Raw genomic sequence first — 144,179 nt, forward strand, 5'->3', positions numbered from 1 at the left:
GTGGAAGGGGAAGCCCTGGGTCCTGCTAAGACTGAACTCCTAGTGAACTAGACTGTTGGGGGGAGGGCGGCAATGGGGGGAGGGTTGGGAGGGGAACACCCATAAGGAAGGGGAGGGGGGAGGGGGATGCTTGCCCGGAAACCAAAGAATTATTATTAAGTATTAAATAAATTAAAAAAAAAAAGAACCTAAGCAACAGAAACCAAGGCCACTTAGCATCTTCAGAACCCAGGTCTCCCACCACAGCAAGTACTGGATACCCCAACACACAAGACAAGAAAGATTCTAATTTAAAATCACATCTCATGATGATACTAGAGGACTTTAAGAAGGACATAAATAACTCCCTTAAAGAAATACAGGACAAAACCCCATGGGAGAGAGAGCTGATTGCCCATACGTGTGGGCAAATGCCGAGACTGGAGGGCAGGAGAGACCACTGCTTCTGACCACATTTACCCAATCCCTGGCCCAAGAGGAAACTGTATAGGACCTCTGGGAACAGGAAGATAGGGGCAGTCAAGCTGCAGGAGCTGAATGGACACAGTCAAACAGCTCCCTGCACCCAAATCTTGTGGGAGGGAGAGCTAGACCTTTAGAGGGGCAGACACACCTGGGAAACCAGAAGAGACTACTCTATGCCCACATTTATGACTCTAGAGGAAATCACCTAGCACCACCTGGGCCCCCTATGCACAGGGACCCAGGAGAAGGAGACGCAGACTCTTCTGGTTCCCGCTGACAGGAACAGCTGAAAGCCAGTGGACAGGAATGACTACATGACTGAAAGCAGAACACTCTGTTCCCATAACTGGATGAAAGAAAACAGGAAAACAGGTCTATAGCACTCCTGACACACAGGCTTATAGGACGGTCTACCACTGTCAGAAGTAGCAGAGCAAGGTAACACCAGAGACAACCTGATGGCGAGAGACAAGTGCAGGAACCAAAGCAACTGAAACCAAGACTACATGGCATCATAGGAGCCCAATTCTCCCACCAAAGCAAACACTGAATATCCAAACACACCAGAAAAGCAAGATCTAGATTTAAAATCACATTTGATCATGATGATGGAGGACTTTAAGAAAGACATAAAGAACTCCCTTACAGAAATGCAGGAAAACACAAGTAAACAAGTAGAAGCCCTTAAAGAGGAAACACAAAAATCCCTGAAAGAATTATAGGAAAACACAATCAAACAGGTTATGGAATTAAAAATGGAAATAGAAGCAATAAAGAAAGCACAAAGGGAAACAACCCTGGATGTAGAAAACCAAATTAAGAGACAAGGAGCCATAGATACAAGCATCACCAACAGAATACAAGAGATAGAAGAGAGAATCTCAGAAGAACATTCCATAGAAATCATCGACACAACTGTCAAAGATAATATAAAACGGAAAAAGCTACTCGCCCAAAACATACAGGAAATCCAGGACTCAATGAGAAGATCAAACCTAAGGATAATAGGTATAGAAGAGAGTGAAGACTCCCAATTCAAACGACCAGTAAATATCTTCAACAAAATCATAGAAGAAAACTTCCCTAACCTAAAGAAAGAAATGCCCATAAACATACAAGAAGCCTACAGAACTCCAAATAGATTGGACCAGAAAAGAAACTCCTCCTGTCACATAATAGTCAAAACACCAAATGCACAAAACAAAGAAAGAATATTAAAAGCAGTAAGGGAAAAAGGTCAAGTAACATATAAAGGCAGACCTATCAGAATTACACCAGACTTCTCACCAGAGACGATGAAAGCCAGAAGATCCTGGGCAGATGTCATACAGACAATAAGAGAACACAAATATCAGCCCAGGTAACTGTATCCAGCAAAACTCTCAATTAACATAGATGGAGAAACCAAGATATTCCATAACCAAACCAAATTTACACAATATCTTTCTACAAATTCAGCCCTACAAAGGATAATAAATGGTAAAGCCGAGCATAAAGAGGCAAACTACACGCTAGAAAAAGCAAGAAACTAATCATCTTGGCAACAAAACAAAGAGAAGACAAGCACACAAACATAATCTCACATCCAAATATGAAGATAACAGGAAGCAACAATCACTATTCCTTAATATCTCTCAACATCAATGGACTCAATTCCCCAATAAAAAGACACAGATTAACAAACTGGATATGCAATGAGGACCCAGCACTTTGCTGCCTACAGGAAACACACCTCAGAGACAAAGACAGACACTACCTCAGAGCAAAAGGCTGGAAAACAAATTTCCAAGCAAATGGTCTGAAGAAGGAATTTGGACTAGCCATTCTGATATCGAATAAAATCTATTTTCAACCAAAAGTCATCAGAAAAGGTAAAGAAGGACACGTCATATTCATCAAAGGAAAAATCCACCAAGATGAACTCTCAGTCCTAAATATCTATGCTCCAAACACAAGGGTACCTACTTACATAAAAGAAACCTTACTAAAGCTCAAAGCACACATTGCACCTCACACAATAATAGTAGGAGGTTTCAACACCCCACTGTCATCAATAGATAGATCATGGAAACAGAAATTAAACAGAGACATAGACAGACTAAGAGAAGTCATGAACCAAATGGACTTAACAGATATTTTTTATCACATTCTATTCTAAAACAAAAGGATATACCTTCTTCTCAACACCTCATGGTACTTTCTCCAAAATTGACCATATAATCAGGCACAAAACAGGCCTCAACAGATACAGATAGAAATAATCCTATGTGTCCTATCAGATCACCACGGGCTAAAGCTGGTCTTCAATAACAATAAGAAAAAAAACGCCTACATATACATGGAAGTTGAACAATGCTCTACTCAATGATAACCTGGTCAAGGAAGAAATAAAGAAAGGAATCAATGACTTCTTAGAATTTAATGAAAATGAAGGTACAACATACCCAAACTTATGGCACACAATGAAAGCTGTGCTAAGAGGAAAACTCATACCTCTGAGTGCTTACAGAAAGAAACAGGAAAGAGCATATGTCAGCAGCTTGACAGCACACCTAAAAGCTCTAGAACAAAAAGAAGCAAATACACCCAGGAGGAGTAGAAGGCAGGAAATAATCAAACTCAGAGCTGAAATCAACCAAGTAGAAACAAAAAGGACCATAGAAAGAATCAACAGAACCAAAGCTGGTTCTTTGAGGAAATCAACAAGATAGATAAAACCTTAACCAGACTAACCAGAGGACACAGAGAGTGTGTCCAAATTAACAAAATCAGAAATGAAAAGGGAGACATAACAACAGAATCAGAGGAAATTAAAAAAATCATCAGATCCTACTACAAAAGCCTATATTCAACAAAACTTGAAAATCTGCAGGAAATGGAAAATTTCCTAGATAGTTACCAGGTACCGAAGTTAAATCAGGAACAGATAAACCAGTTAAACAACCCCATAACTCCTAAGGAAATAGAAGCAGTCATTAAAGGTCTCCCAACCAAAAAGAGCCCAGGTCCAGACGGGTTTAGTGCAGAATTCTACCAAACCTTCATAGAAGACCTCATACCAATATTATCCAAACTATTCCACAAAATTGAAACAGATGGATCACTCCCGAATTCCTTCTATGAAGCCACAATTACCCTTATACCTAAACCACACAAAGACCCAACAAAGAAAGAGAACTTCAGACCAATTTCCCTATGAATATCAACGCAAAAATACTCAATAAAATTCTGGCAAACCGAATCCAAGAGCACATCAAAACAATCATCCACCATGATCAAGTAGGCTTCATGCCAGGCTTGCAGGGATGGTTTAATATACGGAAAACCATCAACGTGATCCATTATATAAACAAACTGAAAGAACAAAACCACATGATCATTTCATTAGATGCTGAGAAAGCATTTGACAAAATTCAACACCCCTTCATGATAAAAGTCCTGGAAAGAATAGGAATTCAAGGCCCATACCTGAACATAGTAAAAGCCATATACAGCAAACCAGTTGCTAACATTAAACTAAATGGAGAGAAACTTGAAGCAATCCCACTAAAATCAGGGACTAGACAAGGCTGCCCACTCTCTCCCTGCTTATTCAATATAGTTCTTGAAGTTCTAGCCAGAGCAATCAGACAACAAAAGGAGATCAAAGGGATACAGTTCGGAAAGGAAGAAGTCAAAATATCACTATTTGCAGATGTTATGATGGTATACTTAAGTGACCCCAAAGTTCCACCAGAGAACTACTAAACCGGACAATCACCTTCAGCAAAGTGGCTGGGCATAAAATGAACTCAAGCAAATCAGTACCCTTCCTCTACGAAAAAGAGAAACAAGCTGAGAAAGAAATTAGGGAAACGACACCCTTCACAATAGTCAAAAATTACAAAATATGAAACGTAAGCAAGCAGCCAAACTGAACTGTGAACCCAGGTAGTGTGGTGTGAGAAGTAACAGTCCAGTTTATCACAAAAACAGCAAAGAAGAAGACTCTTCAGCAAAGTCAAAGTGTGAAACGATAAGGGACCAAATGCTCAGTATCTGCTTCCTTTTTTATTTATTACATTACGTTTAAATTATATATATATATGTGTGTGTGTGTATGTATGTATGTATGTATGTATATGGATGTCATTGCTCCAACTCCTTCAACACCCTCCACTCCCTGTCAACTCCATGTCTAACTCTTCTGTAATTGTCATTGTTTTACACACACAAACACACACACACACACACACACACGCACACACGCACACATACACATGCACACCAACGTGCACAGGCACACGCACACATACATACATAAACACACATACATATACACACGCATATGTATACACACACAAACACATACACGCACACACACACATGCACACTCACTCACACCAATGTAATTTCAACCTGATAAGACAGTTTAGTGTTTGCTTGTATGCATTTGGAGGAGGCTGGCTTCCTAGGATTGAATAATCAGTTAAGAGTCTCATCCTGAGGCAAACTGATTCTCCCTCTCTTGGCAGGTGTCAATCACTTATCGTAAGGCAAATTCCCCTAAGAGATTTCCCCAATCCCTGTTGACCTGTCAGCTGATGGAGTAGTGCGTGCTTCCTTAAATGAAGTGGAGATCAGTGGTGGACCTGGGTTTCAAGAGGGAATATCAAAGACAAACTCAGAGGTCCGCAGAGAGACAGTAAGAAAGCTAAGGAAGACTGAGAAGGGGATCTAGACAAGGCATTTCCATCTCCTAGGAACAGAAAGAGAGAGACATGGTCATAATTCTCATAAAATGTCCAAGTGTTAGAGGAAAAGAGGGAGATAATTAGGGTGCAGCTGAATGTGCTCTGATTTTTACGAAAGCTCAAAGGAACCTTCCACGTTTAAGAGCATGGAAGTGATGCGGGTGCCTTAGAGACTTGATTTTCATATTTGTACCCCATCTGTGACACAAAAGAAAGACAATGTCTCAGAGATTTGTTCACAGCCAACATCAAGTTTAGGGTTTTCAGGAGAGGAACTTTTACACAGTCAATTAAGGAATGGCAGGAGGGAGGGAAAGTATTTTAAGGGGAACAGAGAAAATGGGATAGAGTTAACGGTGTAGCATGTCTCTGTGGAAATGTGTTCACGGGGATGAAATCCCATGTACCTATTCGCATGGAGCCGGAACCACCGAGAAATACTTCCCCCATGGTGAAAGAAGCCAGATGTCATCCTGACAGCAACAACAGACGTGCGGTAATGCTAAAAGCTAATGATCAAATTAGAAGAGCAGCCCTCTGAGTGCTCTAATATGTGAATCCTCCTAAGGGCAGCGGCCATAGACACAGGACTGGGAATCCCAAACATTCTCTCAACAACATTTTTTAGAAGTTTGCCCAGAGTTCACCAATATACCACAGCCATATTTGAAAATCTGACTTGACGCCTTGGGAACGGGGACTTGCTGCTTCACCGCAGCCACCGCCAACAGTTACAGCTTGTATATGTAATGAAAACATCGAGCTGCCTCAGTCCTGCATCCTGGTGCTCCCATCACACGCTCCAGAACTGATCTCAAGTCAGGTACCCAAACCAAGTCTAGAACCAAGACTCTTCTGCCATCCTTACCTTATTACTACCTGCCTGTGAACGAACCTAAGAGATGTGTTCAAACCTATCGAGAAAATGCTTGACACCAGGCACTTTTCAACCACACTGCAGCTCAACCCGCACTACTTTCCAATCCAGTCTGGATATATTGGGGTGGACCCTCTTCCACACAGGCTCTCACTGTGTAGCCCTGGCTGTCCGGAAACTCTCTCCTATAGACCAGGTTAGCCTTAAAGTCAGAGAGATTCCCTTGCCTCTGCCCACTGGAGACTGGGATTAAAAGCCTGCCCCACAATCTCCTGGATGCTATCCTTACCCTTGATCCTTAACAATGATGTATGAAGAGATATGTAAAAACATCTGGGTGCATAGGTACAGTGGTTTCTAATGTGGGTCTGCATTAGGGCCAACAGCCTCTGGCTGGCTGCTCGGAACTGCAGGAAAAACCCCCAGTAGCCTGGGACTCTGGGTGGAAAAAGAGGAACAACATGAGTGGAAATCCACAGGAGTGTGGACCAAAGCTTTTGAGAGGGGATCTGTTTACTTTGTAACACTACAAGCAAATGTAAGTTGTTGGGGATAGGTAATTTCTTCTTACAACTGCCAGGTTCTAGTCTGTCACAAAGAGAAATCAGGCAGCGGTCATGGAGGGATGTTGCTTACTGGCTTGACCTGCCCCATATTTGTTCAGCCAGATTTTTTTCATATACAAACTTACTCATCTGCCTGTGGGTGGCACTGTTGGCTGGGTCACACCCAGCATTAAACAGGAAAATGCACCACAAACTTTCTTACAGGCCGAGCTGAGGAAACTGTTTCCTCAACTGAGGTCATTCCATATTCCTGGATGAACCTAGTTTGTGTCAAGTTCACAGAAAATGACCCAGAACAGGAACATTAAACTTTTTTATTTCTTCCTGTTGCTTCTGCTGCTGCTTCTGCTGCTGCTGCTGCTGCTGCTGCTGCTGCTGCTGCTGCTGCTGCTGCTGCGTCTGCAGCCTGTGGACATTTATCTTCAGGTGTCTCAGCTTTTAAATTCCAATTCATAACAGGAGAAATGTCAAATCTTTCACATTGGGTCATGGTTGCTTCTTTAGATTATCTGGTCCTTTAACTCCCAGATTCTGGGGCTGAGCAGCTCCTATTTTCCTTAGATCTTTAGCCTGAAAATGGCCATCGCAGCAGTCCCCAGCTGCTAACCATATAGGTGAAGCCACGAACTTCCCTCATAAATCGAGTCTCTCAATTCTGTCCTAAGGGACTTGTGACTGCTTACCTATATTCAACATTCCCCCATGTTTCTATATGACTGTGTTATTCAAAGCTGCCTGGGTCACTCAGGGACGATATGTTACCACAAGTATGGATATATATGGAGACCCCAGGTAATTTCACTCTTAGATGGAGGACACAGATTTACTGGTATCAGGTCACATAAAGGAAAGAAATATTCCAATTGGAAAATGACAGAAATAGAAGCATCATGAAGGGAATATGTGTGTGCCCACTGATGACATTGTTATGAAAATGCAGGGTAAATCTCACTCAATTCATTCTCTCTGTGCCTGGGGTGTTCTGATTCTTTCTTTCTTTCTTTCTGTATGCATGTATGTATGTATGTATGTATGTATGTATGTTTGAATGTATGTAAGTACGTTCGTATGTACGTATGTACGTATGTATGTATGTATGTATCTATCTATTTATCTATCTATCTATCCTCAAGAAGCAATGAAACTTGTATCTTCTACTGGGTTAAAAGCTTCAGTTGATGTGGAGGACTCCTGTGTTCAGTTCTGAGTAGTGGTAGAGAAAAAGTGAGAAATATTTATGCCAGGTTAAGGCTGTCACTGATTAATACCTGAAGTCGAATATCCTTCCCCCTCTTTTATTTACTCTTTAATTATACAATCCATCTGGACCCGCGCCTCCCCTCCTTCAACTGCTCCCAGTTTTCCCACGTGCACACCTCCCTTTCCGCCACCTCCACTACTTATTTAACCCCTGCCCCATCTCATTTTGTCTACTTTGAACACACATGCACCGTGTGCTTACACAGTTACTGTGCACATATATCAGGGCTTCAGCACACAGCTCACCACACCCCATACCTCACCATCACACCCCATCCCATATCCTCCCACCACACCCCACACGACCCACCCCATCCCACACCATCACAACCCATCTCACCAGATCCCACCCATTACAACCCTATACAACTCCATCCGACATCATCACATCCCACTATACCCCCATCCAACCTAATCCCACCCTATCACACCCAATACCATCCTATAATACCCCGTTCTACCTCATTGTTCAACTAAAATGAAATAAATACTTTATTATTTGAAGTAATCATAAGTAAACAAAAATAACATCAACACTTTTCTTTGGTGCCAAACTAACTTTATTTGAAATAATGGTCAAAGGTCAAATGGTCAAATGGTTAAATGGTCAAAGGGGAAGGTCATAGAGCTGGAAGGACAAGATGAGGGTCCAGCCTGGTACCCTAAAGAAGACTTCAGGTCAGGAGCAAAGCTCCAGCTCACTTCTCTTTGGGGTTGTCACCCAGGCTAAGTTTTCCAAAGAGATACTCAGCCATGCCGACTTCTGGAGATCCCATCTGGCGCATGCTGATCAGGAAGCTGCTCATCTCCTTGAGGACTGCAACTTGCTTGCGCAGAAAGTGTGTCTGCAGGAAGCTACACAGATGGCCGTCTCTTTTTCTGGCCGCGAGCTGGTACATGGCCACAAGGCTTTGGTTGAGGTGCAGCTCCAGCTGGAAGGCACGCTCCATGGCTGGGAGGCCGCCTATCCAGTTGTCACAGTCTGGCTTGTAGATGGTGCGGAGAGAGACGCGACCTCCGCGCTGGTTTTTCAGGGCCAGAAATATCTCAGCATTGCGAGTACACTCGTGGGACTTGTTTAGGAAGTAGCGTGAGAAGTTCTCCAGGGCCACATCTTCACGATCAAAGTAGAAGCACATGGATAGGTAGACGTAGGAGGTGGAGAGCTGCAGCCGGACATGTCTGTTGATAGCGGCCTCGCAGTCAGTGTGGAAGTTCTGTCGTACATCAGATGGTGGAGAGAAAATAGGTGGTGGCATAAACACCAAGGCATTGGCTGCTCTGTATCTCTGGAAGTGGGGTGGGCAGCGTTGGCGTTGGTGACGCCGAGGCCCTCGCACAAAACCCATGGTGGGCAACGGACCAACGCACTAGGCTCGAGCTCCTGGCTGAACTTGGAACAGAACCACAGAGTTTAGAACGGAAAGCCAGGTCCGTTACGAGTCAGGCCTTAAAATGGGAATTCGGAGTTCTATAGCCACCTCCAGGACTCTACATTGATAACGTAACTTACATAGTATTTTCAAAAGTTACCAAGGAATGACAAACACCCAATTTCCTTAAATCAGAATATTACTTAAATGTGATTTTTATTACTATGCTGCTTTTCATGATTCCGGAAGTTGTATTTAATAGCTAATATTTTCTTGAGTGACAGCGCTCCTCTGTGACTTCAGTGGGCATACAATGACAGCCTTCAGTGAGGAGGCACACGTTGGGTCCAGGGGTCAGGGGCTGCTTGTTGTGCCATCTGTGATTCCTTGCACTGCCTGGCTGACGTTGCTCTACCTGACTTCTTTGGACATTTGAACTTTGCAAAAGTGTTGTCAGGATTCAGGAACCTTCTGGATTTCTTGCATTACATGGTTGTCCCCCAGAGGGAGGTGCATTTGTGAATCAAAACTATCTTTGGCTACCTCATGAATGTAATTATTCTGTAGGTTAGGCCCAGAGTATTCTCCGGGTGGGAGAAGGCTACTCTGTGTCCCTTTGGTGGAGCAGTTCTCCAGCTGCATAAAACTGTGCTATACTCTGGTTTTTCTTCCGATTCCCAATCATTACACTGTGGCTTCGGGTAGGTAACGGGCCTCAGACCACAGCAATTTATTACCCACCCCACATAGGGATGAGAAACCATTACATGGCGATGGGAAGCTAGGTTGGGATGTGAATGCATATGGGAATGGAAAAAGTTACTGCAAACTTGAGGAGGGCAAATGATTGAGTTTGGGGAATTACAGACACAAATCAATCTCATGGCCAATTCACAAATCTTGGAATTTCTTTTATTTCATTGACACTGTCCTGATAATTTCTTTAAGTATGCTCAGCTTTCTACTGAGGTATTTTCATTCTCTCATTTTATCAATCTAACAGCATACTCTACTTGTATTTTTTAAAACTCTCTCAACATTCTCTGCTTCTCTAAATATTCAACTTTCTGTGTGTGTGTGTGTGTGTGTGTGTGTGTCTGTGTGTGTGTGTGTCTGTGTGTATGTGTGTGTGTGTGTGTGTGTGTTTGTAGTGGGTGTGTTTTATGGGAATAACCATGTCTCCAGTGTCCTTTTAAAATTCTCTTGTAAATACAAATAATTTTTTTCTGGCACAATTTACATGGCACTTATCACTTGTCTCCTTTGTTCAAGCAACCATTAGACTGTTATGTGTTTATCAGGGAGAAAAGAATACTAAATAGAAAGTGACAGAATTGGTCACCCTCAACAGAGATATATGTAGGGAATGTTTAGAAACATGTGTTACTTTTGAGAATTTTATGTGTGAGTTGGGTATTACACCATATCTCCTCTAACCCTCACACTTTCAACTTCTCCCATGACCCCCCAACTTTACCTTCTCAAATTCATGACTTCTTATCGTTCCATTGTTATTATTGCCCAAAGTCTCTCTCTCTCTCTCTCTCTCTCTCTCTCTCTCTCTCTCTCTCTCTCACACACACACACACACACACACACACATACACAGAGAGAGAGAATAGACAGAGACAGAGAGTTAAACAGAGAGACACAGAGACAGAGACAGAGACTCACATTTATAAATACAACTTGCAAAGTCCCATTCGTGCTGCTCATATGTTTATGTGTTTAGGGTTGACCACTTGAGATTGAATAACTAATTATTCTAAAGGTCATACCTCATAAAAACTCATCTCTCACCTCCCCATCTCTCACTTCCAGTCATTTATTGTTATTGTCATTATTATTCCAGTCATTCATCAAGGTGTGTAGCCTTCTGAGACTTTGCCATGTCAAACTGACATATCAACTAATGTCATAGTTTATGTCTTGTTTAGGCAGTCATATTGTTAAAATTTCACGGATGTAGTTTATCTGTCATGTATAGAATACACTATATTGTAGTAGTGATTCTGATATAACACATGGTTTTAGAATCAGATATTTTTCAAATGTGGACAACCCTATTGTGGAACTTGATTTTTGAGTGATTTTTAAGCATAAATTTAAGCAGGTGCTAATTTTGCAATACATGTCCTTTGACCTCAATGGAATTAAGTCAGAAATCATAAAACGTTGTCTTCGCTGGGCATGGAGGCTCAAGGGAAGACTAAGACACTTGCATTGCTGTAAGTTTAAGGCCTGCCTTGGCTGCTTGTTGAGTTCAGCCCAGCTTACACTATAGAGTAAAACCCTGTCTTAAAACAAAACAGACCATCAAAGAAGATATCTGAAAACAAAGTATTTGGTGACTAATAACACACATTTAAATCATTCTAGTGTCATTAAGGTCTCAAACTCTACTCCCATTGCTTCTCTGGTTTGATCCCCAGTGAGAGTGCTTAGGTGAGATACACAGAGTATAGCTGGTGGGTCAGATAGATCATAACCATTTACAGAATGGTACATGGTTTAATGCCAAGAATCATAGATCATAACCATTTACAGAATGGTACATGCTTTAGTGCCAAGAATGAGCAGTGACCAAAGAGATCACTGTGCTGATCCAAACTTTAGGCTGGCCTTATCCTCAAGACCACCTATATAAGAGTGACACTGCCCTCAATGATTTGGTTCTTCCACATCAATCATCAATCAAGAACATGTCCCACAAACTTGTCCATAGGCCACTCTAATAGGGGCATTTTCTCAATTGTGGTTTCCCTTTCTGAAACAACTCTAGCTTATGTCAAGTTGACAGAAAACTAGCCAGCACTTATGGATTTTTCTTTGTTTATATGGTGGATTACATTGATGGGGGACTAGCCAGAGAACTGGGATGGGGGAAGCTACAGGAGTCTATGGGGCTGATCCTAACTGAGACTCCTAGTAGTAGGGGATATGGAGTCTGAAGGGGTCACCTCCTGTATCCAGGCTAGACTTCCAGTGGAGGGAGGGGGATCTCAACCAACCCGCAAAACATTCAACCCAATTTTGTCATGCTTAAGAGATGCACAGGGATAAAAATGGAACAGAAATTGAGGGACCAGCCCACCAGTGACTGATCCAACTTGAGACTTGTCCCATGAGAGAGAGTCAACCCCTGACACTAATGATGATAGTCTGCTATCCTTGCAGACAGAAACCTAGCACAACTGTCTCCTGAGAGGTTTCAACTAGCAATAGATGGAAACAGAAACAGAGATCCACTGTCAAACTCAGGTGGAACTCAGGGAGTCTTGTGGAAGAGTGAGGGATAGGGTTGAGTGAACCAATGGGGGCAAGGACATTAAAACAAGACCCACAGAGTCAACTAACTGGGCCAACAGAGGCTCACAGAGGCTGAACCACCAATCAAATAACATGCAGGGGCTGAACCTAGGGCCCTTACACATTTGTAGCAGACATGTACCTTGGTCTTCATGTGGGTCCCCTAACAATTGGAGCAGAGGCTGTCTCTGACTCTGTTGCCTGCCATTGGATCCCCTTCTACTAGTTATATTGCCTTGTTGAGCTTCAGTAGGAGACGATGCACTTAGTCCTGCTATGACTTGATGTCCTAGGGTGGGCTAGTACTCAAGGGGTCTCCCCTTCTCTGAGGACAAGGGGAGGGAGTAATAGGGGAAGGATTTGTAAGGGTGGAACTAGGAGGAGAAGAATGAGGTTATGATCAGAATGTAAAGTGAATTAATTAATTAAATATTAAAAACTAGCCAGCATAAAGATAAAATTGAATTAAATATTATTTAGGGGTGGGGGTATGTACCAAGCCTTGTATGAGACCAAGCACTGCATACACTGGTTATAGCAGCACATGCCTATAATTCCAGCACTTCAGAACAAGTGACAAGATTATAAGAAGTTCAGTGTCATGCTCAAATCCACAGTGAGTTTGGGATCAAAAGCCATCCTTGACTACATGAGACCCTGCCTCAAAAAGTGTTTAAGAAACTGTAGTAAACATAAAATAACTTCAAATAAAGTAGGTGGAAGAATTTTGTGATTCAAGAAATGTAAGCTAAGACCGAGGACAGCATAAAACAATGATGCAAGACATCTATTTTGAGAGCTGATTACAGTAACTGGAGTTTTAGGGCTATAGCCTTAGTTCTAACAGCCCCAGCAGGCTAGAGTAAGCCAACTGTCACAATATGCCAGTTAAAGAGACACACAACACTAAAAACAGAGAAAGGAGATTTAAACAATGTGTATTGGACAGAGGAACAGATAAACTGGTCAAGTGATCCCAAGTTCATCTGAATAGCACTAAAGGGGCTTTAGGATTTACCAGAGGTAGAAATGTATTTGTTAAGAGGTCACACTCAAGATGTGTTCCAAGCCATTGTTGCCTCAGCTCTTTCTCAACTCTGTCCTACCTGGTAAGCCAATAAAAAGTTGTAATCAATGCCTGATGGCATCAACCTGCTTTCTACAAGATAATCTGTTCCAGTCATGTGTTGCCTCTCCTTCACAGTCATTCTCATTTAGAGAAATAATCTATCCTGCTTATAAGCAAGGGATAATGTGAAAGTCTCTAATAGGCTAATATATATATATATATATATATATATTAATATACAGGTCAAAGTAAGTTGATATTACACAAGATTATTATACAATATATCTTTCTTTGATTGATATGACTTGCATGGATACTAAAAAGCATCTTCAAATAAGATGCTCTTGGAGGCACAAGCAGCATCAGGCCAATCTCCTACCCAAAATCATATGTCACCTGACAAAGAAACACACAGTTGATGGTGGTCCATAAGATTACATCACCTAGGGATATCATAGCCATCTTTGTTTGTGTAAATGGACTCTGATGTCCACTATACTTCTAAGTTGCCTCATAATAATTTCTTAGAAGTCTATCATTACATTACAACTGATAAAAAATAGATTTGTTTTTTAAAATTGATTTTTATGATTCTAGAACCTGGCAAGTCCAAAGGATGTGGATAGAGCAGAAGAATGGGGCCCCAAGTAGAGGTGATGCTGCTATTGAAGCCCTAAGGCAATCTAGAAACAGAATTCAATCTTCTTGAGAGGGAATCTTCTTTTTCCAGGTACTGATTTAAATTTGAAAGTCATATAAACTAGATATGTTGAAAGCAGCATCCAGATGTGTCTGAACAGATATCCAAGTCTGATGACCTAGCCAAGTTGAAAACTCATGACTACAGATACCTAGGCAGAAAAAAAGAGGAAAATAAGGAAGGAGAAGACAGGTGATCCCAAGAGCCCACAATGGAAAGATGTTTTTAAGGGAAGAATTAAGAAAATAGTTAAATGATATCTTTTTTAAAAGATCTGACATGTAAGAAGAAATGAAAATTACTCAGTCAATCTTTCGCTCACTTGAGTGAGTTACTATTGTAGAGTTTACCAAACCCTAAGATTCAAAAATAGAATGGTAACGTGTTTCATTTATTCTTTTCTCTACATTGGTCTTTATTCATATTGCCAATTAAAATCCTTTGATTTGAATACTTTTGTTTTTAGCTTCTTATTCTTCATTATCCCAATTCAAGGTAAGTATTTTTCTAACAACACCAAAACAAAGATGTTTTGGAGGTTGGAGTTGTGGCTTAGTGGGTTCTTAATGGGGCCCTTGTTGCTTTCTCAGAGGATCAGAGTTCAGTTCACAAGATCTACTACATCAGTTGGCTTACAACCATTTACAGCTTCATTTGCAGTGCAGAGAATCAACCCTCCCATTTCCCACTGTCTCAGGAACATGCACACATGTGGTATACATATAGCAATCAGGCACAAACACATACATGTAGATAAAATTCAAACATAAAATATATCCTTTTGTAAATTATTATTATTTATCTGTGGCTATTGAACAAGACATCCAAATCCTACATTTCAATTAGGATTATGCTTAACTAATAAGTTTTTTCTTTGTAAGTTTTTGCAGTTTCTTTTTAATTGTGATTGTTTCAAAGATGCCTAAATGAGAGCTTTAAGCACAAGGTTTGTACTTACCTTTCCTGTAGGGATAGTAGTCATGCTATGAAAGGAAAAGAAATAGACATTTTCAATTGTTCTTTATAAATGAAAATTTTTCTTTCTCCTTAGTGCAAATTCTGCAAACAATATATTATGGCTTTTATCTACCAGTAAGATCACAAATAAATAAAAGAACAAAACAACAGGCTCTGAGGAAAACAGTCAATGAATTGAGAATGTAAGCCAATTTTATTACCCTGATAAATGTCATACACAAGTTATTCATAAATAGCATCTTGTAAAAACATCATAGCTTTCCTCTGAAGATCAGGAAAACTACAAGGATATTTGTTCTTACTCTTTCTTTGACATTGTACTAGAAGTTCTACCCCAGTAAAGTAAGCAAGAAAAGTAAATTTAAAAAAATATTATAAACATATGCTAAGCAAATATATTTAGAACAAAAGATAAAAAGGCATACATATAGAAAAGAAGTGCATATGAGTATTGCTTATTTGCAGATGACATAATCTTGTATGTAGAACATCCTAAAGGATTTTTTCAAGAAAAGTAATATAATGAGATTCAGCAATGCTTCAGAATACAAAATACTGCCCTCAAATTCTTGTACTTTGAACAGTGATAACTAACAATGTGAAAATGAAATTAGAAACACAATTCCAAGCTTCATTCCCTAACCTGCAACAAGATACCTGCTGTGGTCTTCCTTTTCTCTCTGACCACATCCTCAATGGGTCACAATGACCTTCTCTCCCAACCTTCCTTCTCCAAATTCATCCTATTTTTCCCAGCCTCGAACACCAAAGTTCTCTGGGAACACAATAGCTTAGCAGGCTAGGGAAACAAATTAGCTCTCTAAAGACCCTTGCCCCTACCTCCTCGCCTCCAAGTCCAATCCCCCAGTCTCTTTCCCATCACTGAAACAAAACACCAGCTACAGTATTCTTTCCCCTCCAGTCCAACATCCTTAGTCATCAGGGAAATACAAATCAAAACCACTTTGAGATTTTAACTTATACCTGTCAGAATGGTTAGGATATGGAGCAAAGAGGAACACTCCTCCATTGCTGATGGGAATGCAAATTTGTACAACCACTATGAAAATCATGGTGATGGCGCCTCAGAAAGTTGAGAATCGATCTACCTTAAGATCTAACTATACTACTTAGTCATATATCCAAAAGAATCTTCATCTTATGAGAGAAACATTTGCTCAACCATGTTCATTTTTGCTCTGTTGATAAGAGCCATAAACTAGAAACAACCTTAGATGTCCTCATAAAGAAAATGTGGTCTCTGCTCCCAGACCCGGTGAGAGAGAGACCCAACCGCCTGGTCAGGTGGGCACTCCTGAGGCTGCAGAGCAGAAGAGACCACCAACACTGCTCACCCCTGCCCACATCCCTGGCCCAAGAGGAAACTGTATAAGGCCTCTGGGCTCCCGTGGGGGAGGGCCCAGGAGCGGCAGGACCCCTGCCAGAGAAACCGCCGGACCCTGAAGGAAACAGACCGGATAAACAGTTCTCTGCACCCAAATCCCGTGGGCGGGAGAGCTAAACCTTCAGAGAGGCAGACAAGCCTGGGACACCAGAAGAGACTGCTCCCTGCACACACATCTCGGACGCCAGAGGAAAAAGCCAAAGACCATCTGGAACCCTGGTGCACTGAAGCTCCCGGAAGGGGGGGCACAGGTCTTCCTGGTTGCTGCCGCTGCAGAGAGCCCCTGGGCAGCACCCCACGAGCAAACCTGAGCCTCGGGACCACAGGTGAGACCAAATTTTCTGCTGCGAGAAAGCTGCCTGGTGAACTCAAGACACAGGCCCACAGGAACAGCTGAAGACCTGTAGAGAGGAAAAACTACACGCCCGAAAGCAGAACACTCTGTCCCCATAACTGGCTGAAAGAGAGGAAAACAGGTCTACAGCACTCCTGACACACAGGCTTATAGGACAGTCTAGCCACTGTCAGAAATAGCAGAACAAAGTAACACTAGAGATAATCTGATGGCGAGAGGCAAGCGCAGGAACCCAAGCAACAGAAACCAAGACTACATGCCATCATCGGAGCCCAATTCTCCCACCAAAACAAACATGGAATATCCAAACACACCAGAAAAGCAAGATCTAGTTTCAAAATCATATTTGATCATGATGCTGGAGGACTTCAAGAAAGACATGAACACACTTAGGGAAGCACAGGAAAACATTAATAAACAAGTAAAAGCCTACAGAGAGGAATCGCAAAAATCCCTGAAAGAATTCCAGGAAAACACAATCAAACAATTGAAGGAATTAAAAATGGAAATAGAAGCAATCAAGAAAGAACACATGGAAACAACCCTGGATATAGAAAACCAAAAGAAGAGACAAGGAGCTGTAGATACAAACTTCACCAACAGAATACAAGAGATGGAAGAGAGAATCTCAGGAGCAGAAGATTCCATAGAAATCATTGACTCAACTGTCAAAGATAATGTAAAGCGGAAAAAGCTACTGGTCCAAAACATACAGGAAATCCAGGACTCAATGAGAAGATCAAACCTAAGGATAATAGGTATAGAAGAGAGTGAAGACTCCCAGCTCAAAGGACCAGTAAATATCTTCAACAAAATTATAGAAGAAAACTTCCCTAACCTAAAAAAAGAGATACCCATAGACATACAAGAAGCCTACAGAACTCCAAATAGATTGGACCAGAAAAGAAACACCTCCCGTCACATAATTGTCAAAACACTAAACGCACAAAATAAAGAAAGAATATTAAAAGCAGTAAGGGAAAAAGGTCAAGTAACATATAAAGGGAGACCTATCAGAATCACACCAGACTTCTCGCCAGAAACTATGAAGGCCAGAAGATCCTGGACTGATGTTATACAGACCCTAAGAGAACACAAATGCCAGCCCAGGTTACTGTATCCAGCAAAACTCTCAATTAACATTGATGGAGAAACCAAGATATTCCATGACAAAACCAAATTTACACAATATCTTTCTACAAATCCAGCACTACAAAGGATAATAAATGGTAAAGCCCAACATAAGGAGGCAAGCTATACCCTAGAAGAAGCAAGAAACTAATCGTCTTGGCAACAAAACAAAGAGAATGAAAGCACACAAACATAACCTCACATCCAAATATGAATATAACGGGAAGCAATAATCACTATTCCTTAATATCTCTCAATATCAATGGCCTCAACTCCCCAATAAAAAGACATAGATTAACAAACTGGATACGCAACGAGGACCCTGCATTCTGCTGCCTACAGGAAACACACCTCAGAGACAAAGACAGACACTACCTCAGAGTGAAAGGCTGGAAAACAACTTTCCAAGCAAATGGTCAGAAGAAGCAAGCTGGAGTAGCCATTCTAATATCAAATAAAATCAATTTCCAACTAAAAGTCATCAAAAAAGATAAGGAAGGACACTTCATATTCATCAAAGGAAAAATCAACCAAGATGAACTCTCAATCCTAAATATCTATGCCCCAAATACAAGGGCACCTACATACGTAAAAGAAACCTTACTAAAGCTCAAAACACACATTGCACCTCACACAATAATAGTGGGAGATTTCAACACTCCACTCTCATCAATGGACAGATCATGGAAACAGAAATTAAACAGTGATGTAGACAGACTAAGAGAAGTCATGAGCCAAATGGACTTAACGGATATTTATAGAACATTCTATCCTAAAGCAAAAGGATATACCTTCTTCTCAGCTCCTCATGGTACTTTCTCCAAAATTGACCATATAAGTGGTCAAAAAATGGGCCTCAACAGGTACAGAAAGATAGAAATAATCCCATGCGTGCTATCGGACCACCACGGCCTAAAACTGGTCTTCAATAACAATAAGGGAAGAATGCCCACATATACGTGGAAATTGAACAATGCTCTACTCAATGATAACCTGGTCAAGGAAGAAATAAAGAAAGAAATTAAAAACTTTTTAGAATTTAATGAAAATGAAGATACAACATACTCAAACTTATGGGACACAATGAAAGCTGTGCTAAGAGGAAAACTCATAGCGCTGAGTGCCTGCAGAAAGAAACAGGAAAGAGCATATGTCAGCAGCTTGACAGCATACCTAAAAGCTCTAGAACAAAAAGAAGCAAATACACCCAGGAGGAGTAGAAGGCAGGAAATAATCAAACTCAGAGCTGAAATCAACCAAGTAGAAACAAAAAGGACCATAGAAAGAATCAATAGAACCAAAAGTTGGTTCTTTGAGAAAATCAACAAGATAGATAAACCCTTAGCCAGACTAACGAGAGGACACAGAGAGTGTGTCCAAATTAACAAAATCAGAAATGAAAAGGGAGACATAACTACAGATTCGGAGGAAATTCAAAAAATCATCAGATCTTACTATAAAAACCTATATTCAACAAAATTTGAAAATCTGCAGGAAATGGACAATTTCCTAGACAGATACCAGGTATCGAAGTTAAATCAGGAACAGATAAACCAGTTAAACAACCCCATAACTCCTAAGGAAATAAAAGCAGTCATTAAAGGTCTCCCAACCAAAAAGAGCCCAGGTCCAGACGGGTTTAGTGCAGAATTCTATCAAACCTTCATAGAAGACCTCATACCAATATTATCCAAACTATTCCACAAAATTGAAACAGATGGAGCCCTACCGAATTCCTTCTACGAAGCCACAATTACTCTTATACCTAAACCACACAAAGACACAACAAAGAAAGAGAACTTCAGACCAATTTCCCTTATGAATATCGACGCAAAAATACTCAATAAAATTCTGGCAAACTGAATTCAAGAGCACATCAAAACAATCATCCACCATGATCAAGTAGGCTTCATCCCAGGCATGCAGGGATGGTTTAATATACGGAAAACCATCAACGTGATCCATTATATAAACAAACTGAAAGAACAGAACCACATGATCATTTCATTAGATGCTGAGAAAGCATTTGACAAAATTCAACACTCCTTCATGATAAAAAGTCCTGGAAAGAATAGGAATTCAAGGCCCATACCTAAACATAGTAAAAGCCATATACAGCAAACCAGTTGCTAACATTAAACTAAATGGAGAGAAACTTGAAGCAATCCCACTAAAATCAGGGACTAGACAAGGCTGCCCACTCTCTCCCTACTTATTCAATATAGTTCTTGAAGTTCTAGCCAGAGCAATCAGACAACAAAAGGAGATCAAGGGGATTCAGATTGGTAAAGAAGAAGTCAAAATATCACTATTTGCAGATGATATGATAGTATATTTAAGTGATCCCAAAAGTTCCACCAGAGAACTACTAAAGCTGATAAACAACTTCAGCAAAGTGGCTGGGTATAAAATTAACTCAAATAAATCAGTTGCCTTCCTCTATACAAAAGAGAAACAAGCCGAGAAAGAAATTAGGGAAACGACACCCTTCATAATAGACCCAAATAATATAAAGTACCTCGGTGTGACTTTAACCAAGCAAGTAAAAGATCTGTACAATAAGAACTTCAAGACACTGAGGAAAGAAATTGAAGAAGACCTCAGAAGATGGAAAGATCTCCCATGCTCATGGATTGGCAGGATTAATTTAGTAAAAATGGCCATTTTACCAAAAGCGATCTACAGATTCAATGCAATCCCCATCAAAATACCAATCCAATTCTTCAAAGAGTTAGACAGAACAATTTGCAAATTCATCTGGAATAACAAAAAACCCAGGATAGCTAAAGCTATCTTCAACAATAAAAGGACTTCAGGGGGAATCACTATCCCTGAACTCAAGCAGTATTACAGAGCAATAGTGATAAAAACTGCATGGTATTGGTACAGAGACAGACAGATAGACCAATGGAATAGAATTGAAGACCCAGAAATGAACCCACACACCTATGGTCACTTGATTTTTGACAAAGGAGCCAAAACCATCCAATGGAAAAAAGATAGCATTTTCAGCAAATGGTGCTGGTTCAACTGGAGGTCAACATGTAGAAGAATGCAGATCGATCCATGCTTATCACCCTGTACAAAGCTTAAGTCCAAGTGGATCAAGGACCTCCACATCAAACCAGACACACTCAAACTAATAGAAGAAAAACTAGGGAAGCATCTGGAACACATGGGCACTGGAAAAAATTTCCTGAACAAAACACCAATGGCTTATGCTCTAAGATCAAGAATCGACAAATGGGATCTCATAAAACTGCAAAGCTTCTGTAAGGCAAAGGACACTGTGGTTAGGACAAAACGGCAACCAACAGATTGGGAAAAGATCTTTACCAATCCTACAACAGATAGAGGCCTTATATCCAAAATATACAAAGAACTCAAGAAGTTAGACCGCAGGGAAACAAATAACCCTATTAAAAAATGGGGTTCAGAGCTAAACAAAGAATTCACAGCTGAGGAATGCTGAATGGCTGAGAAACACCTAAAGAAATGTTCAACATCTTTAGTCATAAGGGAAATGCAAATCAAAACAACCCTGAGATTTCACCTCACACCAGTGCGATTGGCTAAGATCAAAAACTCAGGTGACAGCAGATGCTGGCGAGGATGTGGAGAAAGAGGAACACTCCTCCATTGTTGGTGGGATTGCAGACTGGTAAAACCATTCTGGAAATCAGTCTGGAGGTTCCTCAGAAAATTGGACATTGAACTGCCTGAGGATCCAGCTATACCTCTCTTGGGCATATACCCAAAAGATGCCCCAACATATAAAAGAGACACGTGCTCCACTATGTTCATCGCAGCCTTATTTATAATAGCCAGAAAATGGAAATAACCCAGATGCCCTTCAACAGAGGAATGGATACAGAAAATGTGGTACATCTACACAATGGAATATTACTCAGCTATCAAAAACAACGAGTTTATGAAATTCGTAGGCAAATGGTTGGAACTGGAAAATATCATCCTGAGTGAGCTAACCCAATCACAGAAAGACATACATGGTATGCACTCATTGATAAGTGGCTATTAGCCCAAATGCTTGAATTACCCTAGATCCCTAGAACAAACGAAACTCAAGACGGATGATCAAAATGTGAATGCTTCACTCCTTCTTTAAATGAGGAAAAAGAATACCCTTGGCAGGGAAGGGAGAGGCAAAGATTAAAACAGAGACTGAAGGAACACCCATTCAGAGCCTGCCCCACATGTGGCCCATACATATACAGCCACCCAATTAGACAAGATGGATGAAGCAAAGAAGTGCAGACCGACAGGAGCCGGATGTAGATCGCTCCTGAGAGACACAGCCAGAATACAGCAAATATAGAGGCGAATACCAGCAGCAAACCACTGAACTGAGAATAGGTCCCCTATTGAAGGAATCAGAGAAAGAACTGGAAGAGCTTGAAGGGGCTCGAGACCCCATATGTACAACAATGCCAAGCAACCAGAGCTTCCAGGGACTAAGCCACTACCTAAAGACTATACATGGACTGACCCTGGACTCTGACCCCATAGGTAGCAATGAATATCCTAGTAAGATCACCAGTGGAAGGGGAAGCCCTGGGTCCTGCTAAGACTGAACCCCCAGTGAACTAGGGGAGGGCGGCAATGGGGGGAGGGTTGGGAGGGGAACACCCATAAGGAAGGGGAGGGGGGAGGGGGATGTTTGCCCGGAAACCGGGAAAGGGAATAACACTCGAAATGTATATAAGAAATACTCAAGTTAATAAAAAAAAAAAAAAAGAAAATGTGGTACATCTACACAATGGAGTATTGTATAGCTCTTAAACAAAATGACATCATGATTTCTCAGGCAAATGGATGGGACTTTAAAAAATCATCCTGAGTAAGGCAACCCAGACACAGAATTATGAATATGGTATGTATTTGCCTTTTATTGCATCTTAGGTATTGAGTAAATGATAACCAAGCTACAATCTATAGCACAAGAGAGGTTAAAGATGAGGGGTCTATGAGCCATGTGTGGATCTCTGGGGGGGGTAAAAGTAGAATAGATTTTATCTGGAAGTGGAAGGAATGTGAGCAGGGGGAGCAACTGGGGGGTTGAGATAGGGTAAAGGAAGAGCGTGCTGGAATTGGGGGGATTTAGGAAGTTCTGTGGAAACTTAGCACAGTGGAAACCTCCTGGCACCAATAAAGTTGATTCTAATGATGGGTCCTAGTAATGGGGAATATTTAGTCTCAACCAACTATTTCTTGGTGCCAAGCAAGGCTTCCAGTGGCAGAACAGGTATGCATTCAATTAAGTTGATGGCCAAGGAGGTCCCACTGAAATCACCAACCTACCCAGTATGTTGCTAACACGAAGGGTTGCTCTCCACAAACAAGATAGTGCAGTCCTGTTGTCAAGGACAACACACACACACACACACACACACACACACACACACACACACACAATTTTATCTGGGGTTGGATAGAGGGTTCAGCTGTTAAAAGGTTAGAATCACAACTACAACAATTTTATTTATTCAAAATATTAAGTAAACACCTCCCATATGACTCAGCTCTTCCTGTGTTGAGTTCATATCCTAGTATCAGTGGAGTATTAGCAGCCCAAACATCCATCAAATGATGAATGTATACAGCAAATGTGGTATATTCCTGCAAGGGGATATTTACTCAGTCATAAAGTGGGATAAAATACAGATACGCACTGCAACAAAAAAGATGAAGCTCTTCTAAAGCAAAGAAAGATGTAACAGAAAGCTTGACATGGTTTCAGTTTTGTGAAATGTCTGAAACAGATTCATTTATGAAGAAAGAGAGTAGTGATTGACAGGGACTGGAGAGAAGACAAACGTGGAGTGACTGGTCACGAACGTGCAAAAGTCCTGGCCTCTTCTGGGGGCTGATGAAATGACATAGTAATGATGTTCCAAAGGTTCTGCAAAACATTAAGAACAATTAAATTGTGCTCCTTTTTGCTACGTGAAATATTTTAAAATGATGCACATCTGTGATCTATAAACACACCAAACCCCAATTAAACGTCATCTAATGCGTACACATATCCAAATGTCACCCAAAACTCCACTAATGTGTGAACTTTCTGTCCTCATATAGCAGCTAAAAATAAATTTAACATTAAACTGTGTTAGTCAAAGGGCAATGTTGATGAAACTAAGCCTAGTAACCATGTGAATTGTTAATTGCGAAGGTTTCCTGTCTTCTCTACTGAGCAGTAATGAGGGGAGATAATTTGCCTGTCAATGATGCCTTGTTATCTATCACTCATAATGTAGGTACAGAGAAAGAAAACATTCAGAAGAAAAAAAAAACCTTTAGTTCCTTAGAGAAAAGGGTGCCTGCTTAAGTAAATTCTATAGTCATCAATGTCCTATAAATCTGTTTTATTAACTTATAATTATTTCTCCTTCATTCTAGCTCCTGATCTTAAGGTTCTTATTTCCTTCCCTTTGATCAGTGGTGTATGAGGAGATAAAAATGTCAGTTTTATCATAAACTGCTACTAGGTGTATGATAGTGGAAAGAATCCACTAAAACACAGTGCATATCCTAGCTTACAGAACAATCTCTATTGTCCCCCTCCCCTTCTCTATCCCTGTCTCTCTTCCTCTCCTCCTATCTCCACTCTGAGCCACAGTTATCCAGGTGTTCATGGTTTTTGTTGTTGTTGTTGTTATTGTTACTGATTTCTAGTTTTGCCTAAAATAGGCATTTTACCCTCCATATTGATCAGTCATTCTTAGTGCCACTAGGCTTCATAAGTTAAAAATAAATTCCTGATTTTATTCAAAGTATATATGCGCTATAGACAAAAATTATCGTTAGACTTTAAAACCTCAATTACCATCAGGGCATGCCTCATAATTGCCTAGCATGAGTCATTTGCTGGCATGCTGTCAGTCACTGCAGTCATTCTGAAGGAGAGTCAGGGGACTTAGACTGGTTGAGACGCCTTTAAGAGGAGCTGCCTCTTGCTCCTGGGCTCACCCTCCCTCAGGTTTCAGGTCATTTCAACTGATACCAACTGCTAGTCACCATTGCAACTGTCACCAACTGCTAACCACCAACTACAACTGTTAACCAACTGCTAATCACCACTGTAACCGGTACCAACTAGCCACTGCTAACCACCTGCGGGTGGAAGGGAACCCACCCGAGTCTGGATTCCCTAGGTGGAAAAGGAGACCTGAAGATAGACAGGCCCCAGAGACTATAAAAAGTGCAACCCAGAGTCCTCAGGCAGATTCCCACATCCGGGGCTTTATGTCCTAATAAAGTTTGCTAAAGAAAGGTACTTCTTTACTCTGACCCTGACCCTGGGGACTTTCAACTGTCAATCACAATGAGACAGTAGCAGCTGTCACATTTTGCACTGGCATCCTGTATCCTTTCTTGTTCCTTCCACTTTCCTCAGTGTTGGGGGCTGTTGCCTCCACTTAGCCTGCTGCTTTCTCTGCACCGGTCTTCTTTCCAGGATGTATGGGATTTTTTCTGTCTGTTCCACAGAACAAACTTGGCAGAATCCATAGATGATTACCCCATCAGAGCAAGACCCTGTAACATTTGAACTTTCTCAGTCCCAAGATAGAACAATAATGGGGTCTTCCTCAGCCCCTTTCTCCAGCACCTCAAGGAACTTTGCTGTACTCATTGTCCTTTTGTAAAAGAGCATATTTTTCGTATATTGTTCTTCTTTCCAAGTTCTAGCCATGACATCAGTGGTAGGAGCAAACACTGCCCTTTCCCATGAGTTTAGATGTTCCATGTATTTTCTTTTGGTCAATGGTATGTTTTAACAGAAGCTAAAATGTGTTTCTGGGCTTGGTCCTTGCCTCTCATAGTTTTTTAAATATTCTATTTAAAAGGCATGTGTGCAGTGCATGTGCACAATAACAGAAAGAGAAAACCTCTACTCAACCCTAACCTAACCCAACTCAACCTATAACCAGCCCTGGCAGATAACAACTTTGTTGTCTAAGTGCCATTTTGGAGACTTAAAAATGTGGAGAATGCATTATATGGCCAAAGGTAACTTTGCAAATGACAAAGTTAATAATTATTATTTTATTATTTAAGTGATTACTGAACATTTTACCAAAACTTTGCCAAAGAAGAAAACTCTATATGTAGTTTTGAAGGATCAATTGCTATAAAACTTCATTTCTATATACTCCATTATAATAATGTTTCTTAAAGTAATGTAAAGGAAAATACTCTTCATATGTTTAGGTTAGTTATCTTTTATTCTTTGCATAATATGTGAAGTTAGTGGTTTTGTTTAATTGGTTTTGGTCTTTTAATAAAATAGGATTTATAGGGCTATGAAGATGGTTCATTCGTTAAGAATACATGCTTCTCCCAATGGAAGGGGAAGCCCTTGGTCCTGCCAAGACTGAACCCCCAGTGAATGTGATTGTTGAGGGGAGGGTGGGGAGGGGAAGCCCATATACAAGGAGAGGGGGAGGGGTTAGGGGGATGTTGGCCCAGAAACTGGGAAGGGGAATAACAATCAAAATGTAAATAAGAAATACTCAAGTTAATAAAGAAAAAAAAAGAATACATGCTTCTCTTACATAGGAACTGAGTTCAAATACTAGCATACACATTGTGTGTCACACAAACATCTGTATCTCCAGCTCTAGGATGTCTAATGTCTGCTCCTGCCTTCTGAAGGCTCATGTACATATCCATACACACATATACACACTCATATGTGTGTGTGCATACATGCATACATACATACATACATATATACATACATACAAGTAAAAGAAAAAAGTAACATTTTAAGACATAATTATTCTTCCCACCTGAAAGACGCCTGTATCCTAAACCTTGGGACTTAAGACTACTTTATCTTATTTGGTAACAGTTTCAGATTGATTAGATTAAAGACCCGGAAATAGGAACATTAGCATGACTTACATCAATAGGCCATATCTAGGTGCTTAAGGAGGAGAAATTTCCTGCAGAAATAACATCCTGAAAGACTGAATAGGAAGACCACAAGCCAAATAGTGTAAACAACATTTAAGGCTAGAACAAACAAGCAATTATATACTGGAGTCTCCAGAGAAGTTACTGTTGGGCCCTGAGTGCTAAGCAGGGAATCTATAATACCCTTGTTGACATTTCTAGGAAACATATGGCCATGTGTTTCTTATATATAAAAACAAAACTGCGTATTTTCCTACTTATTTTAATTCTCTGTGGTAGCTTTTGTTTGTGTGTAATAAAAGTTTTCTATATTCTTGCTTTCATCAAGAATGAAAACACAATGTTTCCAGGCTAAGATATCCAGCAATGGCAGTATTTGAATGTTGGAGGATACTGCAGAGATTTATAGAATACACTGTAATAAATACTATAAAAACTAGAAAGTAACTTGTTGTGTGACCTATAACTGTTGTCAAATACCATGATCGTGGTATGGCATGGTTGTTGCTGTCTTAAAATCATATTCCTCATAGATGCCATCAAAAGATTGTGCCTACACTCTTTCTTGGATGAGAGGGAGAATGTAGAAGATGATGCTCAAGTTTCAGCTCTTTCAAAAAGATATATTATATTGTAAAAGTGACTCTTATTTGCCAGATATAATTATTGTCTCAGAGACTCACTCCTGAGTAAGATCACCTTTTCTAGCTCTTTCAGAACTCTGGCTAGCTGGTTCAAATCAGCTCATTCTCCTCTCCAAACTGACTCAAAGTGGCTTCTGACTGAATTGCTCTACTTGGCCTCAAACAAACTAGTAATCTGTTCTAATCTTCTGGCCCCCTCTCATTCTCTGATTCACTCTGTCTTCACCTGCAACCTGTCTCTGTTTTTTAAAAAAACTCTCCCAGTAAAACTGCATCCTCTCCCTCATCTCTCTGAACTGCTCCTTTGAATCCTCCTTTTCTTTTCCTTTTCCATTTCCTTTTCCTCTCTTTTGGTGAGAGTTGAGTATATCTTATCTCTGACTCATGCTGTCAGATCTTTCTTTGATTTATCCCTCTGTCTGCCCCTTAATTAGCCATCGCTTTCAAATATGACATGACTACTTCCTTCTATAAACTAACTTTACTTTCATTGTTTGGTATCAAAGGTTTGTGCTAAGGGCATGTACTCCAGCCAGATCTTAGTGTAATCTAGGGTATTTCTGCATTCTGGTCAGACTATGTAGACCTAGAAGGTCTTTGAACGTGATCCCTTGTTAGAGCAGCCATGTTGCTGGATTAAAATTTCTCTACATTATGTGTTATTAATTGTTGGTGGATGTGATAATCCTTTCATGGTATAGCTACTACTCAAATTGCCCATATTCATGTCAGAAAGCCCTCACTCATCTTCCTGTAAGTAATTGCAGTTAAATTCTCTGGTTCACCAACCTAGACCACACATTATACTTGGACAGAATTATGGCACTGGAGAACTTTGATTGCTTCTTCTACTTTAAATCCACTCTTCCTCTTTTCCTAGATTAATAGAATCTTCCTAATCTTGCAATATTTCACATGTGTGTACTGTAATAACAGTACTATATTGCTACATTTTAGGTCTTAATTCATCAATATACACAGGAGTCTACCTAATGAAGCACAAGACTCAGATAATCTAGACCCCATTCCTTCTTCTGGGACAGGCCCCTGTTTGGAATAGTTGATACTAGTCACCCAAAGCAACTTCTCTTCCTACTGGCTCTGAAAACACAGATATGTCCAAAGCTTCTTGAATTTCTCTTAGTATTGTTCCACATTTGTTTATACTAGAACTTCATGACAGAATTGAGATCCTACTGTCACGGCTGCTTTATGAAAAGTTAAAGGGCCCTGGCTTATTCCACCCCATGACAAATAAGGGTGGGATGCAGGGGTACCTGGGTAAGCAATGTGGTGTGTGGGGATTAGTCAGTAAGGCAAGTCAGTTTCTGGGTTGAAGACTATTCCCACAAGATAAAGGACATTAGCAAAAGGCAGGAAAACCATGGTGTCAGTGGCAGCATCACCTCTGACAAGGAGAGCATTCAAACATCCTACCTGCCATCCCCAATACCCTTATGAAAAAGTTTTCATAGCTGCCAGAATGAGTAAGATTCAGATTTGAGCCCCTTGAAAAAGAAAAGCACTGAGGAGCCCAAATTTTGACGAAGCAATATAATTACAATTTTTAATGATTTATTTTTAAAGTGTGTTGGTGTTTTGCCTGTGTGAGGGTGTTGAATCCCCTGCAACTGGAGTTATAGACAGTTGTGAGCTGCCATGTTGGTGCTGAGAATTGAACTCAGGTCCTCTGGAAGAGCAGCCAATGCTTTTAACCATTAAGCCAACCCTCCAATCCGCACATAATTTTTTTCTTGATTTTTAGTAATAGTTAACATTGAGTATGATAGAATACGGGACTCACACAAAGAGTCTCATATCATGAAAACCTTCCTTTTATCTTTGGATCATTGCAGCACCCATCTGCCTTTTATGAATACACTCTTTTACAAATAAATGCTTAGTATCAATTGTGTGCTACCTGTGGCCATAAGCAATTCTAGAAAATAGTTCCATTATTCCCATCAAATTGTCTTTAAGTTTAATGGCATGGTTTCCTTTGCATATATGAGGAAACTGACCCCATGAAGTACATGGCCACAAAGCTAAAATGGAAAATTGGTGCCTTTTGCTGACACCTGGATAACACTGAATGAAGTTTTGCAACCAGAGACAAATTGTCATTTTGATTATGTGTTGGGGAGGTCAGAGACTTAAATCACCTTTGCCACCTGTTGAATATCCAGTAAACTTTGGCATGTTGACATATTTCTAATTTCTGTTAGACTTTCTGAAATTTTACATCCAAGATAAATTCACTCAAGTTTGCATTCAAATATTTCATTTCTTATGTTAAAGATGGAGGGGTATGTATCAAGAATGCCATGGGAAAAAGAGGAAGATTGACACACTGTATGATCTACATCATATAGACTTTCCAAGACATATGTGGTTAAGAAAAATGATGACAAAAGCATGCAATAGAACTGTCGATAATATTTAACCAGAAAAAGGACTTCGTGGGGTGGGGGGAAGTCACCAGTGGCAGGGACAACTTCACAATGTTTATGAAAGGTGGAGAGGACCATAGAAATGTGTGAATTTTTAACATGTGGGGGGAATGTTCTAGAATAAAAATAAATCATATTTTAAAATGTATTCCATTTCTCAATTCTTTTACCAACTATTTGAGTGTCCATCATGTTCTCTGCATATTCTAGTTGCTGAGAACCTAACAGACTTTAGATATTTGCATGAGAATTAACTTTTGGGATGTGATATTAAAAAAACAGCCTGAATGCAAAAGAAGGATGGGGAGATATTCCAACATGACATTTTCTGCAGGGAAAAGAAACAAAATAATAAAAGGCACTATGAGATCACAATATTTGCAAGTCTCATGTGTGATAAGGTTCTAACTGTGAAAATATTAAATCTTAACTGTTCTCACTGAACATGCACAAAAGGAATAAATTAAAATAGCCATTGTCTTGTGACTGTTCTATACAAACAAGTGAAAATTAATGTTGTAAGCACCAAAATGAAATTGAAATTGAAATCACAGTGACTGTTACAGAAGATGAATTCACATTTATTTAGCTATTGATTTCAAGTTTCAGTTGACAAAACAATCGCTAGTTATTTAATTAAGTTTTCATCCACAGAGAGCTGCACAAGTCTCCTTTTATTCTTCCAATTGTGGTGTTTTGATAGCCTTCTCACACTGTTAATGTCATCCGGGATCTTCCTAATATTAGCTTTTTGTTCATGGTCTTATGCAGTCTTATATTGTTTAATGTAATGATGTAGTACTTCAATGCAACAATAATGTCAAAAAAGTATGTGTGAATATTCATCTCATAGCTGATAAAGTAATGTATTATGTGAAGGCAAGGCAGAAGTTCAGTGAGAATTAGTTCATGATGTATACCTTGATTGATGAGTAAAAAGAGAACTGGATATAGCCAAATGAGTTATGATTAGAAAGTCTACTTCTTTTCTGTCTGCTCTTCCTTCAATTTCTCCTTCTCCTCTTCATCATCATCATCATCATCATCATCATCATCATCATCATCATCTGAATCCATGATCCAATAATAATCCCTAAACATTTTTGATGTTGGAGTAGAACATTCATAACCCCATCCCTTCTTCATAAACATCTGTTCAAGGGTGCTTGGTGTGGTGTCTTCCTTGCTTATAAAGTACTTCCAGTCAGTTGGTTCATAGGCTTGCTCAGCGATCTCTGTGTTGCCAGCATTTTCACCTTGAAGTTCAAGTTCATTGGAATCAGTTAGAGAGTCTTCTGTTTCTAGTGTTTTCAACTGGTTGCTTTTCAGGAATGGTGATTCATATCTTTTGTGTTTGTTGACTCTGCAAAGATCTGGTGGGGTTTGGAGTTTTATAACAAAGCTGGACTCCTGTTTAGATAATGATGTGTCCTTCCCATTGCTCATTTTCCTACCATACTTGATGTCAAAATTACACAGATCAGTTCTCCTGACACACGGTGAGTCTTCATAGCTTGATTGGCCTTCATATCCTGTGTCAATATGCTGCATGGAATCTCTGTAAGTTTGGGCCCATTCGTCATTTCCTCCTTTGTATATATATTTATAATAAATAGAGCTAAGCATATCCTGTCCTCTGTATTTACCATCGTGGAGCCAAGTGCCTTCACATGTCCAGGGAAGCTTGTGATGTTCCAGATCGAATTTTCCTTGAGACTGGTTGCCAGAGGTGGTGGGCTGCTTGGTTGCTTCCCTGTGATCTTCCCAATACGGCCACTTGTTTTCCAGCATCCGGTTAGGTTTCGGTGTTTCCAGCATTTTAATTAATATGTCTGCAGAATTTTCTTCTCCTCTAGGCCATGGAGCAAGCAGCTGTTGATTGTGGCGGGCATTTATGTCATCCCAGAAAGTTCTACGTGTTGGCTGGACTGTCAAAAGCGGGTATAAAAGTCCTGAATCATCAGCTGACTTTTGCTGATTCTTGTTGGCGATGGGACTACATACTCTACGAGAAATTGTTGGGAAAAAGATACCCTCTGTGCTGCGTGGGGTCAGCCCTTCACTCGATGTCCCGCCTTTCCTGAAGTCATCTGACCGTTCCTTACCATAGAATCGGTGCTGGTTCTCCAAGGAGGTAGGCAACCTCAGTTGCTCTTTCTTGTGCTTTGAAAAACACTTGGAAGAGTCTTTCCACATAGACTTGACAGTAGTGTCCTGGGATGTTGGCTTTAGTGTCCGACGGGCCTGGCTCCCTGGCAGCCTGTGGTCTCCCATAGTATTTCTGGCTGTGGAGCCACGGCCTCTGCCTCCGCTGCTGCTTCAGCCTCCACCGCAGCCTCAGGGATTTGTTTCATTGGGGTCAGTCAGTTGCTAGGAGATCTTGCCTGAATACCTTGGATTCTACTATGACAAGGAAGGGAGTGCCCCACCAGTGGTCTCTCCATTCTGTTCTACATAGTATGAATAAAAAAGTGCTTTATTTATGACAGGATTTTTGGTGGACTTCCAGATTGTCTATGTCTTGACCTATATTTTAAAGAATGTTTCTATGAAAATGTGTATTAAATATTATCTTGTATTTAATAAAAATAATACAAAATATATGTGCGTGTGCGCGCACGTGCGCGTGCACGTGAGCATGTGTGCCTGAGTGCGTGCGTGCGTGCATGTGAGTGCATGAGTGCGTGTGTGTGTGTGTGTGTGTGTGTGTGTGTGTGTGTGTGTGTGTTAAGTCAACTGTGCTGGCAATGCACCGCACAAGAATGATAGATTAGCAAAAGCCCCAGAAGTAGACAATAGAAACCTCCTTTACAATAGTTGTTTAGTTAAGTCCAAGAGATTTCCCCAAACAATATAGATTATAGACAGCCCTTATTGTTATTGTAGTGGCACACTTAGGATACACAACTCTTGATTTGACCTGGATCTAGCCAGAAAGCCTCTTTTCTGCAGTCCGGCTTCCATGGTTCTAGAAAATACAATGCAAGGTGCTAAGGGAGGGAAGCAAGCCAGCTGCAATAACCCATTAACCACAGCAATTACCAGCATGACAAGAGAAACCTAAAGTTACAATGGGTGGCACTCACACTTCTGTGTCAGCCAACAGCTCTCTCACTAACTTAAAGCCCACTCAACAGGAGCAAAATCATACATGGTACTGGAAATCTAACCAACTTCCCAGGGATAGTAGAGTTGTGAGCCTTAGAACAGAGTCTACTACCTCCACTTTACGAGTCCTACATACTTCCTCACGATAGTCTAAATTTTGTCCTTAAACACACACCTAAATGTAGCTACCACCCTTTACCAAAGAAGCCCCTCTTTCTAGCAAATGGAGACCATCATAGAAAAACAGAACTGGACACAATATAGATATCAACAGATGAGGAGGGACTCAGCCCCTGTGCCTGTATCTGCATCGCAACTCCTGCATCTATGGCTCAGGGAACATCGAGGAAGAGAGGGCAGAAAGAGGCAGAACACCAGGGAGTCTGTGAAAAAGTCTCTCCGACAAATGACTGCATTAGCAAGTCCAGGACAATGGTAATATCATGGACATGTTCCCATGGAAGGGAAAATATTCACAGGGACCTATTCCTAGACAGAATTACAGGCAATGAATATCTGCTGGGAAAAGGAAAATTCGAATATCCTAGGGATGAGCCCCACTATTGATCGCCCAGTACAAAAATGTTAGGTCTTGGATCTTCATTGCAACTTAGGCATTTGTTCTTACAGTTTCATGAAGTTGTATTCCAGGTCTCCTCACAGAGAAACACCATGTTTTGGGGAGGGAGGTGTGCTGCAAAAATCTTGAATGCATGGTCTGCTGTCTATAACTAGGCCACAACCTAAGGAACTGGTTTGTTTCATGTTTTTTTTTGTTGGGATGAGGAACTCTTCCAAAGATATTAGTGTACAGTGTGAAGATTTTTATTATAAGATACTGTGAATTTTGGGAGCATTTGGTTGTCAAACTCTACAGTGAGTTTGTTGACCTTTTCTCCATTGAGAAAGGCTATGGAAAACAAAACATTTACAGAATTATTATGAAGAATGTCCTAATTCGTTTTTTCTCTTAGCCTTGCCAGAGGGCTCAACTATTTTTCACAATTAGATGACATTTTCAATAATAATATAGATGATTTTGTGACAATAATCTAGCTAAAAACATTATTTTTACCCTTCCCTGGTGTAAGCTGAGCGAATGGTCTATAGTTTCTGCCTGAGAATTTTCTCTATCCCAGAGAGCGATAAAGCCTGTTGCTTGCATGTCATTGATGATGGAGATTTGTTGCTCACTAGATCAACTCTGAAACCATGAGACCCTTGCCACCTAGGTTTTACAGGAATTTTGAAAGCACAGATGTAACATTGAGGATGGATGCTTCATTTGCTCCCTGGAACAGCCTGGAAACTCTGAATGCCAGCTGTATTGTGCAGCTACATGGGCATTAACCTTTACCTTGGTGGATTGGATTTATTCTTCACTTCACTTGACACTACTCTGTTTCTGCATTTTACGATCACCTAATTTATCAAATGCCATCCTGAACTTAAGTTCCTGGTTCTGGGCATCCTAAGACAATTTTTTTCTTTCCCTTACTGTAAATATTCTAAATTTTATATTGGAAATATCACTCACTACTATGCTGCATGTGTGTATGTTTCGTAGGGGAATGGATACAAATCTTGCATGGTTTTATAGAAGTTGTTCTTAAACACTGTGAAGTTAGGGACATGAAAACTGACACTAGTAACTCAGTCCATTAACACACAGTAATGACATAAATTACAAACCCTCTACAACTTCCTTATGAAGTGGGATTTTAAGGGTACAGAACTGGGTCTTTCTAAGTTTTATAGAAGCATCTCGACAGTCCCTACACATGCAATTTCAGACACGATGATTTGGAGATGAAAAGCCTATATGTGGAGAGAGTTAGTTCTCTGTATTGAACCCAGCACAGCAGTGGGAAAGGAGGGAAAGATAATGATATTGGTTTAACTTAGGGACTCATTTTGAAAAGGTACCCAACTTTTCAAATTTTTACCCTAGGAAATGTGACATCAATAAAGAAAAATATTCCAGTGAATGATACAGTGCTGAAATGGATACTTATTGTCCCCTGTCTATGGTTTTATAGGAAGCTCAAAATAATGTGATGTCCTTGGTTCCAGAAGATACATAGGCAGCTCAGACATCAAAGGAATAGAATCAACAGTCAAGGTCAGAAGGTGGGGGTCTGACCTAGAAGGATAAAGAACATGTAAAGGTTACATTGATACTCTCTTTTGATGTAATGATTTATTATAAAATTCAGGGACTATTTTATCTATAAAATGGTTTTATGCTATATGCAGTACTTGGAAATATTCCAGGCCCTCCTTATGTTTCTGAAGAGCTGATTTTGTTCATTTAAATTTAAAATATAAGCTATTTGGCCTTATTTATAATAGCCAGAAGCTGGAAAGAACCCAGATGCCCTTCAACAGACGAATGGATACAGAAAATCTGGTACATCTACACAATGGAGTACTACTCAGCTATCAAAAACAATGACTTCATGAAATACATAGGCAAATGGATGGAACTAGAAAATATCATCCTGAGTGAGGTAACCCAATCACAGAAAAAACACACATGGTATACACTCACTAATAAGTGGATATTAGCCCAAAAGCTCAAAAAAGCCTATATGTGGAGGTAAATGCTAGCAGCAAACCCCTGAACTGAGAACAGGACCCCGTTGGAGGAATTAGAGGTAATAGTGAAAGAGCTGAAGGGGCTTGCAAACCCCATAAGAACAACAGTGCCAACCAATCAGAGCTTACAGGGACTAAACCACTACCCAAAGACTATACATAGACAGACCCTGGGCTCCAGCTGCATATGTAACAGAGGATGGCCTTGTTGGGTACCAATGGAAGGGGAAGCCTTTGGTCCTGTCAAGGTTGAACCCCCAGTATAGGGGATTGTCAGGGGAGCGGTAAGAGGGCGGGGTGGATGGAGAGGGGACCACCCTTATAGAAGGGGAGGAGGAGGGGTTAGGAGTCTTATGAACAGGATACCAGAAAAGGGAATATCATTTGAAATGTAAATAAGAATTACCCAATTTTAAAAAAGAGATAGAGGAAAATAATATAAGCTATTGTGCTGGTTAGCCTTTGTCTATTTGACACAAGGTAAAGTTTCCTGTGAAGAGGGAGCCTCAATTGAAGGCCTCCATCAGCTTGGCCTGTCTTCAAGTCTGAGAAGCATTTTCTTTTTTAATTAATGATTGCTATGGAATGGCCTAGTTCTCTGTGAGTGGCGCCACCCCAAGGCAGGTAGTCTCTGGGAATATAAGCAAAGAGGGTAGGCAGGCCACCAAGAGCAAGGCAGCAAGCAGTGCTTCTCCAGGTTCTCTGCTTAGGTTCCCACATCCAGGTTCCTGCTTTGAGTTCCTGTCCACACTTCCTTCAGTGGTGGGCTGTGACCTGAAAGTTTAAGCTGAAATAAATCTTTTCCTTTTTAGTCATGGTGTTATCCCAAAAATAGCAAGTAAAGTAAGATAGATGCGTGCCCTTGGGTGGGGCTCTGACTCTAGCTTTTCCTCTTCCTATTTCACAACAGAGCAGCAAACTGAAACAACAGTTAAACTCTAAAGATAAAACACTCAAAATTGTGAAAATCACTTGCATAGGACAATGCCCCAAATTTTTAAATTAATTTAATGAAAAAAAATCACCTGCCAGTTTTGCCTTTAGAAGATAGATATGCCAAATTAGATGATTTCAAGTATTCCATAAAAATATATTTTATTCCATCTCTTGTTCCTAAAAATATAGTAGTTTTTTTACAAATAAACTATATTCCTGTTCAAAGTTTTAAATAGATATAAAAAAGAACATGTAGCCCAAGCAACAGAAACCAAGACTACATGGCATCATCGGAGCCCAATTCTTCCACCAAAGCAAACACGGAATATCCAAACACACCAGAAAAGCAAGATCTAGTTTCAAAATCATATTTGATCATGATGCTGGAGGACTTCAAGAAAGACGTGAAGAACTCCCTTAGAGAAACACAGGAAAACATTAATAAACAAGTAGAAGCCTACAGAGAGGAATCGCAAAAATCCCTGAAAGAATTCCAGGAAAACACAATCAAACAGTTGAAGGAATTAAAAATGGAAACATAAGTAATCAAGAAAGAACACATGGAAACAACCCTGGATATAGAAAACCAAAAGAAGAGACAAGGAGCCGTAGATACAAGCTTCACCAACAGAATACAAGAGATAGAAGAGAGAATCTCAGGATCAGAAGATTCCATAGAAATCATCGACTCAACTGTCAAAGATAATGTAAAGCGGAAAAAGCTACTGGTCCAAAACATACAGGAAATCCAGGACTCAATGAGAAGATCAAACCTAAGGATAATAGGTATAGAAGAGAGTGAAGACTCCCAGCTCAAAGGACCAGTAAATATCTTCAACAAAATCATAGAAGAAAACTTCCCTAACCTAAAAAAAGAGATACCCATAGGCATACAAGAAGCCTACAGAACTCCAAATAGATTGGACCAGAAAAGAAACACCTCCCGACACATAATAGTCAAAACACTAAATGCAAAAAACAAAGAAAGAATATTAAAAGCAATAAGGGAAAAAGGTCAAGTAACAAATAAAGGCAGACCTACCAGAATCACACCAGACTTTTCGTCAGAGACTATGAAAGCCAGAAGGTCCTGCTTCGATGTCATATAGACCCTAAGAGAACACAAATGCCAGCCCAGGTTACTGTATCCAGCAAAACTCTCAATTAACATAGATGGAGAAACCAAGATATTCCATGACAAAACCAAATTTACACAATATCTTTCGACAAATCCAGCGACACAAAGGATAATAAATGGTAAAGCCCAACATAAGGAGGCAAGCTACAGCCTAGAAGAAGCAAGAAATTAATCATCTTCGCAACATAACAAAGAGAAGAAAAGCACACAAACATAACCTCATATCCAAATATGAATATAACAGGAAGCAATAATCACTATTCCTTAATATCTCTCAACATCAATGTCCTCAACTGCCCAATAAAAAGACATAGATTAACAAACTGGATACGCAATGAGGACCCTGCATTCTGCTGCCTACAGGAAACACACCTCAGAGACAAAGACAGACACTACCTCAGAGTGAAAGGCTGGAAAACAATTTTCCAAGCAAATGGTCGGAAGAAGCAAACTGGAGTAGCCATTTTAATATCAGATAAAATCAGTTTTCAACTAAAAGTCATAAAAAAGATAAGGAAGGACACTTCATATTCATCAAAGGAAAAATCCACCAAGATGAACGTTCAATCCTAAATATCTATGCCCCGAATACAAGGGCACCTACATATGTAAAAGAAACCTTACTAAAGCTCAAAACACACATTGCACCTCATGCAATAATAGTAGGAGATTTCAACACCCCACTCTCAACAATGGACAGATCATGAAAACAGAAATTAAACAGAGACGTAGACAAAGAGAAGTCATGAACCAAATGGACTTAACAGATATTTATAGAACATTCTATCCTAAAGCAAAAGGATATACATTCTTCTCAACACCTCATGGTACTTTCTCCAAAACTGACCATATAATTAGTCAAAAAACGGGCCTCAACAGGTACAGAAAGATAGAAATAATCCCATGCGTGCTATCAGACCACCACAGCCTAAAGGTGGTCTTCAATAAAAATAAGGGAAGAACGCCTACATATACGTGGAAGTTGAACAATGCTCTACTCAACGATAACCTGGTCAAGGAAGAAATAAAGAAAGAAATTAAAGACTTTTTACAATTTAATGAAAATGAAGGTACAACATACCCAAACTTATGGCACACAATGAAAGCTGTGCTAAGAGGAAAACTCATACGTCTGACTGCCTACAGAAAGAAACAGGAAAGAGCATATGTCACCAGCTTGACAGCACACCTAAAAGCTCTAGAACAAAAAGAAGTAAATACACCCAGGAGGAGTAGAAGGCAGGAAATAATCTAACTCAGAGCCGAAATCAACCAAGCAGAAACAAAAAGGACCATAGAAAGAATCAACAGAACCAAAAGTTGGTTCTTTGAGAAAATCAACAAGATAGATAAACCCTTAGCCAGACTAACGAGAGGACACAGAGAGTGTATCCAAATTAACAAAATCAGAAATAAAAAGGGAGACATAACTACAGAATCAGATGAAATTCAAAAAATCATCAGATCTTACTATAAAAGCCTATATTCAACAAAACTTGAAAATCTGCAGGAAACAATTTCCTAGACAGATACCAGGTACCGAAGTTAAATCAGGAACAGATAAACCAGTTAAACAACCCCATAACTCCTAAGGAAATAGAAGCAGTCATTAAAGGTCTCCCAACCAAAAAGAGCCCAGGTCCAGACGGGTTTAGTGCAGAATTCTATCAGACCTTCATAGAAGACCTCATACCAATATTATCCAAACTATTCCACAAAATTGAAACAGATGGATCACTCCCGAATTCCTTCTATGAAGCCACAATTACTCTTATACCTAAACCACACAAAGAGTCAACAAAGAAAGAGAACTTCAGACCAATTTCCCTTATGAATATCGACACAAAAATACTCAATAAAATTCTGGCAAACCGAATCCAAGAGCACATCAAAACAATCATCCACCATGATCAAGTAGGCTTCATCCCAGGCATGCAGGGATGGTTTAATATACGGAAAACCATCAACGTGATCCATTATATAAAAAAAATGAAAGAACAAAACCATATGATCATTTCATTAGATGCTGAGAAAGCATTTGACAAAATTCAACACCCCTTCATGATAAAAGTCCTGGAAAGAATAGGAATTCAAGGCCCATACCTGAACATAGTAAAAGCCATATACAGCAAACCAGTTGCTAACATTAAACTAAATGGAGAGAAACTTGAAGCAATCCCACTAAAATGAGGGACTAGCCAAGGCTGTCCACTCTCTCCTTACTTATTCAATATAGTTCTTGAAGTTCTAGCCAGAGCAATCAGACAACAAAAGGAGATCAAGGGGATACAGATCGGAAAAGACGAAGTCAAAATATCACTATTTGCAGATGATATGATAGTATATTTAAGTGATCCCAAAAGTTCCACCAGAGAACTACTAAAGCTGATAAACAACTTCAGCAAAGTGGCTGGGTATAAAATTAACTCAAATAAATTAGTAGCCTTCCTCTACACAAAAGAGAAACAAGCCGAGAAAGAAATTAGGGAAACGACACCCTTCATAATAGACCCAAATAATATAAAGTACCTCGGTGTGACTTTAACCAAAGCAAGTAAAAGATTTGTACAATAAGAACTTCAAGACTCTGAAGAAAGAAATTGAAGAAGACCTCAGAAGATGGAAAGATCTCCCATGCTCATGGATTGGCAGGATTAATATAGTAAAAATGGCCATTTTACCAAAAGCGATCTACAGATTCAATGCAATCCCCATCAAAATACCAATCCAATTCTTCAAAGAGTTAGACAAAACAATTTGCAAATTCATCTGGTATAACAAAAAACCCAGGATAGCTAAAACTATCCTCAACAATAAAAGGACTTCAGGGGGAATCACTATCCCTGAACTCAAGCATTATTACAGAGCAATAGTGATAAAAACTACATGATATTGGTACAGAGACAGACAGATAGAACAGTGGAATAGAATTGAAGACCCAGAAATGAACCCACACACCTATGGGCACTTGATTTTTGACAAAGGAGCCAAAACCATCCAATGGAAAAAAGATAGCATTTTCAGCAAATGGTGCTGGTTCAACTGGAGGGCAACATGTAGAAGAATGCAGATCGATCCATGCTTATCACCCTGTACAAAGCTTAAATCCAAGTGGACCAAGGACCTCCACATCAAACCAGATACACTCAAACTAATAGAAGAAAAACTAGGGAAGCATCTGGAACACATGGGCACTGGAGACAATTTCCTGAACAAAACACCAATGGCTTATGCTCTAAGATCAAGAATCGACAAATGGGATCTCATAAAACTGCAAAGCTTCTGTAAGGCAAAGGACACTGTGGTTAGGACAAAACGGCAACCAACAGATTTGGAAAAGATCTTTACCAATCCTACAACAGATAGAGGCCTTATATCCAAAATATACAAAGAACTCAAGAAGTTAGACTGCAGGGAAACAAATAACGCTATTAAAAAATGGGGCTCCACTATGTTCATAGCAGCCTTATTTATAATAGCCAGAAGCTGGAAAGAACCCAGATGCCCTTCAACAAAGGATTGGATACAGAAAATGTGGTACATCTACACAATGGAATATTACTCAGCTATCAAAAACAATGACTTTATGAAATTCGTAGGCAAATGGTTGGAACTGGAAAATATCATCCTGAGTGAGGTAACCCAATCACAGAGAAACACACATGGTATGCATTCATTGATAAGTGGCTATTAGCGCAAATGCTTGAATTACCCTAGATGCCTAGAACACATGAAACTCAAGACGGATGATCAAAATGTGAATGTTTCACTCCTTCTTTAAAAAGGGAACAAGAATACCCTTGGCAGGAAATAGAGAGGCAAAGATTAAAACAGACACAGAAGGGACACCCATTCAGAGCCTGCCCCACATGTGGCCCATACATATACAGCCACCCAATTAGACAAGATGGATGAAGCAAAGAAGTGCAGGCAGACAGGAACCGCATGTAGATCTCTCCTGAGAGACACAGCAAGAATACAACAAATACAGAGGCGAATGCCAGCAGCAAACCACTGAACTGAGAATAGGTCCCCTATTGAAGGAATCAGAGAAAGAACTGGAAGAGCTTGAAGGGGCTTGAGACCCCATGTGAACAACAATGCCAACCAACCAGAGCTTCGAGGACTAAGCCACTACCTAAAGACTATACATGGACTGACCCTGGACTCTGACCTCATAGGTAGCAATGAGTATCCTAGTAAGAGCACCAGTGTAAGGGGAAGCCCTGGGTCCTGCTAAGACTGAACGTGATTGTTGGGGGTGGGCGGCAATGAGGGGAGGATGGGGGGGAACACCCATAAAGAAGGGGAGGGGGAAAGATTAGGGGGATGTTGGCCCGTAAACCGGGAAAGGGAATAACACTTGAAATGTAAATAAGAAATACTCAAGTTAAAATAAATAAATAAATAAATAAATAAATAAATAAATAAATAAATAAATAAATAAATAAAATTTAAAAAAATAAATTCAAAATATCATTAGGTCTTATTTCAAAAAAATCCCATACTCCACAAAATTGGACAATCTAAATGAAATGGATGATTATTCTGGACAGAGACCACTAATGAAAGGTAAATCAAGATCAGGTAAGCTATCTGAATAGTTGTATAAGGACCCCTAAGGAAATAAAGCAGTCATTAAAAGTCTCCCAACTCCCACCCCCCAAAAAAAGAGCCCTGGGTCAGATGGTTTTAGCACAGGTTTCTAACAGACTTTCGAAGAAGAGGTAATGACAGACTCCTCAAACTATTCCAGAAAAGAGAAACAGAAGGAACACTGCCAAACAGATTCAAGGAGGCCACAGTCACCCTGACACCTACAAAACATGAAGCCGCAACGAAGAAAGAGGACCGCGGGCCAATTTCTCTTATACACGTTGATGCAATATTACTCAATAAAACACTTGCAAACTGAATCCAAGACCACATAAAAAACACCATCCAGCTGAGGAAGTAGGCTTCATCCCAGGGATGCAGGGATGGTTCAATATACAGGAATCCATCCACATAATCCACCATAAACAAACTGAGGGTCTCCTTTTAAAAGACGTAAAGAATTGCTTATTTCAGGTGTATACATGTTTCCCTGCATGCATATGTGTATGCCACACGAATGCCTGATGTCTACCTTGTTCAGAAAAGGGACTTGCATCCCATGGGACTGCAGTTGTAGATGTGTTTGAGCCACTGTGTGGCTGCTGAGAGTTGAAATGGGGTCTTTGCAGATGCAATGGTTGCTCTTAACTGCTGAGCCTCTGCTCCAGCCCCGAAATTAACCCTTTGAATGGGTTCAACATTGAATATTTATTTCCAATTGGGAGTCGGGGAGCATTTCCAGGACCTGTTCGTTATCCCGAGGCCAAGGACTGTAAATAAAACCCCTCACCAACAGCAACAAGAAACTGCTTGAACAAAGGCTAGCAGGCAACACAAAGTGGGAATTACTGTTCTGATTCTCTAAGGCAGAATCTTTGTTACCTGAGAAACAGCATTTTCTCTGGTCTTAATAACATAAACATGTTTCCAAGAAGAAGAAGTTCACTGCATATTAAAATACCTCAGCATTTAATGCTAGTAAGTAAAATCATGATGTCTACCCCCAGTGTAACAGCCAGGAGTGGTGTTATCATGAAACACACGGAATTAAAATACACATGGAATTAAAACGCTTCTAAGCAAAAGGTTCACACCAGATTATGAACATATGTCACACAAGTGAATACAAATGAGTCTATTTTTTCACACTGACGGCACATTGAAATGATGGTACTTGGGATATTTTGAATTAAATGAAATGTATTAAAATATATTTTTCTCTTTTTATTTATTCTTTGTAGCATTAGGGCATTTAGAGAAGCCCACGGTAGCTTTCACTTATAATCTCTGTCCAAGCGGCCAGGGCTGCTCTAAATAATTCTCCTGGTGGCATCCGCACTACCTATTTTCCTGCGAAGTACATGAATCCAGAAATATTAGCTCAGCCGAGATGTCCCTTTGGGATGGCATTTTGCTTCTCTTCAGTCAGGAAAAATCTTTTCCTAAAGCAGCAACCCCTTCCCTTGTCACTCGCATTTCCAAAAGCCATCTGAGACCTGGGAAAGCTGTGGTTTTGCACAGTGGTTCACAGACTCTATATCCCATGAACCTTACCTGAGAGAGAATTTGAAATTTAAAAAGTGTTGTTGGTGACAACATCTACGACCAAGTCATCTAGTGTCCCTGATAGTGGAGTGTGAGCACGGAACTTTGCACAAGGCCTTCCAAGCATGTGCTTATGTTTTATAAGGAGTGATCCCTCCAGCAGATAAACCTGTCCAAAGGTCATGCAAAAAAGACCTTCCTGACACTGTGACCAGAGGTCCTTTCAAAGTGTGTTTCTTCATATTCTCCAACCGCCTTGAACTCGCTCAGTCTTCTCTCACACACTGGCCTGTCTCATGCATGCCAGGTTGAAGGAGTGACCCACAGCCTCAGAAGTGAGGGGAACACAACCTTGAAGGGATACATTTTTGTGGATGAAGATCGAGCCCTGGGAAGCTAAGTAATTGTTCTTTCTCACAGCAAAGCAAAAATTTCAACATCATGGCTTTAAATTGAACAACGCGTTCCTTCCATCCCTTTCTTGGTTTTATTTTAATTGACACACCGAGTAATGTGCTCCATGGAAACATCTTTATATGAGCAGAGTCCGAACTCAGGATCTGACAAGATGGCCGGCCTGCCTCGAAGGATCATCAAGGAAATCCAGCATTTGCTGGCAGAACCTGTTCTGAGAGCAATGCCCGTTTTTTCATGTGGTCGTTGCTGGCCCCCAGGATGTCCCCTTTGAGGGAGGGACTTTTTTTTTAATTAACTTGAGTATTTCTTATATACATTTCGAGTGTTATTCCCTTTCCCGGTTTCCGGGCAAACATCCCCCTAATCCCTCCCCCTCCCCTTCTTTATGGGTGTTCCCCTCCCCATCCAGGACTTTTATTCCTTCCAGAAAAATACCCAATGGCAGAACATAAAGTATGTTTGATGACTCAAATTTATTATCTTGATTTAGACAAGTCGGGAAGCATATGTTTCCATATTTTGAAACGTACGTGGTCCCCAGCACCGCCGATCTGAACAGTTCTGCTATCAATCCAGGCTTGGTTAAGTGCTCGGAATCCAGATGATCCATTAGCAAATGAGGTTGCCGAGCAGTGGAAGAGCAACGAAGCTGGAGCCGTAGAAAAAGAGAGGGCACGGACTAGGAGGCTCCATGGCACAGATAATGTTTAAGTCGATCAGATCGTCAAGTGTGCATCACTTCTGTCCTGCCAAAACTTCTTTTTTCTTTGCTTTCAATGGACACAGTCTTCGAAATATTGCAGAATAAAAGCCGAGGTACCTTCACCTTTGGTGATCACATGCACAGCAGCAAATCTGTCTTGTCCTGATTCACTGTTGGAAAGCGAGAGCTGGAAGCATCACCCGGGTTGCCGAGAGATGCTGAGAAGCAGGACTCTCTGTTTCGACTCCATTCCCCATCACGGTCTAAGTACGAGGCATTGTGAATGAAGGTAGTTGTCAGGGTTGGCTGCGAGGGGCACGGGTGCTTTTATTTTATTTTTTAGTGGGAAAGTAGGTTTATTTCAATTTTATAGTCTCGTCCCCCTCCCCTCTCTTAGGGATCTAACGGCAGTGCTTTAGTGCAGCTAGCCAGGTTTTAGAATAAGCTCTCTAGAAAAGTCTAACATTAGACACTGTAGATGGACAAGCTTCATTGTCTGAACCAAAATGGGAACATTAGATAAACAGCACAGCCCTCACTAATAACACTGTGACGTTGCTGTCAAGTGGAGAGTCTCCGTCCCACCATGCCCAAAAGGTAAAAAAAATTATTGTGACCATTTTGCATGGTTTCTTTGGAAACTTCTGTAAAACTTGTGCTTTAGTAAAATATTTCTGTTATTCTGAAAAAAAAGAAACATCTTTATAATGCTGTGATTTTGATGATCTTCACCTCCTATTCCCCTTACCAATTATGCTTTACTCCTGCTCTTGACTCAGTTGATAAATGAGACTATAAAATATTAAACTACATTCACTCCCAGGATTCCAGCAGGAGGACAGGTAAACGTCCTCCACAGGATGCCTGCATTTTGAATCTCCTGGTTTCTCTAGTGTTTTTTTTCTGTACACAGGGACATCTTGACCAGTACAAGGAAGAGAATGATTATGGACTAGAATATGTGCAACTCCTTGCCCGTCCGTCCTGTGTGTATCTATCCTCATGAAGCTGCTGCCTGGGCCTCCTCACCAGTTCCTCTTGTCTGACACCACACACCAAGACTGGCAGTAACTAACGGGAAGAAGCACATATTTTAGCTGGTGAGAAGTAGAACTTAAAGATGCAGAAACCGCAGTGTCATTTATGAATATGTCCCATTTATCTGCTGCCAGTTGTCTTGTAGCAGTTTCTTCTGAGATTGGGACATTCTATCTCCCAAAGAAACTCCTTATGACAAGAGGTAAACAACTCAAAATAGCTTTAGGAAGTCCCTGAAACTGACAGGACTCACTAAGCCCCTCCTTCCCAGAGTAAACTGTGCCACAGGCCCTACAATTATATTTAAAATTAGTAATGTTCACCGAGCAAGATGGAGGAGGAGCCAGGATTTCATACAGGGGCTCTGATGTCACATACTCCCCTGTATATTCCTCTTTAGTTCCACATATATTCTAACATTAGCAGCTAAAATACAGCATTTTCCTCACCTCAAGACCCTACAAACTTTAACTGAAATTTCACTCGCTACTGTCACATGCATGAGCTTTCAGCTTGTGATGGTTGACATTGCATTAAAGTTTACATTTACTGTGTTTGAGAGACCAAAAAGCAAAACAAGCCTCAAAGCTGTAAGCCCGATGTGTTGTACAGGGTAAGGTTTAAGTCCCATTGGGCGTACAGGTTGTATTCTCGTAACCCAGCTCCTTTTCACCCAGACATTGTTGACTATTCCTAAAATTGATCTTGTAAATTTGCTGTTCTTGAAAGATAATAGTTCATGAGACTAACTGCTATTTCTGCCTTTGTAACCAAACTTGCTTACTCAGCTGAATGACTAGGATAACCTCAAGACATATATGCTGAAATGAGAATCTGCCTACCCATACACAAAACTCAATCATATTGTAGTTTTTCACTGTAAAAGCCTTGGGCTGCTGTGGCTAGGGGCTGCATCTTGGGAATGCTCTCCACTGCAGTCCCAGTGCCATGAGTATCTGGTATCAGCATTTAATAAAACCTATTCTTAATAAAATCTATTCATAGTCATGCTGAATCTCTGAGCGACCTCTGATCCCATAACCAGGTCTGAAGAAGAATCAGACCTGCCAACATGGTCTACCAATTGGGAAAACTTGGGTCCTCGCTTCAGGGTTCAAGTCTACCCATTTAGGAAATATGCCTCACTATAACCACTAAGTTTCATCAGTGAGGAGGAAATTGGTGAGGAGGGGAACATTGCCTCTATACCTGCATCATCCTGAGTGGACTTAGGGCACGTTAGAATTACAAAGAATGTGGGGGTGGCCTGTTTCCTAATTTGGAACTCTGCTCTGATCCCCTTACTTTATTTCTATCCTACTCAGCTTCCAGAGGAGACAGCTCTGGACCCATAAAAATATCCAGAAATGGAGGGTTGAAGATGTAAGATAACAAGACAGAGTTCATTCAATCCAGAGAGCAATGTAGACAAGCTGTGTCTGTGACATGAGGTTGTCCACAAAGGCAAGCCTCGCTTACTGGTTAGAGTACCACCAGCACTTCTTGAGTTCTTGTGTGTTTTGCAAACTGCGTACTCAGTTGTGGTAGTTGAACAGGTACGGCCCCCATGCACCCATCTATTTGAATGGTTGGTCCATGGGAAGAGGCACTATTAGGAGCTGTGTTCTCTTTGGAGTGGGTGTGGCTTTGTTAGATAAAAAATGAGTTACCGTTGGGGTGCGTCAGATTCTGCCCAGTGTGGACCCAGACCCTCCTCCTGGATGCCTGCAGATGAGAGTCTCCTCCAGCCTGTCTTCTGATCAAGATGCAAAACTCTCAGCTCCTCCAGCCACAGCTGCCAGCAGGCTGCCATGTTGTTCACCATAATGATAACGGACTGAACCTCTGAAACTATACACCAGACCCAACCAAATGTCCTTTCTAAAACATGCCTTGGTCATGATGTCTTTTCAGAGCAATAAAGCCCTACGTAAGACTCCTGTGTTGAGGCAAAGACAGGAGCATCATATAGGGAGAGTTTTGCTTCATTGAACAATTTGAATACTGAAAAATAGCTAGAATTTTTGTTTTGGATGGTTTGGTATTTTGTTGTCTTTTTTTAAGACACTGAAACACTTTGGACTGTAAAAGCAGTTGAACTCTGTGAGCAGAGTTCAAGTAGGACCTTGGAACTCAGTACTTCTGAGAGTCGTGGCTACTGTGGAAGCTTTGCACAAATGCAGCTGCTTCCTGCCAATGTCCTAAGAACTTACCTGGGGCTAAATTTAAAAGGAATGGACTGTGAAAGTCATTTCACGATAGGCTAATATTGAGTCTGCCACGCAATTATTAATAATCATTCTTATGCAGGTTTTCAATTAAAACTAGAAAAAAGGGCAGAACTGTCCCGCGCGACCTCGCCAGCAAGAAAACATGCAGGGATATACGAATCCTTGCTGTAGCTAAAACGTTTATTGAATCTTACAGAGAGGCCCCGCGACTTACATACACCCTAGCGCCGAACATCCACACCAGATTGGTTGCTTACCCATGATCTCATTAGGCACGCCCCGGAGTGGGCAAAGACCTGGCACGAAGGCACTCTTGCACATGCGCACACAGTTAACTTCCTGAAAGGAAGTCGGCTGGCGGGGCGGAGGCCAGCGCCATCTTGTAATGGCGAAAGCTATCCTGGCCTTCCACGTGGGGCGCAGTGGAAGCCAGCGCCATCTTGTGGTGGCTAATGTTATTGTGACCCTCTACACAGAACTACATACAAAGTGTGTAAGACAGGGAGAGTGTCAGGCTTAGTATTGTTACTGTCAATGCATGTGCTTGTGGCTGTCATTTTTGGAGACATTGATGTACTTACCCAAACACCTGACATGCACAGATCTAAGAATATGGTGCTCGTGAAGCCAGGCCCCATTCAGGCAAGCTTTCGTCTTCTGAAAAAAAGTGTCTGAGGGCATTTCTGACACTATAAATTGACAACAGATAAAGCTGTTAAGGTGGCACAAGGGAGCCAAGGTTCTCCCAGGCTGAGAGCTGAACGTGGCACTATTGTCCTGATGGCTTTAAAGTCAAATAAACCTGGGAGAGTAAAGGGGTCAGGGATTTTTCCTTCACAGTTTCAGAGAGCTACTGGGGTTAAGCAGTGTGTGATAGAGAAGTTCAGGTATGAGGGACCTGAGAGACATGGGCCCTAAGCAGCCCTTCCATGAAGCTGAGTAGACACGGAGACCCCAAGAAGTTGGAGGTGCCAGTACAGTTACTATCTATTCAGTCCTGCTGAATACAGTGGATGAAACCAGCCCAGAAGCAGAAACTATGCTATAGGCAGCCAAGCCGGAAGGGCAGAGCAGTGTGAGCCCTTAGCAAGCAGCCATGGGGACACAGGGTTGGCATTTGTCCTGCTGGGTCTCTACTATGTCCACATCCTTCTGTTGTGAAGGAGTAGTGCATATTCTGGGTCATTATGTGTCAGAAATATGTCATTTACTTTTTTTCTTTTACAAGGAGTCACAATTAAGTGATTGCCTGGCCTCTCTGAAGAGATTGTGACATTTTCTATAATTAATAATTTTTACTTATTCATTTATATCATGCTCACTAACCCCCACCCTTCACCCCTACCACAATCATTTTGCCACCCCTCCCCTTCCTTTCTAAGTGCGTGGGGCTCCCTGAGTATTCCCGCTCCCTGGCACTTCCTAAACAATGTTATGGGGAAACTACAGGACTTTTAAAGTTAGACTAAATCCTGAAGAATACCTCTCTGTGCCCCCAGATAAGGCTGCCATCAAGACGCAGCCTAAGCCATCCACCAAGTCTGCCAGCATCAAGGCAAGAAAACCCCAGAGGGACCAGCTAGACATTACTTCCCCCACCCCAGCCCCAGACTAGATCCAGCACCCAGGCCCCCACTCCCTTCTCAGCTCCACTGAGGCTTCCAGCAGCGCCTGAGTGTCTGAGAGCCTGAGAACCAGATGGCCCCATCCTCTGGGGAGCCCTCTGGACACTCAAGCCAGATTTGGCTGTCCCCCCAGACCTCAGGGTGTGCTTCCTCACATCTGGAGTTTCCTTGTGGCCTAACACCTGGGGCAAGCAAGGTCAACTCCCTGCAGCCTGCCTCCCTGAGTGGCCCTGCCCTATGGCAGAGCAGTCAAAGGCCCCCACAACCCTACAATGGTAAAGTCTGCAAAAAAATTATGTTTGTTTCTTTGGATGATATACTTACCCATTCTCCTGAAATGAGGACAAAGTTGCCCAACTATTTTGTCCGTTCTGTTTTCTGAAGGGGTTTTATATATGTTTTTCAACAAGGGAGTGAAACTGTTATTTTTTTTTTTTTGAGAACTCATATCTCTTTTTTATTACTTATTTATTTTCCATACTCTTTTTAAATTGGGTATTTCTTATTTACATTTCAAATATTATTCTCTTTCCCCATTTCTGGTCCATCAGCCCCCTAACCCCTCCTGCTCCCCTTCAATATGGGTATTCCCATCCCCATCAACCCCCCTTACCTATCCCCCCAACAAACCCCTAAACTGACAGTTCAACCTTGGCAGGACAGGGCTTGCCTTAGGGGTTATATTTATTCTCGTAATTTAACATTTTTGTGTTAGTATGCGAACATCATGTCGCTGCTCTGTGCCCTAGATCTACATGGCCAACTGAGGCTACAGATTCACTCTGGGTAGGCCCTAATGGCCCACTCATGAAAGTCTTTTATGACACCCTAAAACACCCTTACATTTGTAGGCAGGCACGGAAATCATCACTAGCAAACCTATTGGCAGTCTCTGGTGGTTTCTGAGAGTGCGTATTAGGGAGGGTCAATTATCTTAAAATTATTAACTAGGAAAGCAGGGATGACGCCTTTCAGAGCAGCCACTAGGGATGTGTCTTTCTCCCCCAGAACATATCGACAGGTATGAACTGCTAAAAGCTCGTAGAAATGCTATGCCTCAGGAAAACAGGTAAGGGACCCTGAAAGGTAAAATGCCCTGGAAGCCTGTTAAGCACCTGACTGGGAGGCTCCTAGGGTCTCCTACCTGATAAGTCCTTCCATCCTCTTGATGGAGGCTCTTTAAAAGTATGTTCTAATATAGTTTGTCATTGAATACTGAAAAATAGCTAGAATTATTGTTTTCTATGGTTTGGTATTTTGTTGTTGTTTTTTTAAGACAGTGAAACACTTTGGACTGTAAAAGCAGTTGAACTCTGTGAGCAGAGTTCAAGTAGGACCTTGGAACTCTGTACTTCTGAGAGTCGTGGCTACTGTGGAAGCCCAGTTCAAGAGGTCTCGGGAGGAAAAGTGTTAGTAACTGCTCTGGAGGCCATTACTATGCAATTTTGGCACAAATGAAGCTGCTTTCTGCCAATGTACTAAGAAGTTACCTGGGGCTAAATATAAAAGTAATGGACTGTGAAAGTCATTTCAAGATAGGCTAATATTGAATCTGCCACACGATTATTAATAATCATTCTTATGCAGGTTTTCAATAAAAACTAGAAAAAAGGGCAGAACTACATACAAAATGTGTAAGACAGGGAGAGTGTCAGGCTTAGTATTGTTACTGTCAATGCATGTGCTTGTGGCTGTCATTGTTGGAGACATTGATGCACTTACCCAAACACCTGACATGCACAGATCTAAGAATATGGTGCTCGTGAAGCCAGGCCCCATTCAGGCAAGCTTTCGTCTTCTGAAAAAAAGTGTCTGAGGGCATTTCTGACACTATAAATTGACAACAGATAAAGCTGTTAAGGTGGCACAAGGGAGCCAAGGTTCTCCCAGGCTAAGAGCTGAACGTGGCACTATTGTCCTGATGGCTTTAAAGTCAAATAAACCTGGGAGAGTAAAGGGGTCAGGGATTTTTCCTTCACAGTTTCAGAGAGCTACTGGGGTTAAGCAGTGTGTGACAGAGAAGTTCAGGTATGAGGGACCTGAGAGACATGGGCCCTAAGCAGCCCTTCCATGAAGCTGAGTAGACACGGAGACCCCAAGAAGTTGGAGGTGCCAGTACAGTTACTATCTATTCAGTCCTGCTGAATACAGTGGATGAAACCAGCCCAGAAGCAGAAACTATGCTATAGGCAGCCAAGCCGGAAGGGCAGAGCAGTGTGAGCCCTTAGCAAGCAGCCATGGGGACACAGGGTTGGCATTTGTCCTGCTGGGTCTCTACTATGTCCACATCCTTCTGTTGTGAAGGAGTAGTGCATATTCTGGGTCATTATGTGTCAGAAATATGTCGTTTACTTTTTTTCTTTTACAAGGAGTCACAATTAAGTGATTGCCTGGCCTCTCTGAAGAGATTGTGACATTTTCTATAATTAATAATTTTTACTTATTCATTTATATCATGCTCACTAACCCCCACCCTTCACCCCTACCACAATCATTTTGCCACCCCTCCCCTTCCTTTCTAAGTGCGTGGGGCTCCCTGAGTATTCCCGCTCCCTGGCACTTCCTAAACAATGTTATGGGGAAACTACAGGACTTTTAAAGTTAGACTAAATCCTGAAGAATACCTCTCTGTGCCCCCAGATAAGGCTGCCATCAAGACGCAGCCTAAGCCATCCACCAAGTCTGCCAGCATCAAGGCAAGAAAACCCCAGAGGGACCAGCTAGACATTACTTCCCCCACCCCAGCCCCAGACTAGATCCAGCACCCAGGCCCCCACTCCCTTCTCAGCTCCACTGAGGCTTCCAGCAGCGCCTGAGTGTCTGAGAGCCTGAGAACCAGATGGCCCCATCCTCTGGGGAGCCCTCTGGACACTCAAGCCAGATTTGGCTGTCCCCCCAGACCTCAGGGTGTGCTTCCTCACATCTGGAGTTTCCTTGTGGCCTAACACCTGGGGCAAGCAAGGTCAACTCCCTGCAGCCTGCCTCCCTGAGTGGCCCTGCCCTATGGCAGAGCAGTCAAAGGCCCCCACAACCCTACAATGGTAAAGTCTGCAAAAAAATTATGTTTGTTTCTTTGGATGATATACTTACCCATTCTCCTGAAATGAGGACAAAGTTGCCCAACTATTTTGTCCGTTCTGTTTTCTGAAGGGGTTTTATATATGTTTTTCAACAAGGGAGTGAAACTGTTATTTTTTTTTTTGAGAACTCATATCTCTTTTTTATTACTTATTTATTTTCCATACTCTTTTTAAATTGGGTATTTCTTATTTACATTTCAAATATTATTCTCTTTCCCCATTTCTGGTCCATCAGCCCCCTAACCCCTCCTGCTCCCCTTCAATATGGGTATTCCCATCCCCATCAACCCCCCTTACCTATCCCCCCAACAAACCCCTAAACTGACAGTTCAACCTTGGCAGGACAGGGCTTGCCTTAAGGGGTTATATTTATTCTCGTAATTTAACATTTTTGTGTTAGTACGCGAACATCATGTCGCTGCTCTGTGCCCTAGATCTACATGGCCAACTGAGGCTACAGATTCACTCTGGGTAGGCCCTAATGGCCCACTCATGAAAGTCTTTTATGACACCCTAAAACACCCTTACATTTGTAGGCAGGCACGGAAATCATCACTAGCAAACCTATTGGCAGTCTCTGGTGGTTTCTGAGAGTGCGTATTAGGGAGGGTCAATTATCTTAAAATTATTAACTAGGAAAGCAGGGATGACGCCTTTCAGAGCAGCCACTAGGGATGTGTCTTTCTCCCCCAGAACATATCGACAGGTATGAACTGCTAAAAGCTCGTAGAAATGCTATGCCTCAGGAAAACAGGTAAGGGACCCTGAAAGGTAAAATGCCCTGGAAGCCTGTTAAGCACCTGACTGGGAGGCTCCTAGGGTCTCCTACCTGATAAGTCCTTCCATCCTCTTGATGGAGGCTCTTTAAAAGTATGTTCTAATATAGTTTGTCATTGAATACTGAAAAATAGCTAGAATTATTGTTTTCTATGGTTTGGTATTTTGTTGTTGTTTTTTTAAGACAGTGAAACACTTTGGACTGTAAAAGCAGTTGAACTCTGTGAGCAGAGTTCAAGTAGGACCTTGGAACTCTGTACTTCTGAGAGTCGTGGCTACTGTGGAAGCCCAGTTCAAGAGGTCTCGGGAGGAAAAGTGTTAGTAACTGCTCTGGAGGCCATTACTATGCAATTTTGGCACAAATGAAGCTGCTTTCTGCCAATGTACTAAGAAGTTACCTGGGGCTAAATATAAAAGTAATGGACTGTGAAAGTCATTTCAAGATAGGCTAATATTGAATCTGCCACACGATTATTAATAATCATTCTTATGCAGGTTTTCAATAAAAACTAGAAAAAAGGGCAGAACTACATACAAAATGTGTAAGACAGGGAGAGTGTCAGGCTTAGTATTGTTACTGTCAATGCATGTGCTTGTGGCTGTCATTGTTGGAGACATTGATGCACTTACCCAAACACCTGACATGCACAGATCTAAGAATATGGTGCTCGTGAAGCCAGGCCCCATTCAGGCAAGCTTTCGTCTTCTGAAAAAAAGTGTCTGAGGGCATTTCTGACACTATAAATTGACAACAGATAAAGCTGTTAAGGTGGCACAAGGGAGCCAAGGTTCTCCCAGGCTGAGAGCTGAACGTGGCACTATTGTCCTGATGGCTTTAAAGTCAAATAAACCTGGGAGAGTAAAGGGGTCAGGGATTTTTCCTTCACAGTTTCAGAGAGCTACTGGGGTTAAGCAGTGTGTGACAGAGAAGTTCAGGTATGAGGGACCTGAGAGACATGGGCCCTAAGCAGCCCTTCCATGAAGCTGAGTAGACACGGAGACCCCAAGAAGTTGGAGGTGCCAGTACAGTTACTATCTATTCAGTCCTGCTGAATACAGTGGATGAAACCAGCCCAGAAGCAGAAACTATGCTATAGGCAGCCAAGCCGGAAGGGCAGAGCAGTGTGAGCCCTTAGCAAGCAGCCATGGGGACACAGGGTTGGCATTTGTCCTGCTGGGTCTCTACTATGTCCACATCCTTCTGTTGTGAAGGAGTAGTGCATATTCTGGGTCATTATGTGTCAGAAATATGTCGTTTACTTTTTTCTTTTACAAGGAGTCACAATTAAGTGATTGCCTGGCCTCTCTGAAGAGATTGTGACATTTTCTATAATTAATAATTTTTACTTATTCATTTATATCATGCTCACTAACCCCCACCCTTCACCCCTACCACAATCATTTTGCCACCCCTCCCCTTCCTTTCTAAGTGCGTGGGGCTCCCTGAGTATTCCCGCTCCCTGGCACTTCCTAAACAATGTTATGGGGAAACTACAGGACTTTTAAAGTTAGACTAAATCCTGAAGAATACCTCTCTGTGCCCCCAGATAAGGCTGCCATCAAGACGCAGCCTAAGCCATCCACCAAGTCTGCCAGCATCAAGCCAAGAACTCCCCAGAGGGACCAGCTAGACATTACTTCCCCCACCCCAGCCCCAGACTAGATCCAGCACCCAGGCCCCCACTCCCTTCTCAGCTCCACTGAGGCTTCCAGCAGCGCCTGAGTGTCTGAGAGCCTGAGAACCAGATGGCCCCATCCTCTGGGGAGCCCTCTGGACACTCAAGCCAGATTTGGCTGTCCCCCCAGACCTCAGGGTGTGCTTCCTCACATCTGGAGTTTCCTTGTGGCCTAACACCTGGGGCAAGCAAGGTCAACTCCCTGCAGCCTGCCTCCCTGAGTGGCCCTGCCCTATGGCAGAGCAGTCAAAGGCCCCCACAACCCTACAATGGTAAAGTCTGCAAAAAAATTATGTTTGTTTCTTTGGATGATATACTTACCCATTCTCCTGAAATGAGGACAATGTTGCCCAACTATTTTGTCTGTTCTGTTTTCTGAAGGGGTTTTATATATGTTTTTCAACAAGGGAGTGAAACTGTTATTTATTTTTTTTTGAGAACTCATATCTCTTTTTTATTACTTATTTATTTTCCATACTCTTTTTAAATTGGGTATTTCTTATTTACATTTCAAATATTATTCTCTTTCCCCATTTCTGGTCCATCAGCCCCCTAACCCCTCCTGCTCCCCTTCAATATGGGTATTCCCATCCCCATCAACCCCCCTTACCTATCCCCCCAACAAACCCCTAAACTGACAGTTCAACCTTGGCAGGACAGGGCTTGCCTTAAGGGGTTATATTTATTCTCGTAATTTAACATTTTTGTGTTAGTACGCGAACATCATGTCGCTGCTCTGTGCCCTAGATCTACATGGCCAACTGAGGCTACAGATTCACTCTGGGTAGGCCCTAATGGCCCACTCATGAAAGTCTTTTATGACACCCTAAAACACCCTTACATTTGTAGGCAGGCACGGAAATCATCACTAGCAAACCTATTGGCAGTCTCTGGTGATTTCTGAGAGTGCGTATTAGGGAGGGTCAATTATCTTAAAATTATTAACTAGGAAAGCAGGGATGACGCCTTTCAGAGCAGCCACTAGGGATGTGTCTTTCTCCCCCAGAACATATCGACAGGTATGAACTGCTAAAAGCTCGTAGAAATGCTATGCCTCAGGAAAACAGGTAAGGGACCCTGAAAGGTAAAATGCCCTGGAAGCCTGTTAAGCACCTGACTGGGAGGCTCCTAGGGGACTCCTACCTGATAAGTCCTTCCATCCTCTTGATGGAGGCTCTTTAAAAGTATGTTCTAATATAGTTTGTCATTGATTTTCTTTTCTCTCTTTGGGGCTTTGGCCTTCTTCCCATTAATTTAAATCTCCAGAGCCTGCTGTTGTCACTTTTCTTATGTGTTTGTTTTTGGCTTTTCCTAGAAATCCATTCTTCGTTCTTCCCACAGAAGTCAGTTGATGGCCTAGATGCCCACCTCTATTCTTTAAAAGAATTTATTTATTCACTTTACTTCCTGGTTGCTGCCTTCTTAGTCTCCCCTTCCTACACACCACCCTCCCACCCTCCTATCCTGTCATCCCAGTTATACTCCTGACCATCTATTTAAAGTCTCCAGTGAATCCATATTTTTCCCCACAGTGAGAGAGATTTTTGGTGGTGTCGTAATTTTATGCGACTGTCTCCTATAGCTCAGGAGGGCTTCCACCTTGCTGTAAGGCAGATGATGGCATTGAACGTTAGACATTCCTGCCTCCATCTCCACAGTGCTATGATTTCAGGTGTGCACCACCGTATCCTTGTTTATTGCCATGGATGGGATCATTCCACGGTTTCCTGAATACTAACTAGGTAAGCACTATGACAGGTAAACTACACCCAGTTCGCTAAAGTTAAGAGTTTAAACATCCACTTGATACTTTCATTTGCTGCAAACAAACGCTTTTTATTTCAAACAACAGTCAAACAGAAAGAGTAAATAAGTGAACTTTGCTTCAAAATCAACATGACCATCAGGTGTAATGAACGGAGGAAGACCCCAAGGCAGTGGGGGACAACCCAGTTCAGTCCACTTGAAGCTTTAGGACAGGCTGAGCTTGTCAAAGAGGTATTCGGCCAAGCTGTGCTCCTGGGCTCCCATCTGGCGCAGGTTGGTCAGGTAGCCGCCCACCTCCTTCAGAACTTCGACCTGCTGGTTCAGGAAGTTTTGCTCCAGGAAGTGGCAGAGTTGGGCGTCGCCTTTTTCCTTGGCTACTTCGTGCATGTTCAGCAGACTCTGGTTGATCATCATCTCCATGTGCAAGGCGCACTCCATGGCCTGACTGCCGCCATGCCAGCTGTCGCGTTCCGGTCTCGCGATGTCATGAAGGGAGAGGCAGCCTCCACGCGTATTCTGCAGGTGCATGAACACCTCAGCCTTGGCCTGGCATTCGTGTGACTTGCTCAAGAAGAAACGCTTGAAGTTTCCCAGGGCCACGTCATCACGGTCAAAGTAGACGGCCATAGACATGTACACATAGGAGGCATAGAGCCGCAGCTGGATATGGGTGTTGACGGCATCCTCGCAGTGCCAGTCATAGTTCTGTCGCACTTGAGAGGGCGCTTCGGCCATGGCGGGCGCTTAAACAGCACAAGGCTCTCAGCCCTTCTCACCTGCTCAGAGAGGCAGGGCGGGTTCACACAACACAGTCCCACAGTCCCAAAGTACCTCAGAAGAGACGAACACCACAGGCGTTCAGCAGCAAGGCCTCAGGCAGCTCTGGAGTAGCCGGAGGCAGCAGGCGAAATGGATGTCCCGCCCAAAGCCGACCGCATTTAAAGGCCACAAGAAGGCGGGACATTAACGGAAATGAGTGTTGGCGCCCAATCGGGACATTGTTTCAGCCTCAGGGCTTATGTCATGGGGCGGGACTTAAACGGAAATGTGTTTGGGCACCCAATCATGACATCGTTTCCGCAACAGGGCTTATGGGACAGGGCGAGACATCAACGGAAATGTTTATTGGCCACTAATGATGACAGCAATTCAGCGCCAGAGGTTATGGGAGGGGCCCGGTCATCATGGAAATGAGTTTTGGCACCCAATCGCGACACCTTTTTCTGCCCAAGGGCTTCAGAGTGGGAAGGGGAACCGACAGAAATGACTGTTGGCTTCTAATGATGACATCTTTTCACCCCAGGCATTGTAGAAGGCGGGGCATCAACAGATATGATTGCTGGCCCCCAATGATGACATCACTTCAGTGCCAGGGCTTTTGGAGGAGGCGGATCAGCGTTGCTGATTGCACAAGGAGCTGAGCGAACTGGGCAGTGGTAAACCTACACTGTAGGGGTTTTTTTGTTTGTGTGTGTGTTTTCAGTCTAAAAATGTTTTACGAATGGCAGATCAAATATCCTGAAACATACATATATTCCAATAAACGTCTAATCCCAGTGGAATTCAAATTTTAAAGTAAGACACACACACACACGAGCTAAGAGATTTCATTATTGTTCCAAAGCACTTACTGAATGTCCATGACTAGTTGAAAACAAGAACCATTAGACGGGTTGGGGATTTAGCTCAGTGGTAGAGCGCTTGCCTAGGAAGCACAAGGCCCTGGGTTCGGTCCCCAGCTCCAAAAAAAAGCACCAAAAAAAAAGAAAAAGAAACATTAGAATGAGCAATTATTATATATATATATAAAAAACTGTTTAATTACACTTTATAAATTGTATTATCATAGTAATCTCTGATCCCCAAATAACTGCAATGCTGGCTACATGATGTCAGCTAGTTTAAAATTCAGAAACTGCCGGCTGCGGGGACATTCGGAGTGGACACAGCAGTCGCCGCCTCTGAAGAGACTTACCACACCTATGGCTAGGTTAGGTGTTCAGTATTCTAGAGTCCTCCAGGCAAACTATGGACCGTGAAGAAAGGCACAGAATCTCTCATCGGTACTGAGGGGATTCGTCTCAAATTTACCAGATCAAAAATTCCAGACAAAATATTTCAGCCTAGACCTCAAGATCATGAAAAATACCGTGAGACACCAGAACCCCCATAAACTGCACATTGTTACAAAAATAAGAAGCACAAAGACGTGTCCATACTGGGAAAAAGATTCAGTGAAGATTCTCGGATTTCAGAAGGCACACAGCCCTCAAATTCACAAGAACATCTCGTCAGTGAATGGAAAGCCCAAAATGTTTAAACACTTGATACACATCCAGTCCCTTTTTTTTTATTAACTTGAGTATTTCTTATTTACATTTCGAATGTTATTCCCTTTCCGGTCAAACATTCCCCTAATCCCTCCCCCTCCCCTTCTGTATTGGTGTTTCCCTCCCCACCCTCCCCCCTTGTCGCCCTTCCCGCAACAATCACGTTCACTGCTGGTTCAGTCTTAGCAGGACCAAGGGCTTCCCCTTCCACTGGTGCCCTTACTAGGATATTCATTGCTACCTATGAGGTCAGAGTACAGGGTCAGTCCATGTGTAGTCTTTAGGTAGTGGCTTAATCCCTGGAAGCTCTAGTTGCTTGGCATTGTTGTTCATAAGGGGTCTCGAGCCCCTTCAAGCTCTTCCAGTTCTTTCTCTGATTCCTTCAACAGGGGTCCTATTCTCAGTTCAGTGGTTTGCTGCTGGCATTCGCCTCTGTATTTGCTGTATTCTGGCTGTGTCTCTCAGGAGCGATCTACATCCGGCTCCTGTCGGCCTGCACTTCTTTGCTTCATCCATCTTGTCTAATTGGATGGCTGTATATGTATGGGCCACATGTGGGGCAGGCTCTGAATGGGTGATACTTCAGTCTCTGTTTTAATCTTTGCCTCTCTCTTCCCTGCCAAGGGTATTCTTGTTCCCCCTTTTAAAGAAGGAGTGAAGCATTCACATTTTGATCATCCGTCTTGAGTTTCATTTGTTCTAGGCATCTAGGGTAATTCAAGCATTTGGGCTAATAGCCACTTATCAATGAGTGCATACCATAAGTGTTTTTCTGTGATTGGGTTACCTCACTCAGGCTGATATTTTCCAGTTCCAACCATTTGCCTACGAATTTCATAAAGGCATCGTTTTTGATAGCTGAGTAATATTCCATTGTGTAGGTGTACCACATTTTCTGTATCCATTCCTCTGTTGAAGGGCATCTGGGTTCTTTCCAGCTTCTGGCTATTATAAATAAGGCTGCTATGAACATAATGGAGCACGTGTGTTTTTTATATGTTGGGGCATCTTTTGGGTATATGCCCAAGAGAGGTATAGCTGGATCCTCAGGCAGTTCAATGTCCAATTTTCTGAGGAACCTCCAGACTGATTTCCAGAATGGTTGCACCAGTCTGCAATCCCACCAACAATGGAGGAGTGTTCCTCTTTCTCCACATCCTCTCCAGCATCTGCTGTCACCTGAGTTTTTGATCTTAGCCATTCTCACTGGTGTGAGGTGAAATCTCAGGGTTGTTTTGATTTGCATTTCCCTTATGACTAAAGATGTTGGACATTTCTTTAGGTGTTTCTCAGCCATTTGGCATTCCTCAGCTGTGAATTCTTTGTTTAGTTCTGAACCCCATTTTTAATAGGGTTATTTGTCTCCCTGTGGTCTAACTTCTTGAGTTCTTTGTATATTTTGGATATAAGGCCTCTATCTGTTGTAGGATTGGTAAAGATCTTTTCCAAATCTGTTGCTTGCCATTTTGTCCTAACCACAGTGTCCTTTGCTATACAGAAGCTTTGTAGTTTTATGAGATCCCATTTGTCGATTCTTGATCTTAGAGCATAAGCCATTGGTGTTTTGTTCAGGAAATTTTTTCCAGTGCCCATGTGTTCGTAATGCTGCCCTAATTTTTCTTCTATTAGTTTGAGTGTATCTGGTTTGATGTGGAGGTCCTTGATCCACTTGGACTTTAGTTTTGTACAGGGTGATAGGCATGGAACGATCTGCATTCTTCTAACATGTTGACCTCCAGTTGAACCAGCACCATTTGCTGAAAATGCTATCTTTTTTCCATTTGATGGTTTTGGCTCCTTTGTCAAAAATCAAGTGACCATAGGTGTGTAGGTTCATTTCTGGGTCTTGAATTCTGTTCCATTGGTCTATCTGTCTGTCTCTGTATGAATACCATGCAGTTTTTATCACTATTGCTCTGTAATATTGGTTGAGTTCAGGGATAGTGATTCCCCCTGAAGTCCTTTTATTGTTGAGGATAGTTTTAGCTATCCTGGGTTTTTTGTTATTCCAGATGAATTTGCAAATCGTTCTGTCTAACTCTTTGAAGAATTGGATTGGTATTTTGATGGGGATTGCATTGAATCTGTAGATTGCTTTTGGTAAAATGGCCATTTTTACTATATTAATCCTGCCAATCCATGAGCATGGGAGATCTTTCCATCTTCTGAGGTCTTCTTCAATTTCTTTCTTCAGAATCTAGAAGTTCTTATTGTACAGACCTTTTACTTGGTTGGTTAAAGTCACACCGAGGTACTTTATATTGTTTGGGTATATTATGAATGGGGTCATTTCCCTAATTTCTTTCTCGGATTTTTCTCTTTTGTGTAGAGGAAGGCTACTGATTTATTTGAGTTAATTTTATACCCAGCCACTTTGCCGAAGTTGTTTATCAGCTTTAATATTTATCTGGTGGAACTTTTGGGATCACTTAAATATACTATCATATCATCTGCAAATAGTGATATTTTGACTTCTTCTTTACCAATCTGAATCCCCTTGATCTCCTTTTGTTGTCTGATTGCTCTGGCTAGAACTTCAAGAACTATATTGAATAAGTAGGGAGATAGTGGGCAGCCTTGTTTATTCCCTGATTTTAGTGGGATTGTTTCAAGTTTCTCTCCATTTAGTTTAATGTTAGCAACTGGTTTGCTGTATATGGCTTTTACTATGTTTAGGTATGGGCCTTGAATTCCTATTCTTTCCAGGACTTTTTATTTTTGGTTCTTTTTTTCAGAGCTGGGGACCGAACCCAGGGCCTTGTGCTTCCTAGGCAAGCGCTCTACCACTGAGCTAAATCTCCAACCCCTCTTTCCAGGACTTTTATCATGAAGGGGTGTTGAATTTTGTCAAACGCTTTCTCAGCATCTAATGAAATGATCATGTGGTTTTGTTCTTTCAGTTTGTTTATATAATGGATCACGTTGATGGTTTTCCGTATATTAAACCATCCCTGCATGCCTGGGATGAAGCCTACTTGATCATGGTGGATGATTGTTTTGATGTGCTCTTGGATTCGGTTTGCCAGAATTTTGTTGAGTATGTTTGCATCAATATTCATAAGGGAAATTGGTCTGAAGTTCTCTTTCTTTGTTGACTCTTTGTGTGGTTTAGGTATAAGAGTAATTGTGGCTTCATAGAAGGAATTCGGTAGTGATCCATCTGTTTCAATTTTGTGGAATAGTTTGGATAATATTGGTATGAGGTCTTCTATGAAGGTCTGATAGAATTCTGCACTAAACCTGTCTGGACCTGGGCTCTTTTTGGTTGGGAGACCTGTAATGACTGCTTCTATTTCCTTAGGAATTATGGGGTTGTTTAACTGGTTTATCTGTTCCTGATTTAACTTCGGGTCCTGGTATCTGTCTAGGAAATTGTCCATTTCCTGCAGATTTTCAAGTTTTGTTGAATATAGGCTTTTATAGTAAGATCTGATGATTTTTGAATTTCCTCTGAATCTGTAGTTATGTCTCCCTTTTCATTTCTGATTTTGTTAATTTGGAAACACTCTCTGTGTCCTCTTGTTAGTCTGACTAAGGGTTTATCTATCTTGTTGATTTTCTCAAAGAACCAACTTTTGGTTCTGTTGATTCTTTCTATGGCCCTTTTTGTTTCTACTTGGTTGATTTCAGCTCTGAGTTTGATTATTTCCTGCCTTCTACTCCTCCTGGGTGAATTTGCTTCTTTTTGTTCTAGAGCTTTTAGGTGTGCTGTCAAGCTGCTGACATACGCTCTCTCCTGTTTCTTTCTGCAGGCACTCAGCGCTATGAGTTTTCCTCTTAGCACAGCTTTCATTGTGTCCCATAAGTTTGGGAATGTTGTACCTTCATTTTCATTAAATTCTAAGAAGTCTTTAATTTCTTTCTTTATTTCTTCCTTGACCAGTTTATCATTGAGTAGAGCATTGTTCATCTTCCATGTATATGAGGGCGTTCTTCCCTTATTGTTATTGAAGACCAGCTTTAGCCTGTGGTGGTCTGATAGGATGCATGGGATTATTTCTATCATTCTGTATTTGTTGAGGCCTGTTTTTTGACCAATTATATGGTCAATTTTGGAGAAAGTACCATGAGGAGCTGAGAAGAAGGTATATCCTTTTGCTTAAGGATAGAATGTTTTATAAATATCTGTTAAGTCCATTTGGCTCATGACTTCTCTTAGTGTGTCTACATCTCTGTTTATTTTCTGTTTCCATGATCTGTTCATTGATGAGAGTGGGGTGTTGAAATCTCCTACTATTATTGTGTGAGGTGCAATGTGTGTTTTGAACTGTAGTAAGGTTTCTTTTATGTATGTAGGTGCCCTTTTATTTGGGGCATAGATATTTAAGATTGAGAGCTCATCTTGGTGGACTTTTCCTTTGATGAATATGAAGTGTCCTTCCTTATATTTTTGATGACGTTTAGTTGGAAATTGATTTTATTTGATATTTGAATGGCTACTCCAGCTTGCTTCTTCCGACCATTTGCTTGGAAAGTTGATTTCCAGCCTTTAACTCTGAGGTAGTGTCTGTCTTTGTCTCTGAGGTGTGTTTCCTGTAGGCAGCAGAATGCAGGTCCTCGTTGTGTATCAGGTTTGTTAATGTATGTCTTTTTTTTGGGGAGTTGAGGCCATTGATGTTGAGAGAGATTAAGGAATAGTGATTATTGCTTCCTGTTATATTCATATTTGGATGTGAGGTTATGTTTGTGTGCTTTTCTTTTCTTTGTTTTGTTCCCAAGACGATTAGTTTCTTGCTTTTTCTAGGGTGTAGCTTGCCTCCTTATGTTTGGCTTTACCATTTATTATCCTTTGTAGTGCTGGATTTGTAGAAAGATATTGTGTAAATTTGGTTTTGTCATGGAATATCTTGGTTTCTCCATCTATGTTAATTGAGAGTTTTGCAGGATACAGTAACCTGGGCTGGCATTTGTGTTCTCTTAGGCTCTGTATGACATCTGTCCAGGATCTTCTGGCTTTCATAGTCTGTGGCGAAAAGTCTGGTATGATCCTGATAGGTTTGCTTTTATATGTTACTTGACCTTTTTCCCTTACTGCTTTTAATATTCTTTCCTTATTTTGTGCATTTTGTGTTTTGACTATTATGTGTCTGGAGGTGTTTCTTTTCTGGTTCAATCTATTTGGAGTTCTGTAAGCTTCTTGTATGCCTATGGGTATCTCTTTTTTTAGGTTAGGGAAGTTTTCTTCTATGATTTTGTTGAAGATATTTACTGGTCCTTTGAGCTGGGAGTCTTCACTCTCTTCTATACATATTATCCTTAGGTTTGGCCTTCTCATTGAGTTCTGGATTTCCTGTATGTTTTGGACCAGTAGCTTTTTCCGCTTTACATTATCTTTGACTGTAGAGTTGATGATTTCTATGGAATCTTCTGCTCCTGAGATTCTCTCTTCCATCTCTTGTATTCTGTTGGTGATGCTTGTATCTACGGCTCCTTGTCTCTTCCTTTGGTTTTCTATATCCAGGGTTGTTTCCATGTGTTCTTTCTTGATTGCTTCTATTTCTATTTTTAATTCCTTCAGTTGTTTGATTGCGTTTTCCTGGAATTCTTTCAGGGATTTTTGCGATTCCTCTCTGTGGGCTTCTACTTGTTTATTTATATTTTCCTGTGTTTCTCTAAGGGAGTTCTTCATGTCTTTCTTGAAGTCCTCCAGCATCATGATCAAATATGATTTTGAAACTAGATCTTGCTTTTCTGGTGTGTTTGGATATTCCGTGTTTGCTTTGGTGGGAGAATTGGGCTCCGATGATGCCATGTAGTCTTGGTTTCTGTTGCTTGGGTTCCTGCGCTTACTTCTCGCCATCAGATTATCTCTAGTGGTACTTTGTTCTGCTATTTCTGACAGTGTCTAGACTGTCCTATAAATGCCTGTGTGTCAGGAGTGCTGTAGACCTGTTTTCCTGTTTTCTTTCAGCCAGTTATGGGGACAGAGTGTTCTGCTTTCGGGCGTGTAGTCTTTCCTATCTATAGGTCTTCAGTTGTTCCTGTGGGCCTGTGTCTTGAGTTCACCAGGCAGGTTGCTTGCAGCAGAAAAGTTGTTCTTACCTGCGGTCCCGAGGCTCAAGTTTGCTCATGGGGTGTTGATTATGAGCTCTCCGTGGCGGCAGCAACCAGGAAGATCTGCACTGCCCTTTCTGGGAGCTTCCGTGCACCAGGGTTCCAGATGGCGTTTGGTGCTTTCCTCTGGAGTCAGAGATGTGGCCCGAGTGTAGACTCTTCTGGTTTCCCAGGCGTGTCTGCCTCTCTGAAGGTTTAGCTCTCCCTCCCACGGGATTTGGGTGCAGAGAACTGTTTATCCGGTCCGTCCCTTCAGGTTCTGGCCCACATGCAGTCCATTAAGCTGCCACAGGGACATCACACAGAAGAGGCCATGTCCAGCCCGTGCTTCAAGGGCACTGGAGAGTTGGTAATGCAATGACCTCAAAAGCCTGTGGAGCAGGTAGCAAAGTCCTGAGGCCACACTGCTTCAGTTCGCAGATGCAATTCCTGAAGAAATCGTTCTCATTAAGGTGTGTTAATCAAGCTAAAACAAATAAAATTCAGAAACTTTTTTCTAAATCTTCAGGGCAAATAGTTTACAAGTAAGATACACAATGAATTAGAACATGCAGAAATTCTTACATCTTCTGTTAATAATATTTTTAGGACTTCAACTTTCTGAAATTATATATCTACTTGCCCCGCAAATATACAAAGTTATACATACATACATGATAAACAGTAAAAGAGCAGTCCCTTATCTAAATTTATCATAAAAGTATGACTATATTAACAGGTCTACAAGCAGCTTATATCAGGTTGACACACATTAGGGCAATAATACTTGAAGTTACGAAATAATTGGGGAGAGTGATGGACCCTCAGAAATTCAGACACTCCCGTGAATTCAGAGCAGGCTATCCTCTGCCCATATCGCTGACCCAAGACAAAATTGTCTAGTGCCATCAGTGCCCTCTGGTCACAGGGACCTAGGGGCATTCAAGAGCAGGAACCTTCGGGTTTCTGCCTGTGCTGAGAGCTGAAAGCCAGTTGACAGGAGTGCCTACACACCTGAGAACAGAGGTAAGACCAACTTTTCTGCTCCAACATACCTACCTGGCGACTTCAGGATACACAAAAGCAGAAGTCCTCGGGGACAGGGTACTTCTGGTTTCTGGCTGTGCCAGACCTGATCTGTTCCTATCCCACAGGTCTCTGCACCCAAATTCTGTGGGGGAGGGAGCTGAATACCCAGAAGTACAGACAATCCTGAGACCTCAGGGCAGACCACCACTTTTGCCTACTTACCCTCACATTCATGGACAAGAGGAAACTGCATCCTGCCTCTGGATATAGGAATATAGGAGCAGTCAGCAGCAGGAAGTGGCTGGTTTCTTCTTGCACCCGGAACTGGACTGAATCTATCCCACCCAAATCTCATCTGTGGAGAGAGTTGGACACTCAGACATGCAGAAAATCCTGAGACTTCTGGGGAGACAACTATTTTCTGCCCACATTCCTGACCCAAGAGGAAATACCTACTGAAATCTGTGCTCTCTGGGCACTGGGACCTAGGAGTAGTCAGGGGCAGTACCCTTGGGGTTTCTGCATACCCCAAGAGCTGAAATCCAGTCACCAGGAGCACCTACACACCTGAAAGCAGAGGTAAGACCAATTCTTCTGTACCAAGCAATCTAACTGTGTCTCCAGGTCACACAAACCCAGGAACAGCTCTCTGTTCCCAGATCCACCTAAAGGAAAACTTGTGTACAGGAGTGTTGACATACAGGCCTACAGGAGGATCAAGCCACTGTCAGAGAAAACAAGACAAGCTAACACCAGAGACAACCTGATGGCAAGAGGCAAGCACAGGAACCTAAGCAACAGAAACCAAGACAACTTGGCACCATCAGAGCCCAGATCTCCCACCAAAGCAAACACTGGTTATCCAAACTCACTGGAAAAGCAAGATTTGGATTTACAATCTCATTTTATGACGATAGTGGAGGACGTTAAGAAGGACATAAATAACTCCCTTAAAGAAATGCAGGACAACACAAGTAAATGAGTAGAAGCCCTTAAAGTGGAAACGCATAAATCCCTTAAAGAATCCTGTTGCCATAAAAATATAAAAAATAAAAATGGCATTCTTTTATTCTGCAATAGGTTCGACAACTCAGTGTCCCAAGATATCTGGTAGATGTCTTCATCTCTGTCAGCAAAGCATCTCACTTGCTTTGCTCCATCCCATATCACACTGCCGATGGCTACTCTCTGACCCTGGCAACAATCTCTCTAGCAGCCTAGTTCCCAAGGCAGTTTGCCACCATGCCAGACATACACATTCCAATTCCGTGGCAGCCCAGTGTCCTGCCACCACCATGTACTCTCTTGGACCCAATTAAGTCACCACATGAAAGAACACACAACACAATAAGTTCTGGTACAATTGATAATATGTAATTGCCCACCTAGACATACAAAGCCCTGTACATATAAATCCCTTAAGAATATTCATAACAACCTGTAAATGTGCAGAGAGGAATCTTAACATCTGCCTCCATGTTCTCTAGGCTGGTTCTCTCACTCCAATCTCCTCCTCTTCTTTAAAAAATTTCTCCTGCCCATCCTTCCTACATCGAATGACAGGCCATATTCTATCGTGTACCTAAATAATGGCATCAACATACAGAGTCGCTTAAGGAATTATGGGAAAACACAAACAGGTGAAGGAAATGAACAAAACCAACCAGGATTTACAAATGGAAATAGAAACAATAAAGAAAGCACAAAGGGAGACAACCCTGGAGATAGAAAACCTAGGAAAGAGATCAGGAGTCAAAGATACAAGCATCACCAACAAAATACAAGAGATAGAAGAGACGATCTCAGAAGAAAAACATACCATAGAAACATTGACACGACAGTCAAAGAAAATGTAAAATGCAAAAATCTCCTAACCCAAAATATCCAGGAAATCCAGGACACAATGAAAAGATCAAACCTAAGGTTAATAGGTATAGAAGAGAGTGAAGGCTCCCAACTCAAAGGACCAGTAAGTATCTTCAACAAAATCATAGAAGAAAACTTCCCTAACCTAAAGACAGAGAGGTTCATAAACATACAAGAAGCCTACAGAACTCCAAATAGATTCAACAGAAAAGTAATTTCTCTTGTCACATAATAGTTAAAACACCAAATGAACAAACCAAAGAAAGAATATTAAAATCAGTAAGGGAAAAAGGTCAAGTAACATATAAAGGCAGACATATCGGAGTTACACCAGACTTCTCACCAGAGACTATGAATGCCAGAAGATCCTGGACAGATGTCATACAGACCCTAACAGAACACAAATGCTAGCCCAGGATACTATACCCAGCAAAACTCTCAATTACCATAGATGGAGAAACCAAGCTATTCCATGACAAAACCAAATTTACACAATATCTTTCCACAAATCCATGCCTACAATGGATAATGGATGGAAAACTCCAACACAAATAGGGAAACTACACCCTAGAGAAAGCAAGAAAATAATCTCCTTGCAACTAAACCAAAAGAAGAGAGACACACAAACATCATTACACCTCTAAATAGAAAAATAACAGGAAGCGACAATCATTATTCCTTAATATCTCTTAGAATCAGTGGACTCAATTCCTCAAGAAAAAGACATAGACTAATGGACTGAATACACAAGGAGCACCCAGCACTTTGTTGCATACTGGAAACACACCTCAGAGACATAGTTGGACACTACTTCAGAGTAAAAGGCTGGAAAACAACTTTCAAAGCAAATGGTCTGAAGAAACAAGCTGGAGTAGCTATTCCAATATCGAATAAAATAGACTTTCAACCAAAATTATCAAAAAAGGTAATGAAGGACACTTCATATTCATCAAAGGAAACATCCACCAATATTGACTCTCAATCCTAAATGTCTAGGCTCCAAATAGAAAGTCACCTACAATCATAATGGAAACCTTACTAAAGCTCAAAGCACACACTGCACTGCACACAATAATAGTAGGAGATTTCAACACCCCACTCTCATCAATGGACAGATCATGGAAACAGAAATTAAACAGAGACATAGAGAAACTAACAGAAGTTATGGACTTAACAGATATTTATAGAACATTTCATCCTAAAACAAAAGAGTATACTTCTTCTCAGTACCTCACTGTACCTTCTAAAAAACTGATCATAAAATCGGTCACAAAACAGGCCTCAACAAGAAGAATGATATAATCCCATGCATCCTATCAGACCACCACAGACTAAGGCTGGTCTACAATAACAACAATAACATCGGAAAGCCCACATAGACATCGGAGTTGAACAAAGCTCTATTCAATGATAACCTGGTCTAGGAAGAAATAAAGAAACTGAAGACTTTCTAGGATTTAATGAAAATGAAGGTACAACATACCCAAAAATATGGGACACAATGAAAGAAGTGCTAAGAAGAAAACTCATAGATCCGATTGCCTCCAAAAAGAAACAGGAAAGAGCATACATTAGCAGCTTGACACCGGACCTACAAGCTCAAGAAGAAAAAGAAGCAAATACGCCCAAAGGAGTAGAAGGCAGGAAATAAACTCAGGGCTGAAATCAACCAAGTAGAAACAAAGTGGACCATACAAAGAATCAACAAAACCAGGAGCTGGTTCTTTGAAAAAAATCAACAAGATAGATAATTCCTCAGACTAAGCAGAGGTCACAGACAGTGTATGCAAATTAACAAAATCAGAAATGAAAAGGGAGATATAACAACAGAATCAGAAGAAATTCAAAAAATCATCAGATCCTATTACAAAAGGCTATATTCAACAAAACTGTGAAAATCTGGAGGAAATAGACAATCTTCTAGACATATATGAGGTACCAAAGTTAACTCAGGATCAGATAAACCATGTAAACATCACCATAACTCGTAAAGAACCAGAAGCATTTATTAAAAGTCTCTGAACAAAAAGAGCCTATAAACATATGGGTTTAGTGCAGAATTCTATCAGACATTCATGGAAAACCTCATACCAATACTGTCTAAACTTTTCCACAAAATAGAAACAGACAGAGCACTACCCAATTCCTTCTATGAAGCCACAATTACACTTACACATAAACCATGCAAAGACCCAATGAAGAAAGAGAACTTCAGACCAATTTCCCTTATGAATATCTATGCAAAAATACTCAATAAAATTCTTGCAAACCGAATCCCAGAACACATCAAAACGATCATCCATCATGATCAAGTAGGTTTCATCCCAGGGATGCAGGGATGGTTCAATATGTGGAAATCCATCAACGTAATTCAGTATATAAACAAACTCAAAGAGAAAAGCCACATGATAATTTCATTAGATGCTGAGAAAGCATTTGACGAAATTCAACACCCCTTCATGATAAATGTCCTGGAAATATCAGGAATTCAAGGCCCATACCTAAACAGTGTAAAAGCAATATACACTAAACCAGTAGCTAACATTAAACTAAGTGGAGAGAAACTTGAAGCAATCCCACTAAAATCAGGTAGTAGACAAGGTAGCCCACTCTCTCCCTACTTATTCAGTATAGTACTTGAAGTCATAGCCAGAGCAATCAGACAATGAAAGGAGGTCAAAAGAATACAAACTGGAAGGGAAGAAATCAAAATATCACTATTTGCAGATGTATACTTAAGTGACCCCAAAAGTTCCACGAGAGAACTATTAAGACTGATAAACAACGTTAGCAAATTGGCTGGGTATAAAATTTACTCAAACAATTCAGTAGCGCTCCTCTATTCAAAGGATAAACAGGCTGAGAAGGAAATAAGGGAAATGACACCCTTCACAATAGTCCCAAAAAACATAAAATACCTTGGTGGGACTCTAACCAAGCAAGTGAAAGATATGTATGACAAGAACTTCAAATCTCTGAAGAAAGATATTGAAGATCTGAGAAGAGGGAAAGACCGCCCATGTTCATGTATTGGCAGTGTTAATAGAGTAAAAAATCGCTGTTTTGCCAAAAACAATCTACAGATTCAATGCAATCCCCATCAAAATTCCAGCTCAATTCTTCACAGAGTTAGAATGAGCAATGGGCAAATTCATTGGAATAAGAAAAAGCAAAACAAAACAGGACACCTAAAATTATCCTTAAGAGTAAAATAACTTCTGGGGCAATGACCGTTCCTGACCCCAAGCAATAATGCAGAGCAACAGTTATAAAAACTGTATGGTATTGGTACAGAGACAGGCAGATTGCTCACTAGAATAGAATTGAAGACTCAGAAATGAACCCATACAACCATTGTCACTTGATCTTTGACCAAGGAGTTGAAACCATCCAGGAGAAAAAAGCTACCATTTTCAACAACTGTTGCTGGTTCAACTGGAGGTCAGCATGTAGAAGAATGCAGATCGATCCATTCTTATCATCCTGTACAAAGCTTAAATCCAAGTGTATCAAAGACCTTCAAATAAAGGCAGATATACTCAAAGTAAGAGAAGAAAAGATAGGGAAGACTCTTGATCACATGGGCACTGGAGAAAATTTCCTGAAGAAAACACCAATGGCTTATGCTCTAAGATCAAGAATGAACAAATGGGACCTCATAAAACTGCAAAGCTTCTGTAAGGAATAGGACTAGTACCTGATTTTAGTGGGATTGCTTCAAGTTTCTCTCCACTTAGTTTAATGTTAGCTATTGGTTTAGTGTATATTGCTTTTACACTGTTTAGGTATGGGGCTTAACGTGGATCTCTTGACCCTTTAGGTTCCCTACAGTGATTACCAAAACCAACATCTGCATCTCATTTCCTTTACACAGGTTATCAAACCTTCAGAGTCAGTCCTCTCCTGATTTGGAAGTTCCTGCCTTTCAGATCCTACAGGCATATCTGTTAGTACAAAAGACTAAGAAGTTCTTTCAGATAAGGGAGGAGGTGACACTTAACAAACAACAGCATCTTTCTCAGCGCCTGAATGCCGAGTTCCTGCTACTTCCTGTCTGGACACCAGCAATACTTTCCCAGTGCAAGCACCCTCAGCACTCCTGGCAGGAGACATGGTGGCTTTTGCTGTTGAGAGGGTTGGTAAAGCTGAGAGGAGCTCTCAACTAAGGGGAGCGTTTGTGGTGCTCCCTAAGTTGGTGGACTGCTTCTTCTGCTATAGGGTTTGACGTGGAACTCACTATCTGGAGATTTTTGCCTTTGGCTGAGTCAGACACAGGTGTGGCATTTTCAGGTCCACGAGTTCACCCTGTTACATGTCCCTTCTTATCAAGGGGCAAGCAGTCGGGCCCTGGAGGTGTGAGGGTGAGTACTTCTGGGACTCCTCTGAAGAAGCAGGAGTGTTGTCTGAGTGCTGCACTGCAGTCCACACAGGAATTCTGAGACACATCATCAACCTTTACATCACCTGAACTGAACTCCTGTGGCTTAGAGGTTTTGTCAACTACAAAAGATGAAGTGGACTTAGTTTTCATTTCATGTCCCCTATCCAAGAGTGTGTTCCCATCAAAATTTTGGGCCCCTCTCGAAGAACTTTCTTCATCTCAAAAGATAAATGCACGTGCAGCAGTGGCTTTGGGTGGTACCTGTCAGTGTCCTGCCTGACAGGGGTGACAGTTGGGAAGGCTGAAGGTGAGGTCTGCATCAGCATGGGGGCCACCAGGTGAGGTTCTGGTGGCCCGAGCACGTCTTCCTTGGCATCACCTTCTACAGGGCAACTTGGAGTTCTTGGTGGCTCTGGAGGAGGAGAATCTTATTTTCCACTCTCAGTGGGACTAACCATATTTCCAGTGATAAATTTCATTACCGTTGGGGATTTTCTGCTTTCCGTAAATTTCACACAGTTGTAGCTGTTTATCAGGTAGTTGGACACTAGGTCTATGAACAAGTTCACACTGCTCCTTGTTTGTCCTGCAGAGTGCCTTTGTGTGTAAATTAAATACATTAAATCCCCTGGAATCCCCCTGCTTTCAGTAAGCTCCACGTGGAATCTATGGCACAAATCGCACCTGTTGGTCACAGCCTGCACCGCAATGAACACGAGCAGGCCCGTCCTCATGTTCTCGGTATTTCTTCATTTAGCTTACCACATCCAGAATAGAATCACATGGTGAAGGAGCATCATGGTCTGGCCAGTCCACGTGATGAAACTGATAGAGCCGATCCGATTCATTTTGAAATGACATAAAAATATACCATTGGATAGTCTGTTCTTGCTCGTCCCTTTTCACAAGACATTTTAAATGGCGTAAATGTCATAGAATCTTCTCCATACAAAGGCCACGGTACTCACACTTTTCCCCCTTCCCATCTCAAATTCTCCACAGGACATTACGAAGATCACAACATTGTACTCCCATATCATCCTCCAGAAATCTAGGACTGCATTCGCCAAAGGCCCTTAGGATGGCACTTATGCTTTTGGCTATACACACCCTTAATAAAATTTGCATCGATGTAATCGGAATCTTGGGATGGAGTCTTCAAAGTCAATTTAACAGATCTGTGATCTGTGATCAACATGATTCCCGGGTTAAGGTGTCCTCCCCATTGTGGTCAGGACTCTTCATGACCTGGACCCTCTGGATGAACCTCCTCAGGATCTCCACTTGCTCCGGTGTCCTCCACCCAGAACCCCTCCTGCCCGCCGTCAACCTGTGCACAGCAGCACTGTCTTCACCAGCTTGCTCCTGCTGGAACTCCCTCCCTGCGCATGCGCGTGCTAGTTGCTCCAGCAGCTGAAGCTGCAGTGGCAAAGCCAGTCTCCCCCCCACCCCGAAACTTAAAAGCAGCACAGCTTTCCCCACTAGGAGGCAAGGCTCTTTGGGCTAGCGCCAGCCCCAACCCCCAGCTCACCCCATCCTCCTTCCCTGCCCTTTTCAGTCCAAGAAACCCCTCAGCCACAGGAAAGCCATTCAACCTGCCCCCTACCCGGTTCTGGGCACACTCCCAATCCCCCCAAACCAGCCACAGCCTTAGGTTTTAATAGACTCTATTAATAAACTACAACGTTTGGACTAAATTTTTGGATGCTTTATAAAGCAGTTTCTCTGAATATCTCCACATTGTTATTTTGCTAAATATTCTGTTGTTTGATTTCATTACGCAAATTCCATATCCTAAAGCTTTATTTGAATGACACCGCTCATCAATGACCTCAACTACTGTTCAACTGACTCTTTGATTACAGGATCAGTGGTGAGGTTGCCAGGTCTATTCGATGCCATCAATAAACCAGGGAGCCTTTATAATTCGATACGATTTAAAATGGGCTTTCAATAATAAAAGTGAAACTGGTTTTTTATTTCATTAATTTGGACAGTAACTGAGGAAACAGGAGTTCTGATGCATTTGCAGGGGTAATGTAGGTATTCGTGGCAATTTAGTGATCTCCAACATTCTTTGTACTGCCACTGCTATAAAATCAGCCTTTTTGAGTTAATTATTTCTTGTTCATTTTGTATCCCACTCACTGCCCCATCCCAGTCACACTCTCCCACAGTCCTTTCCTCTATTCCTGCTCCCCTTCTCCTCTGGGAGGTTGAGGCCCCTGCACTACAAGTCTCTTGGAGACTAGAGGCCTTCTCTCCCCCTGAGGCCACACAAGGCAGCACAGCTCGAAGGACATAACTCACACAGGCAACAGCCTTTGGGATAGACCCGCTCCAGTCATTTGGGACCTACATGAAGTCCAAGCTGCACATGTACTACACATGTGTCCAGGATGCCTAGGTTCATCCTGAGTATGTTGGTTGGTTGGTGGTTCAGTCTCTGAGAGCCCAAGGGTCCAGGTTACCTGACTCCGTTGATCTTCCTGTGTTTTTACCCCCACTCCCCACCTCCTTAGGTCCCCCATCCTTTATCTGTTGCAGATTTCCATCCATTCTCATGGCCATCTGGCTGTCTCTCTTGTCCCTCCCCACATCTGACCCTGAACCTCCCCATTTCCCTCCTTTACCTCACTATTCCAAACAGGAGGAAATAGTGCAGCAAAGCAAGACCAAAAATTAGCAGGTCAAACTCCAACTCTGCGTCTCCACGTCTGTTGTCAAAGGGCTCTTCAGATCTCCAACTCCTTTCAGCTTTGTTGAGTGCAATTCCCTTCTCTGTCTCTTGGGCTGGGTCCATACCCTTTTAGCAACTTTCCTCAGCGGGGATACAGTACCTCTGGCATCTCTACGTCTCAGAGTCTCCAAGGTAATTCCAGTTTAACCTTCAATAGGTAGAATTGGGGAAAGGCTGGCACAATCTGAGGGGAGAGCAGCCCTATGGGAGGACCAGCAATCTCAATTGACCTGCACCCCCATGATATTTGAGACACTGAGCCAACAACCAGGCAGCATACACCAACTGATATGAGGCCCCTGACACATAGACAGCAGAGGACTGCCTGATATGGTCTCAGTGAGAGAAGATGCACCTAACCCTGGAGAGATTTGAGGTCCCAAGCATAGGGATAATGTGGTGTGGTGGGTGTTTCATGGTGGGGACATTCTCTTGGGGACAGGAGAGAGGGAGGAAGTATGGAATTTGGAGGGCTGGGGGTGGGGGCAAGACCAGGAGGGAAATGAAGTCTGGACTATAAAAAAGGATTAAAACTATTTAATAAAAATACAAAAGTAAAATTACTTCTAGCACAAAAACAAAACAAACAACAAACAACAACAACAAAACAAAAACAAAAACCAACCACAGGTCTTCCTACTTTCCTTTAAGTCCAACAGTATTTTTGTCAGCTGCATCAGTATCAGAACTTTCTCGCTGTTGTAAAAGTGCTATCATTGCCCCCATGTTTTTAACAAACCTGGTCCACTTCAGAACATATGTGTCAGTGTTCTTTTTGATGAGGTTGAGATAAAATATAGTGACTTAAACGATGCCTGTTACATTGGACTTGGACAAAGCAAACCAACACAAGGAAAAGAGCCTCAAGAGAAGGCACAAGAACCAGACCCATTCATTCATATACTCAGGAGTCCATAAAATATTAAACTGAGACACCGAGTAAGCCATTCTCAGACTCACACTTCTTCTACTGTTCCTGAGATTCAGTCCCCAAGTCTCATCTCCAAATTGGTAGCAGAAAACCTGTTGCAGTATCTTACCTCTCTGACCTTATCCCCAACTGTGATGGTTTGCATATGCTCAGCCCAGGGAGTGGCACTATTAGGAAATGTGGTCCTGTTGTAGGTGTGGCCTTGTTGGAGTAGGTGTGCCATTGTGGGTATGAGCTTTAGCCAGCATTATGGTATCAGCCTTCAGATGAAGATGTAGAACTCTCAGCTCCTCCTGCACCATGCCTGGATGCTGCTGTGCTCCTGCCTTGGTGATATTGGACTGAATCGTTGAACCTGCAAGCCACCACCAATTAAATGTTGTCCTTGTAAGAGTTACCTTAGTCATGGTGTCTGTTCACAGTAGTGAAACTCAAACTACGACACAAAGTGATCGCAAAAACCTTTTCTCCCAACCATTCTTCCCCAAACTCATCTCATTATCCTTGCCTCCAACACCAGCAAGCTTTCTCTGGCGACATACCTGCTAAGCAGGCCAGGGAAATAGGCTCACAGAAAGTATCCTATCAGACAGCACACAGCAACCACACGCTCCTAAAGTCCAGGGAGGAAGCAGAAACCAAGGAACAAAACATTCATCCAACAGAGACCAGACCAGATATCATCATCCAGACCCATATGCATCTATGACTGCACAAGAACGGAAAGGAAAAGCGCAGCCTACCCATCTAAAACTGAAGCAGCCTACTTGTAAAACCAATGTACTACTATTACTGCACTTACAGTTCAATTCTGCAATAAGAAAGCACGTGGAATTGCTCCTAAAACACTGAATCAATTTGCTTCTGAAGAGCAGCATGTGCATTCCTAAGGACAATAAAATTGTTAAGAGCCCTGAGAAAATGGTAGAAAACTTTGTGATAGCAAAGACTTTGCTTTACCAATAAACATTACAACCGAGAAGTACTGTGACACAAGGGGCATTGATCTGAATGCAGAGGAGATCAGATTATTATGCTTTTATCACTGCATCAGGACACTGATTGAACAAGAAAGAAACAAGAGAGCACAGCATGTGCCTCTGTAGCTGAAGCTGTACATGGTGGGATTTTAGAAAAATCCACACAGATTCCATTAAAATACTGCGCAAGAGCAGATTGACATCTACCTGGGTACTACTACTGCAGTGATATAGAAACTCCATTTTCAAGGATACGAGATAACTCCTAGAACTCCCAAGTTGCTTGCTTCAGCACAGCAGCACGTATGTTCCTAACTAGGCCAGGGTTGTAAGAACCCAGAGAAAATGAAAGCACTTTTCCAACAACAAGAGCTTTGATATCTCGATGGACATTACAGCAGAGAAGTCCTGTGATACAAGTCAGGACAGATTTACAGAAAGACAGAGAAAATGCGACTATTACTGTAGCATTGCGGCAGGATGATGACTGAACAAGAATGGACTAGGACAGCACAGCATGTGTCCAGACTGAAGCAGTACACAGTGGCACCATTGAAAACCACAGCTGTGTGATTTTTAAAGGACTATACTAGCATATACTTTCTTATACCACTGTATTACTACCACAGTGATATCTTAATGTCATCCACAACAAAGTGTATGAGATTACTCACACCACTATGAAGTTGTGTGCTTCAGAAAAGCACCACACACATTCCTAAGTGGATTGAGTTTGTTAAGAATATAGTGATCTTTTTTAGACCAGTAATATTTAGACTTACCCTAGGTCTCTAGGCCATCTAGTCTCTGGAAGTAACAATAAGATGTCTCCTAATGGTATTCTGTCATATTCATAGATCAGTGTCTTATTGATAGATCAGGGACTTTTTCAGCCATACCCAGAGAAGATTCCTTCTGCAGCAGACAGGAACAATATGCTAGACATTGCAAACACACACACACACACACACACACACACACACACACAAACACACACACATGCACACACACATCATACACACACACACACATGGCACAACCTGCATATACACATATCATACAGAGAGAGAGAGAGAGAGGCAGAGAGAGAGACAGGCAGACAGACAGACAGACAGACATAGATATAGACACACACCTTGGAACACAGAGCTCTATATGAGACGTTTCAATCAAATCCCTATCCTCAGAGTGCAGGAAACTCCGAAAAGAGGAGGCAGAGAAACTGTAAGAGACAGAGGAATTGTGGGATACCAGTATGGAGGACACAAAGCCTTCTAAGCCAACATGATCAAAGCTCATATGAACTCAAAGACTGAAGCAGCAAGCACAGGGCCTCATCAGTCTACAGCAGGTCCTTTGCATATATACTACAATTTTCACATTAAGACTTTGATAGGACTCTTAAATGTGTGACCAAGTTGGTCTCTGATTCTTTTGCCTGCTCTTGGGCTTCTTTTATTTTTCTGTTGGCCTGTTTTGTCCAACTTTGCTATGATGCTTTTCTTATATCTTACTATATTTTGTTGTGTTCTGTTGTTATCTCTTTGAAGCTGGTTCTTTTCTGAGGAGAGACAGAAAGGGAGTGGGTGTGGATGGGAGAGGAGGTGGGAAGGAACTGAGAAAATAGAGGGAGGGGAAGCTCTATTCAGGGTATGTTGTATGAGAAAAGAACCTATGTTTAATAAAAAGGAAAAATGAGCAACAAATAACCTAGAAAGTCTACAAACAGGAGGAAACGTCAAATCCTGTAAGTTGTGTGTCTTAGGTTTTACTGCTGTGAACAGTCACCAGCATATTTGCTTCTAAGTGGACTGTGGCTGTTAAAGACGCAGTGGAAATTATGCCACTTTTACAAAACCAGAACTTTCTTTTTTTTTTTTTTTGATGCAGTTTATGAAGTAGCACTGTCCCATAAGTGATGATGATTGAAAACAAATCAGAGGATTGGATCGCCATATAGTAGCACTTAAGTAAACCCTGACTGAACAAGAATGAAGTAGGAGAACACACCATATGCATGTGTAACTGAAGCAGTGCACAGGGGCATCCCTGAGGCACAGTTTCACATGTGAATAAAACACCTCACAATGGCTTATTTGCCGAAACCTATGACAGTGATGATTAACCTAATTCCGTTTACAAAGCATCACAGGAGACTGCATCTACAACTCTAAAGTTGCTTTCTTCAGAACTGCAGCGATATGTACTCGATTGGACCAGAACTGTTAAGAACACAGGTACTTAAACAAGAAACTAGGTAGGCTGACTGCGAATCCTCTCTTCTCCTGTTTCTCCAGATTCAAACTCCCCCTCTCATCTTAAGCTGTTCAGCAGAATATTTATGGCAGCCTTCACTGCCCACCCCACCCCTTGTACCCATTTCCCGTCGTGTCCACAGATCTTCCCATTCCAACCTTCATCCTCCTTGCTTCATCCCAGAACTGCAGACAAGCCAAGGACCATTTCTGCCTGGGAAAGAAATAGACTGAAGGCTGAAGCCTGATTTATCCCTCTCCTTCTGTAACTCCAGATTCACAGCCTCCCCCAGTTTTATCCTCTGCAGCACAGCAGTAAAGCGGCTGCACTCTCTTTTTTCTCTGATCTCATCTTCAGGAAAACACAAATCTTGCAAAGAAATGAAAAATTTCGATTCCTGAACATGAAAGTACAATCACTGAAGAAAACGCAAAAATGGGTAAATACTGGAAATGAAAAATTTGATGATATAAACAGGAACTACAGAGGTAAGTTTCACCAACTGAACACAAGAGACCAAAGAAAGAATCTCAGGTGTTGAAGACTCAATAGAAGAAATGGATTTATCACCCTTAAATGTTAAATTTAAAAACTACCTACAGAAAACCTACAGGTAATCTGGGGGACAATGAGAAAATAAAATCTAAGAATATAAAATATAAGAATAATAGAGGAAGGAGAAGAAACCCATCTCATAAGCCCAGGAAATATTTTTAACAAAATCATAAAAGAAAATTTACTAGTCCGAAAGATGGAGATGCCTATAAGGAAGTGTACAAGAAACATACAGACCAGCCAATAGATTGAAACAGAAAAGAAGGTCCCTTGGAACAGAATAATTTAAATATTAAATGTACAAACACAGACACACACACACACACACACCTTTTATAAAACAAGAAAGGATTATGGGTGTGGTGGACATATCACGAGTTTAAACATTTGGGAAGCAGACGCAGAGGCAGGAAAATCTCTTTTGTGTCAGATACACACTTAAGCAAAAAGACTCATTTACACGGCTCTAGAAAACAAAGGACATGTAAGTAAGGCCAGCTACGTGCACTCTAACAAGAGCAGGCCATATTTGCACTATATTTATGACTCACTTTTGCTTCCCTCTGGGTAAATTTATCCTGGCCTCCTTGGGCACTGTTTACACATGACACATCAGATATACATTCAGCTGCACACTCATACGCATAACATTAAAAACAAGTAAAATATTTTAAAAAGCATTCCTAAAATACAGGAAGTCATACTTATGCAATTTAAATGTACCTGTTATTGGGCCCTCATCTAGTATCAGGGACTTTAGGAAGTCATGGAGAATATCTTACCTTAAAGCTTGTGCTTCTCAAGTTACTGCCTGCCACCTGGCAATCTTGTTAGAAATCAGTTGCTGCTAGTGTGGGGTTTGGACTGGAGCCTGGGAATCTGTATTTCTAAAAATTCTTAATGATGGCAAAATTTCTCATCTGTGGATCACTTTGAGGAGCAGATACATCTGAGATCTCAGATGTTTAAAATGACTCTTTGACTGTGCCCATGGACAGATCAAGAATGAAGACCTGATGTCTGTTTGAGATTCAGCCATCAGTCTTGTTTTGTCTGAGGAGATTTAGACTGGCAGGCAACAAAGCTGGTATATTTACTTGCAGAATGCATTCTCTTGTGAGAGTTGCTTTGGCCCTGATGTCTCTTCTCAGCAATAGAGTAGTGACTAAGACAGAAGTTGTTACCAAGGAAAAGAGTATTGCTCTGACAGGTCTGTCCATGCTGCTTGTTGGCAAAATGTGGACTTTGTTTTGGGAAAGCAGTCTGAACCCATTAAGAGGAGATCAATGGGCCATCCCAGTAGGAGCATGGGAGTTATTGAGAGAGACTTAATTGGGGGCATCCAGCTCAAGAGGTTTTAGGTAAGAAACTTTAGTGAGTGGCCTATAGGCTACTGTGACATTTTGGTGAATAACGTGGCTGCTTTCTGCTATTGTTAAAAAAAAAAAAAACTGCCCGTGGACACACCGCAGAATTTTGCACTGTTGGCATTAGCAGAGGAAATTCAAAACAGCCTAGTATTTACTCTGACATTTGGTTATTAGTGGTCACTCTTACTCAGATCTATAATGAAAAGGAATACATTGAGTAAGGAAAAATACAATATGTAATGTCTGAGAAGAAAAGGAGCTCCAGGATATGTAATGGAGGTAAATGTGGTGCCCAAGCAGATAAAAGTTTGAACAAAAGCCTGATGCTTAGTGAAATAAAGGGAGCACTAATGTCAGGGCAAGGCCTTACGCAGCTAAGCTTCCAATATGGAAAGAACATTTAAAGCAAATTTAGGACAGTGTGGGGTGACGTATGCCTTTAGTAACAGCACTTGGGAGGCAGAGGCAGGGGAGTTCAAGCAAACCTGGTCTACAGAGTGAGGTCTAGGATAGCCAAGCTAGGTAGTAAAAGCCAGAAAGTTGGTGAAAATGTAATTGAATGAGGGGACCATGTTACAGCACCAGCATGCAGAAACACTCGGCAGTGTGGGCAATATGATTATAGCTTTAGAGAGAAGGTTACAAAAAAAGAGGATAGGGGCCTCTCCCTCTACATTTAAGTAGAACTGCCTACTCCTGGCCTGTGTCAGGGAACATCCCTACAAGGAGGCCGAGAGAGGCCATTAAACAAATCTGTGAAAGTTGAACTGGAATTACCTTGAAGACTCTGAAAATTAGAGATGCAAGGGGTACTGTATCCCCGCTGAGGAAAGTTGCTAAAAGGGTATGGACCCAGCCCAAGAGACAGAGAAGGGAATTGCACTCAACAAAGCTGAAAGGAGTTGGAGATCTGAAGAGCCCTTTGACAACAGACGTGGAGACGCAGAGTTGGAGTTTGACCTGCTAATTTTTGGTCTTGCTTTGCTGCACTATTTCCTCCTGTTTGGAATAGTGAGGTAAAGGAGGGAAATGGGGAGGTTCAGGGTCAGATGTGGGGAGGGACAAGAGAGACAGCCAGATGGCCATGAGAATGGATGGAAATCTGCAACAGATAAAGGATGGGGGACCTAAGGAGGTGGGGAGTGGGGGTAAAAACACAGGAAGATCAACGGAGTCAGGTAACCTGGACCCTTGGGCTCTCAGAGACTGAACCACCAATTTATATGGAGCTCTTTGATCCACTTGGACTTAAGCTTTGTACAGGATGATAAGAATGGATCGATCTGCACTCTTCTTTTTTTTTTTTTTTTTTGATTTTTTTTTTTATTAACTTGAGTATTTCTTATATACATTTCGAGTGTTATTCCCTTTCCCGGTTTCCGGGCAAACATCCCCTTCCCCCCTCCCCTTCCTTTTGGGTGTTCCCCTCCCCATCCTCCCCCCATTGCCGCCCTCCCCCCAACAGTCTAGTTCACTGGGGGTTCAGTCTTAGCAGGACCCAGGGCTTCCCCTTCCACTGGTGCTCTTACTAGGATATTCATTGCTACCTATGAGGTCAGAGTTCAGGGTCAGTCCATGTATAGTCTTTAGGTAGTGGCTTAGTCCCTGAAAGCTCTGGTTACTTGGCATTGTTGTACATATGGGGTCTCAAGCCCCTTCAAGCTCTTCAAGTTCTTTCTCTGATTCCTTCAATGGGGGTCCTATTCTCAGTTCAGTGGTTTGCTGCTGGCATTTGCCTCTGTATTTGCTGTATTCTGGCTGTGTCTCTCAGGAGCGATCTACATCCGGCTCCTGTCGGTCTGCACTTCTTTGCTTCATCCATCTTGTCTAATTGGATGGCTGTATATGTGTGGGCCACATGTGGGGCAGGCTCTGAATGGGTGTTCCTTCTGTGTCTGTTTTACTCTTTGCCTCTCTATTCCCTGCCAAGGGTATTCTTGTTCCCCTTTTAAAGAAGGAGTGAAGCATTCACATTTTGATCATCTGTCTTGAGTTTCATTTGTTCTAGGCATCTAGGGTAATTCAAGCATTTGGGCTAATAGCCACTTATCAATGAGTGCATACCATATGTGTTTTTCTGTGATTGGGTTACCTCACTCAGGATGATATTTTCCAGTTCCACCCATTTGCCTACGAATTTCATACAGTCATTGTTTTTGATAGCTGAGTAATATTCCATTGTGTAGATGTACCACATTTTCTGTATCCATTCCTCTGTTGAAGGGCATCTGAGTTCTTTCCAGCTTCTGGCAATTATAAATAAGACTGTGATGAACATAGTGGAGCACGTGTGTTTTTTATATGTTGGGGCATCTTTTGGGTATATGCCCAAGAGAGGCATAGCTGGATCCTCAGGCAGTTCAATGTCCAATTTTCTGAGGAACCTCCAGACTGATTTCCAGAATGGTTGTACCAGTCTGCAATCCCACCAACAATGGAGGAGTGTTCCTCTTTCTCCACATCCTCTCCAGCATCTGCTGTCACCTGAGTTTTTGATCTTAGCCATTCTCACTGGTGTGAGGTGAAATCTCAGGGTTGTTTTGATTTGCATTTCCCTTATGACTAAAGATGTTGAACATTTCTTTAGGTGTTTCTCAGCCATTCGGCATTCCTCAGCTGTGAATTGTTTGTTTAGCTCTGAACCCCATTTTTTAATAGGGTTATTTGTCTCCCTGTGGTCTAACTTCTTGAGTTCTTTGTATATTTTGGATATAAGGCCTCTATCTGTTGTAGGATTGGTAAAGATCTTTTCCAAATCTGTTGCTTGCCATTTTGTCCTAACCACAGTGTCCTTTGCCTTACAGAAGCTTTGTAGTTTTATGAGATCCCATTTGTCGATTCTTGATCTTAGAGCATAAGCCATTGGTGTTTTGTTCAGGAAATTTTTTCCAGTGCCCATGTGTTCGTAATGCTGCCCTAATTTTTCTTCTATTAGTTTGAGTGTATCTGGTTTGATGTGGAGGTCCTTGAAGGCTACTGATTTATTTGAGTTAATTTTATACCCAGCCACTTTGCTGAAGTTGTTTATCAGCTTTAGTAGTTCTCTGGTGGAACTTTTGGGATCACTTAAATATACTATCATATCATCTGCAAATAGTGATATTTTGACTTTTTCTTTTCCGAACTATATCCCCTTGACCTCCTTTTGTTGTCTGATTGCTCTGGCTAGAACTTCAAGAACTATATTGAATAAGTAGGGAGAGAGTGGGCAGCCTTGTCTAGTCCCTCATTTTAGTGGGATTGCTTCAAGTTTCTCTCCATTTAGTTTAATGTTAGCAACTGGTTTGCTGTATATGGCTTTTACTATGTTTAGGTATGGGCCTTGAATTCCTATTCTTTCCAGGACTTTTATCATGAAGGGGTGTTGAATTTTGTCAAACGCTTTCTCAGCATCTAATGAAATGATCATGTGGTTTTGTTCTTTCAGTTTGTTTATATAATGGATCACGTTGATGGTTTTCCGTATATTAAACCATCCCTGCATGCCTGGGATGAAGCCTACTTGATCATGGTGGATGATTGTTTTGATGTGCTCTTGGATTCGGTTTGCCAGAATTTTATTGAGTATGTTTGCATCGATATTCATAAGGGAAATTGGTCTGAAGTTCTCTTTCTTTGTTGACTCTTTGTGTGGTTTAGGTATAAGAGTAATTGTGGCTTCATAGAAGGAATTCGGTAGTGATCCATCTGTTTCAATTTTGTGGAATAGTTTGGATAATATTGGTATGAGGTCTTCTATGAAGGTCTGATAGAATTCTGCACTAAACCCGTCTGGACCTGGGCTCTTTTTGGTTGGGAGACCTGTAATGACTGCTTCTATTTCCTTAGGAATTATGGGGTTGTTTAACTGGTTTATCTGTTCCTGATTTAACTTCGGTACCTGGTATCTGTCTAGGAAATTGTCCATTTCCTGCAGATTTTCAAGTTTTGTTGAATATAGGCTTTTATAGTAAGATATGATGATTTTTTGAATTTCCTCTGAATCTGTAGTTATGTCTCCCTTTTCATTTCTGATTTTGTTAATTTAGACACACTCTCTATGTCCTCTAGTTAGTCTGACTAAGGGTTTATCTATCTTGTTGATTTTCTCAAAGAACCAACTTTTGGTTCTGTTGATTCTTTCTATGGTCCTTTTTGTTTCTACTTGGTTGATTTCAGCTCTGAGTTTGATTATTTCCTGCCTTCTACTCCTCCTGGGTGAATTTGCTTCTTTTTGTTCTAGAGCTTTTAGGTGTGCTGTCAAGCTGCTGACATATGCTCTCTCCTGTTTCTTTCTACAGGCACTCAGCGCTATGAGTTTTCCTCTTAGCACAGCTTTCATTGTGTCCCATAAGTTTGGGAATGTTGTACCTTCATTTTCATTAAATTCTAAAAAGTCTTTAATTTCTTTCTTTATTTCTTCCTTGACCAGGTTATCATTGAGTAGAGCATTGTTCAATTTCCACGTATATGTGGGCATTCTTCCCTTATTGTTATTGAAGACCAGTTTTAGGCCGTGGGGGTCTGATAGCATGCATGGGATTATTTCTATCTTTCTGTACCTGTTGAGGCTCGTTTTTTGATGAATTATATGGTCAATTTTGGAGAAAGTACCATGAGGAGCTGAGAAGAAGGTATATCCTTTTGCTTAAGGATAGAATGTTTTATAAATATCTGTTAAGTCCATTTGGCTCATGACTTCTCTTAGTGTGTCTACATCTCTGTTTAATTTCTGTTTCCATGATCTGTTCATTGATGAGAGTTGGGTGTTGAAATCTCCTACTATTATTGTGTGAGGTGCAATGTGTGTTTTGAGCTTTAGTAAGGTTTCTTTTACGTATGTTGGTGCCCTTGTATTTGGGGCATAGATATTTAGGATTGAGAGTTCATCTTGGTGGATTTTTTCTTTGATGAATATGAAGTGTCCTTCCTTATCTTTTTTGATGACTTTTAGTTGAAAATTGATTTTATCTGATATTAAAATGGCTACTCCAGCTTGCTTCTTCCGACCATTTGCTTGGAAAGTTGTTTTCCAGCCTTTCACTCTGAGGTAGTGTCTGTCTTTGTCTCTGAGGTGTGTTTCCTGTAGGCAGCAGAATGCAGGGTCCTCATTGCATATTCAGTTTATTAATCTATGTCTTTTTATTGGGGAGTTGAGGCCATTGATGTTGAGAGATATTAAGGAATAGTGATTATTGCTTCCTGTTATATTCATATTTGGATATGAGGTTATGTTTGTGTGCTTTTCTTCTCTTTGTTTTGTTGCCAAGACGATTAGTTTCTTGCTTTTTCTAGGGTGTAGCTTGCCTCCTTATGTTTGGCTTTACCATTTATTATCCTTTGTAGTGCTGGATTTGTAGAAAGATATTGTGTATATTTGGTTTTGTCATGGAATATCTTGGTTTCTCCATCTATGTTAATTGAGAGTTTTGCAGGATACAGTAACCTGGGCTGGAATTTGTGTTCTCTTAGGGTCTGTATGACATCAGTCCAGGATCTTCTGGCCTTCATAGTTTCTGGCGAAAAGTCTGGTGTGATTCTGATAGGTCTGCCTTTATATGTTAATTGACCTTTTTCCCTTACTGCTTTTAATATTCTTTCTTTATTTTGTGCGTTTGGTGTTTTGACTATTATGTGACGGGAGGTGTTTCTTTTCTGGTCCAATCTATTTGGAGTTCTGTAGGCTTCTTGTATGCCTATGGGTATCTCTTTTTTTAGGTTAGGGATGTTTTCTTCTATGATTTTAAATATATGTTGAAGATATTTACTGGTCCTTTGAGCTGGGAGTCTTCACTCTCTTCTATACCCATTTTCCTTAGGTTTGATCTTCTCATTGAGTCCTGGATTTCCTGTATGTTTTGGACCAGTAGCTTTTTCCGCTTTACATTATCTTTGACAGTTGAGTCATTGATTTCTATGGAATCTACTGCTCCTGAGATTCTCTCTTCCATCTCTTGTATTCTGTTGTGAAGCTTGTATCTACAGCTCCTTGTCTCTTCCTTTGGTTTTCTATATGCAGGGTTGTTCCCATGTGTTCTTTCTTGATTGCTTCTATTTCCATTTTTAATTCATTCAACTGTTTGATTGTGTTTTCCTGGAATTCTTTCAGGGATTTTTGCGATTCCTCTCTGTAGGCTTCTACTTGTTTATTAATGTTTTCCTGTGTTTCTCTAAGGGAGTTCTTCACGTCTTTCTTGAAGTCCTCCAGCATCATGATCAAATATGATTTTGAAACTAGATCTTGCTTTTCTGGTGTCTTTGGATATTCCGTGTTTGCTTTGGTGGGAGAATTGGGCTCCGATGATGCCATGTAGTCTTCGTTTCTGTTGCTTGGGTTCCTGCGCTTGCCTCTCGCCATCAGATTATCTCTAGTGTTACTTTGTTCTGCTATTTCTGACAGTGGCTAGACTGTCCTATAAGCCTGTGTGTCAGGAGTGCTGTAGACCTGTTTCCTGTTTTGTTTAAGCCAGTTATGGGGACAGAGTGTTCTGCTTTCCGGCGTGTAGTTTTTCCTCTCTACAGGTCTTCAGCTGTTCCTGTGGGCCTGTGTCTTGAGTTCACCAGGCAGGTCTCTTGCAGCAGAAAAGTTGGTCTTACCTATGGTCCCAAGGCTCAAGTTCGTTCGTGGGGTCCTACCTATGAGCTCTCCGTGGCGGCAGCAACCAGGAAGATCTGCGCTGCCCTTTCCGGGAGCTTCCGTGTACCAGGGTTCCAGATGGCATTTGGTGTTTTCCTCTGGCGTCAGAAATGTGTGCAGAGTGCAGTCTCTTCTGGTTTCCCAGGCGTGTCTGCCTCTCTGAAGGTTTAGCTCTCCCTCCCACGGGATTTGGGTGCAGAGAACTGTTTATCCGGTAGATCCCTTCAGGTTCTGGCGGTGTCTCAGATGCAGCGGACCTGCTGCTCTTGGGCCCTCCTCTACGGGAACTCAGAGTCCTTATACAGTTTCCTCTTGGGCCAGGGATGTGGGCAGGGTGGGCAGTGTTGGTGGTCTCTTCCGCTCTGCAGCCTCAGGAGTGCCCACCTGACCAGGTGGTGAGGTCTCTCTCCCACGGGGTTTGGGAGCAGAGAGCTGCTGCGGGCCAGGATCCGCGGGTTTGGGACTCCCGGTAACCCCAGGAAGTGCCTGGTCCTAGAGGAATTTTGCCTCTGTGTGTCCTGAGTTCACCAGGCAGGTCTCTTGCAGCAGAAAAGTTGGTCTTACCTGTGGTCCCGAGGCTCAAGTTCGCTCGTGGGGTGCTGACTATGAGCTCTCCACGGCGGCAGCTACCAGGAAGATCTGCTAAGGATAATTTTAGGTGTCCTGTTTTGTTTTGTTTTTTTCTTATTCCAATGAATTTGCCCATTGCACATTCTAACTCTGTGAAGAATTGAGGTGGAATTTTGATGGGGATTGCATTGAATCTGTAGATTGTTTTTGGCCAAATGGTCAGTTTTACTCTATTAACCCTGCCAATCCATGAACATGGGCGGTCTTTCCCTCTTCTCAGATCTTCAATTTCTTTCTTCAGAGATTTGAAGTTCTTGTCATACATATCTTTCACTTGCTTGGTTAGAGTCCCACCAAGGTATTTTATGTTTTTTGGGACTATTGTGAAGGGTGTCATTTCCCTTATTTCCTTCTCAGCCTGTTTATCCTTTGAATAGAGGAGCGCTACTGAATTGTTTGAGTTAATTTTATACCCAGCCAATTTGCTAACATTGTTTATCAGTCTTAGTAGTTCTCTGGTGGAACTTTTAGGGTCACAGAAGTATACATCTGCAAATAGTGATATTTTGATGTCTTCCCTTCCAGTTTGTATTTTTTGACCTCCATTTGTTGTCTGATTGCTCTGGCTATGACTTCAAGTACTATACTGAATAAGTAGGGAGAGAGTGGGCTACCTTGTCTACTACCTGATTTTAGTGGGATTGCTTCAAGTTTCTCTCCACTTAGTTTAATGTTAGCTACTGGTTTAGTGTATATTGCTTTTACACTGTTTAGGTATGGGCCTTGAATTCCTGATATTTCCAGGACATTTATCATGAAGGGGTGTTGAATTTCGTCAAATGCTTTCTCAGCATCTAATGAAATTATCATGTGGCTTTTCTCTTTGAGTTTGTTTATATACTGAATTACGTTGATGGATTTCCACATATTGAACCATCCCTGCATCCCTGGGATGAAACCTACTTGATCATGATGGATGATCGTTTTGATGTGTTCTGGGATTCGGTTTGCAAGAATTTTATTGAGTATTTTTGCATAGATATTCATAAGGGAAATTGGTCTGAAGTTCTCTTTCTTCATTGGGTCTTTGCATGGTTTATGTGTAAGTGTAATTGTGGCTTCATAGAAGGAATTGGGTAGTGCTCTGTCTGTTTCTATTTTGTGGAAAAGTTTAGACAGTATTGGTATGAGGTCTTCTATGAAGGTCTGATAGAATTCTGCACTAAACCCATATGTTTATAGGCTCTTTTTGTTCAGAGACTTTTAATAAATGCTTCTGGTTCTTTAGGAGTTATGGTGATGTTTACATGGTTTATCTGATTCTGAGTTAACTTTGGTACCTCATATATGTCTAGAAGATTGTCCATTTCCTCCAGATTTTCACAGTTTTGTTTAATATAGCCTTTTGTAGTAGGATCTGATGATTCTTTGAATTTCTTCCGATTCTGTTGTTATATCTCCCTTTTCATTTCTGATTTTGTTAATTTGGATACACTCTCTGTGCCCTCAGCTTAGTCTGAGGACTTATCTATCTTGTTGATTTTTTTCAAAGAACCAGCTCCTGGTTTTGTTGATTCTTTGTATGGTCCACTTTGTTTCTACTTGGTTGATTTCAGCCCTGAGTTTATTTCCTGCCTTCTACTCCTTTGGGTGTATTTGCTTCTTTTTCTTCTTGAGCTTGTAAGTCTGCTGTCAATCTGCTAATGTATGCTCTTTCCTGTTTCTTTTTGGAGGCACTCAGATCTATGAGTTTTCTCCTTAGCACTTCTTTCATTGTGTCCCATATTTTTGGGTATGTTGTACCTTCATTTTCATTAAATTCTAGAAAGTCTTTATTTTCTTTCTTTATTTCTTCCTAGACCAGGTTATCATTGAATAGAGCTTTGTTCAACTCCGATGTCTATGTGGGCTTTCTGATGCTATTGTTGTTATTGTAAACCAGCCTTAGTCTGTGGTGGTCTGATAGGATGCATGGGATTATATCAATCTTCTTGTTGAGGCCTGTTTTGTGACCGATTTTATGATCAGTTTTTTAGAAGGTACAGTGAGGTACTGAGAAGAAGTATATTCTTTTGTTTTAGGATGAAATGTTCTATAAATATCTGTTAAGTCCATTTGGATCATAACTTCTGTTAGTTTCTCTATGTCTCTGTTTAATTTCTGTTTCCATGATCTGTCCATTGATGAGAGTGGGGTGTTGAAATCTCCTACTATTATTGTGTGCAGTTCAGTGTGTGCTTTGAGCTTTAGTAAGGTTACCATTATGAATGTAGGTGACTTTCTATTTGGAGCCTAGACATTTAGGATTGAGAGTCAATATTGGTGGATGTTTCCTTTGATGAATATGAAGTGTCCTTCATTACCTTTTTTGATAATTTTGGTTGAAAGTCTATTTTATTCGATATTAGAATAGCTACTCCAGCTTGTTTCTTCCGACCATTTGCTTTTAAAGTTGTTTTCTAGCCTTTTACTCTGAGGTAGTGTCCGACTCTGTCTCTGAGGTGTGTTTGCTGTATGCAGCAATATGCTGGGTGCTCCTTGTGTATCCAGTCTATTAGTCTATGTCTTTTTATTGAGGAACTGAGTCCACTGATTCTAAGAGATATTAAGGAATAATGATTCTCGCTTCCTGTTATTTTTCTTTTTAGAAGTGTAATGATGTTTGTGTGTCTCTCTTCTTTTGGTTTAGTTGCAAGGAGATTATTTTCTTTCTTTCTCTAGGGTGTAGTTTCCCTGTTTGTGTTGGAATTTTCCATCCATTATCCACTGTAGGCTTGGATTTGTGGAAAGATATTGTATATATTTGGTATTGTCATGGAAAGCTTGATTTCTCCATCTATGGTAATTGAGAGTTTTGCTGGGCATAGTATCCTGGGCTAGCATTTGTGTTCTGTTAGGGTCTGTATGACATCTGTCCAGGATCTTCTGGCATTCATAGTCTCTGGTGAGAAGTCTGGTGTAACTCCGATATGTCTGCCTTTATATGTTACTTGACCTTTTTCCCTTGCTGCTTTTAATAATCTTTCTTTGGTTTGTTCATTTGGTGTTTTAACTATTATGTGACAAGAGAAATTACTTTTCTGTCCAATCTATTTGGAGTTCTGTAGGCTTCTTGTATGTTTATGAACCTCTCTGTCTTTAGGTTAGGGTAGTTTTCTTCTATGATTTTGTTGAAAATATTTACTGGTCCTTTGAGTTGGGAGCCTTCACTCTCTTCTATACCTATTAACCTTAGGTTTGATCTTTTCATTGTGTCCTGGATTTCCTGGATATTTTGGGTTAGGAGATTTTTGCATTTTACATTTTCTTTGACTCTCGTGTCAATGTTTCTATGGTATGTTTTTCCTCTGAGATTGACTTTTCTATCTCTTGTATTCTGTTGGTGATGCTTGTATCTTTGACTCCTGATCCCTTTCCTAGGTTTTCTATCTCCAGGGTTGTCTCCCTTTGTGCTTTCTTTATTGTTTCTATTTCCATTTCTAAATCCTGGTTGGTTTTGTTCATTTCCTTCACCTGTTTGTTTGTGTTTTCCCGTAATTCCTTAAGAGACTCTGTATGTTGATGCCAGTATGCAGGTGAAGGCCTGTACACGATAGAATATGGCCCGTCATTCGATGTAGGAAGGATGGGCAGGAGAAAATTTTTAATCAAGAGGAGATTGGAGTGAGGGAGACGTGAGAGAAGCAGCCTAGAGAACATGGAGGCAGATGTTAAGATTCATCTCTGCACATTTACAGGTTGTTATGAATATTCTTAAGGGATTTATATGTACAGGGCTTTGTATGTCTAGGTGGGCAATTGCATATTATCAATTGTATCAGAACTTATTTTGCTGTGTGTTCTTTCATGTGGTGATTTAATTTGGTTCAAGAGAGTACGTGGTGGTGGCAGGACACTGGGCTGCCACGGAATTGGGATGTATATGTCTGGCATGGTGGCAACCTACCTTGGGAACTAGGTGGGTAGAGAGATGTTGCCAGGCTCAGAAAGTAGCCATCGGCAGTGTGATATGGGATGGAGCAAAGCAAGTGAGATGCTTTGCTGTCTGAGATGAAGACATCTACCAGATATCTTGGGACACTGAGTTGTCGAACCTATTGCAGAATAAAAGAAAGTCATTTTTATTTTTTATAATTTTATGGCAACAGGATTCTTTAAGGGATTTATGCGTTTCCACTTTAAGGGCTTCTACTCATTTACTTGTGTTGTCCTGCATTTCTTTAAGGGAGTTATTTATGTCCTTCTTAACGTCCTCCATCATCGTCATAAAATGAGATTTTCGATCCAAATCTTGCTTTTCCAGTGAGTTTGGATAGCCAGTATTTGCTTTGGTGGAAGAACTGGGCTCTGATGGTGCCAAGTTGTCTTGGTTTCTGTTGCTTAGGTTCCTGTGCTTGCCTCTTGCCATCAGGTTGTCTCTGGTGTTAGCTTGTCTTGTTTTCTCTGACAGTGGCTTGACCCTCCTGTAGGCCTGTATGTCAACACTCCTGTACACAAGTTTTCCTTTAGGTGGATCTGGGAACAGAGAGCTGTTCCTGGGTTTGTGTGACCTGGAGACTCAGTTAGATTGCTTGGTACAGAAGAGTTGTTCTTACCTCTGCTTTCAGGTGTGTAGGTGCTCCTGGTGACTGGATTTCAGCTCTTGGGGCATGCAGAAACCCCAAGGGTACTGCCCCTGACTACTCCTAGGTCCCAGTGCCCAGAGAGCACAGATTTCAGTAGGTATTTCCTCTTGGGTCAGGAATGTGGGCAGAAAATAGTTGTCTCCCCAGAGGTCTCAAGATTTTCTGCATGTCTGAGTGTCCAACTCTCTCTACAAATGGGATTTGGGTGGGACAGATTCAGTCCAGTTCCGGGTGCAGGAAGAAACCAGCCACTTCCTGCTGCTGACTGCTCCTATATTCCTGTATCCAGAGGCAGGATGCAGTTTCCTCTTGTCCATGAATGTGAGGGTAAGTAGGCAGAAGTGGTGTTCTGCCCTGAGGTCTCAGGATTGTCAGGACTTCTGGGTATTCATCTCCCTCCCCCACAGGATTGGGTGCAGGGAGCTATGGGATAGGAACAGATCAGGTCTGGCACAGCCAGAAACCAGAAGTACCCTGTCCCCGAGGACTTCTGCTTTTGTGTATCCTGAAGTCACCAGGTAGGAATGTTGGAGCAGAAAAGTTGGTCTTACCTCTGTTCTCAGGTGTGTAGGCACTCCTGTCAACTGGCTTTCAGCCCTCAGCACAGGCAGAAACCCGAAGGTTCCTGCTCCTGACTGCCCCTAGGTCCCTGTGCCCAGAGGGCACTGATGGCACTAGACAATTTTGTCTTGGGTCAGCGATATGGGCAGAGGATAGCCTGCTCTGAATTCACGGGAGTGTCTGAATTTCTGAGGGTCCATCACTCTCCCCAATTATTTCATAACTTCAAGTATTATTGCCTTAATGTGTGTCAACCTGATACAAGCTGCTTGTAGACCTGTTAATATAGTCATACTTTTATGATAAATTTAGATAAGGGACTGCTCTTTTACTGTTTATCACGTATGTATGCATTACTTTGTATATTTGCGGGGCAAGTAGGTATATAATTTCAGAAAGTTGAAGTCCTAAAAATATTATTAACAGAAGATGTAAGAATTTCTGCATGTTCTAATTTATTGTGTATCTTACTTTAAACTATTTGCCCTGAAGATTTAGAAAACAGTTTCTGAATTTTATTTGTTTTAGCTTGAATAACACACTTTAATGAGAACGGTTTCTTCAGGAAGTGTGCCTGGGAACTGAAGCTGTGTAGCCTCAGGACTTTGCTACCTGCTCCACAGGCTTCTGAGGACATTGCACTACCAACTCTCCAGTGCTCCTGAAGCATGGGCTGGACATGGTCTCTTCTGTGTGATGTCCCTGTGGTAGCTTAAGGGACTGGATGTGTATCAAGTGTTTAAACATTTTCAGCTTTCCATTCACCGAAGAGTTGTTCTTGTGAATTTGAGGGCTGTGTGCCTTCTGAGGTCCGAGAATCTTCACTGAATCTTTTTCCCAGTATGGACACGTCTTTGTGCTTCTTATTTTTGTAACAATGTGCAGTTTATGGGGATTCTGGTGTCCCACGGTACTTTTCATGATCTTGAGGTCTAGGCTGAAATATTTTGTCTGGAATTTTTGATCTGGTAAATTTGAGACGAATCCACTCAGTACCGATGAGAGATTCTGCGCCTTTCTTCACGGTCCATAGTTTGCCTGGAGGACTCTAGAATACTGAACACCTAACCTAGCTATAGGTGTGGTAATTCTCTTCAGATGCGGTGACTGCTGTGTCCACTCCGAATGTCCCCGCAGCCAGCAGTTTCTGAATTTTAAACTTGCTGATATCATGTAGCCAGCATTGCAGTTATTTGGGGATCAGAGATTACTATGATAATACATTTTATAAAGTGTAAGTAAACATTTTTTATATATATATAATAATTGCTCATTCTGATGTTTCTTTTTCTTTTTTTTTGGTGCTTTTTTTTGGAGCTGGGGACCGAACCCAGGGCCTTGTGCTTCCTAGGCAAGCGCTCTACCACTGAGCTAAATCCCCAACCCGTCTAATGGTTCTTGTTTTCAACTAGTCATGGACATTCAGTAAGTGCTTTGGAACAATATTGAAATCTCTTAGCTCGTGTGTGTGTGTGTGTGTGTTACTTTAAAATTTGAATTCCACTGGGATTAGACGTTTATTGGAATATATGTATGTTTCAGGATATTTGATCTGCCATTCGTAAAACATTTTTACACTGAAAACACACAAACAAACAAAAAACCCCTACAGTGTAGGTTAACCACTGCCCAGTTCGCTCAGCTCCTTGTGCAATCAGCACCGCTGATCCGCCTCCTCCAAAAGCCCTGGCACTGAAGTGATGTCATCATTGGGGGCCAGCAATCACATCTGTTGATGCCCCGCCTTCTACAATGCCTGGGGTGAAAAGATGTCATCATTAGAAGCCAACAGTCATTTCTGTCGGTTCCCCTTCCCACTCTGAAGCCCTTGGGCAGAAAAAGGTGTCGCGATTGGGTGCCAAAACTCATTTCCATGATGACCGGGCCCCTCCCATAACCTCTGGCGCTGAATTGCTGTCATCATTAGTGGCCAATAAACATTTCCGTTGATGTCTCGCCCTGTCCCATAAGCCCTGTTGCGGAAACGATGTCATGATTGGGTGCCCAAACACATTTCCGTTTAAGTCCCGCCCCATGACATAAGCCCTGAGGCTGAAACAATGTCCCGATTGGGCGCCAACACTCATTTCCGTTAATGTCCCGCCTTCTCGTGGCCTTTAAATGCGGTCGGCTTTGGGCGGGACATCCATTTCGCCTGCTGCCTCCGGCTACTCCAGAGCTGCCTGAGGCCTTGCTGCTGAACGCCTGTGGTGTTCGTCTCTTCTGAGGTACTTTGGGACTGTGGGACTGTGTTCTGTGAACTCGCCCTGCCTCTCTGAGCAGGTGAGAAGGGCTGAGAGCCTTGTGCTGTTTAAGCGCCCGCCATGGCCGAAGCGCCCTCTCAAGTGCGACAGAACTATGACTGGCACTGCGAGGATGCCGTCAACACCCATATCCAGCTGCGGCTCTATGCCTCCTATGTGTACATGTCTATGGCCGTCTACTTTGACCGTGATGACGTGGCCCTGGGAAACTTCAAGCGTTTCTTCTTGAGCAAGTCACACGAATGCCAGGCCAAGGCTGAGGTGTTCATGCACCTGCAGAATACGCGTGGAGGCTGCCTCTCCCTTCATGACATCGCGAGACCGGAACGCGACAGCTGGCATGGCGGCAGTCAGGCCATGGAGTGCGCCTTGCACATGGAGATGATGATCAACCAGAGTCTGCTGAACATGCACGAAGTAGCCAAGGAAAAAGGCGACGCCCAACTCTGCCACTTCCTGGAGCAAAACTTCCTGAACCAGCAGGTCGAAGTTCTGAAGGAGGTGGGCGGCTACCTGACCAACCTGCGCCAGATGGGAGCCCAGGAGCACAGCTTGGCCGAATACCTCTTTGACAAGCTCAGCCTGTCCTAAAGCTTCAAGTGGACTGAACTGGGTTGTCCCCCACTGCCTTGGGGTCTTCCTCCGTTCATTACACCTGATGGTCATGTTGATTTTGAAGCAAAGTTCACTTATTTACTCTTTCTGTTTGACTGTTGTTTGAAATAAAAAGCGTTTGTTTGCAGCAAATGAAAGTATCAAGTGGATGTTTAAACTCTTAACTTTAGCGAACTGGGTGTATTTTACCTGTCATAGTGCTTACCTAGTTAGTATTCAGGAAACCGTGGAATGATCCCATCCATGGCAATAAACAAGGATACGGTGGTGCACACCTGAAATCATAGCACTGTGGAGATGGAGGCAGGAATGTCTAACGTTCAATGCTATCATCTGCCTTACAGCAAGGTGGAGGCCCTCCTGAGCTATAGGAGACAGTCGCATAAAATTACGACACCACCAAAAATCTCTCTCACTGTGGGGAAAAATATGGATTCACTGGAGACTTTAAATAGATGGTCAGGAGTATAACTTGGATGACAGGATAGGAGGGTGGGAGGGTGGTGTGTAGGAAGGGGAGACTAAGAAGGCAGCAACCAGGAAGTAAAGTGAATAAATAAATTCTTTTAAAGAATAGAGGTGGGCATCTAGGCCATCAACTGACTTCTGTGGGAAGAACGAAGAATGGATTTCTAGGAAAAGCCAAAAACAAACACATAAGAAAAGTGACAACAGCAGGCCCTGGAGATTTAAATTAATGGGAAGAAGGCCAAAGCCCCAAAGAGAGAAAAGAAAATCAATGACAAACTATATTAGAACATACTTTTAAAGAGCCTCCATCAAGAGGATGGAAGGACTTATCAGGTAGGAGTCCCCTAGGAGCCTCCCAGTCAGGTGCTTAACAGGCTTCCAGGGCATTTTACCTTTCAGGGTCCCTTACCTGTTTTCCTGAGGCATAGCATTTCTACGAGCTTTTAGCAGTTCACACCTGTCGATATGTTCTGGGGGAGAAAGACACATCCCTAGTGGCTGCTCTGAAAGGCGTCATCCCTGCTTTCCTAGTTAATAATTTTAAGATAATTGACCCTCCCTAATACGCACTCTCAGAAATCACCAGAGACTGCCAATAGGTTTGCTAGTGATGATTTCCGTGCCTGCCTACAAATGTAAGGGTGTTTTAGGGTGTCAGAAAAGACTTTCATGAGTGGGCCATTAGGGCCTACCCAGAGTGAATCTGTAGCCTCAGTTGGCCATGTAGATCTAGGGCACAGAGCAGCGACATGATGTTCGCGTACTAACACAAAAATGTTAAATTACGAGAATAAATATAACCCCTTAAGGCAAGCCCTGTCCTGCCAAGGTTGAACTGTCAGTTTAGGGGTTTGTTGGGGGGATAGGTAAGGGGGGTTGATGGGGATGGGAATACCCATATTGAAGAGGAGCAGGAGGGGTTAGGGGGCTGATGGACCAGAAATGGGGAAAGAGAATAATATTTGAAATGTAAATAAGAAATACCCAATTTAAAAAGAGTATGGAAAATAAATAAGTAATAAAAAAGAGATATGAGTTCTCAAAAAAAAATAAATAACAGTTTCACTCCCTTGTTGAAAAACATATATAAAACCCCTTCAGAAAACAGAACGGACAAAATAGTTGGGCAACATTGTCCTCATTTCAGGAGAATGGGTAAGTATATCATCCAAAGAAACAAACATAATTTTTTTGCAGACTTTACCATTGTAGGGTTGTGGGGGCCTTTGACTGCTCTGCCATAGGGCAGGGCCACTCAGGGAGGCAGGCTGCAGGGAGTTGACCTTGCTTGCCCCAGGTGTTAGGCCACCAGGAAATTCCAGATGTGAAGAAGCACAGCCTGAGGTCTGGGGGGACAGCCAAATCTGGCTTGAGTGTCCAGAGGGCTCCCCAGAGGATGGGGCCATCTGGTTCTCAGGCTCTCAGACACTCAGGCGCTGCTGGAAGCCTCAGTGGAGCTGAGAAGGGAGTGGGGGCCTGGGTGCTGGATCTAGTCTGGGGCTGGGGTGGGGGAAGTAATGTCTAGCTGGTCCCTCTGGGGAGTTCTTGGCTTGATGCTGGCAGACTTGGTGGATGGCTTAGGCTGCGTCTTGATGGCAGCCTTATCTGGGGGCACAGAGAGGTATTCTTCAGGATTTAGTCTAACTTTAAAAGTCAGGTAGTTTCCCCATAACATTGTTTAGGAAGTGCCAGGGAGCGGGAATACTCAGGGAGCCCCACGCACTTAGAAAGGAAGGGGAGGGGTGGCAAAATGATTGTGGTAGGGGTGAAGGGTGGGGGTTAGTGAGCATGATATAAATGAATAAGTAAAAATTATTAATTATAGAAAATGTCACAATCTCTTCAGAGAGGCCAGGCAATCACTTAATTGTGACTCCTTGTAAAAGAAAAAAGTAAATGACATATTTCTGACACATAATGACCCAGAATATGCACTACTCCTTCACAACAGAAGGATGTGGACATAGTGAGGAAAATTTTGGACCAAAGCAACACTGAGACCCAGCAGGACAAATGCCAACCCTGTGTCCCCATGGCTGCTTGCTAAGGGCTCACACTGCTCTGCCCTTCCGGCTTGGCTGCCTATAGCATAGTTTCTGCCTCTGGGGCTGGTTTCATCCACCGTATTCAGCAGGACTGAATAGATAGTAACTGTACTGGCACCTCCAACTTCTTGGGGTCTCCGTGTCTACTCAGCTTCATGGAAGGGCTGCTTAGGGCCCATGTCTCTCAGGTCCCTCATACCTGAACTTCTCTGTCACACACTGCCTAACCCCAGTAGCTCTCTGAAACTACGAAGGAAAAATCCCTGACCCCTTTACTCTCCCAGGTTTATTTGACTTTAAAGCCATCAGGACAATAGTGCCAAGTTCAGCTGTCAGCCTGGGAGAACCTTGGCTCCCTTTTGCCACCTTAACAGCTTTATCTGTTGTCAATTTATAGTGTCAGAATTTTTTCAGACACTTTTTTTCAGAAGACAAAAGCTTGCCTGAATGGGGCCTGGCTTCACGAGCACCATATTCTTAGATCTGTGCATGTCAGGTGTTTGGGTAAGTGCATCAATGTCTCCAACAATGACAGCCACAAGCACATGCATTGACAGTAACAATACTAAGCCTGACACTCTCCCTGTCTTACACATTTTGTATGTAGTTCTGCCCTTTTTTCTAGTTTTTATTGAAAACCTGCATAAGAATGATTATTAATAATCGTGTGGCAGACTCAATATTAGCCTATCTTGAAATGACTTTCACAGTCCATTACTTTTATATTTAGCCCCAGGTAACTTCTTAGTACATTGGCAGAATGCAGCTTCATTTGTGCCAAAATTGCATAGTAATGGCCTCCAGAGCAGTTACTAACACTTTTCCTCCCGAGACCTCTTGAACTGGGCTTCCACAGTAGCCACGACTCTCAGAAGTACAGAGTTCCAAGGTCCTACTTGAACTCTGCTCACAGAGTTCAACTGCTTTTACAGTCCAAAGTGTTTCACTGTCTTAAATAAACAACAACAAAATACCAAACCATAGAAAACAATAATTCTAGCTATTTTTCAGTATTCAATGACAAACTATATTAGAACATACTTTTAAAGAGCCTCCATCAAGAGGATGGAAGGACTTATCAGGCAGGAGACCCTAGGAGCCTCCCAGTCAGGTGCTTAACAGGCTTCCAGGGCATTTTACCTTTCAGGGTCCCTTACCTGTTTTCCTGAGGCATAGCATTTCTACGAGCTTTTAGCAGTTCATACCTGTCGATATGTTCTGGGGGAGAAAGACACATCCCTAGTGGCTGCTCTGAAAGGCGTCATCCCTGCTTTCCTAGTTAATAATTTTAAGATAATTGACCCTCCCTAATACACACTCTCAGAAATCACCAGAGACTGCCAATAGGTTTGCTAGTGATGATTTCCATGCCTGCCTACAAATGTAAGGGTGTTTTAGGGTGTCAGAAAAGACTTTCATGAGTGGGCCATTAGGGCCTACCCAGAGTGAATCTGTAGCCTCAGTTGGCCATGTAGATCTAGGGCACAGAGCAGCGACATGATGTTCGCGTACTAACACAAAAATGTTAAATTACGAGAATAAATATAACCCCTTAAGGCAAGCCCTTTCCTGCCAAGGTTGAACTGTCAGTTTAGGGGTTTGTTGGGGGGATAGGTAAGGGGGGTTGATGGGGATGGGAATACCCATATTGAAGGGGAGCAGGAGGGGTTAGGGGGCTGATGGACCAGAAATGGGGAAAGACAATAACATTTGAAATGTAAATAAGAAATACCCAATTTAAAAAGAGTATGGAAAATAAATAAGTAATAAAAAAGAGATATGAGTTCTCAAAAAAAAATAAATAACAGTTTCACTCCCTTGTTGAAAAACATATATAAAACCCCTTCAGAAAACAGAACGGACAAAATAGTTGGGCAACATTGTCCTCATTTCAGGAGAATGGGTAAGTATATCATCCAAAGAAACAAACATAATTTTCTAGCAGACTTTACCATTGTAGGGTTGTGGGGGCCTTTGACTGCTCTGCCATAGGGCAGGGCCACTCAGGGAGGCAGGCTGCAGGGAGTTGACCTTGCTTGCCCCAGGTGTTAGGCCACCAGGAAATTCCAGATGTGAAGAAGCACAGCCTGAGGTCTGGGGGGACAGCCAAATCTGGCTTGAGTGTCCAGAGGGCTCCCCAGAGCATGGGGCCATCTGGTTCTCAGGCTCTCAGACACTCAGGCGCTGCTGGAAGCCTCAGTGGAGCTGAGAAGGGAGTGGGGGCCTGGGTGCTGGATCTAGTCTGGGGCTGGGGTGGGGGAAGTAATGTCTAGCTGGTCCCTCTGGGGTTTTCTTGCCTTGATGCTGGCAGACTTGGTGGATGGCTTAGGCTGCGTCTTGATGGCAGCCTTATCTGGGGGCACAGAGAGGTATTCTTCAGGATTTAGTCTAACTTTAAAAGTCCTGTAGTTTCCCCATAACATTGTTTAGGAAGTGCCAGGGAGCGGGAATACCCAGGGAGCCCCACGCACTTAGAAAGGAAGGGGAGGGGTGGCAAAATGATTGTGGTAGGGGTGAAGGGTGGGGGTTAGTGAGCATGATATAAATGAATAAGTAAAAATTATTAATTATAGAAAATGTCACAATCTCTTCAGAGAGGCCAGGCAATCACTTAATTGTGACTCCTTGTAAAAGAAAAAAGTAAATGACATATTTCTGACACATAATGACCCAGAATATGCACTACTCCTTCACAACAGAAGGATGTGGACATAGTGAGGAAAATTTTGGACCAAAGCAACACTGAGACCCAGCAGGACAAATGCCAACCCTGTGTCCCCATGGCTGCTTGCTAAGGGCTCACACTGCTCTGCCCTTCCGGCTTGGCTGCCTATAGCATAGTTTCTGCCTCTGGGGCTGGTTTCATCCACCGTATTCAGCAGGACTGAATAGATAGTAACTGTACTGGCACCTCCAACTTCTTGGGGTCTCCGTGTCTACTTTATACGTAGTTCTGTGTAGAGGGCCACAATAATATTCGCCACCACAAGATGGCGCTGCCTTCCACTGCGCCCCACGTGGAAGGCCAGGATAGCTTTCACCATTATAAGATGGTGCTGGCCTCTGCCATGCCAGCCAACAACCTTTCAGGAAGTTAACTGTGTGCGCATGTGCAAGAGTGCCTTCGTGCCAGGTCTTTGCCCACTCCGGGGCGTGCCTAATGAGATCATGGGTAAGCAACCAATCAGGTGTGGATGTGCCACGCTAGGGTGTATATAAGCCGCAGGGCCTCTCCGTAAGATTCAATAAACGTTTTAGCTACAGCAAGGATTCGTATGTCCCTGCGTGTTTTCTTGCTGGCGAGGCCGCGCGGGACAGTTCTGCCCTTTTTTCTAGTTTTAATTGAAAACCTGCATAAGAATGATTATTAATATTTGCGTGGCAGACTCAATATTAGCCTATCGTGAAATGACTTTCACAGTCCATTCCTTTTAAATTTAGCCCCAGGTAAGTTCTTAGGACATTGGCAGGAAGCAGCTGCATTTGTGCAAAGCTTCCACAGTAGCCACGACTCTCAGAAGTACTGAGTTCCAAGGTCCTACTTGAACTCTGCTCACAGAGTTCAACTGCTTTTACAGTCCAAAGTGTTTCACTGTCTTAAAAAAAGACAACAAAACACCAAACCATCCAAAACAAAAATTCTAGCTATTTTTCAGTATTCAAATTAATTGTTCAATGAAGCAAAACTATCCGTATAAGATGCTCCTGTCTTTGCCTCAACACGGGAGTCTTACGTAGGGCTTTATTGCTCTGAAAAGACATCATGACCAAGGCATGTTTTAGAAAGGACATTTGGTTGGGTCTGGTGTATAGTTTCAGAGGATCAGTCCGTTATCATTATGGTGAACAACATGGCAGCCTGCTGGCAGCTGTGGCTGGAGGAGCTGAGAGTTTTGCATCTTGATCAGAAGACAGGCTGGAGGAGACTCTCATCTGCAGGCATCCAGGAGGAGGGTCTGGGTCCACACTGGGCAGAATCTGACACTAGGAAACCTTAAAGCTCACCCCAACTGTAACTCATTTTTTATCTAACAAAGCCACACCCACTCCAAAGAGAACACAGCTCCTAATAGTGCCTCTTCCCATGGACCAACCATTCAAATAGATGGGTGCATGGGGGCCGTACCTGTTCAACTACCACAACTGAGTACGCAGTTTACAAAACACACAAGAACTCAAGAAGTGCTGGTGGTACTCTAACCAGTAAGCGAGGCTTGCCTTTGTGGACAACCTCATGTCACAGACACAGCTTGTCTACATTGCTCTCTGGATTGAATGAACTCTGTCTTGTTATCTTACATCTTCAACCCTCCATTTCTGGATATTTTTATGGGTCCAGAGCTGTCTCCTCTGGAAGCTGAGTAGGATAGAAATAAAGTAAGGGGAGTCAGAGCAGAGTTCCAAATTAGGAAACAGGCCACCCCCACATTCTTTGTAATTCTAACGTGCCCTAAGTCCACTCAGGATGATGCAGGTATAGAGGCAATGTTCCCCTCCTCACCAATTTCCTCCTCACTGATGAAACTTAGTGGTTATAGTGAGGCATATTTCCTAAATGGGTAGACTTGAACCCTGAAGCGAGGACCCAAGTTTTCCCAATTGGTAGACCATGTTGGCAGGTCTGATTCTTCTTCAGACCTGGTTATGGGATCAGAGGTCGCTCAGAGATTCAGCATGACTATGAATAGATTTTATTAAGAATAGGTTTTATTAAATGCTGATACCAGATACTCATGGCACTGGGACTGCAGTGGAGAGCATTCCCAAGATGCAGCCCCTAGCCACAGCAGCCCAAGGCTTTTACAGTGAAAAACTACAATATGATTGAGTTTTGTGTATGGGTAGGCAGATTCTCATTTCAGCATATATGTCTTGAGGTTATCCTAGTCATTCAGCTGAGTAAGCAAGTTTGGTTACAAAGGCAGAAATAGCAGTTAGTCTCATGAACTATTATCTTTCAAGAACAGCAAATTTACAAGATCAATTTTAGGAATAGTCAACAATGTCTGGGTGAAAAGGAGCTGGGTTACGAGAATACAACCTGTACGCCCAATGGGACTTAAACCTTACCCTGTACAACACATCGGGCTTACAGCTTTGAGGCTTGTTTTGCTTTTTGGTCTCTCAAACACAGTAAATGTAAACTTTAATGCAATGTCAACCATCACAAGCTGAAAGCTCATGCATGTGACAGTAGCGAGTGAAATTTCAGTTAAAGTTTGTAGGGTCTTGAGGTGAGGAAAATGCTGTATTTTAGCTGCTAATGTTAGAATATATGTGGAACTAAAGAGGAATATACAGGGGAGTATGTGACATCAGAGCCCCTGTATGAAATCCTGGCTCCTCCTCCATCTTGCTCGGTGAACATTACTAATTTTAAATATAATTGTAGGGCCTGTGGCACAGTTTACTCTGGGAAGGAGGGGCTTAGTGAGTCCTGTCAGTTTCAGGGACTTCCTAAAGCTATTTTGAGTTGTTTACCTCTTGTCATAAGGAGTTTCTTTGGGAGATAGAATGTCCCAATCTCAGAAGAAACTGCTACAAGACAACTGGCAGCAGATAAATGGGACATATTCATAAATGACACTGCGGTTTCTGCATCTTTAAGTTCTACTTCTCACCAGCTAAAATATGTGCTTCTTCCCGTTAGTTACTGCCAGTCTTGGTGTGTGGTGTCAGACAAGAGGAACTGGTGAGGAGGCCCAGGCAGCAGCTTCATGAGGATAGATACACACAGGACGGACGGGCAAGGAGTTGCACATATTCTAGTCCATAATCATTCTCTTCCTTGTACTGGTCAAGATGTCCCTGTGTACAGAAAAAAAACACTAGAGAAACCAGGAGATTCAAAATGCAGGCATCCTGTGGAGGACGTTTACCTGTCCTCCTGCTGGAATCCTGGGAGTGAATGTAGTTTAATATTTTATAGTCTCATTTATCAACTGAGTCAAGAGCAGGAGTAAAGCATAATTGGTAAGGGGAATAGGAGGTGAAGATCATCAAAATCACAGCATTATAAAGATGTTTCTTTTTTTTCAGAATAACAGAAATATTTTACTAAAGCACAAGTTTTACAGAAGTTTCCAAAGAAACCATGCAAAATGGTCACAATAATTTTTTTTACCTTTTGGGCATGGTGGGACGGAGACTCTCCACTTGACAGCAACGTCACAGTGTTATTAGTGAGGGCTGTGCTGTTTATCTAATGTTCCCATTTTGGTTCAGACAATGAAGCTTGTCCATCTACAGTGTCTAATGTTAGACTTTTCTAGAGAGCTTATTCTAAAACCTGGCTAGCTGCACTAAAGCACTGCCGTTAGATCCCTAAGAGAGGGGAGGGGGACGAGACTATAAAATTGAAATAAACCTACTTTCCCACTAAAAAATAAAATAAAAGCACCCGTGCCCCTCGCAGCCAACCCTGACAACTACCTTCATTCACAATGCCTCGTACTTAGACCGTGATGGGGAATGGAGTCGAAACAGAGAGTCCTGCTTCTCAGCATCTCTCGGCAACCCGGGTGATGCTTCCAGCTCTCGCTTTCCAACAGTGAATCAGGACAAGACAGATTTGCTGCTGTGCATGTGATCACCAAAGGTGAAGGTACCTCGGCTTTTATTCTGCAATATTTCGAAGACTGTGTCCATTGAAAGCAAAGAAAAAAGAAGTTTTGGCAGGACAGAAGTGATGCACACTTGACGATCTGATCGACTTAAACATTATCTGTGCCATGGAGCCTCCTAGTCCGTGCCCTCTCTTTTTCTACGGCTCCAGCTTCGTTGCTCTTCCACTGCTCGGCAACCTCATTTGCTAATGGATCATCTGGATTCCGAGCACTTAACCAAGCCTGGATTGATAGCAGAACTGTTCAGATCGGCGGTGCTGGGGACCACGTACGTTTCAAAATATGGAAACATATGCTTCCCGACTTGTCTAAATCAAGATAATAAATTTGAGTCATCAAACATACTTTATGTTCTGCCATTGGGTATTTTTCTGGAAGGAATAAAAGTCCTGGATGGGGAGGGGAACACCCATAAAGAAGGGGAGGGGGAGGGATTAGGGGGATGTTTGCCCGGAAACCGGGAAAGGGAATAACACTCGAAATGTATATAAGAAATACTCAAGTTAATTAAAAAAAAAAGTCCCTCCCTCAAAGGGGAAATCCTGGGGGCCAGCAACGACCACATGAAAAAACGGGCATTGCTCTCAGAACAGGTTCTGCCAGCAAATGCTGGATTTCCTTGATGATCCTTCGAGGCAGGCCGGCCATCTTGTCAGATCCTGAGTTCGGACTCTGCTCATATAAAGATGTTTCCATGGAGCACATTACTCGGTGTGTCAATTAAAATAAAACCAAGAAAGGGATGGAAGGAACGCGTTGTTCAATTTAAAGCCATGATGTTGAAATTTTTGCTTTGCTGTGAGAAAGAACAATTACTTAGCTTCCCAGGGCTCGATCTTCATCCACAAAAATGTATCCCTTCAAGGTTGTGTTCCCCTCACTTCTGAGGCTGTGGGTCACTCCTTCAACCTGGCATGCATGAGACAGGCCAGTGTGTGAGAGAAGACTGAGCGAGTTCAAGGCGGTTGGAGAATATGAAGAAACACACTTTGAAAGGACCTCTGGTCACAGTGTCAGGAAGGTCTTTTTTGCATGACCTTTGGACAGGTTTATCTGCTGGAGGGATCACTCCTTATAAAACATAAGCACATGCTTGGAAGGCCTTGTGCAAAGTTCCGTGCTCACACTCCACTATCAGGGACACTAGATGACTTGGTCGTAGATGTTGTCACCAACAACACTTTTTAAATTTCAAATTCTCTCTCAGGTAAGGTTCATGGGATATAGAGTCTGTGAACCACTGTGCAAAACCACAGCTTTCCCAGGTCTCAGATGGCTTTTGGAAATGCGAGTGACAAGGGAAGGGGTTGCTGCTTTAGGAAAAGATTTTTCCTGACTGAAGAGAAGCAAAATGCCATCCCAAAGGGACATCTCGGCTGAGCTAATATTTCTGGATTCATGTACTTCGCAGGAAAATAGGTAGTGCGGATGCCACCAGGAGAATTATTTAGAGCAGCCCTGGCCGCTTGGACAGAGATTATAAGTGAAAGCTACCGTGGGCTTCTCTAAATGCCCTAATGCTACAAAGAATAAATAAAAAGAGAAAAATATATTTTAATACATTTCATTTAATTCAAAATATCCCAAGTACCATCATTTCAATGTGCCGTCAGTGTGAAAAAATAGACTCATTTGTATTCACTTGTGTGACATATGTTCATAATCTGGTGTGAACCTTTTGCTTAGAAGCGTTTTAATTCCATGTGTATTTTAATTCCGTGTGTTTCATGATAACACCACTCCTGGCTGTTACACTGGGGGCAGACATCATGATTTTACTTACTAGCATTAAATGCTGAGGTATTTTAATATGCAGTGAACTTCTTCTTCTTGGAAACATGTTTATGTTATTAAGACCAGAGAAAATGCTGTTTCTCAGGTAACAAAGATTCTGCCTTAGAGAATCAGAACAGTAATTCCCACTTTGTGTTGCCTGCTAGCCTTTGTTCAAGCAGTTTCTTGTTGCTGTTGGTGAGGGGTTTTATTTACAGTCCTTGGCCTCGGGATAACGAACAGGTCCTGGAAATGCTCCCCGACTCCCAATTGGAAATAAATATTCAATGTTGAACCCATTCAAAGGGTTAATTTCGGGGCTGGAGCAGAGGCTCAGCAGTTAAGAGCAACCATTGCATCTGCAAAGACCCCATTTCAACTCTCAGCAGCCACACAGTGGCTCAAACACATCTACAACTGCAGTCCCATGGGATGCAAGTCCCTTTTCTGAACAAGGTAGACATCAGGCATTCGTGTGGCATACACATATGCATGCAGGGAAACATGTATACACCTGAAATAAGCAATTCTTTACGTCTTTTAAAAGGAGACCCTCAGTTTGTTTATGGTGGATTATGTGGATGGATTCCTGTATATTGAACCATCCCTGCATCCCTGGGATGAAGCCTACTTCCTCAGCTGGATGGTGTTTTTTATGTGGTCTTGAATTCAGTTTGCAAGTGTTTTATTGAGTAATATTGCATCAACGTGTATAAGAGAAATTGGCCCGCGGTCCTCTTTCTTCGTTGCGGCTTCATGTTTTGTAGGTGTCAGGGTGACTGTGGCCTCCTTGAATCTGTTTGGCAGTGTTCCTTCTGTTTCTCTTTTCTGGAATAGTTTGAGGAGTCTGTCATTACCTCTTCTTCGAAAGTCTGTTAGAAACCTGTGCTAAAACCATCTGACCCAGGGCTCTTTTTTTGGGGGGTGGGAGTTGGGAGACTTTTAATGACTGCTTTATTTCCTTAGGGGTCCTTATACAACTATTCAGATAGCTTACCTGATCTTGATTTACCTTTGGTAAGTGGTTTCTTTCTAGAAAAATGATCCATTTTGTTTAGATTTTCCAATTTTGTGGAGTACAGGCTTTTGAAGTTAGACCTAATGATTATTTGAATTTCCTCAGAGTCTCCTTTTTCATTTGTGATTTTGTTTATTTGACTGCCTCTTGGCTAGTTTGGCTAAGGTTTTGTCTATCTTGTTGAGTTTCTCAAATTAGCAGCTCTTAGTTTTGCTGATTCTTTGTATTATTCTCTTTGTTTCCAATTGATTGATTTCAGTTGTGAGTTTGATTATTTGATATTCATGTGGAGGGATATTAATGACCAATGATTGTTAGTTTCTGTTGTTTTGATGTTTTTAGTGTGTGTGTGTGTGTGTGTGTGTGTGTGTGTGTGTTTCTCTTCTTTTGGTGTTTCTGTAAAATAATTTCTTGTGTTTCCTTGGGTGTAGTTACCTTCCTTGTATTGGAATTTTCCTTCTAGTATCCTCTGTAGGGCTGGAATAGTGGAAAGATATTGTTTAAATCCTCAACAGAACCAAAAGTTGGTTCTTTGAGAAAATCACCAAGATAGATAAACCCTTAGCCAGACTAACGAGAGGACACAGGGAGTGTGTCCAAATTAATAAAATCAGAAATGAAAAGGGAGACATAACTACAGATTCAGAGGAAATTCAAAAAATCATCAGATCTTGCTATAAAAGCCTATATTCAACAAAACTTGAAAATCTGCAGGAAATGGACAATTTCCTAGACAGATACCAGGTACCGAAGTTAAATCAGGAACAGATGAACCAGATAAACAACCCCATAACTCCTAAGGAAATAGAAGCAGTCATTACAGGTCTCCCAACCAAAAAGAGCCCAGGTCCAGACGGGTTTAGTGCAGAATTCTATCAGACCTTCATAGAAGACCTCATACCAATATTATCCAAACTATTCCACAAAATTGAAACAGATGGAGCACTACCGAATTCCTTCTATGAAGCCACAATTACTCTAATACCTAAACCACACAAAGACCCACCAAGGAAAGAGAACTTCAGACCACTTCCCCTTATGAATATCGACGCAAAAATACTCAATAAAATTCTGGCAAACCGAATCCAAGAGCACATCAAAACAATCATCCACCATGATCAAGTAGGCTTCATCCCAGGCATGCAGGGATGGTTTAACATACGGAAAACCATTAACGTGATCCATTATATAGACAAACTGAAAGAACAAAACCACATGATCATTTCATTAGATGCTGAGAAAGCATTTGACAAAATTCAACACCCCTTCATGATAAAAGTCCTGGAAAGAATAGGAATTCAAGGCCCATACCTAAACATAGTAAAAGCCATATACATCAAACCAGTTGCTAACATTAAACTAAATGGAGAGAGACTTGAAGCAATCCCACTAAAATCAGGGACTAGACAAGGCTGCCCACTCTCTCCCTACTTATTCAATATAGTTCTTGAAGTTCTAGCCAGAGCAATCAGACAACAAAAGGAGGTCAAGGGGATACAGATCAGAAAAGAAGAAGTCAAAATATCACTATTTGCAGATGATATGATAGTATATTTAAGTGATCCCAAAAGTTCCACCAGAGAAGTACTAAAGCTGATAAACAACTTCAGCAAAGTGGCTGGGTATAAAATTAACTCAAATAAATCAGTAGCCTTCCTCTACACAAAAGAGAAACAAGCCGAGAAAGAAATTAGGGAAATGACCCCCTTCATAATAGACCCAAACAATATAAAGTACCTCGGTGTGACTTTAACCAAGCAAGTAAAAGATCTGTACAATAAGAACTTCAAGACACTGAAGAAAGAAATTGAAGAAGACCTTAGAAGATGGAAAGATCTCCCATGCTCATGGATTGGCAGGATCAATATAGTAAAAATGGCCATTTTACCAAAAGCGATCTACAGATTCAATGCAATCCCCATCAAAATACCAATCCAATTCTTCAAAGAGTTAGACAGAACAATTTGCAAATTCATCTGGAATAACAAAAAACCCGGGATAGCTAAAACTATCCTCAACAATAAAAGGACTTCAGGGGGAATCACTATCCCTGAACTCAAGCAGTATTACAGAGCAATAGTGATAAAAACTGCATGGTATTGGTACAGAGACAGACAGATAGACCAATGGAATAGAATTGAAGACCCAGAAATGAACCCACACACCTATGGTCACTTGCTTTTTGACAAAGGAGCCAAAACCATCAAATGGAAAAAAGATAGCATTTTCAGCAAATGGTACTGGTTCAACTGGAGGTCAATATGTAGAAGAGTGCAGATCGATCCATGCTTATCACCCTGTACAAAGCTTAAGTCCAAGTGGATCAAGGACCTCCACATCAAACCAGACACACTCAAACTAATAGAAGAAAAACTAGGGAAGCATCTGGAACACATGGGCACTGGAAAAAATTTCCTGAACAAAACACCAATGGCTTATGCTCTAAGATCAAGAATCAACAAATGGGATCTCATAAAACTGCAAAGCTTCTGTAAGGCAAAGGACACTGTGGTTAGGACAAAACGGCAACCAACAGATTGGGAAAAGATCTTTACCAATCCTACAACAGATAGAGGCCTTATATCCAAAATATACAAAGAACTCAAGAAGTTAGACCGCGGGGAGACAAATAACCCTATTAAAAAATGGGGTTCAGAGCTAAACAAAAAATTCACAGCTGAGGAATGCCGAATGGCTGAGAAACACCTAAAGAAATGTTCAACATCTTTAGTCATAAGGGAAATGCAAATCAAAACAACCCTGAGATTTCACCTCACACCAGTGAGAATGGCTAAGATCAAAAACTCAGGTGACAGCAGATGCTGGCGAGGATGCGGAGAAAGAGGAACACTCCTCCATTGTTGGTGGGATTGCAGACTGGTACAACCATTCTGGAAATCAGTCTGGAGGTTCCTCAGAAAATTGGACATTGAACTGCCTGAGGATCCAGCTATACCTCTTTTGGGCATATACCCAAAAGATTCCCCAACATATAAAAAAGACACGTGCTCCACTATGTTCATCGCAGCCTTATTTATAATAGCCAGAAGCTGGAAAGAACCCAGATGCCCTTCAACAGAGGAATGGATACAGAAAATGTGGTACATCTACACAGTGGAATATTACTCAGCTATCAAAAACAACGGCTTTATGAAATTCGTAGGCAAATGGTTGGAACTGGAAAATATCATTCTGAGTGAGCTAACCCAATCACAGAAAGACATACATGGTATGCATTCATTGATAAGTGGCTATTAGCCCAAATGCTTGAATTACCCTAGATGCCTAGAACAAATGAAACTCAAGACGGATGATCAAAATGTGAATGTTTCACACCTTCTTTAAAAGGGGAACAAGAATACCCTTGGCAGGGAAGAGAGAGGCAAAGATTAAAACAGAGACTGAAGTATCACCCATTCAGAGCCTGCCCCACAGGTGGCCCATACATATACAGCCACCCAATTAGACAAGATGGATGAAGCAAAGAAGTGCAGACCGACAGGAGCCGGATGTAGATCGCTCCTGAGAGACACAGCCAGAATACAGCAAATACAGAGGCGAATGCCAGCAGCAAACCACTGAACTGAGAATAGAACCCCCGTTGAAGGAATCAGAGAAAGAACTGGAAGATCTTGAAGGGGCTAGAGACCCCATATGTACAACAATGCCAAGCAACCAGAGCTTCCAGGGACTAAGCCACTACCTAAAGACTATACATGGACTGACCCTGGACTCTGACCTCATAGGTAGCAATGAATATCCTAGTAAGAGCACCAGTGGAAGGGGAAGCCCTGGGTCCTGCTAAGACTGAACCCCCAGTGAACTAGACTGTTGGGGGGAGGGCGGCAATGGGGGGAGGGTTGGGAGGGGAACACCCATAAGGAAGGGGAGGGGGGAGGGGATTTGTGCCCGGAAACCAGGAAAGGGAATAACACTCAAAATGTATATAAGAAATACTCAAGTTAATAAATAAAAAAAAGAAGAAGAAGTCTGGTGTAATTCTGATAGACCTGCCTTTATATGTTACTTGGCCTTTTCCCTTGCAGCTTTTAATATTCTTTCTTTGCTCTGTACATTTAGTGTTTTGATTATGATGTAGCAGGAGAATTTTCTTTTCTGGTCCAATCTATTTGTGTTCTCTAGGTTTCCTGCACATTTATGGCCATCTCTTTCTTTAGGTTAGGAAATTTTTCTTCTATGATTTTGTTGAAGATATTTTCTGGGCCTTTAATCTGGGACTCTTCTTCTGCTATTCCCATAATTCTGGGGTTTGGTTTTTTCATGGCATCCAATTTCCTGAATGCTTTGTGTTAGAAACTTTTTAGATTTATCATTTTCCTGGATGGATGCATCAATTTTTCTATGGTATCTTCTATGCCTGAGATTCTATCTTCTATCTCTTGAATTCTGTTGGTGATGCTTGTGTCTTTATTTCCTGTTCTCTTTCGTAGGTTTTCCATCTCCAGGATTGCCTTCGTTTGTGTTTTCTTAATTGCTTCTATTTCCATTTTCAGGTCTTAAACAGTTTTATTCATTTCCTTCACTTGTTTAATTGTATTTTCTCTTATATATCTTTTAAGGGATTTATTTATTTCCTCTTTAAAGGCCTCTATCAATCATCTTCATTTGATGAGATTTAAAGTCATTATCTTCATTCATTTTAGGATATCCAGGGCTTGCTGTAGTAGGACAGCTGGGTTCTGATGGTGCCATATTGCCCTGGCTTTGGTTGATTGTGAGTTTGTGGTGATGTTTAGCCATCTGGTTGTCTCTGGTGTTGGCTGCCCTGATAGTCTCTGGTGGTATCAGGCCTCTGGGACAGCATGTAGTGCTGGTAGTCCCTAATGGCAGAAGGTCTCTGGCTGTCTTGGGTGGCAGCAGCCTCCAGGGAAGCGGGCTGAGTTGTGACTTGGGGAGTGGGGTGCAGATCCAGGCTTACAGGCAGAGGTGTGGTTAGAAGATGGGAGGGCAGAGGGTTATAAGGCAGACTTCTCAGCTGCTGGGCTTGTCGGGGTCGCAGCAGGCAGGGTATCTTACGTGGTTATCCTGGGTGGCAGCAGGCTGAGCTCTGGCCTGGGAGTGAAGTGCAGATCTGAGATTCCCCCTGTAATTCCCACTCCTGATGATCCTCCTATATTTCCAAAACACTGCATCTTCAATTTCATATTCTTTTTTAGTTGGTTAACACATGAGTTTAATTAGGGTCTCTACAGATCCTTGGTGTCCAATGAGGTCTCATGAGACCCTTCCCCTGACAACTATTAACTGTCTGCAGATCCTCAGATTTCACTCTCTGAGGCCTCATAAACAAGGTGGCAAAGGCTTAATCACATTCAGGAAATCATAACTTCTTAGAGTTCTAGAGGGTGCTGACTCTGTCCTGCTTAGAGCCTTTCATCCATGTGACTGCACATTTCCCCCAACTCTTACATATTTTCTTCTCCCTCATCCATAATGTTCCTCAACTCATAAAAGGGGGAAATGATGTCCCAGTCAGGAATGAGCATTCAACAGTCCCTATTCTCAATGCTCTCACCAGTTATCGTTACAGTGTTTGTTGCCCAATGCAAAAAAAGAAGTTTCTCCCACCAAGACAAAAGACAAACTGTGACCTGTGGGCATAAGTATAAATGCTTACATTGATGAATTCCCTGGATATCATTTTATATTTCAGCAATGGACTTCCCCTTTATGTACCAATTTCTAATTATTTTTATAAAGTTATTTACTTATTTAATGTGTGGGACAGTGAAAGGCACCCTGGTTTCTGGTTGAGGAGGTTTGAACCCCAGAGACCCTGAAGGGACCGTAGGCATTTTGCCTGACTCCCAGGAAACCAGGCCAATCACTGGCCCACAGCCCTCCATAGATTTGTGGCCATCAGTCACCTCAAGCCCCTCCACAGGTAGAGGATGTGACCACTGGTCACATAGGCTCAAGACAGATCTCCATTATAATGAGGTACCTACAGGCCTGGAGGGCTTAGCCAATAAGCTTTCCTTCCCAGACACTCCTCCCTGCAAAAGGTATTTAATCTCAGGCCCACCCTGAGAAGTGGGGTGTGGTTTTACTCATCCACTTTCCGCCATGACAAGAAGTGACTTAAAACCACGGACCATCTTTTATTACCTTGGGGAGCCACAGAGAAGCTCTTCCCCTATAGAGCTACCATCTAACCTTCAGAAGAAGGCCTCCCTGTGCTCCCAGCAGTGGCTGGCACTAAGCTTGCAGCCCTCCATCAAGCCAAGGACTATACCCACCCCTCCATCCCCACAGGACCAGCCAGAGTTCACCCCTTTCACCCTCAGCCCTGGGCTCGCTCCAGCCCTGCGGGCCCCCACTCCATTCTCATCTCTTCTGCAGTATCCCTGCGGTGCCTGGATACCCAAGAGCCTGAGAACCCAATGGCCCAGGCCTCCTTGCAGGCCCAAGGACATCACCCTAAGCCAGCTCCTGCTGTGTCCCACACCACAAACCATGCTTCACCACCCCCGGAGCAGTGTCCCACAGCATCCCACAGCCCAACACCCACCCGGAGGCGGCATGGGGTAAGCACAGTCAACTTCCCGCATCCTACCTATGGCAGAGCGGACGCAGGACCCCATTAATCCTACAGGTATATGTCTTAGTGAGGGTTTTACTACTGTGAACAGACACCATGACCAAGGCAACTCTTATAAATGATAACATTTAATTGGAGCTTCAGAGGTCAGAGGTTCAGTCCATAATCATCAAGGCAGGAGCATGGCAGCATCCAGGCAGGCATGGTGCAGGAGGAGCTGAGAGTTCTACCTCTTCATCTGAAGGCTGCTTGCAGAATACTGGCTTCCAGGCAGCTAGGATGAGGGTCTTAAAGCCCACACTCACACTGACACACCTACTCCAACAGGGCCACACCTCCTAACAGTGCCACTCCCAGGGACAAGCATATACAAACCACCACAGTATATAAGCCTGCATGAGAGTATATAAGCATCATAAATGATTAGAAGGTTTCCCAATCAGAATGTATTCTTCTGTAGCCCTGTCCTTGTGTACCTTCTTATCAAAAGTGGGATGGGACATATTCACTGATATCTAGTGAAAAGAGCTCAGGGATGCTTCTAAATCTCTATTGTACAGAAAAGCACTCACAAAAAGCAACACCCAGCCTATTCCGGCCAGGGTTCCGAGCTTCAGAAATACAGCATTACCGTAAGAGGCATGCAGACATGCTCCTCAAAAAATCCAAACATGGAGGAACAGTGTGATGTGAGCAGAGGTCATTTCAATTTCACACCAATTTCACCTTTCACCAAACCCTATAATAGCTTCGTCTTTTTTGTTGTAGTCTGACACACTCCATGGTACTCCTGTGTAGGCTCCCTCAGAAAATCTGATATTGTCATACTATGGGTTTGTTCCTAGTCCATTCAGGCTCCTCAAACTGGGCCACATTAATAACATGGACTTAGATTCTCCACTCTAAGAGATATTTATGGGAAAATGGCTCTCCAATGAGAGTGGATGTGAAAGCATCCAGGCTATCCCGGAAAGCCTCTGCAAGGGAGGTGAATGAAGAGCCCAATTTACCACCATCCAAGCCTGCGGTGGCTTGAAAGAGAAGGCACTCAGAGGTTCAGATAGTTGACCCTCAAGTGGTGCTGCTGTCTAGGTAGTTTTAAGAGGTATGGCCTTGCTACAAGAAATATGCCACCGTAGGTCACATTGAGGTTTCAAAACCTTCAAAAACCTTGTGGCCTGAACCTCTCGTAGAAGTAATGTTTTAAAAGGGTGAGTGACAATGGGCACTTACAAGAGCACTCTAGGCCAGCTACTACCCTTGAAGGATGAAGTCCATGCCCGAGATCATTGTCTGTGCCTAGTGGCTGGGACTCTACCAAGTGCCTCAAAGTAAAAGAAAAAATCTAGATGCTAGTGCTCATCTAAATATGAATAACTGATGTATATTCTTGCTGCTCTACCTCAGAAATTCTGATTTTCCCACTTTTTTTTTTTTGAGTAAATCAAGTTGTATTACTCCAGTCCTCTTTTTCCTACTCTTCCCATTTCCTCTGCACAGCCTCCCCGCCCAGGTTCTCCAGTCTGACCGCCTTTCTAAACAGTTTGCTTATTTGGGTAGCTGACACAGCCATGGAGCCACAGCAGGCAGGGATCACAGGACACTCAGGGCAGCTGGGCTCTCAGCGGAGCTGCTGTGGGTGATCGGTGGAGTCTTCAGCTTCCAGGGACAGTTTCGCTGGTCCAAACGATGGCGATGTATCTGAGGACTGAGATGCACGTGTGGTGGTGTTTCTGGAGGCTAAAGCGCAGGTGCCAAGTGGTTCCAAATAGCTGGGTTCAGTTTGTCTCAGGGGCACCTCTGGAGGTTCCGCCTGGTTCTATTCAATCTCTAGAGGGCAGACTCGAGTCCCTGACCTGGCTCTCTGCCTTGTCCAGAGCCTTTCTGTGCTGGTTGTGAGGTGACTGCAGATAAGAACGTGTCCAGCAGGGGGCGCGATGTACCTGGATATTCTCCAGGAACACGGTCTTAGCTGGGAAGAAAAGCTAGACTCCAGGTTCTCAAATATTGTTTTCCTGTGCATTTTCAGGTACTCTTTGCCTTGGAAAACAATACAAAATTAAAGGTTTTTTCTGCTTAAGTAAATTTTATTTAGAGGGAACAATTTGGAGAAATGGGTCTTGCTCTGCTATTTTGCTGGCCCGAAGCTCCTGGGCTCCGGTGATGGTCCTGTCTCAGATTCCCAAGCATGGGAGTGGATACAGAAGCCCACAACAGTGCCAGGCTTCCGACTAGGTTTCACCTATTGCTTTTAGGCAGAAAAACAATTTCCTGAAACCTTTCATTTCCTTCTCTTGTAGTATTAACCGTAGAGATAATGCCTTATCAGGCACATTACACAGCTGCCTTTTTTGAAACATTTTATTTTTTAATATGTGTCTTGCGTCTGCCTGTATGCAGGTGTCTGCACGTGAGTGCATGTGCTCAAAGAGGTCGGCGGTGTAGTTCCCCCAGAGACTGAGTTACAGTCAGTCGTCAGCCATCTTATGTCTCCTGGAAGCTGAACTCTGGTCCTCTGGAAGAGAGAATGATGCCCTCAGCCGTCTCTCCAGGCACACACAGCTTCTTTTTTTTTTAAACCATTTCTCCAGCCTTTATTTTGCATCTAATGTTAATATATTTATATTCTATTTATATATATTTTTTTATTATTAACCTGAGTATTTCTTATATACATTTCGAGTGTTATTCCCTTTCCCGGTTTCCGGGCAAACATCCCCCTAATCCCTCCCCCTCCCCTTCTTTATGGGTGTTCCCCTCCCCATCCTCCCCCCATTGCCGCCCTCCCCCCATAGTCTAGTTCACTGGGGGTTCAGTCTTAGCAGGACCCAGGGCTTCCCCTTCCACTGGTGCTCTTACAAGGATATTCATTGCTACCTATGAGGTCAGAGTCCAGGGTCAGTCCATGTATAGTCTTTAGGTAGTGGCTTAGTCCCTGGAAGCTCTGGTTGCTTGGCATTGTTGTACTTTTGGGGTCTCTAGCCGCTTCAAGATCTTCCAGTTCTTTCTCTGATTCCTTCAACGGGGGTCCTGTTCTCAGTTCAGTGGTTTGCTGCTGGCATTCGCCTCTGTATTTGCTGTATTCTGGCTGTGTCTCTCAGGAGAGATCTACATCCGGCTCCTGTCGGCCTGCACTTCTTTGCTTCATCCATCTTGTCTAATTGGGTGGCTGTATATGTATGGGCCACATGTGGGGCAGGCTCTGAATGGGTGTTCCTTCTGGAACACACAGCTTCTTAAACTGTGGTTTGACTCCTCATATGGAATCTTACAACTGAATATGAGTATCCTTAATCCCGTGAAATCTAATAACCAGGACATCAAGGGATGAGACAGGAGAGAGATAGGTGGCTTGGTGGACTAGGACTTTCCATGCAATGGTGAGGGCTTCAGTTGGAATCCTCACAACCCATATGAACGCTGGATACACAGTGAGAGTGTCTGAAATCCCAGTGCTCCTGTTGGCAGATAGCATGCAGAGACAGCAGAAGATCCAGGACCTCCAGGACCAAGGAGCCTGATATACCTCAGAACAATAAAGACAGGCTGTCTGAAGCACGGTGGTGGGCTTGAGTGATGGCTCCGTGGTTAAGAGCACTGACTGCTCTTCCAGAGGTCCTGAGTTCAATTCCCAGCAACCACATGGTGGCTCACGACCACCTCTAGTGGGGTCTGATGCCCTCTTCTGGTGTGTCTGAAGACAGCTACAGTGTACAATATATGTATAATAATAAATAAATCTTTTTTTAAAATAAAAAGCAAGATTGTGTGGAAAGACTGTCATCTGAGGTTGTCCACTCACCCAGTACACACACAGGAACATGCATGCTTCCCCATTTTCCCCACCTGCTTCCTACCATGAGATCAGGTGAACCCCATCCCCTTCAACATGTCAGGGAATCTAAGCAGGGGGGACAGTCCAATCCGAATTTTTGGAGACATTTATGGCAGAAGGGAACTGAAGCGGGGAATCAGAGAAGCCCCTCTCAAGTCCTGCATTTCTGCATCATCTTTGCATCCTCACGTAATGCAGAGACAGAGTTCTCTGCTGTCTCTTCCCTTCCCACAGGCCCCACGTACGGTTCATCAGATAGGTCCTTGTGAAGCCAGCTGAGTCATGTAGGTTGTGATGGCTCCATCTGTGAGTGACGTGTGAGGTGTGTGTTCCCTGTGATAGCTTCACTGTCCTCCATAATTCGTTCCTGCATCTGTCCCTACATTCTGTACCAGGGCCCTGGGTAAATATTAGAATCAATGTGAAATGTATTCAGAGCCAGGAAGGGTAGGCTTCTCTTATATCCCCAGTAATCTGGAGGCTGCGACACAAATACCACAATTCTGATGCAATCTAGGCTATAAAGTGAGTTCAGTACTAGACTGGGCTACACAGTTGAAACCTGGGTCAGTGAACAAATGGGCATGGAAAATGAAGAAACTGTTCCCAGTGGCCCACGAGCAGCTATGATCCGAACAACTTGGATGTTCAGAAAGGAGGATAAAGTGTTTTTGCCAGCCTGAGTGACTTGGGAAGATTCCATTTGAAAACAACATTAACAACACAAGCTCATATGTGACTAGTATCATTTTGCAAGACAGGGTCTCACTATACAGCTCTGACTGTTATCCTGGAGCTCACTACGTTGACCAGGCTAACCCAAAGATCCGCCTGCCTTTACCTCCCACATGCTGAGATTAAAGGTATGTGCCATTCATTATGCCTGTTGTGACTATTGATTTTGATAGTCTACCTAATTATCTAGAAAAGTCTAGGACATTAGTAAAGGTTACGCTTTAGGTCACTGTGTAAGGGCATTTCCAAAGCTGGTGATGTCATAAGATTTCTAATCTAATGTCTTGAGGCATCCATAAATAAAGTCCTAGAGTATTGCAGGTGATTGGGTAGGAGGCAGAGATTTTTTTCAGCAATTTGCTCTTTAGAATCATGTAGTCGAGGTTGTTTTTTGCCTTGGACTCTTTAGTTCTATAGTCCTTGTTTGACTGCCCTCACCCACTAAAAAGTGAGGAACAGCCTGACCTACATGCTGCTTCCCCATGATGTTCTGCACAGAGCATATTGAACAAGCGTCCATCGACTGAATTCACTGAAACTGTGAGCCCAAAGTCAACTTTCTTCCTTTATTTCTCTCAGGCAGTTTTCCGTGATTTCACCGACTACGCCTTCAGAGCAGCCCAGTGGTGGAGCACTTGCCTGGAATGCAGGAGGTCCTGGATTCCATCCATAGAACCAGACTGGACCACTTACTTCAAAAATGCTAAGATAAGAGGGTTAAAGTAGCTTTTGATCTTCACAGAAAGGTACGTCTGTCCACACTCAATCCCAGACTCCCATGAAAAGAGGAGTGGGATATGTAACATAGCAAAGTCAGTGTCCCATAGCACAGAATTTGAAACTGTCACCTGAGAGGGGTAAAAGAGGAGGCAGTGTTGATCAGATAGTAGGAGAGGTATGTGCTCTGACACCTTTCTAGTGGAACATGGCAGGTGACAGATTATCAAAATGCTAACTTGTGTATATGTGTGTAATTACAGAGAAAAATGTGTTAAAACAAACAAGTAGGATTCATCTCTGGCCAAGAGAAGGACAGTGTGCTTTCATGCAGAGAATAATACAGAACACACGATGCCTAAAACAGGTCCAAGGAAGGCATTCGGTATGTGCCTTACATAATGGAACATTGATACTGATTTTAATTACATGTGCATCCGTGCCTGTGTGGGGTGTGTGTGTGTGTGTGTGTGTGTGTGTTGACAAAAACCACTTTCAGTTATACCATCGGGCATAGCAGTGTCTGATGCCCCCATCCTCTGTCATTAGAAAGGAGCTAATGATCATTCACTTGCATTATGTGGATCAAAGATCTCAGCATATGTAGAAGAGTTGTCTAGTGCCACACGTCTTTCAGGAGAAGGTCATGTCACAGTATAATTGTAAATCCCATTCTACCTCTCGGTTGTTATTGGATTAGTTCTTCACCTAGAGAGGCCTGGACTTGTGCAGGGTCCACGCCACGTATCTAGGTTACAGCATGCAAGAGGAAAGACAGTGCTTTCCTCCCACCCGATGCCTTCCCCTTGTCCTTGTCCTTCCCAAAGATGTCTGCTTCCCATGAGTGAGCAGGTGTTTCTGAACACGTGCTGAGCTCATGCACCTGGCTCTCATCTGGAGGAATTTCCTTCCCATCTTGTCTTCTTCAGCGTCTTTTTAACACTGAAGCACTGTTCAGGGTATCAGAAACCTTTCTGTGTCATATCATATTACAAATAACACTCCTTTATTTTTTCTAAAGGTAATTATAATAAATTATTATATAAAACATATTTTATTATGACATTTTATAGAAATATAATGGTTTTTTTTTCTTTTCTCTTTTTTTTCGGAGCTGGGGACCGAACCTAGGGCCTTGCGCTTGCTAGGCAAGCGCTCTACCACTGAGCTAAATCCCCAACCCCAATATAATGTATTTTTATCACATGTATATACATTACAATTAATTTGATCATGTATAGATCCCAATTACCATCTTTTTTTTTTTTAGTTTTATATCTTTGTGTTTTGACATAGGACAGCTCTGGCTGTCCTGGAACCCACTTTGTAGACCAGGCTGGCCCTGAACTCATAGAGATCCACCTGTCTCTGCCTCCCAAGTGCTGGGATTAAAAGCGTGCACCAGCACACCTGGCTCCAATTTCTCTCTCTTGGTTCCCACTAATGCTGATGTCCTTTCTCATCACCGCTAGTCCATCTTCTATTACAGGCTGATTTGTATTGGAGGGATCCGATGAATTAAAATGGGGTTGCTTCCAGTAGTGTGGAGCCGTATTGGCTTTACCTGCTCACTGAAACTTCATATCCTCTGGGAGGGGCAGAATCCGGTAAGCCCATACCCCCATGACAGGATGTTGAAAAAATTCTCTATGTGTAGGTTGAAAGGCAAACATTTCCAGATAAGGCTCTCGAATTTTCTTCATGTGTTCATCACAGCTGAAAAAGGACTTCATTATTTGCACATAAATTAAAAGGAAGCCAGCAAGTTAAAGGGAAAGAAATGTCCTGAGTAAACCACGTTTCCAAGGCTACAATGTTTGCCTTTATAGTCTTAATAGACTGTCATTTGTGCAAGCAGAAAAGATGTAATTAAGAGTGTGGAGCAAAGAAAATTAGGCGAAGAAAAGCACTGGAGGAACCCACAGGCTTTGGGAAAGGCAGGTACTCTGTGAAGTATAAGGCCGCACACACAGGCTCGTGGTGCACTACGTGGACAGTAAGAAAAGCGTGGATACAGTGACGGAGACGGCACTGCATACACCATGACGGTGTGTGCAGATGAGCGCAGCAGGGAGAAAGAAAGGAGACATAGTGATCTAGGTATCAAAGAACCTCGTGCCAGAGGTGGTGAGAACAAGATGCAGGTGAGAACACTTCAGGTGGGATTGGACAAGGTGGCACAGGTACCAAGTCTGCTTGCAACAAGAGGAGTTGCTGGTCACTAATCCTGAACTATATCATTCATTCATTCAGCTTCCCTAGTTACGCCTGAGGAAGCAGAAGATGGTGTCACGTTCCCTATGGCTGGAGTTACAGGTGTTAGTGAACACTCCACTCTGGGTGCTGGGAACTGAACTCAAGTCCTCCGGGAAAAAGAAAAACAGCAAGGGCCATTAAGTACTGAGATATCTCTCCAGACCCCTCTTTTTTTCCCTGCTGTTTCTTATTTGACTTTTGGTTCTGAGACTGTGTCTCTTTCTATATTGTGGAAAGCTCTAGGTGCCATGATCATATAGAGACCTAAGATTATACACATGCCTCAATATACTCAGATGTAGACTGTTTAAATGGTGTGATCATGATATCAAGCCCTTTCCCCTATGATCCATTGTTTACATTCAATCTTCAATTGAACCTTCAGTACCCTCTAAGTCAGAGAGATCCCTTAACCCTCTAAACCTGGCTGGAATCTGGAACAGTGGAAGCTCCAATTTCACCAATAATCGGTTACCTCTGAGGGGTTCTCTAGGCTGAGACTGTGAAGCATGCAGTTAAGCGTAGAGAACATCCTGAAGGAAATCACAGAGGCAGGGAGGATTCGGCAGAGAAAAAGGCCTGATATTTCCAGTCAGGGGAGTGGACCATTCACAGAGCAGAGACCTCCTGATCTATCCTGCTTGGGGGATGGGTGTTAAAATGCAAGCAAGCATCAGGAGGTTCTGTAGGAAAATCCCCACAGCAGACATCACCTGAACCATTGAAGACACAGACATATTTCCATGGTCTAGGCTACTGATTAGAAAACCAGTGAAGCTGCTGCTCAAGCCAATAATTTCTTCCCTTTGTGCTGATCTGCATTACTATTACTCTAACCATAAAGATACACTGCCTGAGAGAACATATGCCTGGTAGTGTAAATCAGATTAGGACCACATTGCTGGGGAGCTTATAGGCCCCAGGAATGAACCCAAGATGATTATTTTGATAAAAAGACATCGTATGGAGCTGCCCTCTAAACTGGTATCTTTGCATCCATAGTTTAGTATAGCTCTGACGGCTCATCAGGGAAGTTTCTTTGTGCGATGGATGGTGGTTGATACAGAAACACACAACTGGCCATGGCGCAGAACAGGTACATGTTATACATATACACGTGCATACACATATTATGGCACATGGACTCAAGGCTCAGGGCCTACTGCAGAAGAGGGGATAGAAAGCTTGTAGGAGACAGAAGAAGGACAAGGAGGATCAGAGGAAAACAATGTCCTATAGATGAGACAGGACTGCTGCACCTTTGAACTCATAGCAGAAGAATTGGCAGGCACAAGACCTGCACAAAATGATGCCAGTCCCCATTAGAGCATAGAGGAGCAGGTGACTCACAAGCCCCCACGGCTCACTTAAGAGCTTCTGACAGGTTATGGCTTTGCAGGGAGGAAGAGTTGTTTTTTTTTTTTTTTCAAGAGCGTAGCCTCTGACAGACTGACTACAATCCAGTGAATGGTCCTCTATTCATGAGGTATATGGCAGCACAAGTTAGACCTGATTGGTCATTCAGAACAATAGAAGACAAAGTTGGGGAGTAGATTTCAGAAGAGTTAGGAAGAAAGGTGTGCATAATCCAAATAAATGCTATGGAATTCATAAGGAATTATGTAAAATAGTAAAGGCAAAGATAGGAAGCTGAAGTGTGGGAGAAATAGTCTTCCCCACAAAAGAGTGCACCAATTTGTATCCAATGCCCAATGGTCAGCCCTGAAAACACACATACAAGCATGCTCCTGGCAGGTCACGCACTTCAGGCATCCACCCAGGAACTTTTTGGATCTGGGAATGGCTGGGCAGTTCTAATCCTCCACGCAGCTGTCATAGATTTCCCTCCAATACCTTTGACACAACCCCCTCTAAATCTATGATCTATCTTTGCTGCCCTATTCCTTCTGGGCAGCCAGTCCCCCAAGTCTTTGTTGCCTAACATGGCAGCCCTTTTGGGGGCCACATTCCTTCTCACCTACATTTCAGATGGTTTTCCTTCTGCAGCTGTAAATCTGCTCTCCCTCCAAAACATGGCAATCCTCCTCTCTCCTCCTCTCTCTAGCATCCTAACGTGCACAAATCTAAGGGTCTCATCCAGTCTCCCTTTCTTTGCCCAGCCATTAGCTATTGGCACCTTTATTGATCAAAATTGAATTGGGGACAAGGACCTTCAGCATGTGAACACACACATTCCCGATAAAATCAAAGCATTAGAGCCAATCCCTAATATACAAGAATCATTATACAGACCAAATAGGTTGAGTTTAGGAATATTTGTGTATATACATGTACACATACTCATGTAACAACAAGGAATAGAAAAAAACGGACATGATTTTGAAAGAGAGAAAGGAAGGCTTGCATGGGAGGGTTTGGTAGGAGGAAGGGAGGGAACAGGGAAATACTATATTTATAGTGTAATTTTAAAAAATAAAAATAACTAGTGTATTAAAATCAATTTTAAAATTATGTTTTCTTCATTTGCAGCATTTTTATAATAAAGTTTTTATAAATTTAGCAAACAATAGGTGACGGTAATGAATAGGAATTAGACAGCGTTCAACTCGACATATTGGAAGCCATGGCAACAGGATCAGCAACTCTGGAGGCCAATTTTTCATTCACATCACGAAGACCTCATCCTTTAGTGAAGAGAAACACTATTATTAAATTCTATGAAAGAGAGTCACAGAAACGGCACTTTGACTAACAGTATCCACATACGACAGTTCTGCCGTCTGATGTAATAAGGCATCATAATTGAATGGAAAATGCTTAATATAGGATCTCTAGAGCTGATGGTGAGTCCAATTATATTTTTATAGGCAAATTTAACAAACTTCCACCACTTGAACGTCTCTGTACATTTCTGTGTATTTTTACCGTATTCGTGATGTTCTGAAAGGTTCAGCATCCTCTCTTTACAGCCATTTCCCTCACCCTAATCGGAACTCTGTGTATTAATAGACACTTTCCAATTGCCTTCTCCTCGGTGACGCAGAACCTATCTAATCCAAAATCTTTTCAACTGATTTGGCTGTTTTAGACATTTTATTTCAGGATAGCCATCACCGAATGTGTTTAACAAAGGCTAGCAGAAGAGGAAATTGGGGGCTGCAGTCCCGAGTCCTGGGGTGGTTGATCTCTTCTCCCAGCCCTGCCCAAAACTGAAGCATAGTATGCTTAACTAATGCATCTTTGACATTTCCCTCTGAAGTAAAGGAGGGTGGAAAGAGGGGGCCTACGCCAGGTGAGAAGCCATAGCATGAAAAGGAGCTGGAAGCCACCCAGGCTTATCTGAACCACAATTTCCTGTTAAGAAATCATTCTGGCATGATTTTTTTTCCTAATATTGTAGGCACTTTTCTGTGATTTGTTCATCCTCACCCACGCTTCTTCAGAGAAAGATGTGCAAATATCCTGGAAGATCGTAGAAAAGACAAACATGTTAATGTAACCACTCTGCTGGACATGTGTATGTGTTATTCAGCTCAGACAGCCCTCTGTGTTGGAAGCTCTCAATGGGGCACCTAGGAACTCAAGATAACCCATGCTGGGCAATGTTAAGGGAGACTGAGCAATGGCCTCTTCCCAGAGATGCTGGTGCTCTCATTTGTTTTCATCTCCCACTTACAAGGGCCTAACTAGGACACCATTCTGAAGTCTCCATGGATGCTGTATATGGGCACACTGAGTGTGTGTGTGTGTGTGTGTGTGTGTGTGTGTGGAAAGATGCCCATACTTGTGGAGGTCCAGTGAAGACCATGGTCTTTGTCCCCAGTGCCCCTCTCTGATTCCACTTTCTGAGAATTCTTTCTGCAATGTCCCTTGGTAACTCAGCTACTTCTGCCAACCCCCAAGCCTATTCACCTCACCTTGTGATTCTTCTCTGGTTCAGGAAGATATTCCCCAGTGCTCTTTGAGCAGGGCCTGTATGTCTTCATGACACTGGGGTCAGGTTGATGTTAAGACACTATCTGATTGTCTCCAAGCCAAAGGTCCTATGTTGTATAGAGAAAGACAGTATAGGGACAGTAGCAATTAGTACCTGCAGTTGAGTTGTTTTGTTCCTCACCATGTGATTACCTGTGTCTGAGGGGTTGTCTAGGAGAACTAATGGTTTGTGGGGGAGAGCCGGCTTCAGCATGTGTGGAGTGACTCTGAGTCCCTAAGAGTGGTTCAGCTACTGCCGTGAGGAGTTCCTGAAGAGGAGAGAGAAGCATATTGGCTTTGGCAGGCACGAATACAATCAGTACTCGCCAATGTAAGGAAGGAGGCTGGCGGATGGGTGTTGTTCATCCAAAGAGGTGATGGATACACTAAAGCTTCCCATCTCAAATTGTTCCCTAGTCTTTTTCTTCTATACTTGATGTTTCCATACACCGTTCTCAATAACCTTACAACTTTTCCATCATTTATAAAAGAGATGTTAAAGTTTAAAAGCATGTCTGTCCACACTTCACTTCAATTTCTAATAGCGTTCAGATCAAAGCAGTATTGAAAAGCAATCTCACAATGACCCTTCATGTGCTCTCCAGGTGGTTTCTAAGGAACTGAGATGAAAAACTCTCCCCTAGCCCAGACATGTGAAAACAGTGGCCAGCTATGTCCTCTAGACTGTACTTCCAGGACACAGGCCTCCTATTGTCACCCTTCTCAAAGGAATGTGTTTACTCTTCTGGTAGGAAGAGGGTCCAGGATCCTTGGCTCCCACAAGAAGCCTATCACTGCTATTGTCTGCTAGCTTCCCTTTGTTTCCTTTTAAAGGTGAAAAAAGTGAATTTCTTGCTTTCTTCTTATGAATTAATATTTAGGTTGAAATAGGAAGCAATAAAATTTCTTATGGCATCTTCATCCTATACATGTGTCTTTATGAATGCATATTCACATGTACGTGAATAGCTCTTCCTTGTGGGTACATAGTGGGTATGAGAGCTGACATTACAAAACCTGTCTATACTGCTTCTCTATTCTATTTTCTATCACTGAAACTGGAGGTCAGAGTTTAGGCTAAAAGCTCGATCCCCACGATCTGTGTTCCCTTCTCTCAGTGCCAGGGTTAAAGATTTGGGCTGACACGCCTGGCTTTTACATGTCTAATGAGCATCCAAAGGCAGACTCCATGCTAGACCAGGAAGCACTTACGCAATGACCCATCTCCCAGACCCAAATGATTTGTGTGTTCTTGACATTTCTTTTATCAAAATAATTAGTCCATTACTGTATAATTTAGCTTCACTCACATTTTCAGGACAGAAAGAACACAGCTAGATATTTTGCAAGAATGTAGCTCAGACACAGAGTTCTCATTAACTGCTGGAACCTCTTATGCACAACCTTCGCTACATCCATTCCTGTCTTTAAATGCTCAGCAGAATGTCCCATTAAGCTCAGCTTATTAAGCTTAGGTTACCTTGGCCTGAAGGTCCAGAGACTATTACGTTCTTTGCACAAACCACTTCCAAAGTTTGAAAATTTTCGCAATCAGGTTTATCAACAAAAACCCCACTCAGGATGAGAACGTTCTGTACCCTCTTACTTCATTGCCTGACTAGATTCATAACACAAGTAACTGAAGGAAGAAAGGATGTATTTTGGCGCACAGTGTTGAGGAGAGGAAGTAGGAACACTGTAGGAAGAGACCTGAAAGCTAACCCTTTGTCTTTGTTGACAGGAACTTGTAGCATGGCTCATTTCTCGTGTATCAGTGGAGTGGAAAGCAGAAAGCAGAAAGCAGAGATGCTGGAAAGAAAACTAACCCAGCCTCTTCCCTTTAAGCCCCACTCCTATTGCTCAGAGACTGAACAATTCAGCATGTACAGTTAGGGACTGTGTCCTAAAGGTTTTCCCAGCCTTCCACCATAGCACCACTGGCTGAGACCCAGCACTCCGGCACATGAGGGCTCAGGGGACATTTTGTACTAGCTGTCACCTGAAAGGCTCAGACAGCACCTGAATAATACAAATCCAGATACTCACAGCCAACCATCGGACTGAGCATGGGGACCCCAATGGAAGAGTTAGGGGAAGGACCAAAGGAGCTGAAGGGGATGGCATCTCCTAGACCCCTCACAGCTCCCAGGGACTAAACCACCAACCAAAGAGTACACACGGATGGGTTCATGGCTCTGGCTGTATATGCAGCAGAGGATGGCCTTTTCTAACATCGAAGGGGGGAGAAACTCTTGGTCCTATGGAGGCTTGATGCCCCAGTGTAGGGAAATGCTAGAGTGGTGAGGCAGGAGTTGGGGGGGGAGAGGGGGTGGGCACCTTCTTGGAAGCAGGGCGAAGGGGGGATGGCATAGGGGGTTTGTGAAGGGGAAACCAGGAAGGGGGATAATATTTGAAATGTAAATAAATAAAATAACCAATAAAATTCCACGTAACTGGAAAAAAACAATGCAGTACACACCCCTTTTTGCTTTCTTTCCTCAGCCTTCATCCCTTGGAGCGTCAACCATGCTGCGGTGCTGCATATTTTGTTTATCCTCTGTATATTATATTGTACATGGAGGCATTTGGGATGTTTCTGGTTTGGGGCTATTATGAACAAGGTCAGTCTAAAACCTTGTGAGCAAATTTTTCTAAGTATATATATTGCCTTCCTCATTGGTAATGATGCAGGAAGAGAGGAGATGGATCACTTGTTAGGTATGTGGTTCAGGGAAACTGCCACACTCTTTTACAAAGTGTCACCACTTTCCATCTCTATTATTTTGTGTGGGTGGGTGGGTGGGTGGGTGGGAGAGAGAGAGAGAGAGAGAGAGAGAGAGAGAGAGAGAGAGAGAGAGAAGAGAATGTTTCTCACTATTTAGATAGACTTAGAATTCAGCATATAGACCAGTGGGCTGGCCTCAACTTTGTACCAGTTCTCTTGTCATTGAATGCTGATTGTTAGGGCTACAGATGTGTACCACCACCCTGGAACCTTTCACATTTTATTTTCTTTTATTTTTTCACATTAAAATATAGGTTCACACTATTAATACAGGAATTAGGATGGGGTAGAGACTGAGGGAATGGCCAACCAATGACTGGCCCAACTGGAGACCCATCCCATGGGCAAGCACCAATCCCTGACTCTTTTAACAATACTCTTTATGCTTGCAGACAGGAACCTAGCATGGCTGTCATCTAAGAGGCTCTACCCAGCAGCTGCCTGAAACACATGCAGAGACCCACAGCCAAACATTAAATGGAGCTCAGGGTGTCTTGTGGAAGAGTTGAGAGGAGGAACACAAAGGGGATTAAAAACTCCACAGGAAGATCAACAGAGTCAACTAACCTGGACCCTTGGAGGCTCTCAGAGACTGAACCACCAGCAAAGAACATACACCGGCTGGACCTAGACCCATACTCATACATATGTAGCAGAAATGTAGCTTGGTCTTCAAGGGGGTCTGCCGACAACTGGAGTGGGAGCTGTCCCTAAATCTGTTTCCTGCCTGTGGATTCTGTTTCCCTAACTGGGCGGCCTTGTCTAGCCTCAGTGGGAAAGGATGCGCCTAGTCCTGAAGAGACTTGATGTGCCAGGGTGATTTGGTATCCTCAGGGCCTCCCGCTTCTCAGCAGAGAATGGGAGGGAGATGAACTATGTTGGGGGGGGGGGGGGCGCAGAAGTGAGAAAGGCTGCAATCATAATGTAAAGTGAATAAATAAATTAATGGGAAAATATATAGAAATATATAAAATAAATATAATATAAATATAAAAGATCATACTATAGCCTCACGATCACCTACAATTTGGGGATGAAGAAATTACCCATCCTTAGCTTCCAGAGTGACTGGGATTCTATTTAGAAACTACAACTTCTGTCTCTCTTTGCCTTGCCTTTGATTTGATATGATTTGATTTGATTAAAATAAGATTTCTCCTTTGTACCCCTGCCTGGCCTGAAACATGCTATGAGGACCAGTTTGGCCTCAAATTGGTGTTGATCTTCTTGTATCTGCCTCATCGCTGCTGTGCATTACAGATGAACACCACCCCACGTAGCTTCTGGTTAATCTTTCACCAGGCCCACGTGATGCCAGTGCCAGAAGCATCAGTACAGTGTGAGTCAGGTTGCGTCTCAGCTCCAACCTTTGTGGGTTTGCTTTAAGTGTTGCTTTGGCTATTCTGTGTGCTTTGCACTCCAATATGAATTTTACAAACAGCTTCTGGGTTTCGCCAAACATCTTGCTGGTATTTTCACTGACAATGCTTCAAATCTGTGGGTGAATTGGGGAAACTTTTTGACATTTTCAACAATCTTGACTGTACTGAGCTCAGAGCAAAGCCTAGCTCTCCGATCCCTTAAATCTCAGTTTTCTCACAGCCCTACTGTGACTTTCACTCTACAAGTCATTTGCATCCTTAGCTAAGTGTGTCTGTGTGAACATAGTTTTGGGTGGTGTTTGTAAAAAGTATTGCTCATTTATATTCAATTCTTAATTGCTTGAGGGTAGAAATACATTGGGTTTTCTCTTTATTTATAAAAGTTATAGTATATATTTCTTTTTCTTTCTTTTATTCCTTTTATATTGGTTATTTTATTTGTTTACATTTCAAATGTTGCCTTCCTTCCTGGTTTCCCTTCTGCATGACCCCAATTCCCATCCCCCATCCCCCATCCTCCATCCTCCATCCCCTTGTCTCTATGAGGGTGCTCCCCCACTCCCACCTCATCAACCTAGCATACCCCTATGCTGGGGCATCAAGCCTCCATAGGACCAAGGGTCTCCCCTCCCATTGATGCCCGATAAGGACATCCTCTTCTACATATGCAGCTGGATCCATGGGTCCCTCCATGTGTACTCTTTGGTTGGTGGTTTAGACCATGGGAGCTCTGGGGAGGGGGAGTCCCATTAGTTGATATTGTTGTTCAGTCCTACTTAAAATGGAAAACAAAATAATTATGGGATGTAGAGGGAGGGTAAAAGGAGGGAGAGGATAAAGGGGGTAGAATCAGGTGTGGGAGGAGATGGTGCAGAAGTACAGAGAGTCAGGAAATTGAACAGAGGTGTGTAACAATGAGGTTGAGGGTGGGGAACTGGGGGTCACCACTGGAAAGTCCCAGATACCAGAAAAGTAAGAGGCTCCCAGGACCCAATGGGGGTGACATTAGTTGAAATACCCAACAAAAAAGGAGGGAGAACCTGTAGAGACCATATCTAGTGGATAGGCACTGCCCCTGGTTGAGGGATGGGGCCACCCACCCAAATCAAAAATTTTAACCCAGAATTCCTCCTGTCCAAAGGAAATACAAACAGTGGAGCAGAGACTGAAGGACAGGCCATCCAGAGACCGCCCCACCTAGGGATCCATCCCATCTGCAGACAACAAACCCAGACACAATATTAGTGATGCCAAGAAGCACTTGTTGACAGGAGCCTGGCATAGCATTCCCCACAGAAGCTCTGCCAGAGTTGGACCAATATAGATGCCGATGCTTGCAGCCAACCATCAGGTTGAGCACTGGAGCCCCGCGGAAAGAGTTAAGGGAAGGACTGAAGGAGCTGAAGGGGATAGGAAGACCCCATAGGAAGAACAACAATACATTGGATTTTCTATATGATTCTTGTGTCTTGGAGAAATGCTAGGGTCTCTATGTTGAAGAGATTATTTTCTCATATGCTAAAATAGTTGTTCAGTATGTCTGTTACTATTTGCTTCCATTAAAAAAAAACATCAGTCTATTTGAAGCATCTTTTGTACAAAATTATCATTGCTTTTCTATGAAAAAAATGGGATAACAATATTCTCCTATGCTGTCAGCAATTAAAATAGCCCCGGAGTGTAGCTCTTCCTCTGGATTTGTTCCCACTTTTATGCATTTATGTTTCTTTTTAATTTTTAATTTCTAAATTTTCAATTAAATAACTTTTAATGAGAATATTTTTCCTCTCCCAACTTCTTCCACATCTTCCCCCCACCCTCCTTCCAATCTGACTTCATATTGTTTCTTTCTCTTTAAAAAAAAATCAACCAAAACCAAACAGGCATCAAACAGACAAAATAAAATCATGGAGCCTGTTCTGTGTGAGCCAACTACACCCGATCTTTAGGCCTGCCCTGGAGTATGGTTTATATATCCAGTATTACTCCATTACTCCATTGAAGGGAACATTCTGTCTTTTTTGGGGGGGGGGGAGACAGGGTACTGCAAGATCAGTCTTGAAGTCACGCTGCCTCCTATGTGTATATATGCCTGTGTGTCTATGTATGTGTGATCATGTGTGTGTGTGCATGTGTGTAGCGTAGATGTTGGTGCATGCATACGTATGTGGCTGTGCATGTGGAGAGCAAATGTTGACATTAACTTTTTTTATTTCTTTCCACCATGTCTTTTAGGACACGGTTCCTCACTGAATCCAGTGCTCAGGCACTGATTCAGCTGACTAGCCATGAAGCTGCGGAACTCAGTCTGCTTTTGACACCTCTCCATGCTAAACTTGAAGAGCTGAAGTAGCCTGTGCATCTTTCTCATGTAGCACCTAAAATTCCAAACTCACTTCCTCCTGTTTGCACAGAAGATACAACAAACAGCAGAGCCATCATCTCCTTATGTTAACCTCAGCATCCCCCCGCCAAGCACCAGGGACTCGAGCTGTGTTAAGCTATGCTACCTTCTGCTTACACGATTTTGTTACTTGAAGCAGGGGTTGGATGTCCCATGGCCTCGACATGCTTGCTTTCACTTGGTGTGGCCTGCATGATAGTTAATACTCTCAAAGTGACAGGCTCAAGAATCACCTAGGAGACTTCTATAAAAAACACATTCAGCAATGTGGAAGGATACAAAATCGACTTATGAAAATCGGAAGTATATATATATATCTCCAAGCCAAGCATGTTAAGAAAGACATCATGGAGCTACTCCAATTCAGAATAGCCTTAAAAATATATGTCTAGTAATAAACCTAACATCAATGGGAGGAGAGGCCCTTGGTCCTATGGAGGCTTGATGCCCCAGTTTAGGGAAATGCTAGGGCAGTGAGGCAGAACTGGGGGGGGTGAGTGGGGGGGACCTTCGTGGAAGCAACAAGAATGAGCCTGAGGAAGACACTTGAGTATGAAAAGACTTTCTTTCCATGATGATGGATGGGTAGCATTAACATTGTGGAATTGACCATTCAACCAAAAGCAATTTACATATTCAATGCACTTCCCTATCAAAAATGCCACCATGTTCTTCACAGAACTAGAACAAAAGACCCCAGAGAGCCAAAATAATATTGAGCCGAAGAAACAATGCTGAAAGGATTGGGTTGGCCTAGAACTCAATCTGTAGACCAGGCTAGCTCCCAAAGATTGGCCTTCTTCTGCCTTCCCAGTGAATGTAGGACTTTGGAATAAAATAAGCACCTTAGACTAGTGCAGGTAGCCTGCCCAGCCTGGAATGGTTTGAAGCAGGACACAGAGTTGGACATGGGCAGAAGACTATCTATGCTGTATGCTCAAGCTGATGGCTTCTTTAAAAGTCCTAATTTTTTTTCTTGCTTATTCTGTGGTTAGAAACCACTGGCTTGGGCTATTAACATCTGTTGCCTAGCAGCAGGGGATTAAGTGAAAAATTTATTGCTAACACTCTCTTCTCTGGCCAGGCAGCCAAGAGCTGCTTGCTGATTTGCCTGGTTAACTCTTTGTAAACCAGAAAAGCAGGAGTCGCTCACACAGAAAATGAAGCAGGAAATAGCAGCTTGCCTTTATTGCTTTCAGTTCTATATATCCTTAATGCAAAATGTTCACCACATAAGAGAGAAGTGTCGGGTTGGGGATTTAGTTCAGTGGTAGAGCGCTTGCCTAGGAAGCGCAAGGCCCTGGGTTCGGCGGTCCCCAGCTCCGAAAAAAAAAGAACCAAAAAAAAAAAGAGAGAAGTGTCGCATAGATAGAATGTTACATAAAGGGGGAATTACAGAGGGATGTTGATTCAAAGCAGCATTTCCTTCTATATGCTCGTTTTAAGTTCAAAGCAACAACTTTTGCATGGCCTTGCCATATCATAGTGCACATCTGTGGCTTTATCCTTGGACATAGATGATTTCCCTCAAGCATAAATTTGTCCCAAGCCTATTTCTCTTTTTACTGTGATCATGAAAGCTTATACATCACCTTTATTTACTATTGTGAGGAGTGGGCACATTCTATTCTTGATTCTAACCTCATTACATCTTTCTAGCATAGCAACGAAAACCATCTTTTAAAACTTTCTTCCTAGAATTATTTGAATCGAGTCAGGAATTCTGTAGAATCATTAAGTCATCCAAACAGCATTAATTCATGAAAGCTCATCTTTATGTTGATCTCCATGATATTGGATCTATAGGGTGGGCTAGGGATTTTTTCATATTAATTTAATAATGAGAAGAAAGACTATCAGCTGCAAGAAGCAATCCCGAGATGCCGTCTCTTGGGACCTTGCTTCATAGAGATCACCCATCACAGACCATGCAAAAAATGGTGGACCACCTTTCATCTGCTAGCCTTTAGCCTCTCCTAGGTGGCTTCTTACAGACTAGGGCTACATTGGACCTTACTGTGCTCTGGTTCAACGGTGCAAACTTCCTTGGAGCAATGGCTGAATGCTCTAAGATCTCCAAATGTCTTGACTTTTGTTATGGCTTACGTGAGAGCTGTCAAAGTGATAGACTCCAGGATCATCTAGGAGGCAAGTCTCTGCCCATGCCTGTGAGCGATTATCTAGATTATGTTCATAAATGTGGGAAGTCTGTCCACTGTGAGAACCACCCCATATTCTGGGGCCTGGATTGATAGAAAAAGTGGAAGGCCAAATGAGCATTTACCATTCCCCCACTTTCTGGTAGCGTATACTCAAAACCTGTGAGGCAAGACGAACACTTCCTTCCGTTGCTTTTTGTCGGGTATTTTGACAAAGCAACAAGACTAGGAGCTAAAGTAGCTGTCACTTTAATATCTCCCATTCTCATGGGTATGTGGTGTTTACATGTACAGTGTTTACGATGATGCTGAGCAAGTGTTTATGGGCTTAGTGTCACCTAAATATCTTTGCTCAATTCTTGGCGTTTTCTTTTCTCTTTTATGTTTGTTTAGTTTTGCTTTGAGGTTTCTGCAGCCTAAGCTCAGGACCTTGTGCTTGCTAGGAATTTATATAACAGTGAGCTCTCAGAATTTGTCTATTTGTTAATTTATCTAATAGCCTTTTGTAGTCACTTCTAAGCAACATTTGCTCATTCCGGGATCATATGATTTATTTCCTGTGCTTATTTCCAGGCGTTCTGAATTCTTGTGTTACACCACTGATCCTGATGGAGCCTAGTTCATTTTTTAATATAGTAAGAGGTTGGAACCCAAGGACATTCTGTTGCCTACTGATCTCCAACTGTCCTAGCATCATTTATCTCAGCACATTTCACTTGTCCCTTATACAATTGCCTGTTGATGTAACTGACAGTTTGTGTCTGGGCTCCCTAATAAGTCCTACTCATCTACTTCTTTTCTTTGTGAGATATAGGGCTTCACTGTGCTACTCGTGTTGGCCTTACATTTGGGATCAATCAATCCACCTGCTTCCATTTTCTAACAAGCTGGGATTCCATTCAGGAGGCCTCACACTTGTCATCGTCGTCGTCGTCATCGTCCTCCTCCTCCTCCTCCTCCTCCTCCTCCTCCTCCTCCTTCTTCTTCTTCTTCTTCTTCTTCTTCTTCTTCTTCTTCTTCTTCTTCTTCCTCTTCTTCTTTTGAATCATAGTCCTTCTATGTACTTTGTCCGTGTTGAAATTTGCCATGGAGACCAGGCTGGCCTCAAGTTCATGTTAACCCTCTTGCATTTGCCTCTTCCATGGTGTTATTACAGGAGAGCACCATCTCATGTGGTCTCTGATCTCTTTAGCAGGACCACATGGGCTACCATCATGGCTTAGATACAGTGCTTCAAGTCAGTCCAGCCCAACATCTACTCTATAAGCTGCTGGAGCAGCTGGAGGAGTCAGTGCTGCAGAGCCAGATCCAGGAATAAGTCGTTGTTGTTGAGGATGAAAACCTGAAGTGTGGCTTTGACAGAAGTCGGTACCTGCCACCTCAAAACAGTTTTGAGAAGCCTAAGAGCCCCATGGAGGCACCAAAGGGAAACAAGATGATGGCAAAGGACTCTGCAGGTTCCACCGTGTCCTCAGAAAAACTAGAGAAGAGCAGATCCATGAGAAGATGCTTTTTTAAGTAGACTCACGAAATTGAAAGGAAAGATGGTAGAACAGAACCAAGTGAGCAGTGATGCCATGGTTTATGCTATGCTATGCTATGCATATGTTATGCTGTGGCATAAACCATGTGGAGATCGATGATCTGTACTGCTGCTGACTATAAAGGGTAAGGAAGCTTCTTTTCCAGTGGTGTCGATGACTATGGACTCACAGTTGAGAATGAGAGGCATAGAAGGATTCTGTGACAACTTTTCTCCCCATTCCCACCTCACTCCAAAATGAAACTCTTTGAAGAGAATTCCTAAAAATTGTGATAGGGATGATGAAATGTAGCTTTTCACAGTTGATGGCTTCTGGTGGGTTGGGAGGCTAGGGAAAGGACTCAGTGGCCTTTAAGGGACTGGGTACTATGAGTTTGTTCATGCTCCAGTGAGTATATGGGAAACACAAATTGGACTTAGCATTTTTTTCTTCTTTTGTTTTGGTGGAGGTCTTAAGGGAGTGTGTGGACCTGAGAGGACTAAGAAGTAAATGGGGTCAGGGAACATGTTATGTGAAATTTCCAAATAATCAATAAAAGCATTAAGTTTAAATTAAAAAATAGGAAGTTCTTAGAATCTTCAAAAATCAGGAGGGGAAACATTTCCAGAAGACGAGGAAAAGAATGAGACAGGAGAAGTGGAGAAGTGAAAGTGGGAGATGCAGGAAAAAGGGAAAAGGAGGGAGAGGAGAAATGGAGGAAGAAAGACTGTGTATAGGAGGAGGAAGGGGAGAGGTCAAGATTTTTTAATAACAGCAGTGAGGTATCCTTACTCTGCAGATGTCCAATTTAGTTGTGTCAGCAGGATTCAGAGTGTGCCCTACTACACTGAAGACCTCAGGAACCATGCCAAAGCCACACAGCAAACCAAGGACTACCTTCATTCAGACCCAGCAGCTCCATGCAGCCATGACTGACACCTTCCTGGAACACATGTGCCGCCTGGACATTGACTCTGCACCCATCACGGCCCGCAACACTGACATCATGTGTACCATTGGTCCTGCTTCCCGATCTGTGGAGATGCTGAAGGAGATGATTAAGTCTGGAATGAATGTGGCTTGGCTGAATTTCTGCCATAGAATCCATGAGTACCAGGCAGAGACCATCAAGAATGTTTGTGCTTTGCATCTGATCGCATTCTCTACCATCCAGTTTCAGTGGATCTGATACAAAGGGATCCGGATGAGGCATCAAGGATGAGGCACTGCAGAGGTAGAGATGATGAAGGGAGCCTGAACAATGCCTACATGGAGAAGAGTGATGAGAACATCCTGTGGCTGGACTATAAGAACATCTGCAAGGTGTTGGAGGTGGCCAGCAAGATCTACGTGGACGATCGGCTCATCTGACTGCAGATGAAGGAGAAAGATGCTGACTACCTGGTGACAGAGTTAGAGAATGGTGGCTCCTTGGGCAGCAAAAAGGGCATGAACCTGCCTGGTGCTGCTGTGGACCTCCCTGCCATGTCAGGAAAGGACATACAGGATCTGAAGTTTGGAGTGGAGCAAGATGTAGACATGGTGTTTACATCTTTCATCCACAGGCAGCCAGTGTGCATGAGATTAGGAAGGTCCTGGGAGAGAAGGGCAAGAACGTGAAGACCATCTGCAAAATCGAGAACCGTGAAGGTGTCAGCAGGTTTGATGAGATTGTGGAGGCCAGTGATGGGATCATGGTGGCTTATGGCGACCTGGGCACTGAGATTCCTGCAGAGGAGGTCTTTCTGGCTCAGGAAATGCTGATCCGATGACGCACACAAGCCGGGAAGCCTGTCATCTGTGCCACAAGAATGCTGGAGGGCATGACAAGGAAACTGCATGCCACCTGTGCTGAGGGCATTGATGTGGCTAAAACAGTCCTAGATGGAGCAGACTGCATCATGCTATCAGGAGAAACAGCCGAAGGGGCCTACCCGCTGGAGGCTGTTCGCATGCAGCACCTGATTGCTCATGAGGCAGAGGCTGCCATCTACCACTTGCAGTTATTCGAGGAACTTGCTGTCTGGCACCTTATAGAAGCTGCTACGGAGGGTGCCTTGGAGGCCTCCTTCAGGTGCTGCATTGGGGCCAGTATCGTGCTCACCAAGTCCTACAGGAGTGCTCACCAAGTGTCCAGATGCAACCCTTGTGCTCCCATCATTGTTGTGACTAGCAATCCCCAGACTGCTCGCCAGGCCCATCTGTACCTCGGCATCTTCCCTCTGAGGTACAGGATGCCTGGACTGAGGATATTGGCCTTCACATAAACTTGGCCATGAACATTGGCAAGGCCGGAGGCGTCTTCAAGAAGGGAGATGTGGCCATTGTGCTGACCAGGTGGCACCCTGGTTGTGGCTTCACCAACACTGTGCGTATAGTGCCTGTGCCTTCATGGCCCTCTGCTGCCCCTCTTCTAGCCCCTGCCCACTCCCCTCCCCAATCCCACCCATTAGGCCAGCAATGCTTGTAGTGCTCACTCTTGGCCATAGTGTGGCGCTAGTGGGCAGGGACACCAGGGAAGATTAATGCCTGTGAAACCCCGCAACAGAATCCAGCTGTCTGTTATATGGACCTACCCGAGGCAAGGGTGAAGGAGGAATGCAGGAATGGAAACCCTCTGACTTTATCACAAAAGGGTAGCAACATCTCTGTGTACTTTGCTCCTATAAAAAGCTACCCAGCGAATTCCCAGCCTTGGTCTGGACTCAGGAAACAGCAAGAGTAGGGGGTTGGGGGTATGGGGTGTAGGGGTCCAGTGTAGATTACTTTTGGCCTTGGCCCTGACTTGCTTTCTCAACAGCTTTGGCCTCCCCGCACCCACACACAGACAGATCTTGTTCACTCCACTCCTCAGCCACTGCAGACAAGCTCCGCCTTGTATTCTGCAGCATCTCCAAGCCTGTTGCTATAGTGACCACCTGAATGTCAATAAGCAGCAGCTAAAGCAGAAAAGAAAAGGACTTTTTTTTAAAAAAGGGCATTCCCTGAGTGACCTATGTCTTCCAACCAGGTAAGGATGTACCAATAATCTGTTCAACTGTGACATCCTAACAATTAAAACATTCATGAAGTTAGCACACTCATAATAATAACAATCTTGCAACCTTGCCACAGGCTGGGTGTAAAGCTTTCGAAAGCACTGGGCTTTAAAGAACACTTCGTATCTAAACCATAACAGGTCTGTTTTGCCCCTTGCTGCTTTGTGGTTTGGTGAGGTGACGAGTTTTGTACCATGATGTGCTCCCAACAAGATGTTCTACCTCATTTTGGGCTAAAAATAGACAAGGCTAAGGGAGGACAGACTGAAACCTGCGCAACCATAAACACAATTTCCTCACGTCACGAGGTTTGTCTTTTCTTCTTGTCACAGTGTGGTAAATTCACGAACACTGCTGCCTACTCGAGCCCCGAGACACAGAAGGAAGCCGCTTCTATGTCATTATTTCCCATGGGATGCTGTCTCTGAAATGAAAATCCTGACATTTTCTTGATCATTTTCTGTAAAACCTGAGGTGGTTATTAAGGTCACACACACACACACACACACACACACACACACACACACACACACACACACAGTACGTGCACCATGGATACAGCATGAGCCTACCAGTGTATATACACCATGACTTACGAATTATAGGTGTGAGACCCCCACACACACATACATGTGCCATGAGTGATGTTAAAGGTGTGAGACCCCCACATACATGTGCCATGAGTACTGGTATACAGATGTCAGTCCCTCACAGTACATGCATCATGAGGGATGTATTACAAGGTGGCAGTCTCACAGTGCATGCACCCTCAGTGCCCCACCACAGGCCTGAGCCTCCCAGAGTAACTGTAACATGAGTGCTGGGTTAGAGGATCAGCCCATAGGCACGAGGCCCCATGAGTGCTGGGTTAGAGGATCAGCCCATAGGCACGAGGCCCCATGAGTGCTGGGTTAGAGGATCAGCCCATAGGCACGAGGCTCCATGAGTGCTGGGTTAGAGGATCAGCCCATAGGCACGAGGCTCCATGAGTGCTGGGTTAGAGGATCAGCCCATAGGCACGAGGCTCCATGAGTGCTGGGTTAGAGGATCAGCCCATAGGCACGAGGCTCCATGAGTGCTGGGTTAGAGGATCAGCCCATAGGCACGAGGCTCCATGAGTGCTGGGTTAGAGGATCAGCCCATAGGCACGAGGCTCCATGAGTGCTGGGTTAGAGGATCAGCCCATAGGCATGAGTCCCCATGAGTGCTGGGTTACAGGCCTGAACTTCCCATGGCACGTGCACCGTGAGTGCTCAGTCACAGCTGTAAGCCAACGTCAGTATATGCGCCATGAATGCTTGGTTATAGGCATGCATCTCCCAGACACAGTACATGCACCAAGAGTACTGGCTCACTGGTTTGAGCCTTGCACCATACATTCATCATTATTGCTGGTCTGCAGGCATGAGCCTCTCTCTCAGTATGCACTTTCTTAGGGTTTACTGCTGTGAACAGACACCATGACCAAGGCAACTCTTACAAGTAATATTTAATTGGGGCTGGCTTATAGGTTCAGAGGTTCAGTCCCTCATCATCAAGGTGGGAGCATGGCAGTATCTAGGCAGGCTGAGATTTCTACATCTCTATCTGAAGGCTGCTAGTAGAAAACTGACTTCCAGGCAGCTAGCGTGAGGGTCTTAAGCCCATGCCCACAATGACACACCTACTCCAACCAGGGCACACCTCCTACTAGGGCCACTCCCTGGGCCAAGCATATACAAACCATCACATGCACCATATGCTGGGTTGGTAGTATGAGTTCTCCACGGTACATAAATATGTAGTTTTAGATCACAGCCATAAGCCCCCAACTATATATGCACTATGAATGCTATGTTATAACATGAGCCTTACAATACATACTTGATGAATGCTAGCTTATAGGTAAGAGCATTCCAGAGTACATGTTGCATTACTGAGTTACAGACCTAAGCCCACCATGTTACATGTACCATGAATGCTAGGAAATAGGCATGAGCTGCCCACAGTACATGCACCGTGAGGGATGGGCTTTTGGTATGAAACCTCCACAGTGCATTCAATATCAGTGGTTGCAAACAGGTGTCAGCCTCACAGGTACCAAGCACCATCATGAATGCTATGTGACAGCCATGAGACCATCAAGGTTCATGTACCATGAATGCTGGGTTATAAGGCACAAGCCTCCCGCAATACCTGTACCATGAGTTCTGGGTCACTGGGTTTGAGTCTCACACGGAACATTAACATTGAATGCTGTCATAAATGCATGACCCAAAGCGTAAATGCACCATGACTGCTGGGTTAGTGGTGTAAGCCTCTCACAGACTGTAACTCGTGAGTGCTAGGCTACAGGCTTGAGCCCCCTGAAGGACATCCAGATGAGGGCTGCGTTAGAGAAGTGAGCTTTCCACAGTACAAACATGTACGTGCTGCATTACACGTGTACCTCTCCGGAATGCTTGCCCCTTGTCTGCTGGTGTATATGAACAGTATATGAACCACATGGTTGCTGGGTAACAGGCGTAAGCCTCCTTCAGCACTTGAACTATAAAGGGTGGGTTGCAGGCATGATCCGTCCAAACTACTTACACCGCAAATTCACGAATTCTGAGTTAGAATCCTGAGTCTCCCACAGTGCGTTGCGTTGTTATACACATGAGCTTCCGGCAGTGTGTGCAGCATGACTTCTGGGTTACTCGTTCGAGTCTCCTGCAGTACATCCACACTGCTGTAGGCATGAGCTTCGCACAGTATATGCACCAGGAGTGCTGGATTAGTAATGAGTGCTTGGTTACAATGCGTGCATCTTGAGAGCTGGAATCCAGGTATCAGCCTCACACACTACAAGATACAATGAGCGCTGTGCTGTAGCCATAAGGCCAGCACTGTCATACACCATGAGGTCTCTTTTACTGTTATGAGCCCATCCCAGTAACTGTGCAGTGAATGTGGGGTCACAGGCATGAGCATCCCACAATATTTGCACCATGAATGACCAGTTTGAAAATAGCACCATAGATTCACAATAAGTGTCTGGGTTTAGGCATAAGTTCCCCACAGTACATGCACCAAGATGACTGGGTTACCAGTTTGAGTCTTTTACGGCACATTCACAATGGCTGTTGGGTCTGCAACCACCATGGTCAGCTCAGTATCTGTGGGAGGCAAGGTAGTATAGTTGGGTTAAATACTGTTTGCTGGCTAGTGTTGGCTCAAGCTTTGACAGTCTGACCCCGAGTAGTTTATTTCAGGCATATTTAAGCACAGCACAATTTAGCAAAATGTTTCCTGGTGATAATTAATTCAGTCCTCTGTGCACAACAACGCTTAAGCTATGATTACAATAAAAATTCTTTGTAAATAGCAAGTGACATCTTCCTTAATGATAGGTTTGCTGAGGAAAACAAGCATAAGATAAAGAATTGGAGGAGGATCCAGAGTGGCCTGGACCACACAGATAGTGCAAGAGTCACTGAAGGCCATGTCTGCTCCAATCTTTCTGTGCAGAAAACAGCAACATCTCTGCCTTTGAAGAGACAGCCCTGTGTGTTAAACATTCCTGGTTCCCCTAGTGCTTTTCTATGCACACAGGAACCTCTGTGCCTACCGCACATACGCACATGGTTTCTGAGTTACAGGCCTGTGTCTTCAATAGTGCATGAACCATGTGCTGGGTTACAGCCATCAATCAGCTTCCCACAGTGCCTGCATCAGGACTGC

The 144,179-nt window shown here is 42.5% G+C and overlaps 4 protein-coding genes and 6 pseudogenes across 4 annotated transcripts; 4 read left to right on the forward strand and 6 right to left on the reverse strand.

The window, feature by feature from the left end:
* Window positions 1-8,438: 8,438 nt before the first annotated feature.
* Window positions 8,439-9,304, reverse strand: LOC120099305 (ferritin heavy chain-like). The gene has a single exon (XM_039100453.2). The coding sequence runs from the start codon at window positions 9,248-9,250 to the stop codon at window positions 8,600-8,602; it is 651 nt and encodes a 216-aa protein (XP_038956381.1). The 5' UTR covers window positions 9,251-9,304; the 3' UTR covers window positions 8,439-8,599.
* A 21,511-nt stretch (window positions 9,305-30,815) lies between these two features.
* LOC102552474 (protein FAM47E-like) lies at window positions 30,816-32,626 on the reverse strand. Its single transcript, XM_006256744.5, has one exon. The coding sequence runs from the start codon at window positions 32,527-32,529 to the stop codon at window positions 31,234-31,236; it is 1,296 nt and encodes a 431-aa protein (XP_006256806.1). The 5' UTR covers window positions 32,530-32,626; the 3' UTR covers window positions 30,816-31,233.
* Window positions 32,627-44,744: 12,118 nt separating this feature from the next.
* On the forward strand, window positions 44,745-45,304 carry Ube2n-ps9 (ubiquitin-conjugating enzyme E2N, pseudogene 9; annotated as a pseudogene).
* A 12,234-nt stretch (window positions 45,305-57,538) lies between these two features.
* Fthl17cl1 (ferritin, heavy polypeptide-like 17, member C like 1) lies at window positions 57,539-58,602 on the reverse strand. The gene has a single exon (XM_039100377.2). It carries the CDS (start codon window positions 58,223-58,225, stop codon window positions 57,695-57,697), a length of 531 nt encoding a protein of 176 aa, XP_038956305.1. The 5' UTR covers window positions 58,226-58,602; the 3' UTR covers window positions 57,539-57,694.
* Window positions 58,603-58,674: 72 nt separating this feature from the next.
* Mrpl30-ps5 (mitochondrial ribosomal protein L30, pseudogene 5) lies at window positions 58,675-66,271 on the forward strand (annotated as a pseudogene).
* Window positions 66,272-72,910: 6,639 nt separating this feature from the next.
* On the reverse strand, window positions 72,911-74,413 carry Ptpn12-ps1 (protein tyrosine phosphatase, non-receptor type 12, pseudogene 1; annotated as a pseudogene).
* A 20,517-nt stretch (window positions 74,414-94,930) lies between these two features.
* Window positions 94,931-96,483, reverse strand: Mrpl30-ps8 (mitochondrial ribosomal protein L30, pseudogene 8; annotated as a pseudogene).
* A 29-nt stretch (window positions 96,484-96,512) lies between these two features.
* On the forward strand, window positions 96,513-97,347 carry Fthl17b (ferritin, heavy polypeptide-like 17, member B). The gene has a single exon (NM_001110367.1). It carries the CDS (start codon window positions 96,658-96,660, stop codon window positions 97,186-97,188), a length of 531 nt encoding a protein of 176 aa, NP_001103837.1. The 5' UTR covers window positions 96,513-96,657; the 3' UTR covers window positions 97,189-97,347.
* Window positions 97,348-106,441: 9,094 nt separating this feature from the next.
* Ube2n-ps6 (ubiquitin-conjugating enzyme E2N, pseudogene 6) lies at window positions 106,442-107,002 on the reverse strand (annotated as a pseudogene).
* Window positions 107,003-138,295: 31,293 nt separating this feature from the next.
* On the forward strand, window positions 138,296-139,909 carry Pkm-ps14 (pyruvate kinase M1/2, pseudogene 14; annotated as a pseudogene).
* Window positions 139,910-144,179: the final 4,270 nt, after the last annotated feature.

This window comes from Rattus norvegicus, chromosome X, assembly GCF_036323735.1.
Source record: "Rattus norvegicus strain BN/NHsdMcwi chromosome X, GRCr8, whole genome shotgun sequence".
Lineage (NCBI taxonomy): Eukaryota > Metazoa > Chordata > Mammalia > Rodentia > Muridae > Rattus > Rattus norvegicus.

Bases quoted from the DNA above. Each gene is read 5' to 3' on its own strand.
- LOC120099305 (XM_039100453.2), bottom strand. From the start codon at position 9,250: ATGGGTTTTGTGCGAGGGCCTCGGCGTCACCAACGCCAACGCTGCCCA.
- LOC102552474 (XM_006256744.5), bottom strand. From the start codon at position 32,529: ATGGGAGACCACAGGCTGCCAGGGAGCCAGGCCCGTCGGACACTAAAG.
- Fthl17cl1 (XM_039100377.2), bottom strand. From the start codon at position 58,225: ATGGCCGAAGCGCCCTCTCAAGTGCGACAGAACTATGACTGGCACTGC.
- Fthl17b (NM_001110367.1), top strand. From the start codon at position 96,658: ATGGCCGAAGCGCCCTCTCAAGTGCGACAGAACTATGACTGGCACTGC.